General features: G+C 42.8%; 2 protein-coding genes and 1 pseudogene across 5 annotated transcripts; all 3 read left to right on the top strand.

Annotated features, from left to right (window-relative positions):
* The first annotated feature begins 5,380 nt into the window (after nucleotides 1–5,380).
* COQ2 (coenzyme Q2, polyprenyltransferase) lies at nucleotides 5,381–29,056 on the top strand. Of its 2 annotated transcripts, XM_036338150.1 has the most exons (7): nucleotides 5,383–5,684; nucleotides 13,112–13,278; nucleotides 19,699–19,820; nucleotides 21,504–21,589; nucleotides 23,816–23,949; nucleotides 26,280–26,468; nucleotides 28,504–29,056. In XM_036338150.1, the coding sequence occupies exons 1-7, from the start codon at nucleotides 5,420–5,422 to the stop codon at nucleotides 28,666–28,668; spliced, it is 1,128 nt and encodes a 375-aa protein (XP_036194043.1). In that variant the 5' UTR covers nucleotides 5,383–5,419; the 3' UTR covers nucleotides 28,669–29,056. The 2 variants fall into 2 exon arrangements, with proteins under 2 accessions (XP_036194053.1, XP_036194043.1); XM_036338160.1 differs by lacking the exon at nucleotides 26,280–26,468 and having other exon boundaries at nucleotides 5,381–5,684.
* A 46,796-nt stretch (nucleotides 29,057–75,852) lies between these two features.
* PLAC8 (placenta associated 8) lies at nucleotides 75,853–103,350 on the top strand. Of its 3 annotated transcripts, none has more exons than XM_036338134.1 (5): nucleotides 75,853–75,935; nucleotides 92,489–92,616; nucleotides 94,427–94,551; nucleotides 100,761–100,874; nucleotides 103,123–103,350. In XM_036338134.1, exons 2-4 carry the CDS (start codon nucleotides 92,517–92,519, stop codon nucleotides 100,863–100,865), a joined length of 330 nt encoding a protein of 109 aa, XP_036194027.1. In that variant the 5' UTR covers nucleotides 75,853–75,935; nucleotides 92,489–92,516; the 3' UTR covers nucleotides 100,866–100,874; nucleotides 103,123–103,350. The 3 variants fall into 3 exon arrangements, with proteins under 3 accessions (XP_036194027.1, XP_036194015.1, XP_036194023.1); XM_036338122.1 differs by lacking the exon at nucleotides 75,853–75,935 and adding an exon at nucleotides 80,313–80,422 and having other exon boundaries at nucleotides 103,123–103,349; XM_036338130.1 differs by lacking the exon at nucleotides 75,853–75,935 and adding an exon at nucleotides 92,269–92,418 and having other exon boundaries at nucleotides 103,123–103,349.
* Nucleotides 103,351–113,145: 9,795 nt separating this feature from the next.
* LOC118677196 lies at nucleotides 113,146–114,483 on the top strand (annotated as a pseudogene).
* The last annotated feature ends 20,600 nt before the right edge of the window (nucleotides 114,484–135,083 follow it).

Below are 135,083 nucleotides of genomic sequence, written 5' to 3'. Positions count from 1 at the left end.
GTTCTGCACCCCGCACACTGGTTTAGAAGTCTGAACAGACAGCCCCTTCCACCTTTTGCTAAAAGATCACTAAAGACATCTAGAGTCAAAACTAGTTATTCACTCCACTACCATTTATTTTTAGTTTTAAATATTCCTGCTTTTAGTTTGAATTGTCAGATAAACAGATGGAGATAGATAGAGATAGATATTCCAATAGTATGTGACTTATTTTAAGGAATTGACTGGTGATTATGAAGTCTGACAAGTCCAAAATTTGCAGGGTAGGCCAGCAGACTGGAGACCCAGGAGAGAGTTGATGTTGTAGTTCAAGTCTGGAGGTCATTTACTGGCAAATTACCTCTTGCTTGAAGGAGTTCAGTCTTTTGTTCTATTCAGGCCTTCAACTGATTGGATGAGGCCCACCCATATTATGGAGGACAATCTGCTATACTCAAGGTTAATATTAATCTCACCCAAAAACATCCTCACAGAAACATCAGAGACAAGACAACATAAGCGTTCTTACTCTAAGGTTACATATTCTAAAAATGATGAAAAGGAAATAAAAAAGTGGAATGTTTCCCTCAACGAGGAGATCGTTCTCTCCAAATCTACAGAAAAACACATTTGAGAGGCTCCCAAGAAGTCACACCACACTGTATTTTCCACTTTGGGGACAGAAACCCTTCTTTCCAAAGGTCAGGGCAATGTCTCATGGAGTTGAAGTTTGAGTTGTCTTTGTTGAGTTTGAGAATCCAGATGAAAAAGACATGAAACTGTTAAAAGATAAACTGAGGCATTTTAAATATTTTAAGACTTTAGGCATGTATCCACTTGAATAGGGCGGTGTCAAACTAGAAGTAGTTAGGAGTGCTCTGCAGACAGGGGGCTAGGGGAAAGACTAATACAGAGAAAGCACGGAAGCAAAGAAGGGAGATGATTTAATTGGCTATAGCTTAAAGCCTAGTTGGCTATTTGTGATTGGCTGTCCTTAACATTCTGATTTCATACCTTTGAGGCATTTATAGGCAGAGGTTTGCTTATGTAGGCTGCCACGGCATTAGAGCCATCGCCTAATAAGCTTCCTTGTTTAATTAACTTAACAACACAAATGGATGAAGATGACTAGATGATCAGGAGGCCCCTCTAGTGAAACGCAAAAATTGAACTGGAACACATGGTTTTTCCTCTGCGCAGAATGTAAAGGTGAATTCCCGCGTTCTTGTCCTGATGGATTTTAAGAATGAAGCCACGGACGAAAGGTGATAGATGAAAAGTACAGAGACTCTATTGCAAGCAGACACTACCTCTAAAACCCTAATTCTAGATTCTAAGCCTAAGACTCTGTCCCTCCTGGACGGACAGAGGGGCCCCCGAGAAGGGTGACCGCTGCTTTCTTTGTCTTGAGGCATTAAATAGGCTGAAGTTCTTTGTCTGAACCCAACCCCTTCTTATTGGCCCTTTGGCTACACAGAATTAGTTTCAAAGCTCAAAGCCCAAGTGGTGTCCCCGCCTTCTCTCCTCCTTACCTTGTTGGTTGGAGTCACTTTTGATTTATCTTACAGCTCTCCCCGTTGTGCTGGCAGAGAAAGCCTTATAGCCCTCCCAGCTACTCAGGTCAGGGCTACTTTTGGCCTAACTCAGTGATGGCGAACCTTTGGAGCTCAGTGTGTCAGCATTTTGAAAAACCCTAACTTAACTCTGGTGCCCTGTCACATATAAAATTTTTTTGATATTTGCAACCATAGTAAAACAAAGATTTATATTTTTGATATTTATTTTATATATTTAAATGCCATTTAACAAAGAAAAATCAACCAAAAAAATGAGTTCGCGTGTCACCTCCGACACGCGTGTCATAGGTTCGCCATCATTGGCCTAACTTATGGTCACTTTAATTGTTCAGGCCCAGAATACCCCTGTCTGTCCTTGGTTTATGGCTGTCTTAATTGCACAGGACAGAGATATTTCTATTTGCCTGTGGCATTTCTTTATTCTCTGTACAAGATAAACACCCTGGCGTCTGCAAGTCTCTGTTAAGTATTCCTTCCCATGGACTATTTTCATTCCTAAAACTTCCTAAACCTGCCTAATTAAGCTAGCTAGCTAACCCTTTCACTAGCAATGCTGACCCTTGGCCTAAATATTTTACCTGTGATATAACCACATGAGGTACCCTATGAAGACCCAGATCCTCAAAGAGTACCATTATTTCAGGGCCAATGCAGCCTGCGAAGCACTGAATTGTCTTTCAATAAAACACGGTTGCGCCCTAACCGGTCTGGCTCGGTGGATAGAGCCTCAGCCTGAGGACTGAAGGGTCCCAGGTTCGATTCCGGTCAAGGGCATGTACCTTGGTTGTGGGCACATGCCCAGTAGGGGGTGTGCAGGAGGCAGCTGATCAATGTTTCTAACTCTCTATCCCTCTCCCTTCCTCTGTAAAAAAATCAATAAAATATATTTTTTTAAAAACAAAACACGGTTGCAAAAACTCCTGTCCTTCTGCAGCAGATCCCATCCAGCAAAATTCTGTAACTTTTATAACTGGGGGAGGATAGGTAGGAAAAGTCTACTCTAGATTATGGATCTTTGAAAGCTGTCGTTTTAGAACTGTCCTCACCCCCAGAGGCAGGCTTACAAGTCATTAATTGAAATATTTATCTGACATCAGTCTGCTTATTATGGCTAGACTTTTCTTAAAAGTGAGCCCATCTTTCCCTGGCCCGTTTGGCTAAGTGATTAGAGCTTTGGCCCTTGGTCAAGGGCACATACCTGAGTTGCAGGCTCAATCCCAGCACCGGTTGTGGAGCATGCAGGAGGCAACCAATCGATGTGTCTCTCTCACATTGATGTTTCTCTCTCTTTCTGCACTCCTCTCCTCCACTCTCTCTAAAAAAATCAATGGATTCAGGCCAGTATGGCTCCGTGGTTGAGCCATCAGCCCATGAACCAGGAACTCATGGTTCAATTCTAGATCAGGGCACATGCCCAGATTGCAGGCATAGAAACAGCCAATAGATGATTCTCTCTCATCATTGATGTTTCTATCTCCCTCTCCTTTCCTCTCTGAAGTATCTATAATAATAAAAGTGTAACATACAAATCGACTGAATGGCTGAACAGTGGAACGACCTTCTGGACAACTACATATGACACCCACTGGCACCAGGCCAGCCAAGGCGGGTGCAATGCCATTGGTCGAGGGCCCAGCCATTGCCCCATGATCGCCCCCCAGAGGGAGGCCCAGGCGACCTGGCAGCAGCGCTGCAGTGGGTGGGCTCCTAACTGTGAGAGGGCGCAGGCCAGGCTGAGGGAACCTCCTTCTCCCCCATGCACAAATTTCATGCACCAGGCCTCGAACATATATATATATATATATATAATCAATGTAAAAAATAGCCTCAGGTGAGGATTTAAAAAAAAAGGTGAGCTCATCTGTTTCCAAATGCTTCAGGATGTGACTGCTCAGTTTCATACTTGGAGCCCATCTTCTATTTTCAGAAATACCCTGAGTCAAGTGACTGGATTGCAAACATTTTACCTGTCAGTTATTTTAAGGAAGGCAGGTGGAAGAGAGTTTATGCAGGTAGAGTTTCTGTTAGGACTATAATTGCTATACCTTTAAGTCCTCTTTTGACTTCAATGTACATATGGTGTGTGTGTGTGTGTGTGTGTGTGTGTGTGTAATATTATAGTATAAGAAATATATTTGGTCTTTGTCTCCAGTTCCTGACACAAAGTTCCTAAAACCCTTGAAATTTCCTGAGTGGTAGGAATGTTTGAAGGGACTTTTGGAAAGTCCCGAGGAAGGGAGCTGGTTGCCAGAGGAACCAACCATGTTATTAGAAGGTTGGAACTTTCAGCCCCACTTTGACTATCAGGGAAGGGATTAGAGATTGAGGTCATCATCAGTGGTCAATGATCTAATCAATTATGCCTATAATGAAGCCTCCATGGAACCCCAAAGAGATGGGGTTCAGAGAGCTTTAGGGTTGGTGAAACACGTGGAAATGAGGAGAATGACTTATGCCGAGAGAGTGCATGGAAGCTCTGTTTCCTTTCCCACATACATTGCCCTACGTATCTCCTCACCATCTGGCTATTCCCGAGTTAATGTCCTTTTATAATACACTAGTAATCTATTAGTCAAACTGCTTCCCAAGTTTCCTACCCACTCCAGCAAATTAATCAAACCCCAGAAAGAGGTCTTGTGCTCCTCGCAGCTATCACCAATAACTCAGAAGCACAGCTAATAACTTGGACTTTCCACCGGCTTCCGCAGTTGGGGAGGGGCGGTCTTGTGGAACTGCGCCCTGAATCTGTGGGATCTGCTGCTATGGCCAGTAGTGCCAGAACTGAGTTAAATCATAGGCCACCCAGGTGGTCACAATTGCTTCATAGGTGGAGAACCCACACATCTGGTGTCTGAATGGAGCGGTGTTGTAGTAGAATATTAAGAGTAGAGGAAACACAGAAAAAAGTGTGTTTTCCTTTACAAGGTGGGGCAAAACTGGGCTTACAATTGTTCATATGGAAAACAATACACTAATAATACAAGAATAAACTCTGTGTTTTTACATACTCACAACTGTACACCTATTTTTGACCCACCCTTTATAATAAAATTTCCCAGTGCCTTTTGATCCCTTTGTTTACAATTGGTGAACAAACAAGTTGTGTACTAGTTTTGTAGAATTATCAAGGACAGCCCCCTCGCCAACACCACTGGGGACTCAAGATAGCACAGCATCACTGTTTGGGTTTGAAGGAGAGGAGTTTGAAGACTAACCTAACATCCAGATGAGTGACTGGCCCTCGGTCACGCAGGAAGTGGCTAAATGGGATAATACTTGCGAAGCGCCTGCAACAGTGCCTGGCACACAGCGCTGTCTGATTGTTGGCTATGATGAGAAGTGAGAGCCGATGTTCTAGCTGAGGCTCTTAGCTCACACACACTCCTGCCTCTCAATCATACCAACTCCTCTGAACTGATGGTTACCTATGACTTTGTAAGGAACGTCCCTTAACGTTGAGTGCGGTTTTAACTTACATTCTTGGATTTGGCTGCTAGGGATCCTTTTAACTTTAAAAAAGGAAACCCCTGTCTTCAAATCAACATTTCGGGTTCCGTGCGTTTTATGCGTGTGCTTTGTTTGTTTGTTTTGCTATAACCGTTCCGAACGAGTAAACATATCCTTTCGTATTCACTGAGAAAGCTGATAACAGGAATTCCTTTTACGCCAAGAACCTAGGGGACCCCCTTTGCTGGTTAAAGTGACAACGTAACGCTTATTTCACGTCACTCAAAGGCTCGGCCCCGCCCCTGCCCAGACGTGTCGGCCCCGAGGGCCTGCCGCTGACGTCACCACGCATGCCAACCCGCGACCTGGCGCCCGGGAATGACGTCAGGCCCGTGCGGGCCGCGCTTACCCACGCCATGCTGGGCGCCCGTGGCGCGGGGCTCTCGTGGGGCCTGCGGGCCGTGGCGCGGGCGTGGCCGTGGGGCGCGCGCGGACACTCCTTGGCCCTGGCGCGTGCGGCTGGTGCGCCCCGCCCGGAGGACCGGCCGTCCTCCGCGGGGCCGGGACCGGGACCGGGACCCCGCCGGCGTCGGCTCAGTCTGTCGGCCGCGGCGGTGGTGGACTCGGCGCCCCGCCCTCTGCAGCCCTACCTGCGCCTCATGCGGCTGGACAAGCCCATCGGTGAGTGCGGGCGGCGGGGACTGGACATGCAGCACCTGCCCCGAGACTGGCCTGGCCACGGGGAGCGGCGGACCCAGAGACCCCCGAACCTGGGAGCTCAGGGGGCGTGACCTGCCTGCCTGCCTTCACGCCCCTCTGAGTCCCAGCGTCTCAGCCGGCCCGCAAGTCCGCTCACTGCACAGCCCTTGTTCTAGTGCAGGGGTCCTCAAACTTTTTAAACAGGGGGCCAGTTCACTGTCCCTCAGACCGTTGGAGGGCCGGACTATAATTTAAAAAAAAAAAACTATGAACAAATTCCTATGCACACTGCACATATCTTATTTTGAAGTAAAAAAACAAAACGGGAACAAATATAATATTTGTATTTGCATGTGGCCCGCTGGCCGTAGTTTGAGGACCCCTAGTGAGTGGGGCAGAATCCGGCCGTGGCCCTCCGCGCACTGATTCACAGGCTGCAGCACTGGCACTGTGCTTCGTTTTCATCCTTCCCTGAGCCGGTAAAGCAGCGGTCTCAACCTGTGGGTCCCGCGACACTTTGGGGGTCGAATGACCCTTTCACAGGGGTCGCCTAAGACCATCGGAAAACACATATAGAATTACATATTGTTTTTGTGATTAATCACTATGCTTTAATTATGTTCAGTTTGTAACAATGAAAATACATCCTGCATATCAGATATTTACATTACGATTCATAACAGTAGCAACATTACAGTTATGAAGTAGCAACGAAAATAATTTAATGGTTGGGGGTGACCACAACATGAGGAACTGTAAAGGAAGGTTGAGAACCACTGCTAAGGCTCCCAAAGCCGATAAGCCATTGAAGATGGTGAGGAAATGAAGGCCCTGCCGCAGAGCCAGGACAGATGAAGGGAGTGCTTTGATGCTGGGGTTCTAGCTCTTTGCCCCACACCACCTTGACACAGATTTAACTCATGTGTGCCCGCTGGTGTGGCTCAGTGGTTGAGCGGGACCCATGAACCAAGAGGTCGCTGGTTTGATTCCCAGTCAGGGCACATGCCCGGGTTGTGGGTTCGATCTCCGGAGGGGGGTTGGGGGAGGAGGTTGCAAGAGGCAGCTGACAACTGACAGATGTTTCTCATCGATGTTTCTATCTCTCTATTCCTCTCTTTCTAAAATCAATTTTTTAAATGTTTTTAAAAGATTTAATTCATTTGAATGCAGTGCGTACTGCACTTAGGAACGAACTGCCTATCAGCTCACAATCGCCTCAGAGGATTTCCCTGCCTTTCCTGTTTAAAATACCACCCACTACCTCACTCTACCCCTTCACCCCATTTTTTGTTTTTGTAGTATTCTCCATTAACAAACCTTATGCATTTATTGGTTTATTGACTTCTCTAATACAATGTAAGCTCCACATAGATGGGATTTTAAAAATCTAGTTCCTAGAACAGAGCTGGGCAGTGGCATTGAATGAATTAATAAATTCCTACAATATCACCTAGCTTTAGAGACAGGAAGAGCTATGGAAACTCCTTGCTCTCAAGGAACTCCTAGTCTAGTTGAAAAAGCTGATACAAGTGAGACAGTATGTACATCGGGAAAGGCCAGTAATTACTGTGGATCTTCATTGCTGGGAAAAGTCAAGAAGAAAGTGTAATTCTGAGGACAGGTAGTTTTTGCAGGGAAGGGTAGAGCTCTTGGTGGGGGAAATATTTTTGCAAAATCCCCAAGATAGAGTGTTGTTGGCACACTAACAATATAAGCTGACCTGGAACCCTACATGGGTGTAGAAAACAGTGGGAGTGCAGGTCGGTTAAGAGCTGGACTGAAAAAGGATGGACACTGGTGAGAGCGGGGTAGAGGCTGAAATCCTGGTAATCTAGAATCTAGATCAGGGTTGACTTGAGGGCCACAATGGGTTCTTAAACTGGACCGGAGGGCCGGAACAAAAGCATGGATGGAGTGTTTGTGTGAACTAATATAAATTCAAAGTAAACATCATTACATGAAAGGGTACGGTCTTTTTTTTTTTTAGTTTGCTCACGGCTGATCTAGATGATGGCATTGCCATTGCAGTGCACATAAATACATTCACATGTGTAGCTACATCTTTTCCACCTTTGCCCAGCCATGACCCCAAATTAGGCCTTGTTTTTGGTATTCTAGGTTTGTGCACTACCTATTTGGGATCACAATACTAAGAGTTTCTAGCAATCAGCAATTAAAGTATGCAGGCAAAATAGATGATGATAGGCATAGCCCTGCCATCATGACCCCTTGCATATTGGGGCCAGATATAAGTGGATAGGCATAAATTTCCAAGCCCATTTCTAATCTGGAGCCTCATTATAATTCTATTCTTTGAGTCTGTGTCACAGAGCTTCATTGTAAGCTTACAAGCATCCAAGACAGATCAACAGCTGCTGTTACTCCCATTTCCATAAACCTCTAGCTTCTACTGTATTGCCTAGGCCAGCGGTTCTCAACCTGTGGGTCGTGACCCCTTTGGGGGTCAAACGACCCTTTCAAAGGGGTCGCCTAAGACCATTGGAAAACACATATATAATTACATATTGTTTTTGTGATTAATCACTATGCTTTAATTATGTTCAATTTGTAACAATGAAATTGGGGGTCACCACAACCTGAGGAACTGTATTAAAGGGTCGCGTCATTAGGAAGGTTGAGAACCACTGGCCTAGACCAATCCATAATCTACACTAATAAAAGAGAAACATGCAAATTAACCATCACTCCACCATTCCACTACACCCACAAGCCACGCCAACCAGCCAATCAGGAGTGAGTATGCAAATTAACCCAACTAAGATGGCGGTGGCCATGGAGTTGGAGTGAGCAGGAGGCTTGGGTTGCCCCGGCGATGGAGGAAACCAAGCTTCTCACCTGCCCTGACCGTCCCTGAGCTCTGCTCAAGGCTATCAAGTTTCAATTATAGAAGATAAATAAATCCCAGATACCTGCTTCCAGCCCAAAAGGAGAGGCTGGGAGCTTGGTTTGCTGGGGTGTGTGGTCAGCCTGAAAACGGCCCTCAGCCCCTCACCCAGGCTGGCCAGGCACCCCAGCGGGACCCCCATCCTGATCCAGGACACCCTTCAGGGCAAACCAGCTGGCCCTCACCCATGTACCAGGCCTCTATCCTATATAATAAAAGGGTAATATGCAAATTGACCCTAACAGCAGAGTGACTGGGAATGACTGGTCACTATGACACACACAGGGGGAGCTCTGCTCAGCCACAAGCCAGGCAGGCAGTGCTAAGGATGTCCAACTGCAGCTTAGGCCTGCTCCCCCCTGGCAAGTGGACATCCCTGAGAACTCCCGGGCTGCCAGAGGGATGTCTGAGTGCCGGCTTAGGCCTGATCCCCTCCCAGGGAGTGGGCCTAAGCCAGCAGGTGGACATCCCCCAAGGTGTCCCAGACTGCGAGAGGGCACAGGCCGGACTGAGGGAACCCCCCACACACACACATTTTTGTGCACCGGGCCTCTAGTAAGAGATTATAAAGGGGTTATGCATAAAGTTCTGGAGCCAAACCTCTTGGGTTTGAATCTTCACTCTGACCATTTGAGGGACCCCAATTAAGTTACTTTACCTCTCTGAGCCTTCATTTCTCATTTATAAAATGAAGCTACTATTAATACTGACTTTATAAGGTTGTCATAAGAACTCATTACTATATGCCAAATCTTTAGAACAGTGCCTAACATAATTAGCTATTACTTGAGAAGTGGGAATGGAGAAGTTTGGGTAATACTTATATGTACAGTATATTGAGAAGAGAACAGCTTTCATGCTTTGGTTCTAAATAAGGTGATGATTGCAAGATTTTAAGATAACTTATTGGTAGTTCTCTGTGTTACAGTTCATTCAACAAACATTATTTGAGCCCCTATGTATATGCCAGGAACATTAAGTTGGTAGTGGTAAATCCAGGTTTGATATTTCTTTATTGAAATTCTTTTGTGGGGTAATTTTATGTTCATTGTTTTACTTTGTTGAAGCTTAATCTTGTTACTCTTCATAAATCAAAATGTATTTTATTGTTTTTCAGAATGGATTAAAACTTCTTTCAAATGGGTCACAAACTATATTATTTCAGGAGGTTTCAGCAGGTGGCACTCTTCCATTAAATTGGTGGTGTAATTTTTTACTGCATTTATGGGTGATTATGCTGTCTTAAAGATAAGGTGTAATTCGTGAATGACTCTTGTTAGACTCCATTAGGCTCTTTTGTCTTTCCGTCACCTGCCAAAACTTGATCATTTTATTTAACCTCCCAGAGAGGTTTTCCTTTTTCTACAGTAAACATTTTTTTTTTTCTGAAATGTACCTGGGTATAATAAAAATAGTACCTAGCTCATAGGTTTGTTGTGAGAATCAAGTACTTTATGACAGCACCTGGCACATAGTAAGCCCTACATATTTTTGTAATATTGTTTGTGTTTTTATCACCAATATCGTCTTCTCATAATGCTGAAAGGTAGATATCTTTACTCTCATTATAGATGACAAAGAATGGACCTTGAAGTTTAATATACTGTAGTATCCGGTGTCATTTCACTTACTAGTGGCAGACAGCAAACAGGAGGTCTGACTTTCTCCTTCATTATAGGAACCTCCCTCTTCTGTAAGGGCAACCTACAGATTCATATTAGTAAGTGAATATGTCACCTATAATACAGACTTCAGGCTAAGAAAATTTTGTTCTTGACACAAAATGCTATAGATGATTACATATCTTTCTCTAGAATTATTTTTTTAGTGGAACCTTCAGTTCTAATTGCACCAGGAAAATAATGCTTGTGAAGTGATGGTTTTTCTTTTCTATTGGGGCAAGATTGGGTAGCTACTCTTCTGTCCCTCAGAGTTATAAAGAAGATTTAAACCCATTGTTTTAACCTCTGCACATCTGTTGCCTCGTGTGTAAAATAGGAATAATAATAGTGCATATTTTATAAGGGTGTTTTTGAGAATTAAGTGAGTTTATACATATAAATCATTTTTTAAAAATATGTTTTTATTGATTTCAGAGAGGAAGGAAGAAAGAGAGAGAGATAGAACTTCAACGATGAGAAAGAATCATTGATTGGCTGCCTCCTGCACGTCTCCTACTGGGGCATGTGCCCTTGACCGGAATCGAACCTGGGGCTCTTTAGTCTGCAGGCTGATGCTCTAGCCACTGAGCCAAGCCAGGTAGGGCTACATATAAAGCATTTAGAACACTGCTCGGCATTTCACGAACATTCAGTAAATGTTAGTGGGGGGCTCAGAATGAGTTGCCCACATTGTGCCTCTATGGTATGGGGATTACAGTATTTTAAGCTGAAGGTAATCAAGATTTTGCAAGGTCCAGAGAAACTTTTCCCTTTCCCTTAAATTTTCAATTGAGGGCCTTGTCTATAATAAAACAAGAATAACTTTTTATGACCTATTTAGAGGGCAGGGCAAACATCTAACTACTGAACATCTGCTCTTCTCATCAATCTGTGAATTAACTCCTTCTAGAGTTCTTTTGAAAGCCCCAGAGTTCTTACCTCCTTCCTTAGCTTAGGATGTCATATATACTTCATTTTACCATCTGTCTCTGAACCTCTCATGTATGTGGGAGTCTCTGACTCTTTCATGTATGTGGAGTTCCTGTGCATATGTATGTAATTAAATTTGGTTATTTTCTCTTGTTAATCTGTCCCATGTAGATTTAATTATTAGACTAGCCAAGAGAATCTGGAAGAGTAGAGGAAACTTTCTTCCTTCTCCACAGTAGCTATCGTTATTCACTTCTGGACTGGCCATTTCTCACTTTACGCTTTGCTTGCCTTTTGTGCTGTGTGAGTTTAAGCCCCTTTTGGAAAAGCCTCTCTGAGTTCTCCCTATTCTCTCCCCAGTTAACTTGGGTGGCACTGTTTTATGCCTTTGTAGGACCCTGTGCTTGCCCTATTGTTGAATTGTTCTGTTTTATGATTGTTTAACTGTGTTTCTTCCTTTTGATTTATAAGCTGTAAAAAGGCAGAAACCAGCTCTCAGTCACCATTGTATTTCCAGTTCCTAGAATAGCCCTGGCACGAAATACCTGCTTTATAAAGATTTGCAAATGAATAAAACTTAATGAAGCTTAAACACGATTATAAGGACTTTGTCATTTGATCATTTCTGTATAGGCTCTTTTTAAAAAAAAAAATGTATTTTTATTGATTTTAGAGAGTAAGGGAGAGAGAGATAGAAACATCAACAATGAGAGAGAATCATTGATCGGCTGCCTCCCACATGCCCCTACTGGGGATCGAGACCACAACTGGGCATGTGCCCTGACTGGGAATCAAACCATGACCTCCTAGTTCATAGGTGTACCCTCAACCCCTGAGCCACGCCAGCTGACAGGATCTGATCTTTCTTTAATCACATGTCTTGTTTCTCTTATATTGCTAAATATGGAAGGAAAACTCAGAATTTGTCTTCAAAGTACATATCTAAACATTTGTTGAAAGACTTTCTTTTGAAAGTAAGATAATTATTAAAGTTCACGTGTAAAATCTCTTATTCATATAACCCCTTATTTATGGTTTAACTTTCTGCGGTTTCAGTTACCCATGGTCAACTGTGGTCTGAAAATATCAAATAGAAAATTCCAACCCTGGCCAGTGTGGATCAGTTCGTTGGGCACTGTCCTGTGTACCAAAGGGTTGCTGGTAATGCATGCATATGATACAAAATTCTGAAGGCACAAAAGTATAGAGTGAAAACTAAGTCTCTCAGCCAACCAGTTCCCTCCCCAAAGACAAGTTTCTAATATAGCCTTCCTGACATGGTCTATGAACATACTAACATTCAAATGTATGTATTTGTTTTATATGTGTGTGTGCATGTATACACACACACGTATTAAAAATTTTCAGGTTGTCCATAAGGGTTGGCCATTTTGTAACCTCATCAGAAATACATGAGAGTATTTGACTCTCCAGGTATATTGTCACACTTTGGGTTTTGCCATTCTGGTGGGTGAAAAATGTTACATCAATGTAATTTGAATATATATTTCTCAAAGTTCATTATCTTTTCGTATGTATTTCTTTCCGAATAGTCCTTTATGATATGAGTTGCAAATTATATCCTTCCTCTATTTTTTAAAAAGTTCTTACTGATTTTTAGAGAGAAGGAAGGGAGAGGAGAGCGAGAGAAACATCTATGTGAGAGCATACCATCTATTGCACACACCCCACTAGGGATCAAGCCTGCAACCAGGGCATGTGCACTGACCGGAAATTAGACCAGCAACTTTTTGGATGCCCCAACCAACTGAGCCACACCAGCCAGGGCTATTGTCCCAGTTTTGTCATGTTTTTGAGTTTGTGTTTTTTACTTTGGGATGTGGTGTTTAAAAAAACGAAAACAATTAACCAACTTGAATTTGTACCTTGTTTATCTTTTTATTTTTGCATAGGAACATGGCTGTTGTATCTGCCATGTACCTGGAGCATTGGGTTGGCAGCAGAACCAGGCAGTTTTCCAGATTGGTACATGTTATCCCTCTTTGGCACTGGAGCTGTTCTGATGCGTGGAGCAGGCTGTACTATTAATGACATGTGGGACCGGGACTACGATAAAAAGGTACTTTTGTCCTCGAAAGGAACAGAGAGGCGTCTCTAAATTCTGCAGAGTAACATGGTGGCATCAGTTTTTTTTTGTTTGTTTTTTTTAATATATTTTTTATTGATTAAGATATTACATATGTGTCCTTGTCCCCACGTTACCCTCTACCCCACCCACCCCACCCCCGCTCATGCCCTCCCCCCCCCCCCCGTTGTCCGTGTCCATTGGTTAGGCCTATATGCTTGCATATAAGTCCTTTGGTTGATCTTTCCCCCTTACCCCTACCCTCCCCTACCTTCCCTCCAAGGCCCGACAGTCCAATCAATGCCTCTCCGTCTCTGGATGAGTCCTTGTTCATCAGTTTATGTTGTTCATTATATTCAACAAATGAGTGAGATCCTGTGGTATTTATCCGCTCTCCAGTTCCATCCATGCTGTGGCAAATGGTAAGAGTTCCTTTTTCTTCTTCCTCTTCTTAAAGAATACCTTTCAGCATTTCATATAATGCTGGTTTGGTGGTGATGAACTCCTTTAGCTTTTTCTTATTCGTGAAGCTCTTTATCTGACCTTCTATTCTGAATGATAGCTTTGCTGGATAAAGTAATCTTGGTTGCAGGTTCTTGCTATTCATCACTTTGAATATATCTTGCCACTCTCTTCTGGCTTGCATGGTTTCTGTTGAGAAATCAGCTGACAGTCGTATGGGTACTCCCTTGTAGGTAACTGACTGTCTTTCTCTTGCTGCTTTAAGATTCTCTCTTTATCTTTTGCTCTTGGCATTTTAATTATGATGTGTCTTGGTGTGGTCCTCTTTGGATTCCTTTTGTTTGGGGTTCTCTGCGCTTCCTGGACTTGTAAGTCCATTTCTTTCACCAGGTAGGGGAAGTTTTCTGTCATTATTTCTTCAAAAAGGTTTTTAATATCTTGCCCTCTCTCTCCTTCTGGTACCCCTATAATTCTGATGTTGGTACACTTGAAGTTGTCCCAGAGATTCCTTACACTATCTTCATATTTTTGGAATCTCTTTTCTTTTTTCTTTTTCAGTTCGGCATTTTTTGTTTCTTTGTATTTCAAATCTTTGACTTGATTCTTGGGATCCTCTTGTCTGCTGTTGGATCTCTGTAAATTATTCTTTATTTCAGTCAGTGTATGCTTAATTTCTAGTTGGTCCTTTTTCATGTCCTCCATGGTCTCACTATACTTATTGAGGGATTCATTAAATTTATCAGCGGTTTCCATAAAATTCTTGAAAAACCTTATAAACGTGGCCTTGAACTCTATATCCAGTCGTTTGCTTTCCTCCATTTCTGCCATTTGTGACCTGTTTCTTTGTCTCCGCATTTTGGCTGCTTCCCTGTATTGATAGAGTGGCCCTGCGCTCCAGGTGTCCTGTAGGGCCCAGTGGCTCAGCCTCCCCAGTTACCTGAGGTGGACACTCTTGGTGCACTCTTGGTGCCTTGGTTGTTGTAGGATCACTGGGAGGAATTGACCTCCAGGCCAATTGGCTGTGAGAATCAGCTGTGTCTGAAGTGGGAGAACTTCTGTGCTGAAGACACCCTTCTGGGGCAAGACTTGCTTCAGTGGGGCTTTGGTGCTCACTGAGTCTGCTCCCTGAGTGTGTCCCTTATGGATCTGAGGAGTTGCAATCTGGATGGTCCCCCTCTGACCACTGGGTACAGTGGCTCCTGGATCTAAGGAGGTGCTAATTCAGCCTCTGCCTGAGGCCACACAGCAGGAGCCACGAAGAAGCTCAGCTGTGAAGCAGTGCAAGCCGCTGCGGGGCCTTGGGCCTTCTCTTGGAAGTTCCGGGTCTGCCTGGCTAGGCTGCAGTTAGGTACATTCACATGCAAAAGCCTCTGCCGCAGCCTGGGTGGGGCGGGGTCTCAGGGAGTCAAAGGGCGGAGAAAGCAGCTATGGCCGATTCTCCGCCCGGAGTCGCGGGTCTCAGTGACCCGATAATTGCTGCAAGCACCTCTGAGGGAAAGCCGCACTCAAGTTCGCCCGCTGCCTGACAGTCCAGCTTCTCCCCGTATGAGTCCTGGGTCCCCAGAGACTTCCCAGAACTGGAGTTCAGAGCAGTCGGGAGCTTGTGATTCAAAAAAACAGCCGCGTCCTCAGGTGCCACCCCCTTTCCGCGCGCACGCGAGCCGCCGTACCTCTGCACTTCACCTCCGCAGCTCCTCTGGCTCTCAGTGTGCTTTTCTTTCCTTCTAGTTGTAGAATTTACACTCAGCCAGCCTTCCTGTTGTTCTGGATGATGTCTGCTCTGTCCTTTGCGGTATTTTTCAATTGTTGTGGGAGGCGGCAATTTCGTGGCATCAGTTTTGAATGGCACATAAAGCAACAGGATCATTTAGTGTCCTCACCGAAATCAGCGTAAGAAGTGCTGATACCAGTTGAATGAATAGCTGGTATTACAAGTGCAGTATATGTCCTTTCTTAGCACAAGAGCGGCCATTCAGACAAGGTGTGTACTTCATTTTTAGAAAATGAATTAGGATTTAGAAGGCTAGGGTAAAGATGTTAGGAGTGAAGTGAAAAATCTGTCCGAACCTTTTCTCTAAAAGAAAAATCTGTCCGAACCTTTTCTGTAAAAGAACTGTCATCCCTTCCTTTGTAATATATGTCAGAGCAATAACAATTCCTATGTAAACCAAATTTTAATGTAAATGAACATAGGCAGCCTTGTTAGCATTTGCTGTAATACTTCTTTTAAAAACATGATTTTATTCTTTTTTCTCCTCAGAAAAATAATATGTTTATTCTGAAAAATTCATACAGTACAGAAATAGAAAGGATGGGAAATACAAGTCCTCCTTTTCTCCTCCCCCAAAACCCCAGAGAAAACTTCAATTAAAGTTTGATACATTATATTCATCTGGATTAATTTCTCTGCATAATCTTTCACATGTATAGAATTATTTCTTGTTTTTTTAACAGATCATTGCTTTCTCAAGGGAAAGGCCCATCCTGTTTGCCTTTTATTCTAGCAGCCATGATATAACAAGCACAAGATCATTAAATGCTCAAGTAAATAGTCAAGTAAACTTTCATTGTAAAAGAAACCAATGATGAATTGTATAAAGTAAATAATCTTATGTATACACTGATATAAAGTGAATAGTCATCTCTAGTTTGCCTTTCATATAAGTCTGAATTTTCCTAAAGGCACCCCTCGAATGATTTTTAGTTTAATACAACAGTATGACAATATATTTTTTTAATTCATAAAACATTAATGAGTACTTGGTGTGTGTGAGACAAAGTGACAGCTTCTAGGATGGCATGGTTGAAAGACAACACTCCTGACCTCCCAGGCTAATAGCTATAATACAGCAGCACTATCATGAGAATGGTGTCCACAAGTGAACTTACTACCTCGGCCTAAGGGAGGAGGTCAGAGAGAACGTTCAGGGAGTGACCTTTGAGCTGTGTCACAAAAAGATGGCAAAAAAAAAAAAAAAAAAAGTGTGGGCTGCAGGGTGAGTCACTCCAGGCAGAGGGAAGAGTGGATACAGCATGGCAGTGAGATAAAGTACATTATGCTTGACAACTGCAATCATGGGGTTTGTGTGTGGCTGGAGGATATGATAGGGGCAGGAACTGCACAGTAATGGCCACTCGCCCCACAGATGCCTTGATCCGTGCCAGGAGATACATTTGATTTGTGGGTTCATGTCCTGGTCAGTTTTCATTCTGCATACCCATATGAATGAGGCATCTGCCATATGTCACTTCAGAATAATTCTTGACCATGTTTAGAGCAGCTAATATCCAAAAACTTTCAGAACCAATTTACAGCATGTATGGTTATGATGTTTGACTGAAAGTTTTGTAAGATGTTATCTTTGGGGGAACGTGATAAGGGTACATGGGCTCTCTATACTTTTTAAAATAGATTTTTTTTTCAAAAAACTGCATGTGAATCTACAATTACAACAAAAGAAATAGTTAGGAAAATAATATATTTAAACCAACTTTTTCCATTTTTTAAAAAATATATATTTTTATTGATTTTTTTACAGAAAGGAGGGAGAAGGATAGAGAGTTAGAAACATCGATGAGAGAGAAACATCGATCAGCTGCCTCCTGCACACCCCCTACTGGGGATGTGCCTGCAACCAAGGTACATGCCCTTGACCGGAATCGAACCTGGGACCTTTCAGTCGCAGGCCGACTGTCTATCCACTGAGCCAAACAGGTTAGGGCTCCATTTTTTAAATGAAGAAAATATGAACATTTTTGTTTCCCCTCAAGTAATTTGCTTTCCCCCTAGATAAAAGGGAGCTGACTAGGTATCCTACATCTCTCCATGCTATTTTCCTCTGATTAGAAGAATCCAGATTCTGTATTGACATGCAGCAAAGTGCTTAAGTGAGTGTCTTGCAGCTATTGAGGTGGTTTTGCTAACATGGATTTTAAAATGTTACATGCATCTCTTTTAAAGGATGAGTTAAAAAACTTGGCCACATTGTAATGCTTACTTCACAGTTTCTTAAAGGCTGTATATCATTAAGGATATGTTTATGGCTCCGGGTTTTAAGTGAATTGCCATTAGGTTATCTGGTTATTGATGTAAATAATATATTTATCAACATTAGGTTGATAAACATTGAAATACTCTATTGATTTGGTTTTATAAGCTGTGAGCTCTCTGGTTTCATAAAAACCACATACAATATGTTTTGATCATCGTGTTACATAATTTTTAGTCTTGTCACTGAGTGCTGACCTTCAGCTTTCAAATTTAGGTAGGCAATTATAACTACTAAAGGGCCAGTGTAATCATGTGGTTAGTGTGGTCAGTGGGAGTGGACTGACTGTGTTACTGTGTTACCTGTGACTTTGGAAAGTTACTTAGCCTCTGCTTCAGTTTCCTAAAATTTAGAAATGGCAAGACCTTGTGAGTGGCTAAAACAGGATTCAGTGATGTGGTGCACATGTAGCTCTTAGAATAGTGGCACATTGTCAATACTCAGATACTCGCTGGGAGAATCATAATATCCTGAAACAAATAGAGAACATAAATATTATTTCCAACTGAAACCATAGGGCCCAAAACAAGTTCTGGCACTTTAACCAAGACGAGTCATTACAGTTTGATAACTGTTTATTGCAGAGTGAAACATGCTGTAAATTGGTTCTGCAAGTTTTTTCTGTAAAGAATGATAGTAAATATTTTAGGCTTTCTGGGCCATACTGTCTTTGTTGCAACTACTCTGTTGGAGCATAAAAGCAGCCATGCACAATATATAAACAAATGGGTATGTTTCTCTCAATAAAACTATTTGTGAGCACTGAAATTTGAATTTCTTATTTCCATGTGTCACAATACATTACTCTTTTTAAAAATTTATTTTCAACCACCTAAAAAAGTAAAAACCAGCCTTAGTTCATGGTCCATATAAAAACAAACAATAGGCTGGATTTGGAATTGCTAACCCTTGATATAAATCATATAAAAATATGTTATATTAATAATAGTTAACAGTTATTGCATACTTATATGCCTCAAACACTGCATTTACTCTGTGAAGTAGGTGCTATTAATTACTTCTCTCCCTTCTCCCTCTTTCTGTTTTTCCTTTAACAGATAAGTAACTTAAGCCCAAGAGAGATTAAGTAATTTATCAAAATTCATACAGCCAGTAAGTGATGGAATTGGATTCAAATGCTGGGCTCTCTGATCTCAGATCCTGAGTTCTTTTAGCAATGTTGAAAATTTTGAATATGTTTTTTATTTGTGGTTCAATTTAAAATAATCACATTCATGATCTTTTGGAAAGAAAAGAACAAGTTAATATATATTATTTGTTCACATAATTTCTCTTTCTTCTTTCACAGTGGATTTGCCCTTTATATTTGGGTGCAGCTAATAAAAGATTACAGACCCATCCTAAATAACCTGGCAAAAACACTCCAACTTTCAAACCCAGATTATCTGTCTTTTTTCTTCACATCTGACTTCTGATTGCAGTGCTTCCCACATGATATTAGTCTTATTTAACATGCACTGCAATTTTTCCCTCTGAAAGTTCATATTATTATTGTTCCTCTTTATGGAAATTGAACATACACTTGTTAATTACTAGATAAGGAAGTCGTTTTATTTTGTTTGCTTAGGGGTGTGGATGGGAGATAGAAAGGAGAACGAGTGGTGGGAAATTTTTGTTCTTTTCAAAGCTACTTTAGAACGAGTGGTGGGAAATTTTTGTTCTTTTCAAAGCTACTTTAGAACGAGTGGTGGGAAATTTTTGTTCTTTTCAAAGCTACTTTAAAATACCAACTTTTGATTCTTGGCAGTATTTCCAATGTTGATTTCACCTTTTATTCATATTTCTGCCTAAGTGCTTACCATGGACCAGTATCTTGATGAAATGTTTAAATAAATGATTGAGCCATTGTGTGAGGCTAAGGTATCTATTTTTATGCACTAAGGTTACAAGAACAGCAACCCGCCCAATAGCTGCTGGAGACATTTCGACTTTTCAGTCCTTCATTTTTCTCGGGGGACAGCTGACCCTGGCACTGGGAGTTCTTCTGTGTCTGAATTACTACAGGTATAGTAAATGTGTTTTTCATAATCATGTATGAAATATCTCCTTTGAAATGGAGGAAATAGAAGTAAAATAAAATTGAAATATCTTTATCATAAAGCTGTTTATTGGCCACCTGTTGAGCATCTGTAAGTTAGCAAGTATAAATAAATCACCGCATTGTCACATCAAGTATGTTTTCATCCAAAGGAGTTAAGATAAGAGATCAGCATTTAATTTATCCCGAACCACCTTTAGTACTTACACTGCATGTTCCTAAGGTTCACAAGACACTTCACAGGTTTTCTAGATGCCTGCGTGTGTGTGTGTATACTCATTTATACAGGGATGAGCAAACGTAGGTTTAAAGTTGTTCACACGAGAAATACTACAATAATTAATAAATAATAATACAAGAATAAACTTCCATGTACTCACAATTGTAAACCTACTTTTTCCCACCTCTGCATTATTTTATTTCGGTGTCTCTGAAGTCGATAGAAGCAGAAGTGGTTATACTCATTATGCAAAAAGAGGAAATGGTCTTTCCCAGAGTTAGGTTCCTAATCCATAATAGATGAAAAAAGTGAAAGGACTCATTTCTTTATCTCAAACACAGACAGAATTAAACTTCTGTGCATTAGATGGCTGTTTACAAAGTGCTTCAATAAGAGAAAAAAGAGGTCACCAAACAAGCACTATTTTATAGAGACTAGACTTAATTATATATATGTTGCCCTGCTAGCATCACTCACATGAAAACTTTGGAAGATTATTTCTGGAGGGGTGGTGTTAGGCGCCCTTTGAGGTACCTAAGAATGAATGTCTTACGTTATTATCCTTTCATAGGGGCTTTGTGACCTTAACCTCTTCCAGAGAAATAACACCCCATTGTATGTGGAGGGAGGGATACCTTGACTCTGATTCTCTGTTAGGACGTCTGTTTCTAGCTGTCTTAATGTTTGAATATAAAATTTAGAGAGGCAGTAGCATATGGTAATAAGTTGGACTTTGAGTCAAACTGCGTTAAGTTTGAATTCTAGCCCTACTACTGACTAGCTGTATGACAATTACTTAATATCTCTCTCTCTCATATATATATATATATATATATATATATGTATATATATATATATATATATATATATATAATTGATTTCAGAGAGGAAGGAAGATGGAGAGAGAGAGACAGAAACATCAATGATGAGAGAGAATCATTAATCGGCTGCTTTCTGCATGTTCCCTACTGGGGATTGAGCCCACAACCTGGGCATGTGCCCTTGACTGGAATCTACCTGGGACCCTTCAGTCCGCAGGCCGATGCTCTATCCACTGAGCAAAACCAGCTAGGGTTAATCTCTTTGAGCTTTAGTTTCCTCATCTGCAAAACAACAAGTGGAATTAAGCTATCTGCCTCTTAAGGTTGTGGTGATGATTATAATGAGTTAATATATGTAAAGCAGTTAGAGCAGTGCCTAATACATGAAAGCACTACATGCGTTAGCTGTTGTTATTGTTTGGTTATTTTGTAACACTTAAAATATTTTTAATCATACTTTATCTGTATCAAAGTCCAGGAAGAGAATTTTACATAACAAAAAATATAATTTTTAAGATAATTTTCCCAATTAGTGTTACTCTCATCTTATTTAGTGATTTGTAAGAGATGATGATGTTAATCTTTCTAATGGTTTTTCTTGATTTCAGTATAGCTCTTGGAGCAGCATCCCTACTTCTTGTCATCACCTATCCACTAATGAAAAGGATTACGTACTGGCCTCAGTTAGCCTTGGGTGAGCTTGAATTAACTATAACTATTTCCTGTGATACCCCAAACTATACTTTTAGATATAATATTATACATGCATACATACATATACAATATGGCAAATAAGATGTCAAGTCAGTCATGAAATTTTCCAAACCAAGAATAGTTTTTCTTTTTTCTTTTTTTCAAGAAAGAGAGGAGGGGGGGGGGGGGGGGAGAGAAACATTGATAGGTTGCTTCCCGTATGCACCCTGACTGGGGATAGAACCTGCAGCCTAAGTATGTGCCCTGACCAGGAATCGAACCTGCGACCTTCTGGTGCATAGGACGATGCTCCAGCCAACTGAGCCTACTAGCCAGGGCAGATTTTCATATTTTAAAGAAGGACAATTAGCCATTTCTGTTGGCTAAAAAATCTTGAATATTTAATTTTCCAAAATGCTCTTTTACAAATCTAGGTATGTCATGAAGGAAAACATTAGCTGCCTTGAGCCTACCTCTCTCATTAGGTGGTTGATCTAGCTGCCCCGAAGACTTGGGGCTGGCCTAGAAAACACTCCGAGCAGGAGAACGGGTTTAAGTGCAGTGGGCCTTACGAGTTTAATTCGTTCCGTGACGGAGCTCATAACTCAGATTACTCGTCTGTCAAATCACTGTGACGTTCGCTGCGCCAACTAGCGGTGGGGTATCTGAAGCTGGCTCGTAACCCGAATTTTTTTGAGCTTGCAACTCAAAGCAAAAAATCGGCCGAGAGATGGCTCGTATCTCAAAAAAACTCATTAGTCGGGGACACTCGTAAGTCAAGGCCCCACTGTATGTGTGACAGCTCAGCGGCTTCTCAGGGATCCCTTTCTGTGAAGCTTTCCTTAGACTTTGGGGGGGGGGGGGGGGCGTTATAGCCCTCTGGGCTCCCACAGCCCTCTGACAAGACACTTACTCATTTCAAGTATTGAGAGCCGCCTCTGTCTCCCCAGGAATAAATTGTAAATGCCTAAAGGATAAAGCATTCATTACATTTGAATGGCTCAGCATCTCACATAGCACTTGACACATCACAGGAATTCAATAAATGTTTATAAGTAGAAAGAGAGGTAGATAGGAGGTAGGTAAGTCAAAATCTTTTGCAAAAAATATCTACTAGTCTTTTATTCCTAGAGTAATCCTAAAACTATTTTAGTTCTTTGAATTTTTTCCCCCAGTAAAAAAAGAACCTAAAGCTACTCCAGAAATTGATTTGAGGCTGACTGCAAAGTTGTGGGGGAATACTAATTTTTTCTAAGACCCTCTCATTCAATGTATTTCTTTTTATTTAAAATATATACATAGGGCATTATATTCTCATCTGATCTGGGACACCTTTGGTAAAAGGAGGATAAGCATTTCCTATCTATAAGATAATATTAAGAAAGCTGGTATATTTACTTCAGATATTTATTGAACTCCTAACTTTTACTTTGTGCCAGCAATCACACCAGGTACTAGGAAAATAAAAGTGACTAAAACACATTCACTGTCCTGATGGAGTCGGAGCAGGAGACAGTGATGAACAGAGCATTGCAGTGTAGCGTACTGGCACACCGAGGGCTGCGGGCCCACAGGGGAGGCCCTGCGTCAGCTGAGAGAGTCCGAGTGGAAAAAGGCAACAAGGAGAAAAGGGGCTTCTGAGAAAAGACGTTTGGGACCCATTGAGTTAGAGGTGCCAGAGGGACTTGCAGGTGGAGATGTCCAGCAGACAGTCCAGTCCAGTGGCTAGTCTGAAGACTGAGAAGGCCTGCACAGAGACTCAGGAGTCGTCAGCATGTAATCCTCAGCGAGGAGGGCTTGTGGCATAAACCAGGGTTCCTGTCTATACTCTTCTTTCTATACCTAGAGGGGAAGTAGAGTGATAATGGGAAGGTCACAGGATTTTAACTCGGGTCTAAGTCCAGACCCCAGCATCTATTATTTGTTGACTGTGCCAGGCACCATACTAGGTAGGATAAATGTTCTCATGAAACCTATGTATCGGGGGGGTATTATTCTTTCTCTTAGCTATGTTATTTTAATTGTTTATTCGCCTGTCTGAACCTGTTTTCTTTTTTAGAAAATGTAGCTAATAACTACCACAAAGAGCTGAGAGAATTTAAGAAAGAAACGTATTAGAAAACAGCATACCCAGAAGCACTTAATACAAGCTGATGCCCCTCCCCCTCCCTTTGGAATTCGGAAGTCCAGTTAGACTTTTCCTCTCTCTCTGTTTCACTCCTTCTAGGGTTCACTTTTAATTGGGGAGCACTACTTGGATGGTCTGCTGTCAAGGGCTCCTGTGATCCATTTGTTTGCCTGCCTCTTTATTTTTCTGGAATCATGTGGACTCTAATATATGATACTATCTATGCCCATCAGGTAAAGAAACAACATCATTTTTCTTTAGCTTAGTTGTTTTTTTAAAAAAACTTTAAGAACCAAACTAAAGGGAACGTATTTTTTTCTAAAAACATCATTCACACTTCCATGGTACCAACAAAATATGTCTATTCATGTGCATGTATATTTACCAAAGAGATCAACCCGTTTATTTTATTTATAATAATTAAAGTAGCATTTACTATATGCCAGGCACTGTTTTAAATACCTTGCAAACACTAATTTAACTCTCATAATAACCTGAGAGGAAGGCACTTTTATTATCCCTATTTTGCAGATGAGGAAACATGCCTGGGAAGTAATTTGTCCATGTCACATAGTTAGTGGATGGCAGAGCTGAGATTCAAACCCGAACAATCCTCTCCTGTCCCTCTGTTGATGCCTCTAATCATTGAACCAGGCAGCTTCTTTACCTAGTATAGGTAATAAATGTTTTCCTAGATTTTTACCTATTTTTGTCATTAACGCTTTAAGACTAGGCAATAATACATCATAATTTTTTTAAACAATTTGTCTGTTTTGGCCATTTCAGTTGTTTCTGAGTTTCTGCATTTAGAAACAGTATTGTTTTAATTACTAATGTCTTTATGACTATGAGCTTTTCAGGTAAATTTTTAGGACTGGTGTTACTTAAAGGACATAAATATTTTTATAGTTTTTGTATTGCCTTTTCATAAGTTTAATTAAAAAAACCTTTTTAAAATTTTTTTGGGTTTATGTTCTTAATTTTCCTTTTATGTTTATGAACTGTGAAAAAAGGGTTTCTTAGTATTTTTATGACTGTGTGTTCTCAATCATTTACTTAAAGAATATGTCATGATTTAATGAAATTTTGTTTCTAATATTTTAGTCTGGATTTCATCCTGCGTTCTTTCATTAACCCCTTCCCCTCACCACATTTATATTATGAAAAAGTTGCCAGATCTATAATCAGCCTGATTTCCTAAAGTGAAACTTAATAGTTTAGAGGAGATGCCTGTACTTTTTGCAATAAGATCTGGGACCAATGGTTAGGATAGCTGTACGTCAGTTAGGTTAACTTCTTCAGTAAAACACCATATACTCATTGACACTTTGGTAGTCCACATAATTAAAGATACAGTTTTCACTGGAACCCCACACTCATTATTGTTTGTATTTGGGACTCCAAAAAATAGCTGTGTGCCTGCAGAGTTCAGCGTGCAGCCTCTGATAATCACAGGACCATAATTATAACAGCATATGGAAATGCTTGCAAATATGTTTGCTAGAGGAAACCAGCCAGCTAGATGGGAGTGTTTCATCAAAACCTTAAACAGAAAGGATATGATGGGAGAGACTAGGAGTAAATTGAGTTAGAAGTGAAATGTGAATGGATGTTGTGTAGTAAGTGAGCATTTTTTTACATTTGTGATTTCAACAAGATTGAAACTAAAATGTAAGGAAATTATTAAGACTTGAGAACTCTGTAATAAGGAGGAGCTCTATAAAGAATTTGAGTTGAGTTTTACTTTTGATGTAGTAAAAGTGTAGTTAAAAGTCAATAGGGAAAAAACGTCAATAGGGTTATAAGAAGTACAGTGACATGTAGAAATAGAGCTGGAAGAGAATTTTAGCAGTAACATTTAACTTTGACTTGGCTGCACATTCATTACTGATCATCCCATGTTCTGAGTTACTCATCTTTCACAGCTCATAGTGTATCTTTATGGTTATACTAGAGCAGTGGTTCTCAACCTTCTGGCCCTTTAAATTCAGTTTCTCATGTTGTGACCCAACCGTAAAATTATTTTCGTTGCTACTTCATAACTGTAATATTGCTACTGTTATGAATCGTAATGTAAATATCTGATATGCAGGATGGTCTTAGGCGACCCCTGTGAAAGGGTCGTTTGACTGCCAAAGGGGTCGCGACCAACAGGTTGAGAACCGCTCTACTAGAGGCTCAGTGCATGAATTTGTGCACTGGTGGGGTCCGGCCAGCCCTCCCTAGTCGGGGCCAATTGAGCCAGGGGGAGGGGGAGCAGGAGACACGGGAGGTTGGCTGGCCAGCCCTGCCCCTGATCAGGGGCCGGGGGTGGGAGGCTAACCAGGGGAGGGGCCGCTGGCCCACCCTGCCCCCTGGTCAAACTCCCAAAGGGACAATATGCATATTAGCCTTTTATTATATAGGATATAACTGTTCTTTAAAAGACAGTGTCCCCTGGAATTAGGTAGCAGTGATTGCACAACCTTGTGAATATACTAAAATCACTGAATTGTACACTTCAAAATGGCGAATTTTATGGTCTGTCAGTAAAAGACAATTTCTTATTACTTTTTGATGTTAGGACAAGAGAGATGATGCTTTAATTGGCGTGAAGTCCACAGCACTGAGGTTTCGTGAAAACACCAAGCAATGGCTTAGTGGCTTCAGTGTAGCAATGCTGGGGGCGCTGAGCCTGGTGGGTGTGAACACAGATCAGACCGTGCCCTACTACACTGCTCTGGCTGCTGTCGCAGCCCATCTGACTCACCAGGTTTGACCACCTTATTTCCCCCCCTCATTCTTCCTTGCTATAAATTATAAATATTTAAATGAAACAGTCTCTGTGTTTACCAAGCAAGGTACTTCTTGCACTGCCTTGAACTGGCTTGAATCACCCCCTCCCCTGTCCCATCTTACCATATAAAAGAGTTATATTATTTTAAAGAGATAATCTAAAACTAAATGTAGATCTTTCCCCCTCTGATTTTTCGGGAATTAATTCTGGAAATTCAGCAATGTCTGAAGGTTGTGGGTTGAATTGAATTACTCTGAAAGCAACTAATCAACACAACTTCACTTTAAAATGTCGGCTTCTGGTGATGCTTAGTGAACTCATTAGTCATAGGTTTAGATTCCCCTGGTATAGAGACCAAGGCTGGATATGTCATGAAATTATAACATGTCAGAATTCTGCCTAGATAGTAGGAAACTGTCATTTCAGGATATGTCCCCAGCACCCTTGCCCCTACAAGCTGATATTGTGAATCTATTTTATTGACTTGTGTAAAATGAATGAACTAAATCTAATTTTAATTAAATAGATTGATGCAAAAATACAGTCCATTAACAACCAGTGTTTTCTGTTACTTTCTTTGAATAGAAGTTAGTGAACCTGCCCTCACTGGTTTGGCTCAAAGGATAGAGCGTCGACCTGCGGACTGAAGGGTCCCGGGTTCGATTCCAGTCAAGAGCATGTACCTTGGTTGTGGGCACATCCCCAGTAGGGGGTGTGCAGGAGGCAGCTGATCGATGTTTCTCTCTCATCGATGTTTCTAACTCTCTATCCCTCTCCCTTCCTCTCTGTAAAAAATCAATAACATATATTTAAAAAAAAAAAGTTAGTGAACCTATATTTAGATGATCTGTTTCATATAGATTATTGCAAGTTATTTTTCAGAGTAAGCAAAACTTACAGAACATGGCGTGAAGGAAACTAAAATCCGATGTCTATAAAGGAAACCCTATGCTACATCCCCTTCCTTGTTTTTCTCACTAGGAAAGCTAAAACATACGAATTGGTGATTCTCCAGGATTCTCAGATCTCATTGTTTTCTTCCTTAGAATTTCCCAGCATCCTCTTTTGGTCATAACTCAGCTCCACAGGATTGCCTGGTCAGGATAATGGAGATCGAGCACTATTTAAGCACCTGAATATCAGTGGAGAAAGGCAAAAAATTATGAGGACAATCACAAATGTTATAACAAATATTTGTAACTCACTTTATATTCTCAATTACATTTGTGGTCCTCTCTTCAGTCTGACACAATATTTTAGGATGGACATAGCCTTCCAGTATTTGAAAAGAAAGGAAATCACGATGATTTTAAGGCTGCAGGCCACAGTAACCGGAGTTGGGAGGATGCTGATGCTTAAGCCTAGGGAAGAGTAAGACAGGCACATGAGACTTTGCTGATACAGCTGCAGGGCTGCCATGGAGAACAGGAGTATTATTGTCTTAGGTCACCAACTGCAAATCTAGGTTACTAGGATTCCCTTCTCTTTGTGGGGATGGGAGGGAGATTTACACATGGATGGGGGGTATTTTTTATTATAAATAAACAGGAAGGCTCACTACAGGCATTTAGTAGGTGAGGACCAGGTATATTAAATATCTTTCAGCACACTAGACAGCCCTACACTATAGAGTTGTCCTGCCCAAATGTGACTTGTTCTCCTGCTGAGAAACATTTTTCTAAAGAATAAAGCTAGAAAAGGAGGGTAGGAGCTATAGGAAGCAGATTTTAGATCAATCGATAGAAGGAAGAGCTTTCTAAATAGAGCTGACAGTAGCATGGGTTGCCTCTCAAAGCATTCACACACCATCATGGGGAAGTTTTTAGGACGCAGCTTAGATGATGTCCCGTGATATGGTAGATCTGTCTACATTGGGGAACTGTTTGGGGTGCATTAAGGGCTTCCCATTGCTTACAATTATGTAGCAGAGTGCTGATACCTTCTCCAATGATGTGTTTGTGATGCCAGAAAGTCCATACTGGTACTAATGCAGCACTGTGTTCTTTTACAGATTTACACTCTAGACATCCACAGACCTGAGGATTGTTGGGAAAAATTTGCCTCCAACCGAACAATAGGACTAATCATTTTTTTAGGGATTGTCCTCGGGAACCTGTGGAAAGAAAAGAAGACAGATGAAACAAAGAAAAATACAGATAGTAGAACAGAAAATTAGCAATTGAAGTTTCTCTAGGAATTTTTTAATCAGACTTTTACAAAACACTCAGGTCTTGTTGCTGCATAATTAGATTTGAATAAGAGTCTTACACTATATGTTAGAGAATTAAGAATCAGAAGATGAAGACTTCAAGCATATTTTCCTGGATTTTATTTCAGCTATTTACCAGCAAAATTCTTCCTCTCTCACAGAAACCTGGGACTCATCAGGATTTAAGATGACCTTGAGTATTTAAGTTGACGCATTCTTCTTATAATTCTCATCTGTGGTCATGGGAGTTGTATGAGTTTAGGACTTTAAAAGAAACCTGACATGTATCTCATCTAAATGTAAGAAAAATGGACTCTTTTTTTAGGGGAAAATTAAACTGCCACGGAAAGTTGGGGCTTATTGTTCTTTATTTTGACCTTTCCTCACTGTCAAAAGCTGTAATTCAGAAAACCATTCTATTTTTTATATTTTAGGAGAATTTCAGTAAATAATTTGTTTTTTCCTGCTATATCCATACATACTGCTGTTGTTGATAAAAACCTTGTGTTCATTTAGATCAGGACTCTGTGCAGCCATAGTGATCAGAATGGGCAGACAGGCAGTCACCAGGGACAAGTTTAATTTCTATTTGTTTTGTTTTTATCTGATTATAACTTACAGGACAGTGGCATATTGGTTAAGGGTACTGTTCCTTTACCCCTTCAGAATGTTCTCAACACGGCTGCCGAGTGATGTTCTTGCAACTCATGTAAAATGTCTTTCCTCTGCTCAGAACCCTCCAGGATCTTCACGGGACACTCAGTACAAACTAAAGTCCTACTCCCTGCCAGGCCTCCATGATCTGGCCTTGCCTGTGACTACTCTCCTCACACTCCTTTTCAGCTTCTCTGGCCTCCTCACTGTCCCTCATCAGGCTGGGCAGACTCCTACCCGAGGGCCTTTGCATTTACAGTTCCTTTGCCTGCAATGCTCTGCTTGAATTATGTCTTTGTCCTTCACTGCAGGGCTTTTCCTAAATGTTACTCCTTGAGGAGGCTTTTCCTAGCCACTGACTAAAATGGCATATACAAATACTACCTACACCTCCTATCCCCTTGCTCTTTATTGTTTTTTCTCTTTAGAACTTATCAACCTAAAATGTGGTTTACTTATTTAAGTGGCTCTCATGGACAGTGGGGTATATGGGGAGGCAGTCATTTGTGTATGTTAGTTGTGGGCAGCAATAAAAGCTGAAGTGGCCGAAACCGGTTTGGCTCAGTGGATAGAGCGTCAGCCTGCGGACTGAGGGGTCCCGGGTTCGATTCCGGTCAAGGGCATGTACCTGGGTTGCGGGCACATCCCCGGTGGGGGATGTGCAGGAGGCAGCTGATCGATGTTTCTCTCTCATCGATGTTTCTAACTCTCTCTATCTCTCTCCCTTCCTCTCTGTGAAAAATCAATAAAATATTAAAAAAAAAAAAAAAAGCTGAAGTGCATGATGACGATGCAGCTGACACAGAGCACTCACTCATCAGACACTGGTAAATGGGCAGAGGGAAATGTAGTGAACTGTTTATTCAGCAAACACTGAAAGAGTGGCTAGCCTGCAATGGGAAGCCCTTAATGCATCCCAAATGGCTCCTCAATGTAGACAGATCTACCAGATCCCTGGGTATCATCTAAGCTGCGTCCTAAAAACTTCCTGTGACAGAGCAACTGTAATAGCAGCAATGCATTGAAGAGGGGAAATAGGAACATACCTTTAGAGAAAGGGAGGGACCCCGTTTATTAACACTAGTGGACTCCGGGAATAATTTCCAAATCAGAGTGAAGAAACATGCAGAGAACCTGTCTATATATATCCCGCTGGGGTCTTTGTCTTGCAGATATGCCCCCTACCCCTTCGTGGCCCTGCAGGAAGGCCCCCAGGTGTCAGGCCACATCCGATGGTCCATCCTGGCACCAGCATAACAACCCTCCCTCCCAGGGCAGTGCATTGTTCACAGTTCCATGGCCTCTGCATTTAGATAACAAGTTCTGCAAGACCAGTTTCCTCCTCAAAAAGAACAATGATTCTAGTGAGGACTGGCTACAGAATTTGCCAAAAATCTATGTAATCTGTTCAGGTTGGCTACATAATTTTCAGATCATCTTATATTTTAAAATGTTAACCTATTGCCCTGGCTGGTTTGGCTCAGTGGATAGAGCGTCGGCCTATGGACTGAAGGGTCCCAGGTTCGATTCTGGTCAAGGGCATGTACCTTGGTTGCGGGCACATCCCCAGTAGCGGGTGTGCAGGAGGCAGCTGATCAATGTTTCTAACTATCCCTCTTCCTTCCTCTCTGTAAAAAAAATCAATAAAATATATTTTTTTAAAAATAAAATGTTAACCTATTAGCACTGATTCCAATTAGAGGAGGTAAAATGCAATATGTTTCAATTTTATTTCATTTTTTTTTCCTAAGTAAGTTGATGGAAGTTGATATGGAAAAAATATTAGAATTGATAAAACTCCCACAGCCATTTGTAATAAATGGGGACAGGAGAATATAGTTAAAAATTCATAGATTTGCTTGCTGTCAAAAAGCTATTTAAATTTTGTTGAATTATTTCAGTTCCTTTTAATTTCTCCTCCTAGGTACAAAGTCTGAAAAAGTAAAATAAATGGGTAAGTGGCAGGTGGCAAGGGGGGTGTGTTGGGGGGAGATGAAGTACATTATTAGCCTCTAAAATCATGGACATAAAACAATTCAGGGCTGCAAAGAAGTGCAGCCGTCATCAATCTAGTATCAGGAATGTCTACCACACAGTCATGAGGGGTGTTGTAACTTAAGGTAGGTGACACCAGTCATCTCTTGGGAGATTCGCTCCATGAAGAGAGCCCCTGCCCAGCCTTCTGTGGCAGAGTCGTCCTGAGGTTGTAAGGTTATGGTGGGGATGGAGGTTGGGTGAGGCCACAGAAAATCTGGAGTCTGAAAGTTGTGACACATACTGCCTCTCCCTCTCCTGGTTTTCTTTGCTAAATTGCTCTTTGGTTCTAGATTGTAAAGGCCTCCAGAGCCAGGCCACACCCTACTATTTCCCCCAAATCAACATGCACTCTTGCCCTTGGGCTGGTCCCTTCACTGCCCCTGGCCACACCCCTCTGCCCCGCTCTGCCAGCACAACGCCTGACAGCCATTAGGAAGGATGGTGAGGGCCTGACTTTTGGAGCAGACACGCCTGCGTGTGCATCTGCATCTGCATGTCCCTCAGCTGCGGACCTCAGGCAAGTGACAAACCACCCTCGATCACCACATTCTCTTTCACCTGCCAAACTTGGGCTGTGCTGTGAGGATTAAAAGAGGCTATCACATGTTATGGGCTGAATAGTATTGCCCCCAAATTCACATATTGAAGTCTTAATCCCCCAGTAACTCAGAATGTAACTACTTGGTGATAAGGTCTTTAAGGAGGTTATTAAGTTTAAATGTCTTTAGAGTGAGACGTAATCCATTATAACTGGTGTCCTTATAAGAGGAAATCTGGACACACAAAGAGACATTACACACTTGCACACATGCAGAGGACTGAATGCAGAGGGAGAAGGCCATCTGCAACCCTGATAGGGTGTGGCCTGACTCTGGAGGCCTTTACAATCTCGAAACCAACCCTGCCAACACCTTGATCTCAGATTTCCGGCCTCAAGAACTGTGAGGAAATAACCTGTTGTTTAAGCCACCCAGTCCATGGTGCTTTGTTACAGCAGCCCTGGCAGGCTTAATACAAATATGAAGTCCTAGTACTAAACCTGGCACACAAAAGATTACAAGTGGAGTTCACTAGGAAGTTCTCACTTTTCCACACCAATCCTACCTTTCTTCCTAAAGTAGCACAAGTTCTATCCCTGACAGCAGGCAGGCTGAACAAAACCCTCCAAAGATGTCCATGCCCTAGTCCCCAGAACCAGTAACTACATTACCTTCTATGGTAAGAGGGCACTGCAGATGTAATTGAGAAGGATTTGAGGTAGGTACGGGAGTCTGGTTTATCCAGGGTGCAAAGGAATCACATGGGGTCTTTATAAGAGGGAGGCAAGAAGGTCAAAGTCTCGAGTCAGAGATGTGACAATGGAAGCAGGAAGTTAGAGTGATACAAGGAAGGGGTCATGAGCCAAGGAATGCAAGTAGCCTTTAGAAGCTGAGAAAACGACACATTTCCTCGTAGAGCCTCTAAGAGAACCAGCCCTGCTGACAGCTTGATTTTAGCCCAGTGAAACTGAACTGGGACTTCTGACCTCCAGAATTTTAAGATCAGAAATATGTCTTCTTTTAAGCCACTAAATTTGTGGTAATTTGTTATAGCAGAAACAAGTAAACTAACACAACAACTATTCAAGTTCTGATTGACCTATCCCCTGAACTGCCAGAGCACTTGGTTGGTAACAGCCGAGGAGTTGCAAGTCCTGAAAACAGCTTGCTTGAATCTCTGCTTGAACACATGTTACTTGGATGATCTTGGGCCAGTTACCTGGTTCAGTTTCTCAAATGAAGCTAAAAATAGTACCCTTCTCCTGGATTTAAAAATCATGTCTCCAGCTGCTAGAATGAAGATTCCATGATAACTGGGACTTTGTCTTATTCATTAAAATAACCCCAATACATGATATTGTAGGTACTCAATAAATGTTTGTGATTTATTGTCTATCAGTGAGCTAATATTAAGTACTTGCCAGACTTGGTGTTAGGTTCAATAATTAGAAATTATTAATGTCATTCAACAACGTATAAAAATTCACAATATGAGGCGCCATAATAAAAATACAGATTTTTTTCATATACACGTGATTAAAACCATGTAAAAATATGTATAATGAAGACTAAAAAACAAAAATAGAAAGATAGGTCATGGGTACTAGGTTATTATAGCTTTATAATAAAATTAAATGGGCAATGGTTCTAAATTTCATGTTTTAAGCAAATCTATGAATATAACCTTTACCTATTCCAGTGCTATTTTTACCTTTTAATATTTACATTTTAAAAATAGACTTCAAGGTAACTTTTTGTAGCCCCTATAAAAACAAAGGAAAGATTATTATTATTTAATAAGTTCTTTCCAAAATAAAGGATTGAGTACTAAAGGAAGGCTTGTAGCTGCAGCCTCAGACTTCCATGTCTTCCTTCAAGTGACAATCCTTGCCCAATCCTTGTCTGAAAAAAATTAATTCTAAGAAAGAAAGCCAACCCCAACAGAACACTGACATTGAGACATCCGCTAGGCTCAGGAAGTCATACTATAAAACAGTCATATCTCCATCTTCCTATTAAACCAACATAGTTTCTTAACCAGTAATGTCCAAAAGCTTCTTGTAATGTTAGTTTCTTAACCAATGATGTCTAAAGCCCTCCTGTAACATTGGGCAATGAGTTGCCACACCTTCTCATGATCAGAAACATATGACCTGGGAGAGTAATGCCACTTTGTTTGTCCTCAGAAATAACTGATAAAGGGCATGAAATTAAACCCAGTTTTCTTTTCTTCTCTCTTTTAAAAGTAATATATACTGCATTTTTCCTAATGTAACATATGTACATTGTGGGAAGTCCAGAAATACAAAAAAAAAATCCAAAGGGGAAATAAAATTCATTTTTAGCGTCATTATCCAAAAAGATATGCACTATTAGCACACTGCTAGTCATCTAGACTTTTAATAGGCATATAAACATATTTTTCATAAAATTAGAGCCACATTGTACCTCCTTTTCAAAATCTACTTTTTTCACTTAAATGTTTTCCCATGACATTAAATCTTTCAAAACGTGTTTATTGGTTTCCTAGGTTTTTAATCATGTGCATGTACTATTATTTAACTAATCATATTACTGAACACATAGGCTTTTATCTTTTCCCCTCCCTCACAAACATTGAGGATTATGATTAGATTCATATCGTTGGGCACACCTGTGATTATTTCATAGGATAAACTCCTGGAAGCAGAATGTCTCTATGTGCACATTACCAGGGATTGTAGCGTGGAGATAAAGGGTTGGGTGTGATGATGTGCACATTTTTAAGATTTTGGATATATTTTCTCAAATTACCTCCAGGAAGTTCTATATTTTCACTTGCAGATTCTAGCCAACACTAAGACATCATTTTTTAATTCTTGCCAATTACACAGGCAAGAATAATACATTATCCTGCTTACATTTCTGTGGTTACTAGTGTAGACAAATATTTTTCAAAATGTTTATAAGACATTTGTATTTCTTCTTTGTAAATTGCCCGTATGTTGCCTATTTGGTTATTGCGGTTAATACATGCTGCCTTGTTGATCATATTCCCCAAATGTAATATTTGACAAACTTGGACTGTGTTCTCATTTTACAACATCATCGTTTTATTAGTAAAGGGATTTTTGATTTCTTGGTTTAGATCAGTGGTTCTCAACCTTCTTAATGCCATGACCCTTTAATACAGTTCCTCATGTTGTGGTGACCCCCAATTTCATTGTTACAAATTGAACATAATTAAAGCATAGTGATTAATCACAAAACAATATGTAATTATATATGTGTTTTCCGGTGGTCTTAGGTGACCTGGGTGAAAGTGTCGTTCGACCCCCAAAGGGGTCACGACCCACAGGTTGAGAACCGCTGGTTTAGACAGAACTATCTTTTCCATGGAGAAGGTAACATGTTTAACATGTTTGTAGTTGTTCTCATTAATGTTTACTATTCAAGCATCAAACATTTGTTGAGCATCTCATATCCTGGACATGGGCTAGTTGCTGCAGACACAGAAATGAATTAGATAAGCTCACAATCTGCCATATAGAGGCATGCTGTCCATTATGGTAGACCCTGGCTGCATGAGGCGATTAAGCATGTGAAATGTGGCTTGTATGAATCTAGATGTCCTATAAGTATAAAATACAAACCAGATTCCAAAGATCTCGTATGAAAAAATGCAAAATATCTCATTAGTAATTTGTTTATTGATTTTAAACTAAAATCAAATTTTTGTATATTGAGTTAAATACAATATATTATTAAAACTAATTTTACCTATTTCTTTTTACTTTTTAAATGTGGCTACTAAATTTTTTAAAAATTACATTAGTGGCTAGCATTATATTTTTGATATATAACAATACACACTTTAATTTGCATCTCTCTGATGATTAGTGACATTCATTTGTTTTTGCTTCTACTTCCTTTGCCTTTTGAGGTCAAATTCATAAAATGTTCTCTACAACCAAGGTCCATAAGTTTAGTACCTATATTTTCTTCTGTATAATTTATTATTTCGGGTCTTATATTTAGGTCTTTGATTCATTTTGAATTATTTTTTGTACACAGGGAATAAACCGTAATCTAGTTTCATTTTTTTTTTTTTTTTTGCATGTGGCTTTCCAATTTTCCCAGCACATTTTTTGAAGAGATTTTCTTTTCTCCATTGGAGGTTGCATTTTAATAACAAATAAATGAGTAAATAAGTGCATAGAATAAATGTAATAAATGTATTATTAAAAATAGCATAATTTGAGATAGTGGTAAATTATTATAAAGAAAAATAAAGTTTGGTAAAGGAAAAGAGAGCTACAGGGAAGGGAAGTTATTTTTGATAGTGTGCCAGGGAAGAAATTCTGAGTGACAGTTGAACAGGAGCAAGAATGTTCTAGGGAATAAGGGACCACAAGAGTATCAGCCTTGAAACAGGGATGAATCAAGAAGCTATGAACAGCCAACTGAAAGCTATTTTTCTGGCCTTGTTTCCATGGTCCATAACCATGCCACATGGTAAATTCAGATTATTTTCATCTATACTTATCAAAATTATAAAACACTGGGGGAAATTTGATCTATTTATACCAAAATGATAACTTGAAAGTGCAATCAGGCACAACTGCTGGCAAAAAAAAAAAAAAAAAAAAAAAATGGAAAACAAACATGTCAGTGTTCTTAGTTGTGAACTGGTCAATCTTGGCAGACAATGTATGGAGAGAACATCAGGAAGCTCACAGAAATGAAGAACCACCATGTTAGTTATCAACTAATTGCCTCTAAGCTCTAAATTCAACCTTCATTATCTGCTCTGCAATAGTGGAGCTGGACCTTATAAGCATTTCTTTGGCAATGACCATGATATTCATTTTGCTAGTAGAGGGCACTGGAGGGACCCTGCAGGAGCAAAGCGCTCCTCTTCCTGATTCAGGAGTGTTTCCATTTGCTTCTTGCATCTACATGTGGCTGTTGGCAGCATTTGGTGGGGACATCCAGCAATGCTCCTCCCCAGCTGTTGTAGGCCAAATTCACACACTGAAGTCCTAATCCTCAGTACCTTAGAATGTGAGTGTATTTGGATATAGGGTCTATAAAGGGGGTAATTAAAGTTAAATGAGGCCATTAGGATGGGCCCTAATCCAATATGACAGGTGTCTTTATAAGAAAAAGAGATCACAGATGGGAGACCTTAAGAAGACACTAGACGATGGTCATCTACAAGCCAAGGAGAAAGGTCTCAGAGTAAATCAACCCTGAGAACACCTTTTTTTTTTTTCTCTTGAATTCTATCTTCAAGGAAATACATTTCTGTTGTTTAAGCTACCCAATCTGTGGCACTTCGTTGTGACAGCCCTAGGGAAGGAGTAAACCAGCTGTGCACAGAAAGGCACGCTCACAGCCCCAGTGCAGCACAGTGAGCGCCTTGCTGAAGCCCTGCTGACCCAGCTGTAAAATGGATTTTTTATGCCCAAAATCTCTTCACAGGCCTATCACCAGCCTTCGCCCTCCTGCACTCCAGAGTGGCTTGCCAGTCTTGCCCACATGTACCCCAGGGGATGTTTCTTGCTTGCCAGTCCTGACTATGACTGGTTTCCTGGCCAGGCTCAGCCCCCTGTCCGCAAGAAGGGTATTTCCTGCTTGTCTGATAGCTATAGACCAGCCACTTGGCCATCAACCAGCGGGCTATAACCACACCTTCTCCAATAAGGTTTGAGTTCCAGCTTGAGGGGAGAGACCCCTTCTGAATTTGTTTCTTCTTTGGGCACTTTCCTCAGCCCTGGGTATTCTTTAGAGTTCTCTTTGCCCCTATTATACAGTTATACTTGATAATTCTTTATATTAAATTTTTCCTGTTCAAATTATGCTTGGACTTTCTCTGGTATAGTCAGACTGATACAAAACTGGTACTGGGAGCAACCCTACGAGGTAGACTTGTAAAGATGAAATTTGGGGTTGGTTTTGTCATGTCCTTGGATGTTTCGCACAGTGCTGTGCCCCTTGCCAGTGGGAAATGGGGAGCTAGTAATCACTGGCACATCACAATCAATCACCTGTGTTTGACTGTAATGAAGTGTAAACTGAAGCAAATGTCTTAGGAGCCCAAGTGGTTGTACTTGTCTTTATGGAAGTCAGTGATGACCATAAGGAATGTGGTGTGAGACTGATTTTTCTGAGTGCCTTTGAGTACTTATAGAAAGAAAATGACAACCTCGAACCTTTTGACTCTCAGCTCAAGTCACAGTTGGAGAAGCAAAAAGTTTCATGACAGCCCTACAAGAACCTTTTCTTTTTATCCAGAGGGCTGATATTGCTGGAAATTAAACATGAAATTTAATTGTATGGGTTGCTGAGTGAAAACAATGGTTGGATTTAGTTTCTGAGCCTCTCTTTCCTGAGGAAGCAGCCTGCAAACTAAATCAAGAAAACTAGCCTTCCATTACATCAAGCATGTCAAATTCAAAGGCTAACACAGGCCAAAAAAACAAGGTTTATGTGGCCGCAAAAAAACAAAAGCTTCAATTTTCATAGAAATGTAGGTTTATTTCGATAGAGACATGCCAAATACAAAGGGCTGAAATAAATGAGTAATCGTTAACATAAAATAGAACATTTAAATAAAAATTAATATTTTTCCTTGTACATTAACTTACCAGACACTGAATAACTGCACAAATTAATAAGTGTAATGCAAATAAACCTATTTTTCTTGTTCTCCGAAAGCAAAATATTTCCTGTTGTGCACACCAAACAAGTCAGTCCAAGACTAATGACGTGGCAATCGGCTGCTAAAATATTCGCTGCTGGTATTAGTGGAGAAGAGGTGCGCCTGAGTGTAAGGCGAGTGAAGGAAATTAATGCAACACGATTATAGTAATCAGTCATTAGCGAATGTTGTAGTTAGTTATTAATAATTATGTAGAACAGGATATTGTAAAAATTAGGTTACGAAATTTTTATTAAAATGTTTGTTACATTGTGGGCCACATGCGGCCCGCGGGCCTCGAGTTTGACATGCTTGCTTTATATGAATACTCGTGAAAAACCACATTTGGGGCAGACATCTTGAAAGGGGTCTTTCAGCTCTGGCCTGTTGGGCTCTGTGATTGGAGCGTCAGTCCTCAGACTGAAGCATCACGGGCTGGATTCTAGTGGCGGGCACGTGCCCAGTTGAGGGCTTGGTCCCTGGCCCAGTCAGGCGTGTGTGGGAGGCAACCAATTGCTGTCTCTCTCACATCTATGTTTCTCTCTCTCTGTCTCTCCCTCTCCCTTCCATGCTCTCTAAAAATCAATGGAAAAATATCCTCAGGAGAGGATTAAGAAAAAAAGAAAGAAAGGGCCTTTCATTCTGTTCAAGTCCCAATCCAATCAGCCCCCACATGACTAGACACATAACCAAGGTTAAATCTCAGCATATTCCAACAGGACAGGCACACACTGTGACCCAGGAAGATACAATCTACACACTAAGAAAACTGCCACAGTGTTCTAGCATGTGTCATCAGAAACCTGGGGGACGTGTAGGAGTTCATCCTAAAGATGTTAGAACAAGAAGAGTGGAATGTGCACTAGGTCAGGCCAAATTCATCGAGATGAGTTCTCTTCCTGAAGAGCTTTCTGGGCAGCACGTGGAGGAGGAAACCCAAGGCTTAGAGAGATAGGAACACTGGACTGGGCTGCACATGTGTAACCTGTGTGTCCACCTCCCAACAAAATTCCAGGCAAAGGTCAGAAAGCACTCCTGTCCTGAAGGCACCCGCCTTCCTGGAAAGCTCTGTGTTTGCTCTCTTTTATAGGCTAAGTGTGACTGTAGGGGATGGGATGGGTTCACCAAGAGAAGCCTGCTCATTTCCATGGGGATCATGGGATCCCAGAGTAGCAGAGGCCAAGTGGCATCATTAAACCGCCAAAGACAAGGTGTGTGGGCACAGCTGGCGTAAAGGGCGGCAAGGACATCAGTAAGCAGAATGCTTCAGCTCACAAAGCTCTTTGGCAGTAGCTAACTGGTCAAAATAGATGAGTAGCCTGCCCGATGGCCTGATCTATATAACAGGGAGAGCTCTAGGTCTGGTAGCCAAAAACCTGGTTTGAGTTGTCCTAGTGGCAAGTCACTGCCTTTAACTCAGCTTCTCTACCTAAGTGGATTTAGACTCAGAGGTCCTTGAATGAAAGTGTCTCTCATGGCCCATCCTAATCAGAGCCTCACAGAGAGAGGAATTCTGGGCCACCATACCTACCAAGGGCCAGACAAGGATCTGCGGCCCAGCCCCTACTCTTAGTCATTATTATCGTTTATCTCCCTGCAGGGCACCCTCAACCCTGGTCTGAATGGCATGAGTCCAGCTGAAGCTCACCAGGATTTGTGTGGGGGTTAAGGAGTGCACATTGATTGCATTCTAGGTGACCGAACTACTCAGGACTGAGTAGTTTCCTAGGTATTGGGACTGTCTGTGCTACAACTAGAAAAACGCTGGGCAAACCAGAACCCCCATAATCCAGGAATCCAGCCACCATTCTGGCAGCTGCATTGCCGACAAGTACAGGAAAACAGAGAGATGAATTGCTCACATCTTCTCTGATTTTTGTTCTATTGCAGGACAGATGAAAACCTGCCATTCTTTGGGGTGTTATCTCAATCCCTTGAGGTTCTGCTTCCCAGCAATTGACCATAATTTGGCTCAAATAAACTCACAAAAATTCTTTACAGGTTTGAATGTTTTTCACGTTAACAACACTCATAGCAAAACATGTCCACATTCCAATGAAATTGATTTTGTCAAATAGTGTAAACAGATAGAACAAGTTAGCTCTTCTTGAAATTTGATTTGAAATAGATTTGAGGCAGCCGTCTTCCTTACACAATGTCTGTAGGCAAAGCTCTGAAATTACCTCTCAGCTGCTGGTCTTGGTACATCCGCAGTTTTTTTGATAACTTACTGCCACTCCCTCCCCCTTATCAGTGGGAAAATGGTGAAGGTTGTGGAACAGAAGCCATAAGCTGATAACATTCTATGAAGCTGAGCACATCAATTTTAAGGTCTATGTCCCAAAAGTCCTCCTTCTTATCTCAGAGCATGCTAGCCCAGCATAGAGAAATTCCACATTTACTCATTATTGATTAACTCAGGATTGTTGGCTCTAAGGATCTACTCCTTCCTGCTCTTAGTTCTTTTCATCACATTATGCTGAGAAGACAAAGGGAGGTATGCAAACTGTATGCTTCTATGTATATGAAGTTCTAGAATCGGCAAAACTAGTCAAGTGATAGAAATCAGGTCTCCTGGGACTGGCTGGGGAGGACTGGCTGCAATGGGGCACAGGGAACTTTCAAGGTTGTTGAAAATGTTCTGTATCTTGACAGGTAGATACATTTGTCAAAGCTCATCAAACTATTTACTTAACTATATGTGTTTCATTATATATACATTATACCTCAATCAATTTGATTTTGTTTTCTTTAATACCTTTGAAATTTTTCATAAGTATCACATCATTCTAAGTATTAAACTTCCTGACAATTGCCTTTCAATTCAGGGCCACACTTGAAATTTAATCCTCTTCCATCTTTTGTGCCTGTCTTTGTTATCTGAGTTTATTCGAGTATTTACTAGGCTGCCAAATGTGTCTCTTGAGATAACTCCCTTTTCCTCCTATCCAACATCATCCTTGTCTGCAAGATCCAGAATTCATTTTGAAGCACTTCTCCCAAACACTTGTCACCTTCTCTTTGGAGTCTCTGTCGAGGGAGCCCTACCATTTATCAACATTTTTACATCTGATTTACCGAAGTCTAGGACATATACCTAATCACATCCAACTCTCCCTGACTATCATGAACCCTAAGAAACTCAGCATGTTTTTCCCACGAGTTCATGCCACTTTCACTTCTCTGACCAGTTCCTTCTTGTGTCCAGCATTTGGAGCTTACTTCCTCCACGTTCTGAGAAAACGCCCACTTAAAAGAATTGCTGGCCCCTGGAGCATGGTATTTTTAGACAGAAATGAAATTAGAGGTCAGTAATGACCCCCTTCACTTGTTATATGAGACATCTAAGGTCTTGAGGCTGAGGTGTTTGAAATCAAAAGAAATAGATATATGTATATATAATATTTATGTTATATTTGTAGCATTTATAAAATATAATATAAATATGTGTATTGTGGATGAAAGGGGCCATATGCTAACCTGACAAGCTCAGGGAAGGCCTGCATGGCAGTCTTGAAAACTCAGAGACCTAAAGTAACCACAAAGGATGGTCTGAAATTAAAAGCAGTTATGGTGGGTAGTTACATCCTAAGCCAGTATCCTCACTGACAAGGTCAACCTTTACCTTAATGGAGCCTATCTGTCTTTTTGCATCTATGATAACATACCCTTGAAATGTCTGGGTAACTTGTAACTTCCCTTTTTCCGGACCCCTTGGGTTCCTTCATTGTTATAGTTATCATGTTAATTGTTGACTGTTGACTGTCCTGCACCCACCTAAGTCTGTGTCTATCGTTTTACTATTTATCCGATCCCAGGGGTTTTCCCACTTTGCTTTCTCCCACCTCTCTAGTCTATCACCAATGGATTTCATGTAACACATCTATGTCCCCTCCTTGGATTGCAATGTATAAAAATAGATGTAACCCGCCATTCTCCGGAGCATTATCCCATTCCGCTGAGATACTGCTTCCCTGCAATTGTCTACAATTTCACTCAAATAAACTCACAAAAATTCTCTACAGGTTTCAATGTTTTTCGTTACCATTACTTGGCATAGTCAGCAGGATTCCAAAGAAGCTCTCCCAGGACTATTCAGAGGACTCGGACCCAGTGCCAGGATCCAGCAAGGGGCCCATTGAGCCCGCGGGTTCCCCACCCATTGGGTGAAGTTGGGTGAGCTGTCTCTTGGATCCAGGACCTCCCTTGCTTTGGTAGAGGGCCTGACTTTATTTGAGCTGTGTTTTAAAATCCTTGAGGTGGAACCTGGGTTGACAGAACCCAAGTTAAGCGTTGACAGAACCCAGGCTAAGGCGGGACTGGAGGAAAAAAATGGGTGGCTGGTTTTGATTTTGGCTTTTCAATTGGAATTGCTTTCTGAGAGTCTGAACAAAACCTATGCCGTATAAATGACCTGAGCTCATTCAGCTGTGAAGATAAAGGGCACATCTTCCCTCCAGTCCCATTCTCGGGTGTTCTTAGGTGACTAAGAATCTTTGTGGAGGTGTCAGAGGTGCAGGAGCCCCCTAGGGAAGCCCCAACTCAACTGTAATTAACTAAATGGCTTGTCTTGGGGGCAACCATAAGGCTTGGTCTGCCCGGGCCCTGAACCTTTCCTGTGGTCTTAGACAGCCAGGAGAGAAACTAACCCACTGCATAACATGTCTAGAAAATTTGCTCAGACTACAGATATCTGCCCCCCATCCCCTCCCAAAAAAATTAACATGGGAAGTTGTGCCTCCAAGGCCAGTGCTCCTAAACCCCAGCCCTCATTTAATACTCCAGAGAGGGAGCCTTTACTTGCAAGTGCTTTACAGAAATGTGAAGATTTAACTAGAAAATATCAACTTAGAAAGGCCAAAATGCAGTTGTTTTGGGGTACCCACATTAATATTTTGCATGCAGAAATTAGAAAAATGCCAGCTCTGAAATTAAACTGAATCACAATATGGGAATCATATTTTGATTTGGAAATTAGAAGCTTCTAAGGAAAAGCATAGAAAAAAATATTCTTAAAAAAAAAGGGGGGGGTGGAAATTAATAAGAAATTTTAGAGACTGTCTCGGAACTATTCTGAAGTTAACAAATGCCTACACCCCTTCTTTTCTGAGTTTCCTTGTCAGGACTTGCCCTTTCCTCTCTCCTCTTCCCCTTCTGTCTCCTCTACTACCACTGACTTGAAGGAAAATGAGAACAGGAATTCTAACAGCTCCCTTTGGAAAAAAGCTGGTCTCAGCTAAAGAGGAGCCAGCGATTGTTCCCGACTTTATCTGGGACCCTGGTGGATTCACAAAAATTTAACTGTTAGAACATGTAATCCTGGCTATTCTGATCTATTCTGATTAATACACCTACTGGTTTCTACAAACAAGGCAACAGAACTACTAAATAAGGTCTGCTGTGAAACTGCAGAGGAGTCTTTTGCTGTAAAAAGCCAGTCACCATAAGAAAGACTGTTTAAAAAGAAAACCTGAAGTGAGAGGTTATTTTCCCCTTCGCCTTACTAATACTTTAGGATAAATTGAAATTATCTTAAAAGGGGAAGTTACTAAGGCCCTTGTAGATACTTCGGCTTCTTTATCTGTGATTAACCCTACACATCTAAGTTTCCCTCTCCCTCAGAGTAAAGTTTCTGTACAAGTGGTAGGGCTGTCTAAGCAACCAATGGGTGCTTTAAAATGAGAACTTGCCAAGACTGGTTTGGCTCAGTGGATAGAGCGTCGGCTTGTGGGCTGAAAGGTCCCAGGTTCGATTCCGGTCAAGGGCATGTACCTGGGTTGCGGGCACATCCCCAGTAGATGTGTAGGAGGCAGCTGATCGATGTTTCTCTCTCATCGATGTTTCTAACTCTCTATCTCTCTCCCTTCCTCTCTGTAAAAAATCAATAAAATATATTTAAAAAAAATAAAATAAAATAAAATGAGAACTTGTCCCCTTTCAATTAGGGCATGTTAAGGGACAACATATTTTACTGATCAATTTGGTCCCAATTCACCTGATAGAGATTTTAAAATCAGTGATGCCCACACTTTTTTTTTTTTTTTCCAGAAGTCTAATATGTATTTAGAACTAAATGAAACAGTTACGGAACAAAAGGGAAAATGATGAATTTAAGGGAACTCCAAGAGGAAAATAACAATGTTTTTATGTTAACAGTATATATACATGCATATATAGATAATTCCTGGGAGAATTTTTTATTTTTTAATGAATAACAAAAGGATTTATTGAGAATTTCTAAATGTATACATCTCTACTTTATTATACATAATTCAAGGTCCTGCTTCTCCAACTAGGGTAACTATATCTCCAGGGACATGCTGTAAAAGGCTACAGTGGGCAAAGTTCACAGGACAGGTCAGATCTTACAGGAATGATTTACATTATGGGACACAATATAAAAATGTTTTTGTACTGAAACATCCATAGACAACTAGCAGAGTAAAATAGAAAATGCTCACATTTCTAAAATCAAGTATGTAACTTCAAAGAAATTTTGCACTAGGTGTTCCTTTCTGCCAATGCAGTTTAAAAGGTGGGAGGCAGGGAAGGGACCACAGCCACCCTGTTTTTGTGAAATCTGTGAAACTCTTTTCACAGAGAGATGCAGTATTCAGGAATCCAGTAACAAATTGAAAGAATCCTATCTAATAAAAGAGAAACATGGTAATTGGCATACGACCGCTACCCTTCCCATTGGCTAATCAGCGAGATATGCAAATTAACTGCCAGCCAAGATGGCAGCCGGCAGCCAGGCAGCTTGAAACTAACATGAGGCTTGCTTGCTTCAGTGACGGAGGACTCCAACGTTCCCCACCTGCCGCTGCAGGCCTCTGAGCTGCAACTCTAAGCAACTATGTAACAAATATAGAAGCTAAACAAAACCCCAGAAACCTGCCGGGCTTCAGTCAGCAGGATTGCAACATTGTAAGCAAAGGCCAGAAACCTACTTTCAGCAGCGGAGGCCTAAGAGCTGGAGCCAAGCCTCAAAGCTAAAGCTGGCCCAGAATAAAAAAAAGAAAATAAAAAAAGGAGTGGTTGGGAGCTTCAGTCACCCCCAGCCTGAAAACAGGCCTCAGCCCCTCACCCAGACTGGCCAGGCACCCCAGTGGGGACCCCCACCCTGAAGGGTGTGTGACCAGCTGCAAACAGCCATCATCCCCTCACCCAGGCTGGCCAGGCACCCCAGTGGGGACCCCCACCCTGATCCAGGACACCCTTCAGGGCAAACCAGCCAGCACCCACCCATGCACCAGGCCTCTATCCTATATACTAAAAGGGTAATATGCCTCCTGGCACCAGGGTCAGCGGAGCTGCGAGGCCTCCCAGCACCAGGATCAGTGTGACAGGGGGCAGCGCCCAAACCCCCTGATTGCCCTGCGGCTCTGTGTGTGACAGGGGGCGGGGCCACAACCTCCCTATCCACCCTGCTCTGTTCATGACAGGGGAAGGCGCCCCAACCCCCTGATCAGCCCTGCTCTGTGCCTGATAGGGGGGAGCTCCCCAACCCCCTGATCGCCCTGCAGCTCTGTGTGTGACAGGGTGTGGCGGCCCAACCCCCTGATCGGCCCTGCTCTGTGTGTGACAGGGTGCGGCGCCCCAATACCCCCTCCCCCGCCCCGCCACGGGCCCTGCTCTGTGTGTGACAGGGTAGAGCCATAACCTCCCCATCGGCCCTGCCCTGAGTGTGAGAGTGGCGGCGCCCCAACCCCCTGATTTGCTCTGCTCTGTGGGTGACAGAGGGTGGCACTCCAAACCCCCCCCCCCCCCCACCGGCCCTGCTCTGTGTGTGATGGGGTAGAGCCATAACCTCCCCATCGGCCCTGCCCTGAGTGTGACAGTGGCTGCCGGGAGCCGGTCCATGCTTGCTGTTTCAAGGGACCTGGCATATATGGCATACTGTTCTTAATATGTTTGCTCACCTTCTTGGCACTATGTGTTTTAACCAAGGTCTCTGAGAAAGGTTGTTTCCCCAGGTAGGGATTTTCCCCTGAAGCTAGGGAGGGAATAAAACCTCTTAACTGAGTGCCAGGCGGGTAATTAATCACTTTAACTATGAACAATCATGCTTAAGCTACATAATCTTTACTCCCTGGAATGGAGATAAGAAATGCCCTAACCTTTGAAATAGGGATTGATAGGATTGGAATCAACTGGTATAAATACAGATGTAAGAAGACAGAACGAGGAGAGACAGAACCTAGGCACAGAACCTACACAGAACGTTCTCTAGAGACAGAAGCACTTCGCTGGGGAGAACATGGCAAAAGTTCCTGGACAGAAACTGGCCTCAGAACCTAGAGACAGAACCTAGCAAGAGAACATGGACACAGAACCTAGCTGGAGATCTGAAGCAGAACTTCGCTGGAGATCCAGACCAGAACTTGGCTGGAGATCCTGGCTGGAGATCCTGGCTAGGCTGCTGATCAACTGAACACTGTCTCCGTGTCCTTCCTTCTTCGTCGACTCCGTCTACACCTTTGGGGACCCCTGGACCTGCTGGGGTTGGACCCCGGCATCTGGCGCCCGAACAGGGACCCCTTAGGTAAGTCCCCCCGTACTTGGGACGGATAGGACTGCACCGTAGGGTGCTGCAGACCCCCCCATAGAGAATAAGTAGGGTAAGCGGGTAGTTAGTACAGAACTTAGATTGACAAGATGGGTCATACTGAGTCTAAAGAAAAAAGACTCTGTATTAATCTTTTAACGCATATGCTTACTAGCAGAATTGGAGTTGAGGTTTTTCCCAGTGAGACAGAAAGTTTTATAGAAGAAGTATGTCAATGGCTTCCAGAGGATGGAACTGTTAATTTAAAAACTTGGGTTGAAGTAGGAAAGCAATTAAAGAAACACCATGAATCTGAGAAGGTCCTGCCATGTTTCTTTTCCCTCTGGGATTCAATCTGTGACACCTTGGCACCAGAGGCAAAAACGGTTGAACTTTCTCAAAATTTAAATAGTCCCTCGGCTCCACCCAGAGAGGATACATCATTATTGTCTTCAGCTCAATCTAAAAGCAATTTAGCTATGCCTACTGATCGGGAGGAGAATAAATATCATAAACATGACCACTGGTCCTTTCCAGTCAGTAGAGAGAAGAATGGCCCTCCCATTCAAAACAGGCTCCCCAAATTAGAAAGGAAGCCTAAACCAGGTCCTGAGGCTCCTATGAGCTCCATGTCTAAATTTCAAAGGGCGATAAGAGAAGCTGAAGCTAATGGAGATCTTGAATTCTCACTCTGCTTCCCAGTTACATATGAGAATGAGTCTGGTGGGAATAGAAACCCCACCTTCGAGCCTATACCTTACAAAGTACTTAAAGAATTAAAATTGGCCTGCTCTGAATATGGACCTCTAGCTCCTTACACACAAACCTTGGTAGAAACCCTAGCCAGTAAATGGATGACTCCTTATGATTGGTCACAGGTTTGTAAATCCTGTCTCTCAGGAGGCGATTACTTATTATGGAAAACTGAATATGAAGATCTTGCTAAGAAAGCTGTAGCCACTAGCGAAAAAACCAGAAAAAGAATAACCCTAGACATGATATTAGGAGAAGGTGATTTTAACACGGCTGAGGAGCAAATGAATATGCCCACAGAGGCACTTACCAAAGTAACCAGTTGTGCAGTAAGTGCCTGGAAATCCCTACCTTATACAGCAGGAGAAACAACCACCCTTACAGAGGTTAAACAGAAGGTCGAGGAACCATATCAGGATTTCCTTTCTCGCCTCATGCAGGCAGTCAAGAGAGTAATCAATAACAAAGAGGCAGCCGATATCCTAATCAAACAACTGGCTTTTTAAAATGCTAATAATACCTGTCAGGCTTTATTAAGGCCGATTCACAGAACAGGAACTATAAATGATTTTATAAAACAGTGTGCTGATGTAAGTCCAGCATTTATACAGGGTGTAGCTATAGCTGCAGCTCTCAAAGGGGAGACATACCCTCAATATGTACAGGCTATAGGACAAGCCAGCGATACTACAGGTAATAAAAGAAATATGAACTGCTACTCTTGTGGCTTATCTGGGCACTTTAGCAGAGAATGCCCAAATAAAAATAATAATACTCAGGCCAGATGGCAAGCTCCTCGACAGCCTGGAAATACATTAGGGAATAATATTAATCCTCCAAAAACCATTCGTCCCCGATGTCAGAAAGGATTCCATTGGGCAAAGGAATGTAGATCAAAATACCATAAAAATGGTCGGCCTTTAAACTCTACAAATAGCTCCCAAGGAGGTTATATCCCATCACCTCAATCGGGAAACTTGAGAAGGGGCCAGCCCCAGGCCCCTGCAATAATAGGGGCATCAACCTTCAACCCCTTTGCAAATTTCGATCAGTCAGTGACCTCTTCAGGGCAACCCCAGGCAGTGCAGGATTGGACCTCCACTCAACCACCCATGCAGTACTAACCCCAGACTCGCCAGTAGCAGCCATTCCTACAGGAGTGTCTGGGCCACTGCCTGAGGGAACTGTAGGTTTAATATTAGGACGGAGCTCCACCTCGTTACAGGGGATCTTAGTCATCCCAGGAGTTGTTGATGCAGACTACACAGGAGAAATACAGATTTTACTTTCCCCACCCACCACAACTATACAGATTCAGCCCAACCAGAGAATTGCCCAATTAATCCTGTTACCAATACATAAAATAGGGACAGCTGTTACCCAGGAAGCTAGAGGGGCCGGAGGCTTTGGATCTAGTGATGCAGCATTTTGGATACAAGAAATCCATGCTACTAGACCTACAAAAAATTTTACAAATTCAGGGAAAACCAATTGAAGGTCTATTGGATATAGGAGCAGATGTTTCCTGCATAGCAGGGAAGGATTGGCCCTCTTCATGGCCCACACACACCACCTCCACTTCCCTAGTAGGACTAGGCAAGGCATCTAATGTAAAAAAGAGTTCTCAGAGTCTAACTTGGGCTGATGAAGATCAACATTCAGGAACATTCTGTCCCTATGTAATTACGACTATCCCCTTTACATTATGGGGAAGAGATATCTTGTCTCAAATGGGAGTTCTATTATATAGCCCCAGTGATAGAGTAACATCACAGATGCTAGACACGAGATTTAATCCAGGAAAGGGATTAGGAAAGGAAAGTAATACCTCACACTCCTCGACAGGATCTGTAATTGGGGCCATTGCCCTTAGGACTGCTGATCCCATAGTCTGGAAATCGTCACAACCAGTATGGGTTGAGCAATGGCCCTTAACATCTGAGAAAATATCAGCAGCCCAACAATTAATTGATCAGCAATTAGCAGAGGGACATATAGAGCCATCAAATAGTCCCTGGAACACATCCATATTTGTAATAAGAAAGAAATCAGGCAAGTGGAGACTTTTGCAAGATCTAAGAGCCATAAATGCCACCATGGAAGATATGGGCTCCTTACAACCCGGATTGCCCTCCCCTGTGGCAATTCCACAGGAGTATTGTGTTGTTGTTATTGACTTACAGGATTGTTTTTTCACTATACCTCTTCACCCAGCTGATTGTCAAAGATTCGCATTCAGCATACCATCAGAAAACTTTAAACAGCCTTATCAGAGATACCAATGGAAGGTTCTCCCACAAGGGATGAAAAATAGTCCTACATTATGTCAAAAATTTGTAGATCAGGCATTGCAAGTTATTAGAAAGAAATTTTCAGATCTATATCTTATTCATTATATGGATGATATTTTACTAGCTCATAAAGATCGGGCTACTTTACAGGAAATTCTTACTCAGACCATCCTTGCTTTAGAAGAACATGGTCTAAAAATAGCCCCAGAAAAGATTCAGACTGAACCTTCTTTTTCATACTTAGGCAGAATATTACATACCTCTACTATCACCCATCAGCCTCTACAATTAAGAAAAGATCATTTAAACACATTGAATGATTATCAGAAACTATTAGGTGATATCAACTGGGTCAGGCCATATCTAAAAATAACCACTCTTGACTTAAAACCTCTATTTGACATTTTAAAGGGAGATTCTAACCCTAAGTCTCCCCGACAATTAACTGTAGAAGGAGAAAAGGCTATAGCAAAAATAGAACAGGCCATCAATAAACAGCAACTACAGTATCTAGATTATTCCAAATCTTGGGCCTTAATTATTCTAGCCACTAAATATACTCCTACAGGATGCTTGTGGCAGGAAGGACCATTAGAATGGATACATTTACCTGTCACTCCTAGGAAGATTGTACCACCCTATCCCTCCCTAGTGGCCACTCTCATTATCAAAGGTAGACGACGCAGTATCGAACTCTTTGGAAGAGAAGTTACTGAGATAATAATACCTTATAAAAGAGAACAATTAGACACACTATTACAATTTGAAGAAGAGTGGCAAATAGCTATAGGTAACTTCCCAGGACAAATTTTACATCATTTGCCAAGATCACCTATATTGCAATTTCTCTCCCTACATCCGTTTATATTTCCTATTAAATGTTCAAAAGAACCATTATCACCTCCTGCCTCCTTAGTATTCACAGATGGTTCCTCTAATGGTAGGGCAGTAACAATCATTGACTCAATAACCCATGTTCAACAAACTCTAGAGACGTCAGCTCAGAGAACAGAGCTTTTGGCAGTCATTTATGCTTTTGAACAATTGCAACAGGTTCCCTTTAACTTGTACACTGACTCTCAATATATAGTTAAATTATTTCCTCATATTGAGACCGCCTCTCTCCCACAAGGAAGAACAGCCATTTTCTCTTTGTTAACTCAGCTACAAACTTGCATTCACAAACGAGAGGACATATTAGAGCTCATTCCTGCCTACCAGGACCCTTAAGCGAAGGAAATTATCAGGCGGATTTACTAACTCGCCCAGTAGTTTGTTCAGCTCTAGAAGAAGCCCGGCGGTCTCATGCCATTCACCATCAAAATGCTTCTGCTCTCCGTCTATATTATCGCATATCTAGAGAAGCTGCTCGAAGTATTGTGCGTGACTGCGGCCATTGTCCTACTCATTTTCCTAGCCCTGCTACTGGAGTTAATCCAAGAGGACTTAGACCCTGTGACTTATGGCAGATGGATATTACTCATGTCCCATCTTTTGGCAAACTTTGCTATGTGCATGTTTGTATTGATACCTTTTCTCATGTTATCCTTGCTTCTGCACGTACAGGAGAAGCCTTTAAAGATGTAAGTCAACATCTATTCCAATGCTTTTCTTACCTAGGAATACCAAGGGCACTTAAAACTGACAATGGGCCTGCCTATACCTCTAGAGCTTTTAAAAACTTATGCTCTACATTCGGCATCGCACATACTACAGGAATACCCTACAATCCTCAAGGCCAAGCAATAGTAGAAAGGGCTCACCAAACTTTAAAAACACAAATTAAAAAATTACAAGAAAATGAGTTTAAATATTCCTCTCCTCATCATGTTCTACAACATGCTCAATTTGTAATTAATATACTAAATGTAGATTCTGAAGGAAATTCCCCGATGTACAGGCATTGGAACCCTGATCTAACTAAACCTAAAGCCCTCGTCAAATGGAGAGACTTGCTTACAGGAGCCTGGAAGGGACCTGATGTACTTTTAACCCAGGGGAGAGGATATGCTTGTATATTTCCACAGGACGCAGACTCACCTGTGTGGATTCCAGACCGTCTAGTCCGACCTTATGTCTCACCGCCCGCCATCTCTGCCTCATCATAGCACACCTGACCAGTGCCCGTCTGCAGCAGATGTGCAGACCTGAGCTGGAACAATCTGTCCATTGGGAGGATCACATGTGCCTCCGTTTTGTCTTTCCACATGTCCCAGCTTTGCCCCACATCTCCTTTCCTTTTTCCTTTTTTTAAAATCTAACTACTTGTTTGCTGGTTCTTTGGCCTTTCTCCTTCTTTCCTGAACACAGCCTTTTCTAGAATCTCCCTACCCTACTGTTCCAGGAAGGGCATCTCCCTTTTATGCCGTGACTAGGGGTGTTTGGTATATGCCCCATACATGGAGTTGTCTTGGGCCAAGAGCCTGACATCCTGGGCTGAGAAAGCCCTGTTCCAGGACTCTCCTTTGTCCTGTATTGGCCCCTCTTACCCTTGTGCCAAGAGGGACCCTCTTCTTACAATCCAATTGCCCATAGCTGTTGCCTGAGCTCTCTGTTCATGCTGAGGTTGAAGCCTCATGGTGACTGGTACCATGGATCTGTCTCTGGCCCAATGGCGTAAGCTGGGCCCTCTCTAGAGAAGAAACCTGAGTTCCCTATGATCAATGCCAGAGCCCCGCCAGCAGGCGAGGGAATCCAAAGGCAGTTGCTGGGCATGGAGGCCAGAGGGACATAGGCTATCAAGGAGACAAAACTGAACCTCACATCACCCTACTTGGCCCAGAGATGGCTGGTAGTCAACGACGGGTAAGACTCCACAGGGTGGGGCAACCTAAGACAGGCACAGTCGGGGGCCAGTAGGAGAAAACTTGGGGTGCAACAAAGGTGGGGCACAGACCCCCCTCCCCAATGGTTCAGGGGCTTGAACACTCGCCCCTTCTGAGGAAGGTCTCCTGTCCCCATGGCTGCTTCCTGCTTCCCATGCCCAGCTCAGATCAGGACCCAGGTAAAGACAGAGACTGGCTGGCAGCAGCTGCCCTCTCACTGCAACAGGACTTGTTTCCCATTTCTACCTTGGACCACAGGGAAAGGGGAAGCTGAAGGAAAGGGCTGTGTCAGGATGCTGCCTTCTTCCCTTTCTTCTCCCTCTTTTTTCTAAACACTTCCATGCCTTGTAGTTCTTTTGCTTTCTCTTCTTTTTCTACTACCCTCCATTTTCCATATCAGCTGGATCCAGAGGGCACAGCTTACTCCTCCTCGGACATTGACACCACCATCAACCACGGCCCTGATGGACCCTTTGATGCAGCCCTTCAACTTGCTGACGCTTCGGGAAGCCTGTCGCCAGTGACGCTGCCCACTAGCCAGACCAACAAAGACAATCAAACCAACAACTTGAGGACAGCTGAAATCCCTTGACTGAAGAGGCCGGCAACCTTCTACAGGAATGGGGCTCCTTGTGCACTCCATCCACTATGTTTATTGTTATGCTCACTGTCATTGCTTGCCAGTCTTCTTCCGAGTTTTAAACGGCCCAATCTGAGAGGTGGCCACTGATTTGCATGCGCTATCATTTAAAAAATAAAAAAGGGGGAATTTGCCGGAAGCCGGTCCATCCTTGCTGCTTGACACAGTCGCTGCAGGAAAGAAACATCTGCACAGCATATGTTTCAAGGGACCTGGCATATATGGCATACTGTTCTTAATATGTTTGCTCACCTTCTTGGCACTATGTGTTTTAACCAAGGTCACCTCTCTGAGAAAGGTTGTTTCCCCAGGCAGGGATTTTTCCCTGAAGCTAGGGAGGGAATAAAACCTCTTAACTAAGTGCCAGGTGGGTAATTAATCACTTTAACTATGAACAATCATGCTTAAGCTACATAATCTTTACTCCCTGAAATGGAGATAAGAAATGCCCTAACCTTAGTAATAGAGATTGATAGGATTGAATCAACTGGTATAAATACAGATGTAATAAGACAGCAAGACACAGAACTTAGAATATGGAACCAAGAGAGACGGAACCTAGGCACAGAACCTACACAGAACGTTCTCTAGAGACAGAAGAACTTCACTGGAGAGAACATGGCAAAAGTTCCTGGACAGAAACTGGCCTCAGAACCTAGAGACAGAACCTAGCGAGAGAACATGGCAAAAGATCCTGGACTGAACCTGACTACAGAAATTGGCAAGAGAACCTGACTAGAACCTGGTGACTGAACCTGGCTGGAGAACCTAGCAAGAGAACATAGACACAGAACCTGGCTGGAGATCCGAGGCAGAACCTCTCTGGAGATCCAGACCAGAACTTGGCTGAAGATCCTGGCTAGAGATCCTGGATAGGCTGCTGATCAACTGAACACTGTCTCCATGTCCTTCCTTCTTCGCCAACTCCGTCTACACCTTTGGGGACCCCTGGACCCGCTGGGGTTGGACCCCGGCATCTGGCGCCCGAACAGGGACCCCTAGGTAAGCGCCCCGCACTCGGGACGGATCGGACTCCACCATAGGAAGAGGGTGGATAGTCTTCGCCGACTCCGTCCACACCTTTGGGAACCCCTGGAACAGGATTCCCTTAGGTAAGCCCTCCCCATTGAGAACCCCCACACTCGGGACGGATAGGACTCCACCAGGGTGCTACAGACCCCCCTATAGAGGATAAGTAGGGTAAGAAGGTGGATAGTACAGAACTTAGATTGAGAAGATGTGCCATAGTGAGTCCAAAGAAAGAAGACTCTGTATTGATCTTTAGATTAAGAAGATGTGCCATACTGAGTATAAAGAAATAAGACTCTGTATTGATCTTTTAACACATATGCTTGCTAGCAGAGGAATTAAGGTTACTCCCAGTCAGACAGAACGTTTTATACAAGAAGTATGTCCATGCTTTTCTGAGGAAGGAAAGGTAAATGTAAAGGCATGGGAGGAGGTAGGCCCAAGGAGCCTTATCCTTAACCCCACTGCAGCCTTTCCACCCCAGGAAAGTGCAGGATTGGCAAGCTCTCCCTGGGGTGATAGATCAGGACTCAGGTAATAGCGGAAAGCGCCAATCCTACTCTTAAAATGGATACAAGAGAGCATTTGGGGTTTTTCTTTTTAATGCCTGCTTTTAAAAAATAAAAAAGGGGGAATTTGCCGGGAGCCGGTCCATGCTTGCTGTTTCAAGGGACCTGGCATATATGGCATACTGTTCTTAATATGTTTGCTCACCTTCTTGGCACTATGTGTTTTAACCAAGGTCTCTGAGAAAGGTTGTTTCCCCAGGTAGGGATTTTCCCCTGAAGCTAGGGAGGGAATAAAACCTCTTAACTGAGTGCCAGGCGGGTAATTAATCACTTTAACTATGAACAATCATGCTTAAGCTACATAATCTTTACTCCCTGGAATGGAGATAAGAAATGCCCTAACCTTTGAAATAGGGATTGATAGGATTGGAATCAACTGGTATAAATACAGATGTAAGAAGACAGAACGAGGAGAGACAGAACCTAGGCACAGAACCTACACAGAACGTTCTCTAGAGACAGAAGCACTTCGCTGGGGAGAACATGGCAAAAGTTCCTGGACAGAAACTGGCCTCAGAACCTAGAGACAGAACCTAGCAAGAGAACATGGACACAGAACCTAGCTGGAGATCTGAAGCAGAACTTCGCTGGAGATCCAGACCAGAACTTGGCTGGAGATCCTGGCTGGAGATCCTGGCTAGGCTGCTGATCAACTGAACACTGTCTCCGTGTCCTTCCTTCTTCGTCGACTCCGTCTACACCTTTGGGGACCCCTGGACCTGCTGGGGTTGGACCCCGGCAAGTGGCGGCGCCCCAACCCCCTGATCGGCCCTGCTCTGTGGGTGATAGAGGGTGGTGCCCCAACCCCCTGATCTGCCCTGCTCTGTTTGTGACAGGGGGCGGTGCCCCAACTACCCTATCGGCCCTACTCTGTGAGTGACAGGGGGGAGCTCCTCAACCCCCTGATGGGCCCTGCTCTGTGCGTGACGGGGGGCAGTGCCCCAACCCCCTGATTGGCCCTGCTCTATGCGTGATGGGGGTGGCGCCACAACCTCCCCATCGACCCTGCCTTGAGTGTCACAGGGGGCGGTGCCCAACCCCCCAATCGGCCCTACCCTGAGCGTGACTGAGGGTGGCATCGCAACCTCCCAATCCGCCCTGCTCTGTGCATGACAGGGGGCGGTGCCCCAACTCCCCAATCGGCCCTGCTCTGAGCCCGACCAGGGGCTGCATCTAGGGATTGGGCCTGCCCTCTGCCACCCGGGAGCAGGCCTAAGCCAGCAGGTCATTATCTCCCGAGGGGTCCCAGACTGCGAGAGGTCACAGGCCGGGCTGAGGGACCCCCCTCCCCCCGAGTGCACAAATTTTCGTGCACCGGGCCTCTAGTTCTATATAATAAAAGGTTAACATTCAAATTGACCCTAACAGAGAGAACCAAGATGGCGGCATAGGTTAACGCCAGAGTTTGCTGCTTTGAACAACTACTTCAAAAGTGAAACCAAAAAACGGAAGGGACATCACCCAGAACCACAGGAACGCTGGCTGAGTGGAAGTCCTACAACTAGGAGGAAAGAGAAACGCATACGGACACTCAGAGGAGGCGCAGTGCTGAAGTCAAATTCTGAGGTGCGGAGTGCGCGGAGCGGGCTGGCGGCGGAGGGCGCGGTTGGCGTTTTCAATCGGGAGGGAGTCGCAGACTCTGAGCTCCAGATCCGGGCGAGTCTTTAGGGACCCAGACTCAAACGGGAGAAGCGGGACTGTCTGGCTTCGGTCAGAGCGAGTGCAGCTTTCTCTCTGAGCTTTGCAGCGGGTGCTGGGACTCAGAGAGGCAGAGCCCCTGGAGACAGGACTGAGAGCCGCCATAACTGCTCTCTCCGGCCCACCCTGTTGATCCTGTTCTACCCGCCCCGCCCAAGCCCTGCACACAGGCATTTGCCGGATAGCCTCAGGCAAAGGCTAGATTAGCACCTCCCTAGAGGACAGAAGTTTTCTCACTACTGACACAGCTGATTCTCATAGCCACTTGGCCTAGAGGTCAAACCCTCCCTGGAATTAGCTACAACAATCAAGATTTAACTATAAGACTGCAAACAAAGACCACTAGGAGGTGCACCAAGGAAGCATAACAAAATGCGGAGACAAAGAAACAGGACAAAATTGTCAATGGAAGATATAGAGTTCAGAACCACACTTTTAAGGTCTCTTAAGAACTGTCTAGAAGCCGCCGATAAATGTAGTGAGATCCTCAAGAAATCTAATGAGACCCTCGATCTTATATTGGGGAACCAACTAGAAATTAAGCATACACGGACTGAAATAACGAATATTATACAGACTCCCGACAGCAGACCAGAGGAGCGCAAGAATCAAGTCAATGATTTGAAATGCGAGGAAGCAAAAAACACCCAACCGGAAAAGCAAAATGAAAAAAGAATCCAAAAATGCGAGGATAGTGTAAGGAGCCTCTGGGACAGCTTCAAGCGTACCAACATCAGAATTATAGGGGTGCCAGAAGATGAGAGAGACCAAGATATTGAAAACCTATTTGAAGAAATAATGACAGAAAACTTCCCCCACCTGGTGAAAGAAATGGACTTACAGGTCCAAGAAGCGCGGAGAACCCCAAACAAAAGGAATCCAAAGAGGACCACACCAAGACACATCATAATTAAAATGCCAAGAGCAAAAGATAAAGAGAGAATCTTAAAAACAGCAAGAGAAAGAAACTCAGTTACCTACAAGGGAATACCCATACGACTGTCAGCTGATTTCTCAACAGAAACTTTGCAGGCCAGAAGGGAGTGGCAAGAAATATTCAAAGTGATGAATACCAAGAACCTACAACCAAGATTACTTTATCCAGCAAAGCTATCATTCAGAATTGAAGGTCAGATAAAGAGCTTCACAGATAAGGAAAAGCTAAAGGAGTTCATCACCACCAAACCAGGATTATATGAAATGCTGAAAGGTATCCTTTAAGAAGAGGAAGAGGAAGAAAAAGGTAAAGATACAAATTATGAACAACAAATATGCGTCTATCAACAAGTGAATCTAAGAATCAAGTGAATAAATAATCTGATGAACAGAATGAACTGTTGATTATAATAGAATCAGGGACATAGAAAGGGAATGGACTGACTATTCCTGGGGGGGAAAGGGGTGTGGGAGATGCGGGAAGAGACTGGACAAAAATCGTGCACCTATGGATGAGGACAGTGGGTGGGGAGTGAGGGCGGAGGGTGGGGCGGGAACTGGGAGGAGGGGAGTTATGGGGGGAAAAAAAGAGCAACAAATGTAATAATCTGAACAATGAAGATTTAATTAAAAAAAAAAAAAAATTGACCCTAACAGTGGCACAACGGGGAATGACCAGTCGCTATGATGCACCCTGACCACCAGGGGGCAGACACTCAATGCAGGAGCTGCCCCCTGCTGGTTAGTGCACTCCCACTGGGGGAGCTCTGCTCAGCCACAAGCCGGGCTGATGGCTGTGTGCGCAGTGGTGGTGGTGGGAGCCTCTCCTACCTCCTCTGCACTCAGGCTTCCCCACGGGCTCCTGGACTGCCAGAGGGATGTCTGACTGCCAGCTTAGGCCCGATCCCCTAGGGAGCATGCCTAAGCCAGCAGGTGGACATCCCCCGAGGGGTCCCAGACTGCAAGAGGGCACAGGCCAGGCTGAGGGACTACCCCCCCACCCCCCCCCACCCCCGCACTGTGCATGAATTCTTGTGCACCTGGCCTTTAGTTTAGAGATAAGAAAGGCATTAGGGTAGGGTCCATGGAAAAGGTTTGCTTACATGACAGATGGAGCCAGCTCCAAACTGCTAGAATGTTTATCTTACAAGGACAGAAAGCAGCAGAACGTTACAAGAGAAGGAGGGAGTGCCAGGTCGGCTTTGAAACTTTGAAATTGATACGAGGCAGGAGAAAGGGGGAAATTGGCCAATTAAGAAAAAACATGGGGGCATAAAATGAGGAAGGGTTCCATTAGAAAGTAGCATGTATAGACAAAGAAGCTGCCAGCATTTACAAACCCTTAGACAGAAAGACGCACTGGGTTTCCCCATTGTGGGGACCCTGCCCCAGGGGGGAGTCTGTTTACACTTGCAATAAATTTCCACGCTTTTGCGTAAAATCTTTGGTCCACGGATTTTATTCTTCAAACTTTGTAGGACAAGAACCTGGGGTATCAAAATCAGACACAAGGTGGAGGCCTGCTTGCTGCCTCCATTTGTCTGTTTCTGTGAATGTGAAGACCAGGAAGATGGGATGTGGAAGAGACAGGCCCAACCTTTTGTGCCTTCTGACCTGAGCCTGGACACAGGTGGAAATGGCTTGCTCAACCTCACCAGCTGGTGTCCCTTGCCTGGGGTAACCATGATTCCCCGGCACGCACACGGAGCGGGTTACAAAGAGAAGCAGCATCTGTCGCCAGCCACAGAGGCGTAAGCACATGAGCATGTTGGTTTGATTTCCCAGATACTACGACAGGAACCCAAAACCACTTTGCTCCTCTCCACTCCCTACACCTCCCCTGAATTCTCCAGTCCCAGGTACACTCTTCAAAACCACACCAGAGAAGTTGATTTGAAGTATCTTGATTAGCACTGGAGTGAAAATTAAGCCACTCAGGCAAAGGGTACATGAGACCTCTGTTTTATTTCTTACAACAGCACATAAATCTACAATGATCTCATAAAGAAAGTGTAATTGAAAAAAATCAGGCTATTCAGAATGTACTGTGACTGGAAGAAAGAAATAACCCCTACTCCTCCACACAAAAGCCCCACCCTGAAAATCAACTTTCGGGTTTGACCAACTTCCTCAGTCAAGCTCTACCTACATATAAGATACCCTTTGGTGCCTACTGGAAGGTCAAGAAACAGAAAATGACACTTGTTTCTGCTTTCTCCTTCCCCGTACCAAAATGACAAGTTCCTTAAAAGCAACTGTAAAAGTATATATATATATATGGCAGTATAAATAAAAACTGCTGAGAACTGTTTGCTCCAGAGAGGGGAGCAGGGCCGCACCCCAGACAGAGAGGAAGATACACCCTTCACCACAGACCCTATTGGACTTTGGGATTTTATGTTGTGTATACATATTACCTAATCCAAATATATCACTCCCCAGATCTCACACATCCTTTGACGATCCAGCACAAGCATCACCTTGTCTATGAGCATTTCCCAGTCAGAATTCATCCTCTCCTGTGTGTTCCACAGACCAATGGTTCTCAGTTGAAAAACCTGAGAGCTTGTTTTAAAAATGCCCATGCTCAGGCCCTGGCCGGTGTTCTCAGTGGTTAGTGTCAGCCTTCGCACCGAAGAGTCCCAGGTCTGATTCCCGGTCAAGGCCACCCCATCTATACGTCTCCCTCACATAGATGATTCTCTTTCTCTCCCTGTCCCTCCCTCCCTTCCACTCTCTCTCTCTCTGAAAAGTAATGGAAAAAATATCCTCGGATGAGGATTAACAACAACAACAAAAACCCAAGCTCAGTGTCTCCCCCATCCCCAAACTAACGGATTGAGAATCTCAGAGGGAAGGGGGTCAGGGTGGGTTTTTTAAAAAAAACTCCTCAGGTAATGTTCAATTGTACTCAGGATCCAGAACTTCTGCCCTGACACTTTACGGAGTCAAGATTCAAGCACTCACCCTAAAAGTAAACACTGAATAATTGATTAAAAAAAATTTTTTTTAAATACTTTCACTTCTTTTATCTCATTTTGTCTTCAGAACAATTCTGTGAGCTGGGCAGCAATGCCCAGGAGTGGAAAGGGAGTATAAGTGTTAGCTTGAGCTTTTCAGTTCTGTATTTCGTTGTGTCTGACCATCTCCCCTGAGAAGAAAAGCAGATTTCACACCTCCCATCCATATCTCAGCACCACCCTTTTCACACACAGGTGGTGTTCAACTGCAATTCATCAGCAAAGTGAAAAACGAGTAGTCCAGCAGGGAGTGTCCCAGTCCTCCAGAGCTCCTGGCGGCTCACCTTCCTGAAAGCGTCTTCAGATCATGAGGAGGAGTTTATCTCCCTGTAGCTCTACCTGCCTATTTATTTCTATCAAAATCATCTCAGGTGCATGTTCACAATGCAGATTCCTGGGCCCTGGATTTACAGAACCAGGATTTCTGGAAATGACATTCAGGGATACCTATTTTTGTCTTTTTGAATGTATATGTGGTTATAAAATATACATAATATGAAGGTCACCATCTTAACCATTTTTTAAAAATATATTTTTATTGATTTCAGAGAGGAAGAGAGAGAAACATCAAGTATGAGAGAGAATCATTGATTGGCTGCCCCCTGCATGCCCCATTCTGGGGATTGAGCCCGCAACCTGGGCATGTGCCCTGACCGGGAATCAAACTGTGACATCCTGGTTCATAGGTTGATGCTCAACCACTGAGCCATGCTGGCTGGGCATCTTAACCATTTTTAAGTGCACAGTTGAGTGTCATTAAGTACATACACATTGTTCTGCACCCATTGTTAACATCCATCTTCAGAACTTTTTCATCTTCTCAAACTAAAACTCTGTACCCATTAAGCAATAACTCCCCATTACCCTCTCCCCAAGTCCCTGACAACCTGCATTTTACTTTCTTGTCTCTGGATTTGACCACATTAGATACCTTACATATATGGAATTATGCAGTATTTGTCATTTTGTAACTGGCTTATGTCACTTAGCGTGTCTTCAAGGTTCATCCACACTGTACCATATAGCAGAATTTCCTTTTTCAGGCTGAATAATATTTCATTTTATGTATATGCCACATTTTGCTTATTCCAGTGGTTCTCAACCTTCCTAATGCCGCGACCCTTTAATACAGTTCCTCATGTTGTGACCCAACCATAAAATTATTTTCGTTGCTACTTCATAACTGTAATTTTGCTACTGTTATGAATCGTAATGTAAATATCTGATATGCAGGATATATTTTCATTGTTACAAATTGAACATAATTAAAGCATAGTGATTAATCACAAAAACAACATGTAATTATATATGTGTTTTCCGATGGTCTTAGGCGACCCCTGTGAAAGCGTCATTTGACCCCTGTGAAAGCGACCCACAGGTTGAGAACCGCTGGCTTATGCATTCATCCATTGAAGAACATCTAGATTGCTTCCACTTTCTGACTATTGTCAATAATCTACAATAAACATGGACGTGCAAATAGCTTTTTGAAATCCTGATTTCAATTTTTAAAAATATGTATATCAAAAAGTAGGATTACTGGATCATTGGTAATTCTATCTTTATTTTTTTGAGGAACTTCCATACTGTTTTTCATGGCGACTGAACCATTCATCTTACATTCACACCAACAATAAGCAAGGTTCTGATTTCTCCACATCCTTGTGTCAGCACTTGTAATTTTCTTTCTTTCTTTCTTTCTTTCTTTCTTTCTTTCTTTCTTTCTTTCTTTCTTTCTTTCTTTCTTTCTCTCTTTCTTTCTTTCTCCCTTCCTTCCTTTCATTTTTATAGTAGCCATCCTGGTAGATGTGAGGTGATATCTCATTTGGCTTATATTTACATTTCCCTGATGATTAGTGATGTTGAGCATCTTTTCATATGCTTGTTGACTATTTTTATCTTTGGAGAAATGTCTATTCAAGTTCTTTGCCCATTCTTAATCAGGTTGTTTGTTTTTTGTTATTGAGTTGTAGGAGTTCTTTATATACTCTAGATATTAACTCCTTATCAGATTATTATCTGCAAATATTTTCTCCCAATTCCATCTGTTTCCTTTTTATTCTGTTGATTGTTCCATTTGCTGCACAGAAGTTTTAAAGTTTGATATATTCACAACTGTCTATTTTTACTTTTGTTGCCTATGCTTTTGGCATTAAAACAAGAAATCATTACCAAATACAATGTCATAATGTTTGACACTATGTTTTCTTCTAAAAGTTTTATAGTTTCAGGTCTTGCTTTAGGTCTTTAATCCATTTTGAATTTTTTGTATATGGTATAAGGTAAGGGTCTAACTTCATTTTTTTGCTTGTGAATATCCAGTTTTCTCAACATCACTTATTGAAGAGACTAACTTTTTCCCATTGTGGTGTCTTGGAACCCATATTGAAAATAATTTGACCATATATGTGAGAGTTTATTTTTGTGTTGGTACCCTGTTATATTGGTCTATATATCTGTCTATATACTAGTACCATGTTGTTTTGATTACTATAGCTTTCTAATATGTTATTAAATCAGAAAGTGTAAGGCCTACACCCTTGTTTTTCTTTCTCAAGATTGTTTTGGCTATTCGGGGTGCTTTGAGATTTCATATGAATTTTGGGATGGATTTTATATTTCTAAAAAACATGCCACTGGCATTTTGATAGTTTCTTGAGATGTAGTTAGTTGGTTGATTTGAGATCTTTCTTCTTTTTTAATATAGGTAGTTTCCAATATAAAACTTCTTTCTGAGATGTTTTGTTGCATCCCATAAGTTTTGGTATGTTTGTATTTTGTTTTCCTTTGTCTCAAGATATTTTCTAATTTCCCTTGTGATTTACTCTTTGACCCATTGATTCAAGAGCTACCTTTCTAGGTATTTTTATTTGGGGGGGGGGGGGGGGGGGGTTCTATCTAACTGAAGCTAAAGACCAGATGCAAAGCATGCACGGCTCACATGCACAGCACAGACTTTGAAGGCCCGAATATGAGATGCCCACAGTCTGGAGATGGATCATCAAAACATCAGCTGTGGGGACTAAGGGGCTTGTTGAGTGTCGTGATCACTATCTCTTTTGAGGCTGAGTGGGTATTTGTGGTTCTGTCCAGACAGAGCTTTGGTTTGTGGTGCAGTGACTATCCCCAGAGCACAGCACAGCTGTATCTTGTTCTCATGCTCAGAGAGAACAAGCCACAGGCAGAGAGACAGTGTGGAGAGAGGCCCACCAGACAACTCACAGGCTTCAAGGTTTCTAATGCTGATGGTAAATTGTCCATCTGGTCTCCATATCACTTCCTTTACCGACTTCTTCCTTAGAAACCACTCCTTTCTCCTCTCTGCTCTCTTTCTTCATTAAAGGGAAAAGAGGAAGAGTGAATAACATACCATGTGCTTTATATGCATTATCCCATCGAAGCCTCACTAAGTATTATTGTCCTCATTTTATAGTTGCGAGAACTGAGGCTCACAATGGTTAAGTAACTTGCTCAATAACAGTTGAATAAGTAGACAGTAAAAGGAAGAGATTAGACCTCAAAATAAGTCTTTCTGGATCTAATACCCAGACTCTTCCCATTATAACTGCCTCTCCCATTTATTCAACAAACACTATGTGCTCACATTATGGTAGGGGCTCAGCAAAAACAGCAACAACAACAAAGATATGGCTCCTGTCACCCAAGGAAACCACTGCTAGTAGAGGAGATAGTTACCAAACTTGTAAATACAACAGATTTTTTTTAAAGTGCTACAGAGATGTCAGTACTATGGGAACACAGAGAAGCATGAATTCTAGGTTTAAGTAGAAAGACATCTCACATTTAAGGCAAAAAAAAAAAAAAAAGGAAGGACGTTTGGAAGTTGTGTGTGTGTAAGTGTGTGTGTGTGTGTGTGTGTGTGATTGATTTTAGAGAGAGAGGCAGGGAGAGAGAGAGACAGAGATGTGAGAGAGAAACATCAACAGGTTGCCTTCCATACATGCCCTAACCAGGGATCAAACCAGCAACCTGGGTATGTGCCTTGCTCAGGGAATCAAACCTGTGACCTTTCAGTGTACAGGATGATGCTCCAGCCAACTGAGCCACACAGGCTAGGCTTGGGAGATTTTTAAATAAAATTCCAGATGGTAAATATTTTAGGCTCTACAGGCCAGGCAATCTCTGTTCAGCTACTAAACTCTGCTACTGTAGCACAAAAGCAGATGCAGAAAACGTAAACAAATAGGCATGGCTGTGACCTAATAAAACTTAATTTATAAAAACAAGAAGGCAGCCAGAGTTTATAGACCTCTCCAAAATTAAAGGAAGTAATTAAACCATGGATGTGATCAAATTTTTGTTATAAAAAGACTACTCGGGGCAATGTAGAGTTTATGTTCTCATACCCTTTTCCTTGGAGTAGCTGAAAGAAAAATGCACCATGGTGGGCCAATGGACCTTGGATTTTTTTTAAGATGAGAATAATGAGTCCAGGGATTTTCACATAACTCTCTCACTCTCTGTTCCTGTCCCTCAGTCCACTCACCCTCCCAATTCCACTTCCTTCTATATATCCTATCTGTCCCCATTTTGAGTATAGAGTTGCCAGATTTAGCAAATAAAAATCCATGATGCTCAGTTAAATTGAAATGTCAGATAAACAATAAATTTTCAGTATAAGTATATCTCATGCAATATTTGAGACATACTTGTACTAAAAATGCATTCATTGTTTACCTTGAATTCAAATTTAACTAGGCATTCTATATTTTATCTGTCAATGCTACCAATGGGCCCTTTCAGTCTAAGTTTCTCAGATTCCTAAGGTAACACGAGAGGACAGAGATCAGCTCAGCCACAGTGGTTGAGCATCGACCTATGAACCAAGAGATCACGGTTCGATTCCTGGTCAGGGCATGTGCCCGGGTTGCGAGCTCGATCCCAGATCAAGCAGGAGGCAGCTGATCAATGTTTCTCTCTCATCATTGATGTTTCTCTCTCTCTCTCTCTCTCTCTCTCTCTCTCTCTCTCTCTCTCTCTCTCTCCCCCCCCCTTCCTCTCTGAAATCAATAAGGATATTTAAAAAAAAAAAAAAAAAAGGACAGAGATTGGGGAAGCCTGATGTGTAGATTGGGTTGTGGCTGATGGGCATGTGGGCAGCAGCTAGGAATAGGAGAGACAGTAAAGTGAGGCCTAGTAAAGTGAGTATTGAGGTAGATTCCAGTAAAGCCAGAGGTTGAGGGAAAAGGGATGCTGGTGAGAGGTTGCTGAGACATGGGCTGGGTCAGGAAGTGAAGTAAGAGTAGGTAGGTGTGGTGGCTTTTATAATCTCTTCCACTCAAATAGAGCTTTACCACTTTACAAAAGTTGTTTTCATTGACTCTCACAGGAACCCTTCAAGAGAGCATGAGTATTAGAAGTCAAAGGTCTCACTTAAAAATGGGAAAACCTAAGACTCACCTAGGTCAGGCAAGTTCCTTTACTTAACCCAAGTTAATGGCCCTTCTGAGACTCAAATAAGGCCTTTTGACTGACCTCCGCTCCTTTACCTTCTGAAAATGTGTTCTATGATCAAAGACATTAATGATAATAGTAAGAAGAAGCAACAGCAACTAACATTTATTGAGGACTCAACTTGTGTCAGACCTTGTTCTAAGTGCTTTGTATATTTAACCCACTTATTTCTTTCTCCTCCTCCTCCTCCTCCTCCTCCTCCTCCTCCTTCTTCTTCTTCTTCTGTTTGTTTTATTTTTTTAATCCTCACCCGAGGATATTTTCCCATTGATATTTTAGAGAGAGAGGAAGAGAGAGAAAAAGACAAAGAGAAACATCAATGTGAGAGAAACACATCAATTGGTTGCCTCCTGCATGCACCCTGATAGGGCCTGGCAGGGGAGGAGCCTGTAACCAAGGTATGTGCCCTTGACCAGAATGGAACCCGGGACCCTTTGGTTCTCAGGCCGACACTCTATCCACTGAGCCAAGCCAGCCAGGGCCAACTCACTTATTTCTCACAGTATTCTTTAGAGGCAGGTATTGTTATGATCCCTACTTAACTAGCACAGAGAAATCGAGCAACTAGCTCAAGATAAGAATGAGAATCCAGATCTAGTCATTTCAGTTCAAGAACCCACGTACCTGATAGAGACTTGCTCCTTCACCAAACTTCGTCAGGGTCCTCTGAGTCCTCTTCCCAACTCGGCCTTAGCCTTGGTTCCTCTCGTCCTTGCTGAGTCCAATTGTAATAAGAATCTTGATAGGTCAATTTAGAGAGAATCCCCTACCCTTGATGAATATCAAATTTCTCATCCCCAACCCTTGGTATCTCATCATCTTGTCCTATCTAAATTAAGATTCCCATTAAATTGGTTTAGCAAGAATCCTCCTACACTTAACTTCTTCTCTTAGCATGTTTCCATCCACTGACCTCCTCAGTGTGCTCACTGGCGGTAAATCTCCAGATGTCTTTGCTGTATTCAAAGTTGAGTCCCATCTCTCATCCCTATTGTAATAGTCTTAACACCTTTGCAATGGTCCTGAATTAAGTCCTCCTTACCATTTAACAAGCGTCAGAATAAACTTTTCTTTACCACACCTAGCCACTGGAATATGCTGCTTCTTCAGGTCAGAGAGTGGAAGGTGTGCGGAATTAGAGGTGTGGGGAAGGACAGCAGAGTTAGCACGAAATGAGATAAGCTGGGTGACAGACCATCTCATTCTTCCCAGACTCCTCTGCCTTTTCATGCCTTAGCACAAGCTGTCACTGAAATGACCTTACTGCTATTCCCCATGCCTCCTAATCCCAAACTCCAATGTACCCTTCACCATCTATTCAGACATCACCAGGCAGGGGTGACCTCCACTTTCCTAGGTAGTGTTTAGAACTCCTTTCTCTGAGTTGCAGACCTCTCAAGGCCTGTATTAGAGGACTGCATTGCCATCACTTACACATCTGTCTCCCTTAATAGACTGTGTAGGCTTCCACATGAGGGTCATACCACCTTCAACCCTAAATTTAAGACTTTTGAAACACTGCCTAATTCTCAGTGCCTTCCACAACAGAAGCTTACTGTGAATTTCAAGGGACAGTTCTTGGTCTGCAGGAGGGCTTCCATGTTGTCATTTAAAACCCCAAGACTCCTGTCCAAGCTGTGTGTCTCAGCTGGTTAGAGCATCATCCAGTACACCAAAAGGTTGCAGGTTCTATTCCAGTCAAGGCACATGCAAGAAGCAACATCCATCCATCTCTCTCTCTCTCTCTTTCTCTCTCTCTCTCTCAAAAGCACTAAAAACATATCCTCAAATGAAGATTAAAATATAAAAACAAAAAAAAACAAGCTCCTTTCATCTTGTGGCTCCACCTTCCCTTGAGATTCTCTGCATTCAACTGGAAGGGAACAAGGTCCTTCAGTTTTTGCACATGCCAGACTCAACACGCTGGATAGATCACTGTGCTGGTCCTTTGGTTATAGAGATGCATCAGGACTTCATTTTTGTCACTCTCCTGCAAATTATTGTCTAAGTCTAAGACCACAAATTCATGTTTGCTGGTTGGAAGTAGCAGTTTGGCTGTGGTCAATTTCCTTTTTTCCAGGCCACTCAGTGAGACTACATTTCCCAGTCTCCCCTTGCAGCGAGGTTGAGGCCATGTGAGTGAGTTGTGGCCAGTGAAATGTGAGCAGAACTGAAGAGTGCTACTTCCAACCAGGTTCATAAAAAGCTTCCATGTGCAATCCTTCATCCCCTTTCCTCATCTTCCAGTTGAATGCAGAGACCTTCAAGGGAGCTCTTCTGTTAACTTTTGCAATGGTGTCTTGTTAGCACTTTCCTGTCAACTTTTTCTGATTGTGTCAATCGGGGGAAGAGACCAATGTAAAAGTCGGTTTTTCAAGAGTTGCATCAAGTCCAACAGCACTTTTCCCCACAAAGACATGTCCTTCTCTTGCTTAAAGTAGCACTAACCGAACAGGAGATGGGTCTGGTGTGACTACTCTACCCAGGGGCTAGTTCTAAATTTTACTCCAAATTGAGTGTATTTCTTTACAGAGTGTGTATTTCACAGGCTGTGAAACTACTGGCAGTGGTTTAGCTAGTCTGGGCGGGGATGGGACTTTCTACCCATTGAACCCATGGGTGTGATAACTGAATCATCCCACAAAATAAAACAAGCCTCAATGTCTTTGGCCACAGCTAACAGCAATAAAGGGCAGGGTCCGGAAGCTTTATTTTCACAAGGTAAATTCTTGTCTATGACACCATCACACCCATCCCCCGCGCCTTCACCCTCCCCCTGCTTCCAACCCAACTTCAGTCTAGGAGGGGTTCCTTGTGTTTTATTCTCCAAAAACAATCCCTTGCAATGCTTAGCATTTGTGGGTGTAATTGTCTCTTTCAGCTCCGGAAGGGACAGATCACCTTCATTACAGTATCCCAGATGCCTGGCTCAGTTAAGTGACCCATTGATATATGTATTGACGACTGGCTGACAGCCTTCTCCCTGGGATTAATTTAGCGGGGAGTCAAAAAGAACATCACCTTTAACTGAGCATCTGTCTGAGTTCCATGCTGACTCCACCTTTTCTAGCTTTGTGACTCTGGGAAAGTCACCCAGACTTTCTGAGCTTCTATTTCCTCATCTGCAAAGTAAGGATGACAATAATATTATCCTCCTCCTTCAGAGCATTTCCCAGGAGCAAATGCGACTGTGGACTTCTAAGTGCTTAGTGCACATTAGCCAGAGTCAGTTACGTGGTGAACATTTTTAACGTTGATGCAATAAAAAACATTTTATGGTGGAAAATAAGATGAGTAACTTAAAAATGGAGGATATGATCATCTGTATCTTTGCCATGTGTAGTCAGTTTATTTGAGGTAAAAAGGATATCCATAGCATAGAGGAACTTGTAGAAGTGGCAGCAAATAAACACATTTATTTTCTGCCTTACCTTGCCCAGACTATTTTTTTAAAATATATTTTTATTGATTTCAGAGAGGAAAGGAGAGGGAGAGAGAGATAGAAACATTAATGATGAGAGAGAATCACTGATCGTCTGCCTCCTGCACACCCCCCACCTGGGATAGAGCCTGCAACCCAGGCATGTGCCCTTGACCAGAATCGAAACTGGGACCTTTCAGTCCACAGGCCAACGCTCTATCCATTGAGCCAAACCAGCTAGGACCAGACTATTTTTTCAAAATATCTTTTTATTGATCTCAGAGAAGAAAGGATAGAAAGATAGAAACATCAATGATGAGAGAGAATCATTGATCAGCTGCCTCCTGCACACCCCACACTGGAGATTGAGCCCACAACTCGAGCATGTACCCTGACTGGAATCAAACCATGACCTCCTGGTTCATAGGTCTACTCTCAACCATTGAGCCACGCTGGTCAGGGCTTGTCCAGACTATTTGACTGCAAGTTCCTTGAGATCCTGGATCCTGGATTATTCATCACTGAGTGCCAAACCCTAGGTCAGGGTTGGGCCTGGGCATATTCAAAATATATTTACTGAATGAATGACTACCTGACCTCAATGATCATCACATTTCCTCCAGCTGTTGCACCCACTCCTTCCTTCTGGGAATTAAGTTGCTTTACCTGTATCCAAATTCTGTCCATCTTCCAGCACTTTCTTATGAATCCACCCCTGAATTTTGTTTCCTCCTGGCATGGGATCATATCTAATTCTCTGGATTAGCCAAATGACACCCTAATTTCCAAGAGTACCTACAGGTTCTGACTCTTCAGGGATGTGTTAAGGACACTCACCCAGGCAGAACTTGTAGGAAACTGACCCAATAAAAGAAGTTACCATCGGGTGGTGGCCAGGGGCTGCAAGGAGGGGAAATGGGGAATTGTTTTTTAATGGGTATAAAGTTTTCATTTTGCAAGATGAAAATGTACTGGAGATTGGTTGCATAAAATGTGAATATATTAAACACTACTGTGCCCTTAAAAATGGGTAAAACAGCTTTTCCACGTGCTCTCCCATCCCCTCAGCGCTGCTCCCCCTGCGCCGGGCTGACTCAGAGCTCCTGCTCCTGTAAGCCAATGCCTCTATCATCTCCTTCCAGCCGCCATCAAGATCATCTACCGGGACCTCATCAGTCCTGATGAGACGTTCTCCCATATCTGCCAGATCTGGGTCATCAGAGATAAGCTGTGCCTGAAGGTGGAGGAGATGGTCAGTAGATTAGAGGGTAACACTGATGACAGTCATTGGTGGAAATTTCTCCACCGAAGGCCCCAAGGGCGAAGGTACTGAAAGCGCAGTCATCACTGGTGTTGATATTGTCATGAACCATCATTTGCAGGAAACCAGCTTCACAAAAGCCAACAGGAAGCACATCAAAGATGACACGAAATCAAACAAAGGGAAACGTGAAGAATGTGAAGAAGCCACGCCAGCCAGGGCTGCATGTTTCACTTTAGCTGCTGGATATTTCCACTTAGGCATCCCAATAATGTCACCTAAATAAAATAGCACTTCTGCCCTAGCCAGTTGCTCAGTGGTTAGAGCATCAGCCTGTGGACTGAAGGGTCTCAGGTTTGATTCCAGTCAAGGGTACTTACCTCAGTTGCAGACTTGATCCCCAACTCAGTAGGGGCATGTGCAGGAGGCAATCCATGTGCCTCTGTCACATCAACGTTTCTCTCTCTCTGTCTCTCCCCCTCCCTTCCACTCTCTCTAAAAATCAATGGCCAAAATATACTTGGGTGCGGATTAACAAAATGAAATAGCACTTCTGCAAACACTAGTTTTACTCTGAAAGTTTCCACATTAATCCTAATAATATTGTTCTGCCAAAATCTTGGATTACGGTGACTTTAGGTCTGAGATTATCTAGGCAGGCAAATCTTCTCATTGTTTTTCTTTTTCATAGTTTTCTTAACCTAATATTGGACATTTATTTTTCCCAATGAAGTGTATGATTATTTTGTTCAATTCCAAGGGAAAAAAAACACACCTTTTCATTCTGGTGGAAACTGCATGAAATCAATTTTAAGAGAATTGACTTTTTTGTGGTATAAGATTTCCCTTCCAAAAATATGGAAGGCCTTTGCTATTGAAATCTTCGTGTTTTAACAAGATAGCAAGAGATTTTCCCCTATACTTTATGTTATTTTTTGTTATAATTATTCCTAAATAATTTATAGTTTTTGTCACAATTGAACATGGAAAAATATGTTCTTGCTTTTATTTTTAGTTGGCTTTTATTAGAACAGGAAAAAAAGCTATGGGTTTCTGTATATTTACCTAACATCCATCCACCTTATCACATTCTCTTAAGATAATATTTGCTATTGGTGTTTGGTAGTCTTTTGCATAGTTAAATAATTTGCTTCTATACTTAGAATTTTTATTAGGAATGAATAATTGCTGAATTTTAGTGCCATTTGGTTTATCAATGTAATGGCTTATGTTAATGTTGAACCACTCTTACAGTTTTGAAATAAACCTTGCTTATTATTTTTAATTGTTTTGATATAATGAAGGTTTCTATAAGCTAATATTTTGTTTATAATTTTACTCTCTAAATCTTAAGTGAAATTAATTTACAATTATAATTGTAATTAAAAAGTATAAATCATCTGAACAATTTTTTCTTTTTTTGCATTAAAATTATATTGGCTTGAAAACATGAATTTAAAAGATTTTTCTATGGCTTGGGGTAGCTAAACCCGCATCTCTAACCAGCTCCCAGGTGATGCTGACGCTGCTAGTCTGTGGACACACTGTGAGTAGCAGGGGTTTAAATAACATTGGGAACATCAGACCTTCAGAGGTAAACTAAAATTCAGCTCTGATCCGTTTGGCCCTAGGGCAGTGGTCGGCAAACCGCGGCTCGCGAGCCACATGCGGCTCTTTGGCCCCTTGAGTGTGGCTCTTCCACAAAATATCACGTGCAGGCGCGCACGTACAGCTTGAAGTTGACTTCAAACTTTAAGTAAAGTTTATTAAGTTAATTTTAGGGAACGTTGTGGAGTGAAAGAAGATGTAGTGTTGAGGATTGAGAAAGGTATGTTGAGATGGTTTGGACATATAGAGAGGATGAACGAAAGGAGATAGACGAAACAAGTATACAAGACGAGTGTGGATGGGAGAGTTGGAAGGGGTCGACCTCAGAGAACATTCCTCAATCAGATTGAGGACATTTTTAGCAAAGGTCAGTTTAGGAGTACCCTAATTAAGTTAATAACAATGTACCTACCTATATAGTTTAAGCTTAAAAAATTTGGCTCTCAAAAGAAATTTGAATCGTTGTACTGTTGATATTTGGCTCTGTTGACTAATGAGTTTGCCAACCACTGCCCTAGGGTCTTTTCATTATTAACATCCCATCATCTTCATTGGTCTATTCATGTTTCCCATCTCTTCTTGGGTCTGTTTTAATAGTTTGTAATTTGCCAGAAAAGCATGCATGTCCTGTAGGTTTTCATATTCATTGCTGTAGGGTTGCCTATAGTGAGTCTCTTAAATCTTTTAATTTCTTGTGTGACTGGGGTTATGACTCTTTTCTCATTCCTAATCTATCTTTTCCCTCTTCAACCTTGCAAATCATTTATCTATTTTATATAGATATATAGTTTCTTAATCTTCTCAGTAAACTTTTGGAGTTATTTTTATAGGTTTTGATTCATTTATTCGTCTTACTATTTTTGTCCTTTCTGTTATTTTTTCTATGTTATTACTTTCAACTTTCACCTTTATTGATTTCAATTTCCTGATTTCTTTTTAAAAGTGTTTTGCAATGACTATTTAGTTCCTTTATTTTTTGGTTTTACTTTTAAAGTGTGAATGTGTTTTAGAGCTCTAAATGTCCCTCTTAGTACTGCTTTCGAATCCCATTGGTCTCAATAGAAAGCGGTTTCCTTTTCTTTGGTTTCTAGAGCGTTATAGTTCCCTTTTACTGCCTCTTTGATCCAAGATTAGAAATTGGTTTCTTAATTTGTAACTATTTATGGGGTTTAGGTCACCTTTAATCAGGATTTATAATTTTTTATTTTCATGAAAAAATATTTTCTTTATTTGTAGGTTATAAGAAGCCCTTATATGTATACCATATCAAGTTACTTCATTATGTTATTCAGTTCCACTGAATAATGTTTTGACTGGTATAACATTGTATTATTTTGTTGGTCTGAAAGATTTCCCCCCAGTTTTATTAACATACAGCAGTGTATCAATTTAAAGTGTACAGCACAATGAATGATTTTTTTTTAAAACTGGTAATACTGACTAATTGTGAGAAAGGTATTTTGACATCTATCATTATAATTCAATATATATAAATTGTTGTTGTTAATCCTCACCCAAGGATATTTTTCCATTGCTTTTTAGAGAGTGAAAGGGAGGGAAGAAGAGAAGAGAGAAACATCGATGTGAGAGAGACCATGTTGATTGTTTGCCTCCCGCATGTGCCTGACCAGGGCCGGGATCGAACCTGCAACCTGTGTATGTACCCTGACTGGGAATCAAACCTGAGACCTTTTGGTGTACAGGATGATACTCCAACCAACTAAGCCACACCGGCCAGGGCTAGGCTAGTAATTTAATCTGCCTCAGTTTTCCGACCTACCTTATGAAAATCACCAGTATAAAGAGTTAGAATAATAGTAAGCAAATATGGGCACTAACTACTGTTACTACTTTCTCTTGCCCCAGGATCTGGGAGGACAAGCCTGGAGCTGTTGGCAAACGCCACAGGGCAGGTGAAGACTGAGAAGGAACAACCTCAACATGAAGGAGAGCGAAGCCAAGAGGAGATACCTGGGCCCTGATCACAGGGCTGATCCCTGGAGCAAACGGGCCCTAAAGCTGGTTGCACCCAGGATTTTTCAGACATTAGGCAATAAAACCCTTTTTTGCTTAATATTGACTTGAGTCAGAAAGAGTCTTGAATGATATGCAATGTTAAGCAACGTCCCGGGCTAGAAATGTGGGAACCGTTTCAATTCTTCCCTCTCACTCACTGTCAACAGCCTCTGTGGCAAGCTGCGCATTCTGCTTCCTCAATTTCTTTTTACTTCTCTAACTCAGGGGAGAAAAAAGAAAACCAGCATCTGCTGCGTACTGGTCATATACTGGTCGACTGCGCTAGGACCCGTTCACTTCTTAATCTTGACAACAATCCTCTGAGGAACCTGAAGTGACTTCTCAGGCCACGGTCCCACAGTGAGCCAGGGGCAATTCCAACTCCAGAGTCCACACTGTGTTGATAAACACTTGCCAAGGGTGGTGATAGATGGTGACTAGACTCATTGGGGTGATCACTTGGTAATGTGTGTAAGTGTCTAATCCCGGTCCCGGACACCAGAAGCAAATGTGATATTGTAAGTCAACTGCAATTAAAAATAAATAAATAAAGGTTCACTCGATGAGGGGCAAAACCAAAAACAACACAACAAAAAACATTTGTGAAATGAATAACCTCAGGAAGGATTCCTACAGAACTTGTTCCAGGAGGCACCCCACTTGGTACAGGCTGGGGGATACTTGGTCCTTTTTGAAAAGGGCAATGACCCTAAAGCATTCTGGTCTGTGTCAAGAGTCACACCTACCTGTCCCGGCCACTTTTCTCTGGTCATCAACCACGAAAGCTCCCCCTTTCTCAGCCCCAAAGCTTGCTGAGCCTGTTTGCAAAGAGAGGAGTAACACTAGGTACGTTGTGGCCACGTCCTATCCTTTAATCATATAAAGACAAACAAATGACCTGGCGATTTCCTCAGCATGAATTCGCGCGCACATGGGCACGCATGCCTGGGCACATGATGCATCCGCCCATCTGTCCTCTCAAAAACGGAGTCCTCTCTGAACAGTCCTGTAAAAGTACTCCCACCGCCATTGCTGGGGCCCTCACATTGTACATGAGGAAGCGTACGGCTTGCTCTACAGGTGCCCCCTTTCTGTTCCTCAAATCTGCTGAGCTCAGGCTGAGACTTCGGCCCTCTCCTGGGAAGCTCCTGCCAGCCCTCCGCACACTGCCAGCGCCTGCTCCTCCTCTGGGTCTCTGCTTTAAGGACACCCTTCCTGCCCACCTGCCTAAGGTCAGCACCTCTTATTCAGAATCTCAGGCCCTTCCTTGATGGTTTTCTTTGCAACCCTGAGAACAACGTGCAACTATTTTATTCGCTTGTATGTTTACTTGGGTTTTGTTTGTCTTTGTATGTGTTTTTCTCTGTCTTTCTCCTTTATTAGAAGGAAACTGAATGGGCATCTTGAGAGCAGGAGACCTGTTTGTTTCTGCTGTATCCCCAGTAGTTCACAGAGGCTTGAGCGTAGCAAGTGCTCAATGTGTATAAAATGTCTCAAAAATATGTATACATGCACTGTGAATCATTATAAAGGTCATGATTATTCAAATACATTTCATTTTCAAAACTGAATTATCAGCTAGTAAAGTATGTGTACATTTTGGGGGGCACCCTGTATTTGTTTCATGAATGAAAACAGAAACAGACATCAGAACATAGGACCTGGAGGGCTGATTGTACCCCATCACAGATGACCTGGTGGGCCCCTTTCAAACTGCTTGATCGGTCTAAATGGGTAAAATCCCCCAAACTTGAATCCTTCTCCTTTCCATACAATTCAGTTGATCCCTGAATTACTTCTACATTCTTTTCCTATTCTTGTGTGGCTGTCTTAGACCATGACTCTGAAGACATTTAATGTTATCTCATGTGATCCTGAACTCTTTCTTATGCCTTTGTCTGGCTTGGCCCCAACTTTGAAGTCATGCTCGTGAAAAAGCCCTACACTTCTTCCAAGGGCTCAGTGCCCAGCTGTGGAGCAAGGCAAGTGAGATGTACTGTGGAGAAGAGGGGGACACAGGGGACTCTGGAAGAACAAAGAAACAGAGCCTTGTCCTGAGGAAGAGCAGGTATGACAGGGGAGTGTTGAAACACAACTCTCTATTGCACATCTTCCATGGATCCAGGTTCTCTCTCCTATTATCTCAATTAATGCTCACCACAGTCCTGTGGTGTTGATGATTTTTTCACTATTTTGTTATTAAGAGCACAGTCAGGCACAACATAATGATGTTTCAGTCAAGGGCCCACTGCATAAACCACAGTGATCCCATAAGATTATAATAGAACTGAACACTTTTTTTTTTCACTGTGGATATTTTTCCTATTGATTTTTAGAGAGAGTGGAAGGGAGAGGTGGGGGCGGGGGGAGAGAGAGAGAGATTTATGTGAGAGACACATGGATTGGTTACCTTCTGCATGCACCCCAACTGGGGCCAGGGATCAAACCTGCAACCCAGGTACATGCCCTTGACCGGGAAGCGAACCTGTGACCCTTCGGTGCACAGGATGATGCTCTATCCACTGACATTTTCTTTTTTATATATATATATTTTTTATTGATTTCAGAGAGGAAGGGAAAGGGACAGAGAGATAGAAACATCAATGATGAGAGAGAATCATTGATTGGCTGCCTCCTGCATGCTCCCCACTGGGGTTCGAGCCTGCAATCTGGGCATATGTCCTGACTGGGAATCGAACCGGTGACCTCTTGGTTCCTGGGTCAATGCTCAACCGCTGAGCTACACCCAACTGGGCAAAACTGAACATTTTCTATGGCCTAGACTCTAGGCCCTAGAGACATATTAGCTGTGGTAAATTCACATTGCAACACCTTACAATTGCCTACAGTGTTCGTTACAGTCACATGCTGTGCAGGTTTGTAGCCCAGGAACAATAGGCTCTACCAGAGAGCCTAGGGCTGCAGTGGGCTATACCCCTGGGTTTGTGTATGTGCACTCTGTGATGTTGGCACAATGAAGAAATCGCCTAGTGATGCATTTCTCAGAAGCTATCCCCATTGTTAAGCAGCACATGAGTGTAACAGAAAACCATGAACTTCTGCAATACGTAGGCTTGGTGGCACATTATTAATCTCCTTTAATGGCCAAATCTCAGCTTTGGGGCTGAGAAATGGGTAGATTTAGTGGCTGATGACCAATTGTAGAGAAAAGTGGCCAGAATGGGTAGGTGTGACTCTTGACACAGACCACATTATCCACTATAGCAGTGATGGCGAACCTTTTGAGCTCGGCGTGTCAGCATTTTGAAAAACCCTAACTTAACTCTGGTGCCGTGTCACATATAGAAATTTTTTGATATTTGCAACCATAGTAAAACAAAGACTTATATTTTTGATATTTATTTTATATATTTAAATGCCATTTAACAAAGAAAAATCAACCAAAAAAATGAGTTCAAGTGTCACCTCTGACACGCGTGTCATAGGTTCGCCATCACTGTACTACAGGGTCCTTGGGCCAGTTACTTAAGTTTCCTCATCTTTATTATGGGGATGATAACTAGAGTTCCTATGAATATCAAGTGGTGAAGATGTATCTTGATATATTCACAAAATAAAATGATTTTGTGCTTGGCACATAATAGGCACCCAATAAATCACAGCTTTTCAAAATGAAGACATTTGCCCAATATCCTCATAGTGTGGCCTAGAATTTGGTGACCTCTTGCTCCAGGAGATCCCAAGCGTATTTTCTATACAGGCTGCACTTGCCACATGTGAGCTCTTCTAGAACAGGGACGATGCTGCCTACCTCCTTGGTCTAGTGACCTATACAAACTAGTGAGTGGTTATTTCTCACACACTAGTCTCTTGAAATAAGACAGCACTTATTATGCAGAAATTGAGTGTTCTGCTGCATAGTATGTGTGAATGTTAGTAGACTAGGCAAATACCCTTTTGAGATAAGCACCCAGGATCCCTTTCCACTACCTTCCACCTCCAGGAACAACACCTTCTGCACACATGTCTAACCAGGAAGAAGATAAAACAAAGTTTCAGTGATGTGAGTCATTCGAATTTTATGTTCAAACACATGAAAGAAAATACAACTCATTAGAGTCACACTGAGGAACGAACGACATTTTAACCTCAGCTAAACTAACACATTGCTTTGTCCACAACCAGAAACAATTAAGCTTTTTATATACAGTAGTGCATGACTATGTGCCTATCTAATGATCCATTAAGTGATTCATTCCCTCTCCATCCCTCTGCTCATTTCCTAAGAACTGCCATTTCCTATTTCTCTGTTAAATCCATTCTCTCCTTTCCATCCCTGCCCGGCCCTCTTCATCCTGCACTCTCTATGGCAATGATGGCGAACCTATGACACGTGTGTCAGAGGGGACACGCGAACTCATTTTTTTGGTTGATTTTTCTTTGTTAAATGGCATTTAAATATATAAAATAAATATCAAAAATATAAGTCTTTGTTTTACTATGGTTGCAAATATCAAAAAATTTCTATAGGTGACATGGCACCAGAGTTAAGTTAGGGTTTTTCAAAATGCTGACACGCCGAGCTCAAAAGGTTCGCCATCACTGCTCTATGGAGTTACCCCTGGAGGGAGCTCCCTGATGTCAGTCTGGCCTTTTAGAATTCAGGCTCCACACTGGCACCAGACAGGTGGCTCCAAAATGCTAGTGGCCATGTCCCTGCTCTTCCCCTAACCCTTCAATATCTTCCCTTGTTCACCCCATCAGCTTTGAACAAAAGCCCCAGTAACCTGGCAAGAGGAAGGTTGGATATCTCTTTAGCATTGTTGAGACTTAACTAAGACCAGCTGCCCAGTTCTTACTTTAAAACATGTTTCAAGTCCTGGCCAGTGTTCTCAGTGGTTAGAGCGTCAGCCCATGCACCAAAGAGTTGCAGGTTCAATCCCTAGCCCCAGTCTGGGTGTGCGTGGAAGGAAGGCAACCAATTGTTGTGTCTCTCTCACATTGATGTCTCTCTCTCTCTCTCTCTCTCTCTCTCTCCCTCCCTCCCTCCCTCCCTTTCACTCTCTCTAAAAATCAATGGAAAAAATATCCTCTGGTGAGGGTTAACAAAAAACAAACAACAAAAAGGCATGTTTCGCCCTAACCAGTTTGGCTCAGTGGATAGAGCGTCGGCCTGCGGACTCAAGGGTCCCAGGTTTGATTCCAGTCAAGGGCTTGTACCTTGGTTGCGGGCACATCCCCAGCGGGAAGTGTGCCGGAGGCAGCTGATCGATGTTTCTCTCTCATTGATGTTTCTAACTCTATCACTCTCCCTTCCTCTCTGTAAAAAATCAATAAAATTGATTTTTAAAAAAGGCATGTTTCAAGAACCTTAAATACCTTATGAAGTAAATGAATTATAGAAATCCTAAATAAATATACAGGCTTTGTACCCTCATAAAATGTGTTTTTGCCCAATCCTGAATAAATTTTGCTGTCTTTGGGAGAGATGTTATCAGCCAAAGGTCACATAAAATAAATGCAATTAGACAAAATGCAGCGTCAACATTCTTAAATACAGAAGCATTGGCCCCATTTAGGCAATAAAAACCATTTTGGCAAGATTCCTTTCCTGCAGGCCCACCTCTTAGCTTTCCCCACCCCTAACTCCACCCTTGGTGATTATAACCCCAGGCCGAACAACAGAGCAGTTAGTTCAGTGTTCCTCGGCCTCCCAGTGATTGACCTCGCTGCTGTTCTTACAGTTAACCTTTGTGTCGTAAGTATTTTTGCAATACAGATTGCTTTTCCATTTTGCAAATCTTTTGTCTTTTCTCCTATCCTCTTTGAAAAGAAAAAAAATTAATAAATAAAAAAATATAGAACAAATAAAATCTTACCATGTAACTAGCATAAGCTAAGGGAGAATTGAATAGTAGGAGTAAACTCTAGGGTAATCTTAAAAACCCACATGTCTGCACCATGCAGGTGTCTTTTAAATTCAGTTTGGCAGGAGTGATTCTTTTTTTTTTTTTTTAATATATTTTATTGATTTTTTACAGAGAGGAAGGGAGAGAGATAGAGAGTCAGAAATAGCAATGAGAGAGAAACATCAATCAGCTGCCTCCTGCACATCTCCCACTGGGGAGATACATGCCCTTGACCGGAATCAAACCTGGGACCTTTCAGTCCGCAGGCCGACGCTCTATCCACTGAGCCAAACCGGTTTCGGCAGGAGTGATTCTTAAGTCTGTGAATATCGTGACTTTTTCTTTAAAATGTGCCACTAGAAAACCCTTTCTTTAAGAAGAAAAAATAATGTTTTTAATCATTGAAGAAGAAATCATTGTATCACCTTTAAGACTGGAGTGTTTAAACAGAATATTCTAAATTCCTTCTAGGAAGTTTCTCTCTCTCTCTTTTTTTTTCACTTTTGTTGTTGTTGTTTTTTATTTATCGTTATTGTTGAAAGTATTACAGATGTCCCCTTTCCTCCCCATTGACCCACTCCCACCCCATCCCCAGGCCTTCACCCCACTATTGTCTGTGTCCATGTATTATGCCTATATGCATGTAAGTTCTTTGGTTGATCTCTTCTCTTCCCTCAGTCCCTTCCCTCTGAGAATCCTCAGTCTGTTCATGCTTCCATGTCTCTGGATCTGTTTTGTTTGTCAGATTATTTTGTTCATTAGATTCCATATATAAGTGAGATCATGTGATACTTGTCTTTCTCTGACTGGCTTCTCTCTTATTTTGTAATGGGTTTCAAGATTTGCTGTTGGAATTGGTTTTGCTGAGGGAGGGGCACGATATTACATCTGTAGGCCTGCTATGCTGTTGATACAACCTGCTACTAGATATGCTAAGCATGGGGTAGAGCCAAGCCCTCTGCAAGTTCAGGAGTTGGTGATACTTTTTGGGGTCCCTCTCTGCTGAGCTCCTGTTGGAGACAAAGAGTTTCAAGAAAGATATGAAGAGAGAAACAGAATAAAGACAAGACTTGAGTCTGGGGTAATAAATAATTGCTTAAATGAGCAATCTGATTTTAGTTGAGGGTTTTCAGTATACTTGCATATAAACTGGGACTTTTAAGGTAACTCAAAATATTCATTCACTCAACCAATAGTATTTTAACTATTAATTATACAAATAGAAATAAATTGTAGGATGAGCTAGAAGAATGCAAATTAAACTTTCTTAGAAAAAAAAAATCTCTCTCCTTTACGCCAACTCAAGAGTCATGGTAGGGGTATCAACTAATCAGATAATAATTCTAAGCTAAAGCACAATGATTGGATACACTACTTTTTAAGAGAGATGAGTACTTGCATCCCAATCTAACAAACAGCAAGAGAAGCAGCCTTCTCTGCACTGTAGGAGAAATGGTTTTACTGCCACATTTGGGAGTATCCTCATGAAAATACGGTCCCGCACACAAACTAAATGGAAGGACGTACATCAAAGTGTCAATAGTGGTTTGGTTTGTATGGTGGATTTACTAGAGATTTTTTCTTCTGATATTTTTGTGATTTTTTTTTTTTTTAGATTGTCTTCATTAACCATGTTATTTTGACTAAATTTTTAAAGTTATACATGTTTGGGGTGAAACTATTTTTATATAAAAGACTTAAGCTCCACATCTTCAATACTCAAATCCTCATTTTAGATAAACTTCCTTCAATACAGTGATTCTCTATCCTCCTTGCACCCTGGAATCTCCAGGGAGGCATTAAAAATGTTAATTCCAAGGCCACTAACCCCCTCCAACCAGACCAATGGATCAGAATCCCAATGGAGCCAAGTGGTTGGTATTTTTAAAAGGTGAACTCATTACATTATCTAAGGTTCCATATTGTAATTCTTTTACCTCTGCTAACCAGAAAGTTACATTTCTTAAAATTAGACTCCACTGGGCTTCACTGGATTCCTTTGTTGCCACAGTGGGTGGGGTTTGTTAACATCTGATATGAAAGGTTTCGGGCTCTGCGGTGTGGAACCTCGGGACTTTGATCAGTCTCATGTAATTCATAAGTGCCTGCACAAAATGTACTGCTTAACAACACACTATCAGCTTGTTCTAAATGGATCACGTAATATCAATTGTAGCCTGTGTTGGCTAATTTGGTTTTCTAAATTTTCCCACTGGTCACCTGCTCATGAGGTTTTAGTACTGGTTTCTGAGGAAAACAAAGGCTTTCCTACAGGTATGCCTTTAGCTGGTCTCCACGTTGAATTAGGACAGCCATTAATTCGCTCACCTCCATGCTACTAGGGTGGCCTTCTGTGTTGTCCTGGTTGCATCTTTTAATTGTTATAACAATGCATTTGCCTTATGTGCCTTTTCTTCTGCCTACCTGCTCCTGTGAATAATAAGCTGCCCTAGTTGGGAATCTGAACTAGGTTCTTGCCAAAGACTTCTAATTCAGCCTCACTGCTGTCCAATTCTTATCAAACCCCAGCTGGTGAAAACATTGTTCACGGAGGATTGTCAAAGAATATGCATCCAAGTGTTTCTCTTAATTGCATCGACTTATCTTGTGCTTGATTTAACCTCATGCTGTTTTTGTACAGTTGCGTGCTGTATAGGTTTGTAGCCTAGGGGCAGGAGGCCATACTGTGGAGCGTAGGTATACAGTCGGCTGTCTCACTAGGTTTGTGTAAGAGCGCTCTGTGATGTTCAATGAACCTCCTCATGATGCATTTCTCAGAATGTATCCCCATCATTAAGCAGCACATGACTGTACAGCTTCCTGTAGCTTTCTCAGTAACCTGGAAGAAGGAAGGTAGGATACTGCCATTGCCATTTAGAGAAAAGGCACAGAAGTAGCCACATATCACTGCTATGGTTAGAGCCCGTGTCCTAACCCCAAGCTCAGTAGGCTTTCCACCACATCATAAAAATAATGAGCAAGTTCAGAGGAGGGAGAGAGGCAAATCCAACTTGGAGGATTAGAAATGGCTTCATGGAGAAGGTGGCATTTGAGATGAGATGTGAACAGGTAAAGAGGGAAACAGGAGGGAAGAACTCACAGTAGAAACAGTATAGAATGGTGAGGAATCTGGTCTGACCAATTATAAAAAAAAATGGTAATCAAAGGACTGAAAAAACAGAGGCCAAGCCTAGAGGGTTTGCGTGTGAAAGTGTAGTCTTTCCCGAGAACCACAGGTCCCTGACACCAGATCAGCACATCCTATATAATAAAAGCCCAATATGCTAAGTGTCTGACCGTTTGTTCAACCATTCGGCCAGTTGCTATGATGTGCACTGACCACCAGCGGGTAGACACTCCGACTGGTAGGTTAGCTTGCTGCTGGGGTCCGGCCTATTGGGACTGCATGAGACGGGCCGGACACTCCCTAGAGCACTCCTGCGGTCCCCCCCTCCACCCAGTTGGCCAACTTTCTGTGTCCCTCCTCAGCCCCGATCGTGCACCAGTGGGGGTCCCTTGGCCTGGCCTTCACCCTCTCAAAATCCAGGACCCCTCGGGGGATGTCAGAGAACTGGTTCCAACCAAGGGACCCCACCAGTGTATGAATTCATGCACCGGGCCTCTAGTTATAAGATAAAAGTAGAGAAGCCTAATGAATTAGGTCACCAGAGAGATTAGCAATAGTAGAATGGCAATGGAAAGATGGAAGGACCCAATTTATCATGTGTTTATCTCCACCTTTACCCCTCATTAAACATTTTAGTGAACCAAGTACCCTTTACTTTCTTGATAAAAGGAAGGTTACTGGACTTTCCTGTGTCAGAAAAATTCTCAGTCTTGCAGTATCAAAAACACAAATACTACTGAGAGAGCTTCTCATGTAAGCATTATCAAGAATGAGCACAATTGGTTACATGAGGGGAAATGTTTTAGAAGTACCATTTTGTTTATAGAAATCATTTCACTTAAATTAGAAAATGCCATACCTTCAACTAAGCATAATCTTTTTAAAAATTTCTTTATAACAGAGTTTTCATTGTTTTGACAAAATTTCAGAAATGACATTGTAGGAGAGGAAAATAATTTTCCCTCTACCATTCTAAGATCTTGGCTGGTTCCCTGTAACCAAAGACAGATTAACAAGAGAAAACACAAACAAACTTATTAATACATATATCTCTTATAGATACCTTCAGAAATGACTAACTGTCAGAGCTGGCTTAGAATTCAGGCTTAAACAGCTCCTTGAGTTTTCCTTCCTTTATCCAGGAATAAACAATTGTGTGTTCCTAAAGGAAATACTCTTACAATGAGTTAGATAGAAATCAATCATTGCTGCCCAGCTGGTGTGGCTCAGTGGTTGAGCATCGACCTATGAACCAGGAGGTCATGGCTCAATTCCTAGTCTCCCAGTTGGGGCACATGCCCAGGTTGCAAGCTTGATCCTCAGGAGGGGGCATGCAGGAGGCAGCCGATGGATGATTCTCTCTCATCATTGATCTTCCAATCTCTCTCTTCTTCTCCCTCCCTATCTCTGAAAATCAATAAAAACATATTTTTTTAAAAAAAGAAAGAAAGTAATCATTGCCAATATTTGGGTTCTTTGGCCTCTGATCACTATTAGAGGAGTGAGAGAGTGCTTCCTGTACAAGCTAAGGAGGCTGCATTGTTTTTGGCTTCTCCCGACCACTTCCCATTCCTGTAACCATGGGGAGCAGTTATCCTCTGCTCCCACGTTGGTAACTAATACGACAGTCATTCTCCCAACCCTCCAGATAAAATACAGATGCCCAGAGAAATTTGAATGTCAAGTAAAGAACAAATAATTTTTAAATGTAAGTATGTCTAAAATTTTGCATGAGACATACTTATTCAAATTTAACTGAATATCCCGTTAAATATTTCTTTTTCCTACATATGGCAAGTCTATTTAATCATTTAACCATAATTTCTGTTTTTCTCAGTCTTAAACCTAGGCTCCTGTTTCCCAGGTTCTTTAGCAACCTATGGGTAGAAAAAAGATGTTGGCATTACAAAGTATCAGCAAGGATGTGCAGCAACTAGAACTCTCATATATTACTGATGGAAGTGGAAATTGGTACCACTACTTCAGAATACTATTTAGCACTATTTACTAACCCTAGGACCCAGCAGTCTACCCCTGGGTATAAACATAACAAATACATACATAGTCCACTTGAAGATATGTACAAGAATATCCATAGCAGCACTATGCTATTTGTAATAGTCCAAACTGAAAGGAATACAATGGTAGAGTGGATAAAAAAAAATTGTGGTATATCTATATAATAGGGTATTATATGGCAATAAGAATGAATGAATTAGCCCTGGACAGTGTGGCTCAGTTGGTTGGGAGTCATCCGTGCACCAAACAGTTGCTGGTTCCATTCCCAGTCAGGGCACATGCCCAGGTTGTGGGCTCGATCCCCGGTAGGGGGAGTGCAAGAGGCAGCCCATCGATGTTTCACTCTCACATTGATGTTTCTCTCTGTCTCTCCCTCTCCCTTCCTCTCTCTCTAAAAATCAATTTTTAAAAAAAGAATGAATGAATTATTGCTACATCTAACATGGTTGGATCTCACAATCATAATATTGAGCAAAAGAAGCCAGACACAGAAAAATAAATAATGTATATAACTAGGTAAACACAGGCCAAATGAGCCTCTGGTGTTTGAGGACAGAGGTTGCCTTTGGGCAGAGCGTAAGGCTCCCTAGGAGGGTAAGGAGGGCTCCTGGGTTTCTGGAAATGGCCTAGTCCTTGAGTCAGCTTGTGGTTACAAGAATTGTTCACTTTGTAGAAGCTCATCAATCATGTTTATGACTTCTGCACTTTACTGTATACACAGGGGTGGGCAGAGTAGGTCTACAGTTATAATACAAATAAGTAATACTATCTATACTAATAAAAGGGTAATATGCTAATTAGATCCGGTTGACCAGCCATCTTCCAGATGTCTGACTTCCTTCCAGACAAAGCCATGGTGGTGATGGCCAAGGCAGAGGCAGTTAGGGTCGATCAGGCCAGCAGGGGAGAACAGTTCGGGGTGAGATCAGGCTGGCAGTGGAGGGTAGTTGGGGGTGACCAGACTGATAGGGGACGAGGTTAGGGGTGACCACGCCAGCAAGGGAGGGCAGTTGGGGGCAAAATCAAGCCAACAGGGGAGGGCTGTTAGAGGTGACCAGGCAGGCAGAGGTGGTTAGGGGCAATCAGGCAGGCAGGTGAGTAGTTAGGAGCCTGTGGTCCTGGATTGCAAGAGGGATGTCCGACTGCCAGTTTAGGCCCGATCCCGCAGGGACAAAACCAGCAGTTGGACATTCCCTGAGGGGTCTCAAATTGGAAAAGGTGCAGGTCAGGCTGAGGGAACCACCCTCCTCCCCCCCCTCCCCCCGCACGAAGTTCGTGCACCAGATCTCTAGTAATTAAAAAATAACAATACAAGAATAAACTGTGTTTTGTTTACTCACAGCTGTAGACCTACTTTTGCCCTACCTGTATATTGCTCTTCAATTAAAAGTTTACTTAAAGAGAAAAAAAATGGTAGAACTGGATAGGTTAAACTGTTGACTTGGGAACAGTAAGCAAAAGTAAAAGAGGCAAGCATGGTGGTGGGACTAGCCACAGGACTTGCCACACAGGAGAGGAATTTCAGAGCAGGATGTGAATGAATCCGTGGGGGATCCCGGAGTCACAGAATGATTCCTGAGTTCCAGTGTTTGCATTTTAAACATTTCTGAACTAAGAAGTGACGTGTTAGTGTTCATTCCTCACAGGGACTGCTTTTCAGGCCTATTGTAGACGCGACTTATGCATCTGCTGGGAAACTAGACAACCTTTAAGCTCCATCCTAAAGGTTGATGCTCTCTACACCACGGTTTCTCGCCTCAGCACTGTTGACATTTGGGACTAGAAAACTCTTGGTTGTGGAGGTTGTTCTGTGCTTTGCAGTTCGTTTAGTAGCATCCCTGGTCTCTACCCACTAGATCAAATAGCACCTCACCCCCAGTTATGACACCAAAATGTCTCTAGATATTTCCATACGTCTCCTGGAAGTTACAATTGTCTCTGGCTGAGAACCAGTCCTCTAAACCTGCATTGTGGAACTCTAGGGCAAGTTTTTGAGTGACTGCTTTCAGAATATTAAAAATAATATGTACATATAAACACGTAAATAATTACATAAAAAGAAAGCAAAGTTAGTCACAAACTGTCTAGCTCCCAAAATTTACCTGAGAAGGGACATTCTAGGAAGGCCCTTACCTTTTATTCTTGAGCAGGGCTTGCTCATTTCAACTGGCTAAGAATTGTAATTCCTCATTGGTGGATTCAGTGGAAAGAAGAATAAAGGCTGTGGAGTTCCCCAGAACTGAATTCAAGCCCCGGCCCTGCCACTCTGTCACTTTGGACTTGTGATATGTTTTCTGTTTTTTTCCCTTTCTTCATAGCCTTGCAGAAGAATGACCCACATCTTACAATAGCTAAGACTGTGAAGAAGTACGAGTAGGCAGAGGGATAGTATTGCGTTTCCGCTTTATTTTTTATTTAATAATATTCACAAAGCACTTACATTATGCCAGATATCACTCAAAGGGCTTTTCAAATATTAACTCATTTAGTCCTTCTGACAACTTCAGAAGCTAGGTTCTGTCAATACCCTATTTCACAGATATGGAAACTGAGGCACAGAGGTGCTTTTCCATACCATTAAATCAGGGATAGGCCCTGCTGCTTTGCAGCACTTAGTTTAAAATAGACACAATAGTGCATATGTCAGATTATTTACATGCTATAGGAAACATACTGCTTACTAGACATAGTCTACTGACATATTCTCATCACATTAATACAACAACCCAAAGAGAAAAATCATAATACTCATTTTAAAGATGTTGATACTGAGGCTCAGAGAAGTTAGTTTACTTGTCCAAGGACTTACCGAGGGTGGAAAATGGATTTGAACCCAGGTTTGTTTGTTTCCATGGTTCCTAATTATGGTCTACAGACTCTGGCTAGTCTGTGGGCCAGACACCTGCAGCATTGGCACCAGCTGGGAGCTTGTTTTAAGCCTATGTCAGGTCCCACTCTGGACCTACGGAATCAGGATCTACATTCTTTTTAAAAAATATATATATATTTTATTGATTTTTTACAGAGAGGAAGGGAGAGGGATAGAGAGTTAGAAACATCGATGAGAGAGAAACGTTGATCACCTGCCTCCTGCATACCCCCACTGGGGATGTGCCCGCAACCAAGGCACATGCCCTTGACCAGAATCGAACCTGGGACCCTTGAGTCCGCAGGCCGACGCTCTATCCACCGAGCCAAACCGGTTAGGGCATGAAATCAATAAAAATATATTTTAAAAAAATAAAATAAAAGGATACCTAGGTAAGTCCTGAGCACATTATAATTGAAGAACCACTGATCTCAACTGTGTCTCAGTATAGATCTATCCATGATATACAGGAGTACAAAATCTATCAATAAACACATCCATACACACATACACAGACATTAGACTGTGTCTATAATTACTTCTAAACATTTTACTTTAAGAATGGGAATTTAGCGATTTATAAGCATGTGGCATGAGTCCCTGTGTTAGATCAGGATTTGAATTCATTGAGTTAACAGATACACAGCATGTACTAGGATAGATGTGATTTGCACATATAGCAATTGCAGCATAGGCCCATTCCTGGATTTATATCAGAACTTCTTATTCTAGAAACTTATTCATTAGTTTGTTTGTTTACATCAAACCAGCAAAATTTTATCCTTACTCCAAACTAGTCAACACAACAAAAATGTGTCCAGTACTGTACAGACAGTTATGGAAGGTATGAGGACTGGAAGGATATTTAGGACACTTTGCCCTAAAGTAATTTTTAGCTCTGGGGGTTCTTGAAAAGTACTTGAGCTTGGTTTTCCACTTTGATATATTGGCTAAACTGACTGTGAATGGTTCTACTGATTTTTTTCCTAAAGCATTGTTTTTATTAAAGAAATAATTTTCTTTTAAGAATATAGCCTTGCTGGTACATTTTTCTTTCTTTAATGGTACACACACACACACACACACACACACACAGCAGCTGCAACTCTGTATATTTTTACTATACTGATTTTCCCAGTATATTTTTTAAAGGTAATGAATAATTCAGACTTGAGGTTGGCAGTATAACAGTCAGACTTGAACAACTCATTGCCTGTACATTTTATTCTTATCTGCAACTATTTCCCAGGTAGTAGATTGAGTTCACATCATGTGCCAACTCTGATCAAATGGTAGCAGCATGCTGTACACTGTCAGACAGTGAGGCACTTGTCCTAAGTGACAGAGTGGGAGGACCATGACTTCAGTTCTATGGAACACCAAAGCCTTCATTCTTCTTTCCATTGACATCCACCAACCAGGAATTGCAATTGTCTAGGATTCTAAGATACATCCAGTGGAAATAGATTCCACATTCTGGGATCAATTAGCAATGTCTCCTGTGGGTGTAGGAATGAGCCGTTGATGTGCAGCTGGCTACACTGCAACCCTCCCTCCTGCTCCAAAAAGCTAGTGCCTCTACTGTTATCATGTATTTCCCAGTCTTTCTTTCCCCTAAGCATTTCCCCTCACTATTCCCACACCAAGAATGTTCTACTTGTTGTGCCCAGACAAGAATCCATGACGTTCTATCAGACTTCCAGCGTCTCCAGAACTGGCTGATAATTCTAGTTTTGCAGTTTTGCTAGTCTGGAAAACAAAAAATAAAGAAAACACACACACACACACACACACACACAGACTTGTTCCTAGAACATATGCTTCAACTTCTCCCTCTCAGGACTTTGGATCAGATGCTCCCTTACATGTCCCAGGGGCCCATGGAGATTCTCAGTGCAGACTTGTTTTGATTGAAATTAAATATTACCACTTCCCCTTTGGGTTACACCTGTCCTCTCAGGGCTGTGCAAATGTCTCTGCAGTTTTAGGACTTTTATTTTACCACTGGAAATCCCTACCTAATGATTTTTCCATTTCTTCTCATTCAAATTTCTGTTACGGTACCTCTGGCTTTGTAACTATACTCTATACCAAAATGAAGCCAGTCTTGCTGGATATTAAGATTTTGAATGAATTGTGCCTTTTCTTTTTCTCCTCTTTTAATATGGTTCTGAGAGGAATCATATCAAAAGAGGAAGAGAATTGGAAAAAATACAATTTAGATTTAAAAGCTGTCAGATTAGGCAATGTTACTATTGGGGTCCCCATCATTACTCTCACTTTTTGTATCAACTCCTCCCTTAAGAGGCACTTGGGCACTTATTAAAACTAGAGGCCCGGTGCATGAATTTATGCACAGGTGGGGTCCCTTGGCCTGGTCGGTAATCAAGGCCTATGGGAGGGCTGGCCGGCAGGGGTGGGGGGGGCTGTCGGAGGTTGGCTATGGGAGCGCACTGGCCACCAGAGGGCAGCTCCTGTGTTGGTCAATATGTGTCATAGGATTGGTCAACCGGTCATTCTGATCATTCCAGTTGTTCGGTCATAATGGTCACTTAGGCTTTTATGTATATAGATACAGATTCCTCAATCCCTTTCCAGGCCTATTAAACCTAAATTTCTAGGGATGTATCATTCTTTTTTTAAAATATATTTTTATTGATTTTTTTACAAAGAGGAAGGGAGAGAGATAGAGAGTTAGAAATATCAATGAGAGAGAAACATCGATCAGCTGCCTCCTGCACACCCCTTACTGGGGATGTGCCTGCAACCAAGGTGCATGACCTTGACTGGAATCAAACCTGGGATCCTTCAGTCCGCAGGCCGATGCTCTGTCCACTGAGCCAAACTGGTCAGGGTGGATGTGTCATTCTTAACAAGCTCCTCAGTTATAATACACATGTTAGCTTGCAATATGACAGTAGTGTTCTAAGACAAAATGTCTGTAGACAGAAACCAGTAGAAAATATCTGTTATGTAGAGTATTTTAATTAATAAAACCCAGTTACAACCAGAACTACAAAATACTCCTATACAAAAACTTAAAACTTTGTGCCTTACTCTGCACAACTTTAAATTCACTTGATTAGATGCCGAAACCGTTTTGGCTCAGTGGATAGAGCGTCAGCCTGTGGACTGAAGGGTCCCGGGTTCGATTCCAGTCAGGGGCATATACCTGGGTTGCGGGCACATCCCCAGTAGGAGATGTGCAGGAGGCAGCTGATCGATGTTTCTCTCTCATCGATGTTTCTAACTCTCTGTCTCTCTCCCTTCCTCTCTGTAAAAAATCAGTAAAATATATTTTTTAAAAATTCACTTAATTAGACAAGGCAATACTATCCATTCTCAGGACTTTTAACCATCATGTCTCTGCTAATTCATTCTCTCACAATACTACACATGGATAGGATTCCCTGGTCAACCCTTTGCTACTTTTTCCTGTTGGTTAATAGTCTCTGCTCTACCACATAGCTGAATGTTTTCCTGCATTATCAAGAAAGATATCATTACCCTTTGAAAGACCTTTGGATTCTAGTTAAATATTTACATATACCTTGCAGTTTCAAATCTGATTCTGGGAAGGCTTTGACTGTAATTATATAGCCTCAAGCCAGCTGGTGTCCCCTTTGGGTCATAAAGCAAGTTCTTGGTAACAAGTATTAGAGACACCTTTCTAGGGCAGGTCAAAGTGCCTTGGCTTTATTATTCAAGAGAACTTTGGTCCCTCTTTTAGAGGACTCAGCTGTTGTTGGAAATCAGTTAAATAACAGCCACAGATCTAAGTAGACAGAATCACCCCGGAAGAGGAGCAGGGCATGATGAAAAGCTAAGAGGTGATGAAAGGCCTTCTCAGCTGGTATCTATATTATATGGAACTAATGCTTTTTGGGTTTTGTTTTACAGGCAGTGACCTTTGCAGTGATCCTAAAAAATGAACCCCGTTGTCACGCAGCCAAGGTATGGTGCAGGAGGTTCCACAGTCAGCGACTGGCAAACCGGCTCGTTTGACTGCTGCGCCGACATGGGGATTTGTAAGTGCACACAGCCATTGCTTCTCCTTGACTGCTAGTAACTATGCAGACTATTAGCATAACAAAAACTGTGTTTACTTATCCTTCCATGTGTCACTCTCTAACTCAGAAGTCACAAGCCCTGGGTGGATTTAGCCACCAGGTGTGTTTTGTTTGTCCTGTACATGTTGCGCCTTCTTGATGTACTAATTTTAATATAGTAGCAAACATCAAAAAATCAGATTTCACACAAAAATCCAGCTTTTCGAGCTAGATGTCCAGCTTCTCTTGAAAATGTGGAAAATCTGGAAAGATGAGTCCCCATTCTCACGTGGCAGAGGTCCGTCAGTTACGGCTGAGGATTAGCCAAGCCCTTAAAAAAGGATTCTCGCTCTGCAGTTTGCCATATTTATGTTCACCATCCACTGTTTTGGGGGTTTTCCAACCTACCTCACTCATTTATTTTATCTGCCTGGCCTTGAGTGTGTGGTCCTTGTTTAGATCAATCCTCTTTTTAAATGTCTCACCTCTGTAGTATCACCATGTTCTTTTTTTAAAATATTTTTTTTATTGATTTCAGAGGGGAAGGGAGAGGGAGAGAGAGAGAGAGAAACATCAATGACGAGAGAGAATCATTGATTGACTGCCTCCTGCACGCCCCACACTGGGGATCGAACCTGCAACCCGGGCATGTGCCCTGACTGGGGATCGGGCCGTGATCTCCTGGTTCATAAGTCGACACTCAACTGCTGAGCCACACCAGCCGGGCTCACCATGTTCTTGACATGCTTCTCCAGTTTTCTATTTACCTCTTCCTTTCCTAAGAAGCTGACTATGCTTTCCGGCTTGCAGTGATACTCTTGTGGCTGTCCCATTTCAGCAAGCAGTGTAGAATTTTTATTTTACTGACATAATTATTTTGCATGACCAACCACACTTTTGCATGAGAAAATTGTCCTTATCTCAGAGCCTATTGCCATATGAGCTGCAGGTGCTCTGTGTGGGGCATTTTCCAGTGTCTTTGAGAAACAGTCTCCTTATTTTTAAATTATTTTTATTTTTATTTTTTGGTACATGATGGAGGTTCCAAGTTCATTAGAGATAGCCTTTTGTATAAATCAGTCAAAAAAGACAAAAAAACAAGGACTTTCTTATCTTACTTGGGGAACAGCATTATCAAAACTCCACCTCAGCCCTAGCTGGTTTGGCTCAGTGGATAGAGCGTCAGCCTGCAGACTGAAGGGTCCCAGGTTCAGTTTTGGTCACGGGCACATGACAGGGTTGTGGGCTCGGTCCCCAAAGTGGGGTGTGCAGGAGGCAGCCGATCAGTGATTCTCTCTCATCATTGATGTTTCTATTTCTCTCTCGCCCACTTCCTTCCTCTCTGAAACCAATAAAAATATATTTTTTAAAAAACCCACCTCAGAGCTTTCCAAAATAGACTTTCACTCTCCCCTTTCTCCCCTTTCTGACCCTAAACACCCTCCCAGGTTTTCAGAGGGCTTTTCAGACCTCCTGACACCACAAACGTCCTACACACACATGGCCCCAACGTAAACTAGGGCCGGGAAGAGAGATCAGTTTTACATGCTCAGTTTGACAAGGCAGAAGCCTTTACAATCAAATGTGACCTGATGCTATGACAGGCACATTTCCCCAGTCTCCCGGACAGTCGGGCCCAAAAGCAGTGCATAAGGAGCCAGGGACCACACTGTGTTCTCAGAGGGTCTGAAGGCCAGTTCCCGGGCAAGCACCTATTGGAGAGCAGGTGATCTGGTGGAAACCACGATGACTTGCACTAACTCCCCTATGTGGTTTGACTCTCACTCAGGCCTCTGCGGGACTTTCTTCCCTCTGTGCCTTTCATGTCAGATTGCCTCTGACATGGACGAATGCTGCTTATGTGGAGCATCTGTCGCCATGAGGACCTTGTATCGGACTCGATACGGCATCCCGGTGAGTCACCCCAGGGTCCAGGGGAGGGCTTCAGACCAAGACACCCGAGGGCTTCCCTTTAGTCCATGATTGCCCTCCTCACCTTCATGCCTTGACCTAGTCTTTTCTCCATCACCATCCTAACCTCTAAGGTGATTTACAGGGGCAGTGTGGCTATCTACACCTTTGGGATATATTTATAATAAAATATTTTATTGATCCAGTAGATGTGTCCGAAAAAGTTGCTGGTGGTGAGTAGGTGAGGGGCAGAGGCCAGCACGGGATCCTTAGCCTCTCCTGGCTTTACCCAGAGTCACACGGGCCCTGCAGCCTGCAGGGCGGGTGACGGTTTCTCACAGAGCCTTGGTAAGGAGAGCTCAGGGCATCCTCTCCAAGCTGTCCCGCTTGCCTCATTGGCAACTCATAAGGGAACATTCATTCATGAAAAGGGGACCACTGAGCACCCAGAACCTTGTTAAATCATAGGCTGATGTTCATTATTCAGTGGGGACTTACTGAGTACATAGAACCTGCCAATTACCGTTGCAGATGCTAGAGACATGTCAGTGAACAAAGGAAATCAAAATCCTTGTCTTCATGGAGTTTACATTCTTTTATTTTTTTAAGCCTTTTCAACATAATTTCAGACTTAATGAAAAGTTGCAGAAATGGTACAAAGACTTCCTGAAAACCCTTTGCCCAGATTCCCCAAACAGTAAAAATTTGCCACACTTGTTTTATTTTTCTCTTTACCTTATCTGTTTTTTTCCCCCTGAGTCATTTGAGGGTAGATTACAAACTTGATGCACTATTACATCTTTTTCAGTGTATTTCTTTAAAAAAAGGACATTTTCTTATATAACCATAAAACAATGATCAGAATCAGGAATTTAACATTGATACAATACTAGTAGCTAATCTGTGGATCTTATTTGAACTTTACCAATTATCCCAACACCATCCTTTAGATGAAAATAAAAGCAATCTGGGATCACACATTGCATTCAGTTGTCACACCTCTGTAGTCTCATACAATAAGAAACAGTTTCTCAGTCTTTCTTTGTTCTTCTTCTTTTTTTTTTTTTTTAAGGAACATAGATCAGTAGACTCCCTCAGCTTGGTTTGTCAAATGTTTTCCCATAATTAGGTTGTACACTTTTGGCAGAAACTCCACAGAAGCTGTGCTGTGTTTGCCATACATTGTATCAGGAAGCACATGACATCCATTTACCCCATTATGTGTGATGTTACACTTGGTTAAGATAGTGTCTGCCAGGACCGTCCACTATAAAGTTGCTATTTTCCTCTTTATAATGGACTAGGGCCCAGTGCATGAATTCGTGCACCTTGAAAGGAACTGTGGGCCTCGAGGCTGCGGTGGGCACAGGGGCAGGTCTCAGCCCATCCTCTGTGCTCCCGCCCAGCCCCTCCTGCCACAGTCCTGGGTTCCCTGCCTGCTGGCAGCCCCCCTCCCACCGCCACTCCCACGTGCTGATCACACCAGTCCTGCTCGCACCCGCTGACAGCGCAGAGCGATTGGGGCCAGTGCCAGCAGCAGGGCCGGCGCCGTTAGTGGGTGCAAGAGGTGGCTGCTGCCCCATTCGCCCCTCAGGAGCAAGGGGATATGGAGAAGCCCTCAGGGACAATCAAGGCTGGCAGCCCTTCACACCTGCTGATGGTGCCAAGAGATTGGGACCAGCACAGGGTGTGGGCAGCAGGTGTGAGTGCTGGGCGGGGCCATGGCACATGGGAGCAAAGAATTTTCAGTAATCACCAGAGGCTGCCGTGATGACAGTGACCGGCGCCAAACCTTGGTCTGGCGCCCCCACTCACCTGCTCCACCATCCTGCCACAGCCGACACCCGCCATGTTCCATGCGTGCCCCCTGGTGGTCAGCGTACATCATAGCGACCATTGTTCGGTTGTTCGGTTCTCCCACCGTTCGGTCTATTTGCATATTAGGGTTTTACATATGTAGATAGGATCTTGTAGGGAGATGTAAATGTCCTGTTCTTCATCAAACTTTCACCCACTAGTTCTAACATTCATTGAAGATTCTTGCCTGCATCAGTTATTATTATGACGGTTGCCAATGGCAGAGCTTACACTCTAATGGGAAGAGATAGTTACAATATAACTAAGTAAAAGTAAAATATATAGGATAGTGACGTGCTACAGAGAAAAGGAAAGCAAGGAAGAGGGAGAGTGTTGAAGTTTCTAATTTTAAATAGGGCTGTCCGGAAAGACCTCGGTCAGAAAGGGCCTGAAAAAGGCCCAGGCAGAAGAAAGAGATCGAACCGAGGCCTTGAAGTAGAATTTAGCTGGAATGTTCCGTCCAGAAGCAATTGTGGAGCGGGGGTAGGAATAGAGTGGGGAGGTGTGGAAGAGGAGAAGATGATGCCAGAGCATTAGCAAGGGCCTTGGAGGCGATGAGAACGTTTACTCTGAGTGAACTGGGAAGTCACTGACATGTTCTAAACAAAGACTGATATGATGGGTTCTTGCTCCTGAAAACTTAACCTCTGCCCCACTCATTGCTCCCATGGGGGGAGAGCAAGTTGTTAATCTTCCTAACCTTCCTAATCTTCCTAACCTTCCTAACCCCGCTGATAAAAGGATGCCTTCGCTAGGGTGGTGCAGTAAAGGTCACATAAGATAATGCATGGAAAAGGCTTAGCACAGAGCCTGGAAAGTGATAGTGCTCAATAAATAACAGTTATCATTTTTGTTTTATCTCAGAACATGGCTCAGCTGATTTCCCAGGGCAGGGTTGGGTTCAGGCCTGCCTCCATTTCTCCCCTGTGCTTGCTCAGCACCTGACTCTCAGCACTCCCTGCAGCTCTCATGTGTGCCACTCACAAGGCAGATAACACATGGGAGTTCTTAACTTTGGGACTGAACCGTGGACTTCCTAAGATTACAGGCAAAGTGTCACGTGTTTGTAGTTATGTATATGGGTGTGAGTGGATTTCTCAAAATGGCCCCTAACCCCAAAATGGTATAAGAGAAGGAGCACTTACCTGGAGTCTATATGATAAAAGTTTGGGATTCAGCTCAGCAAATAGCTAATTTTTTTACTCTGGGAAATCATTTGGCGGCATTGGTTTTCTCATCTGTCATGAGAAAGTTGCACAAGATGATTCTAAAGTCACTTCTAGGTCTAGGATTCTATGACAGAATTCTTGGCATACATTAAATAAGTGTATTTATAGACACTGTATCTTCCTCCTTGTAACAGACCTTTAAAATGTTGAGTAAAACCCAGCCGGCATGGCTCAGGAATTGAGCGGTGATCTATGAACCAGGAGGTCAGGGTTCACATTCCCAGTCAGGGCACATTGCAGGCTCGGGTTGCAGGCTCAACCCCCAGTAGGGGGCATGCAAGAGCAGCCAAGCAATAATTCTCTCTCATCACTGATGTTTCTATCTCTCTCTCCATTCCTCTCTGAAATCAATTTATATGTATATAATGGCAAGTAATTCCTAGGACTAATTTATGCTTTCTGCTTTGTTTCCTGTTTACATCTGTGCAAAATCTCCTGGGGCTGCTACAATGCAGCCTCTGACTGATTGGCCCCTCCCGTTGTGGACTAGCCAATACAGCATCCCTTAGGCCAGCGGTTCTCAACCTGTGGGTCACGACGCCTTTGGGGGTCAAACGACCCTTTCACAGGGGTTGCCTAAGACCATCAGAAAACACATATATAATTACACATTGTTTTTGCGATTAATCATTATGCTTTAATTATGTTCAATTTGTAACAATGAAAATACATCCTGCATATCAGATATTTACATTACGATTCATAACAGCAAAATTACAGTTATGAAGTAGCAACGAAAATAATTTTATGGTTTGGGGTCACCACAGCATGAGGAACTGTATTAAAGGGTCGCGGCATTAGGAAGGTTGAGAACCACTGCCTTAGGCCAAGGAGGGCACAGCCTCTGCTGGAGAGAAGGAGAAAGGAAACAGCTAGCATCTGCTGGGATAGGATTTCGACATATAATTGCTCATTTACTACTTAAAAACTTTTTATGGCACCAAGACTGTGGTCTCCACTTTGTAGATATGGAAACCAGGCGTGAGACAGGCTTACGGTCACAGAACATGGAAATGCTGGTTTATTCTAACTCCAAATGTCTGGTTTCTCCCACTTGATCATCCTGCCTGCCTGCGTAGATGTGTGGGCAACCATGTACCACAAGTCATTCATTTATTCGCTCAATCAATGCTTCTGTAAGTGCTGATAACAAGAACCTTTTTAATCAGAGAAGTACTAGTCCAGTTTAACCAAGCAGAGTGGTGAATGCAGTCTTTGTTTCTGGCACCCATTTCCCAAGAAGCTATTCCCCTTAAGGCATTTGTATCCCTTATTATTAACTTCAACATGATGTCAACCTGTAGTTCATTTCCTCTTTCTTTGAAAAAGGAACATTTTTTCTTCTCTATAGTCTCTATATGTATAGTATGAAACAGACTTAGAATCAAGTTGTGTTTTCTATAAGTTTCCCTAGGTTTCTCAGCAAATAATAGTGGGATTTTTTTTCTCCCCTAAAAACTACCTGAGCCTGACCAGTGTAGCTCAGTGGTTGAGCATTGACCCATGAACCAGGAGGTCATGGTTCAATTCCTGGTCAGGGCACATGCCTGGGTTGCAGGCTCGATCCCCAGTAGGTGGCATACAGGAGGCAGCTGATCAATGATTCTCTTTCATCATTCATAATTCTATCTCTCTCTCCCTCTCCCTTACTCTCTCTGAAATCAATGAAAAAAATGCATATATATATGTTTTAAAAACAATCTGAGGTAAATAGACAAGGCATAGAAATACTGTCTCATTACTAATGAGAATGCTTTCTTCTTTGAGGCATAATGGTGGTTTAATGAAGGTTTAAAAGATTTTTAAAAGTAAAAAGTAAATAATGAATTAAAAGCTGAAAAGTACAAGTTCTATGAGGAAAGATTAAAGAAACTGTGGATGATTTATCAGGGAAAAAGAGAAGCCTACAAGACTGAATTATCTTCAGGCTGAATATCTGTTCCTCCCTCTGACAAGGGGCACAACTTTAGACGCGTTTTAACACTGCTGTTCATTCGTCCCCCTTCCCCCACATGCTTACTCTGGTAGATGAGAATCAAAATTACTGCAGCAATAGAAAATTTTTCATAAAAAATAGAGCACTTGCTCTGGCCAGTTTTTCTCAGTGGTTAGAACATTGGCCTGAGGACCAAAGGGTCCCGGGTTCGATTCCCGGTCAAGGGCACATACCTCAGTTGTGGGTTCAATCCCCAGCCCTGGTCAGGGCGTGTGCAGGAGGCAACCAATTGATGTGTTTCTCACACATCGATGTGTTTCTCTTCCCCCGTCCCCCGCCTCCTTCCACTCTGTCTGAAAAATCAACGGAAAATATATCCTTGGGTGAGGATTTAAAAAAAAAAGAATAGAGCACTCATAATCTCAACGTTTAGGAGCTCCTAACCCTTATAAACTCAATCTGCCATAGCTACCGCTTTCTTCCTCATTTTCTCTCTGCTCACACTACAAATTGGGAATTGTATTTACGCAACACTTTTTAAAAAATTTGTGCTATCAAAAAAAATGGAGCTCAAAATTATTTCAATCCATCAAGTCACACCATCATAGAATCTGGTTGTCAGACTAGAGTCCCCTGGATCACCCAGTGCCTCCCGTCCAAAGCAGGGTTCCTCCAAGGGCATCTCTACCAGAGGGTCAGTGAGAGCCCACTTGGACTCTGCCAGAGAGAGGGCCCTCAGAACTTTGAAAGCAGACCATGTATGGCTTTTCCAAACATCATTCGTTCCCTTCTTTCTTTCCCCCCATAATTATATGTCCCTCTCTCACTTCGGACTTTCTCCCTTGCAGAACATGAGAGATGCCAATGAAAATGGCTGAGGGATTCAACATGAGGCTTGGTCTGGCACTGCTCACCAACTATAGAAAAACTGGTGCAGTACACCACTTGCTTTAAAGGGAACCATTCCAGAAAGACCAAGGGCTGCCACCCATTTGCTATGTGATCTTAGCAAGTCTTTTAACTTCTCTGGGTCATCAGAAAAGTGGGGATAATGTCACAGAATCCTCATGACAAGTGACAAAATGTATGTTTTAAAGAGGTTGGAAAAGCTATACAAATGCAGGACATTGTGTGACTATGTTTATAGACTACATGTGGACTCGTGTCTATTTGTGTGTTTTTTTTAACAGGGATCCATTTGCAATGACTTCCTAATGATGATGTGTTTCCCTAACTGCGCCCTTTGTCAACTCAAGAGAGATATTAAAAGAAGAAGAGAAATGAATGCTTTTTAAAGATGTTCGGTATGTTGGTGGGAATTCCTGATTTATGAGTATCAAAATAAAATTTCAAAGCCATCTTTTATTTCCTTGGTACTGTCTCACAGAGACATGAGATACCCTTTAACAGATGGAGGGCAAATGATTTTTAATTGCCAGTCTACACCAATCAGTTGGTAGCCAGCTTTCCAGAGCCTGGATGGAAAGGACTAAGCCTAGTTGCATAGGGATTGTGTGACTTTTTAAAGGTGTCTTCCACAACAGGAGTGGCCATGTGATGCACCAAATAAACCATGACCATCTTAGATACCCCATAACCTAAGGTGGTAGAGATATGTGCATGACCGAATACTCATCTGTCTAAGCCTGGATCTCAGTCACTGCCGCCAACAGTGACCAGCTGAGATGCTATGTTGTGTGAATGTACCTACTTATGTGTTCTTATCAGTACCACAGTATTAAAACAGTAATTCATTCTCCAAGGTGGTAGGAGACTCTTTTGGTCTCTATAAATTATGTATGGACAATTCTCTGAGTTATCCAAAATGCCTGATCACATTTTTAATCTTCTCACTTCTTCCTGTTTCTCTCAGGCAAGAGGGCAGTGGCTTATCCAGTCCCGTCTTTCAATTTCTTCTGCCAATCCCCGTAACATTTGCAGTCAGAGTTTAGCTTTCACATGGAAATGGCTATTCTCTGTAAAAGTCCTTGGTCAGGATGGTGCATTCACATGTATGATTGGTTGATGCTCTCTCTAAACTATGTTCACCTGCAGCACAAAGTAATGTCCTCTTCATGAACCATGCTTCAGTGTGTTTCATTTTTAGTGCCATTTTATTGTCCTTCTGCTTGCTTTATAAATATATTTCATTTTTTGTTAATCCTCATCCGAGGATATTTTTCCATTGATTTTTAGGGAGAGTGGAGGAGAGAGGGAAAGACAGAGAGAAACACTGATGTGAGAGAAACACATCTATTGATTGCCTCCAACTAGGGCCAGGGCCCAAGGAGCCTGCATCCAGGGTACGTGCCCTTGACCGGGATTGAATTTGGGACCCTTTGGTCCACAGGCCAACTCTCTAGGCCAAACAGGCTAGGGCCGTGGTTGGCAAACTGTGGCTCGCAAGCCACATGTGGCTCTTTGGCCCCTTGAGTGTGGCTCTTCCACAAAATACCACGTGCGGGCGCACGTACAGTGCAATTGACACTTCGTGGCCTATGCGCAGAAGCCGGTTTTCGGCCTGGGCGAGTCTATTTTGAAGAAGTACTGTTGATATTTGGTTCTGTTGACTAATGAGTTTGCCGACCACTGGCTAGGGCATGCCTTCTGATTGTTTTAAATGGCTTCCCTCAATGACCAAAGTGCTTAACTTACTTTCAAGCAAAGTCAAGATGGAGAGTTTTCTTATCATTATACCCTCCCTCCTAAGAATTGACTATTATCTCTCTTCCCAAGCAGTGATGCTTTAAAAAAAATAAAGTTTTTATTGATTTGAGAGAGATAGGAAGGGAGAGGGAGAGAGATAAACATTGACCAGAGAGAAACATCAATCAGCTGTCTCCTGCATGCCCCCTACTGGGGATGGAGCCCAAAACCCAGGCAGGTGCTCTGCCCAGGAATCCAATCAGTGACCTCTCAATGCATAGGATGATGCCCAACCAACTGAGCTACATCTGCCAGGGCAACAGGGATGCTTTTCTAAAGGCCTATCTTACCAACCTGGCTCAGAATCTGATGCCAAAGTAGCCCTTAGCCAAAGTAGCCCTTAAGGAATTAGAATGTGGCAGTAGACTGGTCTAGTCATCATGAAAAAGATTGTTTTAGGTTCTCTGCTTTTTAGATACTATGACCTTCACATGTTTGGTGATTCGTTGTCATTTGGTAACAGAAGTGAACTATGGCCGTCTACAGAGCATTCCGTTGGTTGCTCAACCACCTAGCAATAGTGCCTGATACATCGTCGGCATTTAATGTTGTGGATGAAAAAGTGAACACGAGTTTCAGCCAAAAAACAAATTGAATCCCTAACCTAGGAGGCTCATCTAATTCTTAACTGGTGGTCCTGACTCTTCCTAATAAACTGTATTGAACCAGGAGCCATTGTTTGGTGTCGATTTTAAATATGTAGAAATTTGGCAGTACAGTAGGGGTGGAATAGAAGTTTTGATATTTGGAACAAAATCATCTAAAGAAAGATGGGACCAATAAATCCTAATTTTTCATTCATTTGTTCTTTTTTTTTCTTTTTCTTTTTCTCTCTGATTCCTACAGGTAAAATTTCAATTGTGGTGAAAAAAAAATGCTGGAATGGAATGCTGCATTTATTAAGTGCTATCTCACCTCAAATATTATAAATTAATGCAATTAATTATATGGTTTCAAATGGCTTCAAAACATTTTTATTTCCAGTTAATTTTGAAAGAGATATGTTTCCACTGCTATTCTGTAAGATAACTGCCATTAAAAACATTGATTCCCTCAACAGTTCTTGTGTCTTTAAATACTACTTCATGGGAAATTACAGAAATTTTTTAAAAAATGAGCCCAAGGCTGTCAAAGTTGAATGATGGGTAGGTGGAGATTCTTTATTCTACTTTTCTACCTTTATATGTGTTTGAAAATGTCCACAACAAAGGTTTTTAAATGTTGTCAAGTAAAAAGCTTTTATTATTTTGGATTTTCCCTCCACTGGAGGTTGGGCGCTACCCTGTGTGGTCCTTCACTTCAGGCGAGTGTGGTCTCCTCCCGCCGTGACCCCCTGTCCCCTCTCTGCCAGAAGCCCCACTCCTGCCACCCCCACTCCCACCCACTGATGGTGCCAGCCCTGCTTGCACCCACTGATGGCACAGAGCGATTGGGGCCGGTGCCAGGAGCGGGTGGGAGCAGGGCCAGCACCGTCAGCAGGTGTGAGCAGCGGCTGCCAGCCCCGATCACCCCTCAGGAGCAGGGGGAAGTGGAGAAGCCCTGAGGGGCGATCGGGGCTGGCAGCTGCTGCTAGCACCCACTGATGGCGCTGAGTGATTGGGGCCAGCACCAGGCACCGGCAGTGGGTATGAGCGGCAGCTCTGGCACCGGCAGTAGGTGGGAGGGAGCCGGCACCGGCAGCTGGTACAAGCACCGGGCGGAATCATGGTGCACAGGAGCAAAGAATTTTTAGTAACCACCAGAGGCTCGCCCTGATAACAGCGACCGGCTCCCCACCTTGGTCTGGCTCCCCGCTCACCTGCTCCACCATCCTGCTGTGGCTGATGTCCACCATGTTCTGTGCTCTGCCGCCTGCTGCCGACGCCCACCATATTCCACGCATGCCCCCTGGTGGTCAGCGCACTTCATAGTGACTGGTTGTTCTGCTGTTTGGTCTATTTGCATATTAGAGTTTTATATATATACTAGAGGCCCGGAGCACAAAAATTTGTGCACTCGGGGAGGAAGGGGGGGTCCCTCAGCCCGGCCTCTGCCCTCTGCCAGTCTGGGACCCCTCGGGAGATAACGACCTGCTGGCTTAGGCCTGCTCCCAGGCGGCAGAGGGCAGGCCCAATCCCTAGATGCAGCCCCTGGTCGGGCTCAGAGCAGGGCCGATTGGGGAGTTGGGGCACCACCCCCTGTCATGCACAGAGCAGGGCGGATTGGGAGGTTGCGATGCCACAATGAGTCACGCTCAGGGTAGGGCCAATTGGGGGGTTGGGGCACCGCCCCCGTCACACTCAAGGCAGGGTCGATGGGGAGGTTGCGGCGCCACCCCCTGTCATGCACAGAGCAGGGCCAATCAGGGGGTTGGGGCTCCGTACCCTGTCACGCACAGAGCAGGGCCCATCAGGGGGTTGAGGAGCTCCCCGCTGTCACTCACAGAGTAGGGCCGACAGGGGAGTTGGGGCACCGCTCCCTGTCACACACAGAACAGGGCCGATCAGGGGTTGGGGCGCCACCACTGTCACACTCAGGGCAGGGCCGATGGGGAGGTTATGGCTCTACCCCATCACACACAGAGCAGGGCCCGTGGCAGGGGTGTGTGGGGGGGCTGGGGCGCCGCAGCCTGTCACACACAGAGCAGGGCAGATAGGGAGGTTGTGGCCCCGCACCCTGTCACACACAGAGCCGCAGGGCGATCAGGGGGTTTGGGCGCTGCCCCTGTCACGCTCATCCTGGTGCTGGGAGGCCTCGCGGCTCCGCTGATTCCAGTGCTGGGAGGCATATTACCCTTTTACTATATAGGATAGAGGCCTGGTGTACGTGTGGGGGCCGGCTGGTTTGCCCTGAAGGGTGTCCTGGATCAGGGTGGGGGTCCCCACTGGGGTGCCTGGCCAGTCTGGGTGAGGGGCTGAGGGCTGAAGCTCCCAACTGCTCCTTTTTTTCTTTTTTTTCTTTTTTTATTCTGGGCCAGCTTTAGCTCTGAGGCTGCTGAAAGCAGGTATCTGGTTTGTTTAGGTTCTATAATCGAAACAATGTATAACTCCAGCTCTGAGATCCCGGCTCGCTGAAAGCAGGTTTCTGGGGTTTTGTTTAGCTTCTATATTTGTTAAAATGTTTCAAACTGCAGGCTCAGAGGCCGGCAAGGGAGGCGGGGAACGTTGGTTTCCTCTGTCACTGAAGCAAGCAAGCCTCATGTTAGTTTCAAGCTGCCTGGCTGCCGGCCGCCATCTTGGCTGGCAGTTAATTTGCATATCGCCCTGATTAGCCAATGGGAAGGGTAGCGGTTGTACGCTAATTACCATGTTTCTCTTTTATTAGATAAGACTAGAGGCCCGGTGCACAAAAATTTGTGCACTCAGGTGGGAGAGGGGTCCCTCAGCCTGGCCTGTGCCCTCTCACAGTCTGGGACCCCTCGGGGGATGACCACCTGCTGGCTTAGGCCTGTTCCCCAGGTGATTGGGCCTAAGCTGGCAATCAGACATCCCTCTGGCAGCCTAGCAGCCTCAAGGGATGTCCATTTGCCAGCGGGGAGCAGACCTAAGCTGCAGTCGGACATCCTTAGCGCTGCTGAGGAGGCAGGAGAGGCTCTCACCACCACCGCTGTACTGGCAGCCATCAGCCTGGCTTGTGGCTGAGCAGAGCTCTCCCATGTGGGAGCACCCTGACCACCAGAGGGCAGCTCCTGCATTGAGCGTCTGCCCCCTGGTGGCCAATGTGTGTCATAGTGACCAGTCATACCCAGTCCTTCTGCTGTTAGGGTCAGTTTGCATATTACCCTCTTACGATATAGGATAGAGGCCTGGTGCATGGGTGGGGGCTGGCTGGTTTGCCCTGAAGGTTGTCCCGGATCAGGGTGGGGGTCCCGCTGGGGTGCCTGGCCAGCCTGGATGAGGGGCTGAGGGCAGTTTTCAGGCTGGCTGGCAACTGAAGCTCCCAGCCTCTCCTTTTTTTCTTTTTTTTTTTATTCTGGGATTTATTTACCTTCTATAATTGAAACTTTGTTGCTTCCGGAGCTCAGAGCTGGGCCGCAGCAGGTGGGGAACCTTGGCTTCCTCCATCACTGGAGCAAGCAAGCCTCCTGTTCGCTTCAGCTGCCTGGCTGCCGGCCGCCATCTTGGTTGGGTTAATTTGCATATCTTGCTGATTAGCCAATGGGAGGCATAGCGAAGGTACAGTCAATTACCATGTTTGTCTATTATTAAATAGGACTAGTATAGATAGATAGATAGATAGATAGATGATAGATAATTAACATATAACATTGTATTAGTTTTAGGTGTACCACATAATTGAAAACTGATTACTATAATAAGTTTAGTTAACATCTATCACCACACATAGTTACAATTTTTTTTTCTTGTGATGAGAACTTATAAAATTTACTCTCTTGGCAACTTTTAAATATGCAATGCAATATTATTAACTACAGTTACCATACTGTACATTATATCCCCAGGAATTATTTATTTTATAACTGGAAGTTTTTATTTTATTTTTATTTTTTTAAAATATATTTTATTGATTTTTTACAGAGAGGAAGGGAGAGGGGTAGAGAGTTAGAAACATCGATGAGAGAGAAACATCAATCAGCTGCCTCCTGCACGCCCCCTATTGGGGATGTGCCCGCAACCAAAGTACATGCCCTTGACCGGAATCGAACCTGGGACCCTTCAGTCCGCACGCAGACCGACACTCTATCCTCTGAGCCAAAGCGGTTAGGGCAAAGTTTTTATTTTTTACTGTCTTCACCCATTTCATGCACACACATCCCTTCCCCTGGCAACCACCAATCTGTTCTCTATCAATGAGTTTGTGTGTGTGTGTGTGTGTGTGTGTGTGTGTGTGTGTGTGTGTGTGTGTATCTGTGTTTCTGTGTGATTTTGTTTTTGTTTTAGATTTCATGTATAAGTGAAATCATTTGGTATTTGTCTTTCTCTGTCAAACTCATTTTACTTAGCATAATACCTTCAAGGTTCATCCATGTTGTTGCAAATGGCAGGATTTCCTTTTTATGCCTGAATAATAGTTCGCTATATGTATATATGCCACGTTTTCTTTATCCATTCATCTATTGGTAGGCACCTACATGGTTTACATGGTTTGACTATTGTAAGCAATGCAGCAATGAACATGGGGGTGCAGTTCACATACATTTCCAATGCAGAGCAATTTAGTTTCACCTCAGCTTTCTACACCTGGGAACCACACCCCAAAGGCACAGGATAACAGTGGGATTCGGTTATTAAACAAAACATGTTTTCCATGTAGCTTATTAGAAAAGTACAGGTGTCAGAGGGGAGGGGAGAAGGGGGGCTGGGTGAAAAAAGGTAAAGGGATTGAGAAAAAAAAAACACTTCATAGACAGACAACAGAATGGTAATTACCAGAGGGAAAGGAGATGGGAGGGAAGGTAGGAAAGTGTCAAAGGGGTCTAAATGGTGATGGAAGGAGACTTGACTTGGGGTAGTGAACACACAGTACAATATACAGATGACATCACTTGGGTTCCAGGGTTTTAAACTCATAATGATGGTGTTCCCTTCCTCTCAATAAATTTGGGCATTTAATTAACATTTTTTAAAATAAAAAGAATATATATCTTGCAACCTCTCTTCAGGGTAATGCAGGGACATAGCCACAGGTACAAATACACAGAGGGCCCTGGAGCCTCCTGGGTTCGTGAAAATGGGGAAGTGGCACGTGAACAGGGGGCAGGGCCACGTGATCAGCAGGAAGTGCACACATCAGTTGCAGAGACCGTCCTGATTCCCAATCCAGCTCTGCTCCATCCCAGCCGGGGGAAGCACCCAGGCCTGGTTCTCACCTGTGAAATGGGAATGATGTGCTGGGCTGGCTCCCAGTCGGCAAGGGCTGGGTGGCAGGCTGACTCTGACTTTCTGCAGTAACAGGAACGGGCCAGCAGAGGGCGACAGCCTCTGCCGCCTCCCAAGGCAGGCAGCTGGGCTTGGCGGAAACCACACCTGGTTCCCCTTCAGAAGGTGCAAGGGGGAGGCTGAAGGATGGCTTTGGGGCCAGGTGGGCATCCAGCTGCCCTGGGAGGCTTGTTCTGCCTCCCACTCTGCAGACGGGTCCCCTCTGGTGGCCGCACTGCGCAGGCTGAGCCCTCCAGGAGCTGGACGTCAGCACAGACTGGGTGCTCTCGGCATTTCCTCGGGTGGCTGGGAGAGAGGAGGGGTGGAGTGCCCACCTGGTGTCTGCACCCCATCTGCCTAAAAGGGTCAACCCCCCGGCCCCTCCCAGACTGGTTTGAGGACCCTGGGGCTGCAGGCAGGACCTGGGGAACTGGTGACCGGCTGGGGCCCGGGCTCAGCAGGTCCCTGGAGCTGCAGGGGAGCGCTGAGGGTGCCTGTGCTGAACGGGGCCCAGGGGATGAGAGATGCTGCCACGGAGCTGGGGTGGCATCGGGGACTTGGACCAGGAGGCGCCGGGGCAGAGCCACGTCTCACAGAGCGAATGCGGGAAGTCTGCTAGTTTGCAGACCCTGAATCAATTTCATTTCGAGGTAAAACAAAACCTGCTGGAGAGGCAGGCGGTGTAAGCCAGACGGGAAAAATCATGGTACTTTGTAACCTAAGCCACAGACAGCGAGGGGAGGCGCGATGTTCTCCACGCAAGGCCCTCGCCCCAATTCAGCGGGAATCCGCCAACTGCCAAGGTTCCCGGCTGGGAGGGACCTTGGGACAAAGAGAGCAGCCGCCCAGAGGCACTGGTGCCATGACAGGGCCCCTGCTGCTCTGGGGGAGGTGGGGGTGAGGCGAAGGGTGAAGCCCATCCGAGCAAAGGGCCGCAGGGTGAAGGACCCTTTCCCAGAGGTCACAGGGCAGGGAGACAGATGCTCTGGGCAGCGGAGGGTTGCATTTTCAGCTCTGTCCTTTAAGAGGCGTGTGAGGATGGAGGAGAGGCCACGTGAAGACGAGGGGAGATGGAAGGGATGGGGCCAGGAGCCCCCAGAAGCTGACCAGGCAGGAAGGACCCTGCCCTGGAGCCCTCTGAGGGAGCACAGCCCTAGACGCCCTGATTTCAGATTCTGGCACCCAGATGGGAAGAGTACTTGTTCTTGTTGGTTTAGGCCAGTCTGTAGTCATGGGAGCAGCAGCCTCAGGAAATAGGCCCCTCTTTTGGGGGGGTTAACCAGGTTCTGGGAACAGCTGAGCCCTGTGCTCCGAGGCAGGGGAGGACACACACACACCGTCCGTCCCCCCTCCCAGCCCCCCCAACCCCCCCACTCCCCCCGCCCACACCAGACCACTGCAGGGCTCACAGGGAGATCCATCCCTGTGTCTGTGCCTCCGCCGTCTCCTGCTCCCTGGGGCTCCTCCTCAGTGACAGTGCAGTGGGCACACCAGGCAGGCTGCTTGGTGGAAGGAAGTACAGGCCATGTGGCTCAGGGACTCCCCACCGCCTTGCCCAGGCCCCAGCTGCAGGATGATGCAGGGCACTCCCCAGACCCGCCTTTACCTCTCTCCCAGGCCTTCCCCTAAGGCAGCGGTTCTCAACCTGTGGGTCGCGACCCCTTTGGGGGTCGAACAACCCTTTCACAGGGGTCGCCTAAGACCATCGGAAAACACATATATAATTACATATTGTTTTTGTGATTAATCACTATGCTTTAATTATGTTCAATTTGTAACAATGTAATTGGGGGTCACCACAACATGAGGAACTGTATTAAAGGGTCACAGCTTTAGGAAGGCTGAGAACCACTGTCTTAGGTGTGGTCTTTGTTGGTTTCAAGAATATTTGGCAGGTGGAAGGGAAGGATATTAAATTGTTAAAGACGTCAGGCTGAGGGCTGAATGTCTGCATCTGGAGGAGAATCTAGACTGCTTTACCCCTCAGAAAGCCACAACACTGAGGGGGGCCCGTGGCAGAATAACACACGCTGGAGGTGCGGGCCCATGGGCATGTGGGTGGCCATGGGTTTCAGCAGAGGCACCAAGCTGTACAGCATCTGCTCTCAAAGCCACACAGTACATAGTATAAGCTTAAGGATGAGCAAGGTTACCTATAAGTCACTCAATGGCATGCCCTCGCTTTCAGATATAAGCCTCCATATAGGACTGTTTAATGCAGAGAATAAACACACATCCAGCAATCCTATGCTTCCCTTACAGCAGTGGTTCTCAACCTTCTGGCCCTTTAGATACAGTTCCTCATGTTGTGACCCAACCATAAAAGTATTTTCGTTGCTACTTCATAACTGTAATGTTTTTTTTTAATTAAATCTTTATTGTTCAGATTATTACATTTGTTCCTCTTTTTTCCCCCCATAACTCCCCTCCTCCCAGTTCCCGCCCCACCCTCCGCCCTCACTCCCCATCCACTGTCCTCATCCATAGGTGCACAAGTTTTGTCCAGTCTCTTCCCGCATCTCCCACACCCCTTTCCCCCCCAAGAATAGTCAGTCCATTCCCTTTCTATGTCCCTGATTCTATTATAATCACCAGTTCATTCTGTTCATCAAATTATTTATTCACTTGTTGATAGATGCATATTTGTTGTTCATAATTTGTATCTTTACCTTTTTCTTCTTCTTCCTCTTCTTAAAGGATACCTTTCAGCATTTCATATAATCCTGGTTTGGTGGTGATGAACTCCTTTAGCTTTTCCTTATCTGTGAAGCTCTTTATCTGACCTTCAATTCTGAATGATAGCTTTGCTGGATAAAGTAATCTTGATTGTAGGTTCTTGGTATTCATCACTTTGAATATTTCTTGCCACTCCCTTCTGGCCTGCAGAGTTTCTGTTAAGGTTGAGAAATCCACTGACAGTCGTATGGGTATTCCCTTGTAGGTAACTGACTTCCTTTCTCTTGCTGCTTTTAAGAGTCTCTCTTTGTCTTTTGCTCTTGGCATTTTAATGATGATGTGTCTTGGTGTGGTCCTCTTTGGATTCCTTTTGTTTGGGGTTCTCTGCGCTTCTTGGACCTGTAAGCCTATTTCTTTCACCAGGTGGGGGAAGTTTTCTGTCATTATTTCTTCAAATAGGTTTTCAATGTCTTGCTCTCTCTCATCTTCTGGCACCCCTATAATTCTGATGTTGGTATGCTTGAAGCTGTCCCAGAGGCTCCTTACACTAACTTCGTATTTTCTTCAGATTCTTTTTTCATTTTTCTTTTCCAGTTGGGTGTTTTTTGCTTCTTCGCATTTCAAATCGTTGACTTGATTCTTGTGCTCCTCTGGTCTGCTGTTGGGAGTCTGTATAATATTCTTTATTTCAGTCAGTGTATGCTTAATTTCTAGTTGGTTCTTTATCACAACATCAAGGGTCTCATTAGATTTCTTGAGGATCTCCCTACATTTATCGGCAGTTTTTAGAAAATTATTGAAAGACCTTAAAAGTGTGGTTTTGAGGTCTATATCTTCCATTTCTGACATTTGAGTCCTGTTTCTTTGTCTCCGCATTTTTTTTGTTTTCTTGGTGCACCCCCTAGTGGTCTTTGTGCGCAGTCTTGTTGTAGTTAAGCCTTGATTGTTGTAGGTAATACTAGAGGGGATTTGAGCTCCAGGCCAATTGGCTGTGAGAATCAGCTGTGTCTGCAGTGAGAGAACTTCTGTCCTCTGGGGAGGTGCTAATCTAGCCTTTGCCTGAGGCTATCCGGCAAATGGCTCTGTGCAGGGCTTGGGCGGGGCGTGTCCCAGGGGATCAACAGGGCGGCTGAGCGAGCAGTTATGGCTGCTCTCAGTCCTGTCCCAAGGCTCTGCCTCTCAGTGTCCCAGCAACCGCTGCAAACCTCGGAGAGAAAGCTGCCCTCGAGTTCCGACCGAAGCCAGACAGTCCCGCTTCTCCCGTTTGAGTCTGGGTCCCTAGAGACTCACCTGGATCTGGAGCTCAGAATCTGAGACTCCCTCCCAATTGAAACAGACAACCGCACCCTCAGCCGCCAGCCCACTCCACACGCACCTCCACACCTTTGTATTTTCCGCACTGCGCCTCCTCTGAGTCTCGGTATGTTATTCTCTTTCCTCCTAGTTGTAGAAATTCCCCTCAGTCAGCCTTCCTGTGGTTCTGGATGATGTCCGTTCTGTCTTTTAGTTGTATTTTTGAAGTGGTTGTTCGAGGCAGCAAACACCGGCGTTAACCTATGCCACCATCTTGGTTTTCCCATAACTGTAATGTTGCTACTGTTATGAATCATAATGTAAATATCTGATATGCAGGATGGTCTTAGGCGACCCCTGTGAAAGAGTCGTTCGACCGCCAAAGGGGTTGCAACCCACAGGATGAGAACCACTGCCTTAGAGTCTTTTCTCCCATCTTCTCTCCTCCCTCAGTCCCTAGACCTTCAAATTTTATTCTCTCTCCTTCCTCTTCAGAGCATCTTCCGTGCTTCCTCCGTGCCCTGCCTACCGTGACTCTCAGACCAGGGAGCAAACTCTTCGTCGTTAGCCAGTATATTTAACATCCTATTCTAATGTATTTTCCTTTGGACAACTTCATCTAAGTCCAGATGTTCCCAAAGGCAGGGGGTGAGGGGTTTTAAAAAGGAGACACTGGCAGGGAGCCCGGACTTACGTTTGTATGACCCGCAATGTTCGCCTCATTGCTCATCTTTTTGTTTTTCTTGATTGAAATAAAATAGACATGGTGCATCTGAGATGCTGAGGCCGATATCAGGACCTCTAGTTTTAAATTTGAAGAACAAAATCAGCACATTTTCCCCTCAATAATTTCCTCAACCTGCCCACTAACAGTGCATATCAAGTCTTTTTGGTCTGGCCTATAACGACCCAGGAATGGCTGGTGTGGTGGGAATGCTTCCTGTTTTGTGTGTGCAGGTTCAGCTGTGACTATTCAGTTACATTTACAATCAAACTGGTCTTAGGATGGCTGTGGGGCAGCTGGCTCCTGACCAAAGAAAAGATGTGGAGTGGGCTGCTACCTCCTGGCCCAAATGAAAGCGCTGTTGAGTTTAATTCTGAAGAGAGACACATGAGAGAACTCTGAGCTTAACTTCCAGGACGATAAAGAAGATGGGACCATTACAAAAACAGAGATCTCAGATTTCCCTACAAATGGACCAAAAACTGAAGCAGAGGTGAATGCAAATGCATATAAAGAGTTTCCTTCTGGAATTCCCTTACATATGTGGGATAAATTTCAAGAATTTAATTAAAAACACTCTGAACAGAAAATCTCAACTTCAAGATTCAGGAGGAAAAATAGAAAAGACCTCAGAAAAGGTGAATTAAAGAACAAAGAAGAATTTCATAGTGAATAGTCCTCATGTGGAACCTAGCAGAAGGAGCTTACTCAGTATTTTGGAGTCAATGACAGGTTTAAATCCCCTGTTAAAAGAAAAAAAAAAATTGAGCCCTAGACAGTGTTGCTCAGTGGTTAGACTTCCAGCAGAGAGAGACACACACACACAAAAGGGTCGCAGGTTTGATTTCCAGTCAAGGGCACATATCTGAGTTTCAGGTTTGATCCCTGGCCCCAGTAGGGGAGTGTGTGGGAGGCAACCAATTTATGTGTCTCTCTCACATTGAGGTTTTTCTCTCTGTCTCTTGAAAGAAAGAGGAAGAAAGAAAGAAAGAAAGAAAGAAAGAAAGAAAGAAAGAAAGAAAGAAAGAAAGAAAGAAAGAAAAGAAGAGAAGAGAAAAGAAAAGAGAAGAAAAGAAAAGAAAAGAAAAGAAAAAGGAAAGGAAAGGGAAGGAAGGAAGGAAGGAAGGAAGGAAGGAAGGAAGGAAGGAAGGAAGGAAGGAAGGAAGGAAGGAAGGAAGAAAGGGAGGGAGAGAGGGAGGGAGGGAGGAAAAGAGAAAAGAAAAGAAAAGAAAAGAAAAGAAAAGAAAAGAAAAGAAAAGAAAACATTGAGAAGTCGGGCCTTGAAAGGAGCATAGTCCAGGCTGTGGAAGAGTGGACTATTGAGAAGGCTGAGGGACTCAGCAACCAGCTAGCTAGCCACCCACGAGCTTGGTGTAAAATTTCCAAAGAGATTGCCTGCCATAACTTTGTAAAAGCCAAAAAGGAAGCTGAAAATTCACAGGTTGCTCAAAAAAAAAAAAGAAGAAGAAACTTGCATGTGGATTTGAAGCAAAGAAGAGATTGGAAACCAAAAGCAAATGGGATACATATAACTTGCCAGAGTTCTCCAACTCATTGTGTCTTTTATTGAGTTTTTGCTTGAGTCTTCAATTGCTCAATTCACTGAAATGGAAATTCATAGAAGTGGAAGAAATAAGCATAAAATTTAGGGGTTGATTGTCAGTCTTTTTCTAAAGAGTTCATCCTATTGAAGTGAATGGAAAGGAGTGTTCTGTTATTTGTATCAGGGTGTCCCAAAATTCACGCAAGAAGTAATTTTGTTAGAAAACACAGGTTTATAATTAAAAATTGTAAATTTTTATTGATTCATAAAGTATACAGTATAGGGTTATGTATGGGATAGCACATAAGGTAAATGGCCTCCACAGCTTTGCTGGCACATATGCAAAGCCATGGTCTTCATTGGTCTTCATTGTTCCTGATCCTGGGCCATAATTGGTACTTGGTAATGCTTATCAAATTGAAGGGATTGAAATCAAAGGGCAACAGATATTAGAATCTGATTCAATAAACTAAGTAAAATTAGGCTTTTATTTATTTTTTGTTGTTGTTAATGCTCACGCAAAATTCAAATCTCGAGTGAATTTTGGGACACCCTATACAAGGAATCCAAGCACACATAGGGAGTAGGATAGACTCCTCACACACAGGACCCAAGACAGGCATGTCCCCGCAGCCTCTGCCTCCTCTTTCTTTTCCCGTATCCACTTCCTTAGAGCATCTAGTGACCCCTGCAGGCAGGCCTCACCAGTCGGCTCCTGTGGAGGCCTTGCCAGAGTGGCCTCCTTTGAGGCCTGTCTGGTTGGGAGCCCACGCTCAGCCTGTCCCAGTGCCAGCGCTTGCCCGCTCCGCCCTACTGTCCAATGTGGATGGCCATTTCAGTTGAGTGGGAGGCACTATGGCAACATCAGATGTAGCAGGAGACACGTGTGATAAGGGGAGCCACAGCTCATAAGTCCCCACTCTTCGGGGGCCTGGGTTGTGGAAAGATCCAAAACATGGTCCAGCAAATAGGAGTCGGGTGGGAGGGAAGGATTTGAGGGAAAGGAAGAAACCTATTGTCTTGGGTTCACTCTGCTGGCATGGCATTTAGAACCGGTTTTATTTTATCTGCTTTCATTTGAATTAGACATTGTACTCATTCAAGCAGTAAAATGGGAACATTATTCTTAGACCCACGTTGCCTGAAAAGTGTGGTCACGTGTCCTCTTCATCTGGTCACAGCAAAATAAGGATTGTTTTGGATCAGTAATAACTTCGATTCCTGAAGCTTTGACATATGCATTTATTACGCCTGGGATGCCTGAATTAGATTAGTAATGTAAATGTCAGTGATTGTTACCTGAGATTAATATGTTCTGGGCCATCCGTATGGCATGAATGTAACTATGATTTATCAAGTACCTCAGACTAAAACAGCTCATGGAAGATCAGTCATTTTGAACGTCATGGCACTGGTTCTGAAAGTATGGTTCGTGGTGCGTTCTTGTTTAGGAGCCCTCAAGATGTTTCTGATTTTCAGCAGAACACTCTATTTCTTTCACCAAAAGCAGAGTTTGAATGTAATCTCAAGTTTGCTGTAATTAGTCCTGAGTACCAAGTTAGATGCCTTGGCCCAAACTATAAATCAGAAGTTAAACATGGTTCTCCAACTGATCATAAATCTCAAACTCCATATTTTAAACACGCATATTGTTAGTGAAACAGCTAAGGGAGGGGCAAGCCAAGGACATGAATAAAATGTTACCTGAACTTAGAGTAACAGTGCAGAACCTCAAATTTAAAATCTTATTGATTTCTCTAGGGAGAACCAAGATGGCGGCATAGGTTAACGCCAGAGTTTGCTGCCTTGAACAACTACTTCAAAAGTGAAACTAAAAAAACGGAACGGACATCACCCAGAACCACAGGAACGCTGGCTGAGTGGAAGCCCTACAACTAGGAGGAAAGAGAAACGCATACGGACACTCAGAGGAGGCGCAGTGCTGAAGTCAAATTCCGAGGTGCGGAGTGCACAGAGCGGGCTGGAGGCGGAGGGCGCGGTTGGTGTTTTCAATCGGGAGGGAGTCGCAGACTCTGAGCTCCAGATACAGGCGAGTCTTTAGGGATCCAGACTCAAACGGGAGAAGCGGGACTGTCTGGCTTCGGTCAGAGCGAGTGCAGCTTTCTCTACGAGCTTTGCAGCGGGTGCTGGGACTCAGAGAGGCAGAGCCCCTGGAGACAGGACTGAGAGCCGCCATAACTGCTCTCTCCGGCCCACCCTGTTGATCCTGTGCGACCCGCACCACCCAAGCCCTGCACAGAGTCATTTGCCAGATAGCCTCAGGCAAAGGCTAGATTAGCACCTCCCTAGAGGACAGAAGTTCTCTCACTGCAGACACAGCTGATTCTCATAGCCACTTGGCCTGGAGGTCAAACCCTCCCTGGTATTAGCTACAACAATCAAGGTTTAACTATAAGACTGCGCACAAAGACCACTAGGGGGTGCACCAAGGAAGCATAAAAAATGCGGAGACAAAGAAACAGGACAAAATTGTCAATGGAAGATATAGAGTTCAGAACCACACTTTTAAGGTCTCTCAAGAACTGTTTAGAAGCCGCTGATAAACTTAATGAGATCTACAAGAAAACTAATGAGACCCTCGATGTTATATTCGGGAACCAACTAGAAATTAAGCATACACGGACTGAAATAACGAATATTATACAGACTCCCGACAGCAGACCAGAGGAGCGCAAGAATCAAGTCAATGATTTGAAATGCGAGGAAGCAAAAAACACCCAACCGGAAAAGCAAAATGAAAAAAGAATCCAAAAATGCGAGGATAGTGTAAGGAGCCTCTGGGACAGCTTCAAGCGTACCAACATCAGAATTATAGGGGTGCCAGAAGATGAGAGAGAGCAAGATATTGAAAACCTATTTGAAGAAATAATGACAGAAAACTTCCCCCACCTGGTGAAAGAAATGGACTTACAGGTCCAAGAAGCGCGGAGAACCCCAAACAAAAGGAATCCAAAGAGGACCACACCAAGACACATCATAATTAAAATGCCAAGAGCAAAAGATAAAGAGAGAATCTTAAAAACAGCAAGAGAAAGAAACTCAGTTACCTACAAGGGAATACCCATATGACTGTCAGCTGATTTCTCAACTTTAACAGAAACTCTGCAGGCCAGAAGGGAGTGGCAAGAAATATTCAAAGTGATGAATACCAAGAACCTACAACCAAGATTACTTTATCCAGCAAAGCTATCATTCAGAATTGAAGGTCAGATAAAGAACTTCACAGATAAGGAAAAGCTAAAGGAGTTCATCACCACCAAACCAGGATTATATGAAATGCTGAAAGCTATCCTTTAAGAAGAGGAAGAGGAAGAAAAAGGTAAAGATACAAATTATGAACAACAAATATGCATCTATCAACAAGTGAATCTAAGAATCAAGTGAATACATAATCTGATGAACAGAATGAACTGGTGATTATAACAGAATCAGGGACATAGAAAGGGAATGGACTGACTATTCTTGGGGGGGAAAGGGGTGTGGGAGATGCGGGAAGAGACTGTACAAAAATCGTGCACCTATGGATGAGGACAGTGGGTGGGGAGTGAGGGCGGAGGGTGGGGCGGGAACTGGGAGGAGGGGAGTTATGGAGGGGAAAAAAGAGGAACAAATGTAATAATCTGAACAATAAAGATTTAATTAAAAAAAGAAAAGAATAAAATAAAATCTTATTGATTTCTCTAATACCATTTTTAAAAATATTTTTAAAATATAGAATTTAGAGAGAAAGAAAGGAGAGAGAGAGAGAAACATCAACATCAATCAGCTGCCTCTTGCACCCTCCTCCACTGGGGATTGAGCCCACAACCCCGCATGTTCCTTGACTGGGAATGGTGCATGGGATGATGCTCAATCCACTGAGCCACACAGGCCAGGCTCCCCTGATACCTTTTGTCTTGAATGTTATCTAGATATTTTAATATCTTATTGTTTACTATGATACAAGTTTGAATTCTTAAAATATGAAGATTAAATTTCAAAATATCCAAATGTTCATTTGTCAGGTAAAGATATCACTTTTGAAAATGTACTTCTTGCCCAGCCAGTGTGGCTCAGTGGTTGAGCATCAACCTATGAACTAGGAAGTCATAGTTCAATTCCCCGTCAGGGCATATGCCCTGGTTGCAGTCTCGATTCCCAGTGGGGAGCGTGCAGGAGGCATCCGATCAGTGATTCTCTCTCATTATTGATGTTTCTATTTCTCCCTCTCCTTTCCTCTCTGAAATCAATAAAAATATACTTAAATTTTTTTTAAATGTATATCTTGCTAAACTATAAAGAAGTATTGTATGAGGTTGATATTTAAATACGATTCAGCCCTGGCCAGTTTTGCTCAGTGGATAGAGCGTTGTCCTGAGGACTGAAAGGTCCCAGGTTTGATTCCAGTCAAGGTCACGTACCTCGGTTGCAGGCTTGATCCCTGGCCCTAGTCGGGGCGCATGCAGGAGGCAACCAATCAATGCATCTCTCTCATCGTTGATGTTTCTAGCTCTCTCTCTCCCTCTCCCTTTCTCTCTGAAATCAATAAAAATATATTTTAAAAAATAAATATGATTCAAATTGTGTATCTTTTTTAAGAAATAAAGTTTAGCCGAAACCGGTTTGGCTCAGTGAATAGAGCGTCGGCCTGCGGACTGAAGGGTCCCGGGTTCGATTCCGGTCAGGGGCATGTACCTGGGTTGCGGGCACATCCCCAGTGGGAGGTGTGCAGGAGGCAGCTGATCGATGTTTCTCTCTCATTGATGTTTCTGACTCTCTATCTCTCTCCCTTCCTCTCTGTAAAAAATCAATAAAATATATTAAAAAACAAAACAAAACAAAATTTCAACCTCTTAAAAAAAAGAAAAAGAAATAAAGTTTAGAAAGCCAAATAAATAAATTAATTAATTAATAACTAAAAACAGATAAAATCAAACTAGTTATTTGCATCTGAGCACTCTAGACCTTTTTATGTTGAAGATATGCTTAAAAATATCTGATGATTATTTCAAACTAAGAAACTACTTTTTTTTTTCCAAAAATTAAAATAAAATTATTTCTCCCAGTACAAAAGAAGAATCTTCCCCATAAATTTGCAATTTTCACGGACAGCAACAGATACAGATTTCTGGCAGTTAAAGGACAGTCTCTTCTTCTTTTTTTTTTTTTAATGTTTCCAGCCTCACTATCAAGAAAAGCTATATGCTAATGAATTTGATTGGGGATCAGAGGAAAAGAAAGAAATTCAGGATGACTTTTTGTGTCCCAGCTTGAGCAGCCAGGTGGAAAGTGGCACCACTCAATAAAATGGAGAGGGCCGGAGGTGGGTGTGAGAATGGGTTTTGAGAAAATCTAAAGCTCTCTTTGGACTTGTCAACTTTGAGATGACAATAAGATATCCAAGGGAAAGGTCAGGAAAGCAGATGTCAAGAGTTTTTAGGTCAAAGGAGAGACTCAGGTTGAAAACACAAATTTAGGGTTTATTGTTCATATTTTTTATCTCTTCTTAAAGAATACCCTTCAACATTTCATGTAATACTGGTTTGGTAGCTTTTTCTTGTCTATGAAGCCTTTTATCTGACCTTCAATTCTAAATGATAGCTTTGCTGGGTAGGTGTTGGTTGTAAGTTCTTGCTATTCATCACTTTAAATATTTCTTGCCACCCCCTCTGGCCTGCAATGTTTCTGTTGCAAAATCAGCTGACAGTTGTATGGGCGCTCCCTTGTAGGTAACTAACTGCTTTTCTCTTGCTGCTTTTAAGATTCTCTCTTTTTCTTTAATCTTTGGCATTTTAATTGTGTAGTAGGTGTCCTGTAGGGCCCAGTGGCTCAGCCTTCCCAGTCACATGAGCTGGGCACTCTAGATGCACCCCTGTGTGGGCTGTGAGCACTCTCTTATTGTAGTTGAGCCTTGATTGCTGTTGGCATCACTGGGAGTAATTGACCCCCAGGCCAATTAGACAATTGAGCACTAGCTGTGACTATAGCGGAAGAGCTGCTATGCAGGAGACAGCCCTATGGAGCAAAACTTGCTTTAGTAGGGCTTTGGTGCTCACTGAGTCTGCCCCTTGAGTGTGTCACTCATGGATCTGTAGAGTTGTAATCTGGCATGATCTGAAGCTGTCTACCAGATCACAGTGCCATGAAAAGTGGACAGAGCAAGTCTCTCTCAACCCCGCTCCCCTCCCCAACTCCCATCCTGCCATGAGCTGATGTTCTTGGCTGAACCTCTGAGAAGGCAGTGCAAGTCAGCATGTCCTTAAAAAATGATTCAAAGATGACAGCCATTTCCTTTAGAATACCAGAAGATAGTTTATTACTAAAGAAATTCAGATAACTCTTAAGCAGTTTCCTGGAAATGATTTTCAGTTCAGAGTCAGCCCTTGGAAGTTGACTGTTAGTGATCCACACCATTAACACTGAGTTCACTTTAGTGCTCTGAAGGACACAAATGAGGGAGGTTTTCTTGTGTCTAGCCCTCTCCCTGACCCCATCCACTTATTTATCTGGACATTATCACCCTCCAAATCTGGAAAGTGATGATCCAACAGTTTTACTTTCCCCAAATAGTTACCCTTCAATAGGGACCCCCAGCAGAAATCATTCCCCTCACCCCCAAATGAGGGAAGCTCTCCAAAAGGTTTGTTCTGAAATTCTACTTGAATGGCTAAATTCAAGGGCACCTCTGTGTCTACAGATTAGTTGATCTCTCACTTTAAAAAAAAATTAAATTTAAAAAATTTCAATTACGTTTACAATCAATATTATTTTGCTGGTTTTTATTGCCCGAAGTTACAGGACTTCTCTTCACAGCACTGGAACCCTGGGCTGAGGGATCTGGTGTGTGGCTGGGACCCCTTGTCCCTCACAGGAGTCCTCCGCAGCCTAGATATCCCTCCTGATAAAAAAACAAAACAAAACAAAACAAAAAACTCCCCACATTGGTGCAGACCAATCCATTCAGTGCTTCTGCACTTCCTACCAGTTTCATGTGCTCTCTTCTTTACTTTTCTAGTTGTAGGACTTCCATCATAGTTCAGACAGTTCTGAATGATGGTTGTTCTGTATTTTAGTTATAATTGTGGGAGGCAGTGAGTACCAGCATTTACCTACACAGCCATCTTGGTTATTAATCCTTGTTTCTTTTTCTTTTTAAATTAAATCTTTATTGTTCAGATTATTACATTTGTTCCTCATTTTTCCCCCCACAACTCCCCTCCACCCAGTTCCCACCCCACCCTCCGCCCTTACTCCCCACCCACTGTCCTCATCCATAGGTGCACGATTTTTGTCCAGTCTCTTCCCGCATCCCCCTCACCCCTTTCCCCCCTCAAGAATAGTCAGTCCACTCCCTTTCTATGTCCCTGATTCTGTTATAATCACCAGTTCATTCTGTTCATCAGATTATGTATTCACTTGATTCTTAGATTCACTTGTTGATAGATGTGTATTTGTTATTCATAATTTTTCTTCTTCTTCCTCTTCTTAAAGGATACCTTTCAGCATTTCATATAATACTGGTTTGGTGGTGATGAACTCCTTCAGCTTTTCCTTATCTGTGAAGCTCTTTATCTGACCTTCAATTCTGAATGATAGCTTTGCTGGATAAAGTAATCTTGGTTGTAGGTTCTTGGTATTCATCACTTTGAATATTTCTTGCCACTCCCTTCTGGCCTGCAAAGTTTCTGTTGAGAAATCAGCTGACAGTCATATGGGTACTCCCTTGTAGGTAACTGACTGTCTTTCTCTTGCTGCTTTTAAGAGTCTCTCTTTGTCTTTTGCTCTTGGCATTTTAATTATGATGTGTCTTGGGGTGGTCCTCTTTGGATTCCTTTTGTTTGGGGTTCTCTGCACTTCCTGGACTTGTAAGTCTATTTCTTTCACCAGGTAGGGGAAGTTTTCTGTCATTATTTCTTCAAATAGGTTTTCAATATCTTTTTTTTTTATTATTGCTTAAAGTATTACAAAGGGTATTACATATGTGACCTTTTTTTTCCCCGCCCTTGACAATCCCCTGGCCTCCCCTACCCCCCAGTGTCTTATGTCCATTGGTTATGCTTATATGCATACATACAAGTCCTTCGGTTGATCTCTTACCCGCCTCCCTCCTGCCCCCCAACCTTCCGCGGCCTTCCCGCTGCAGTTTGACAATCTGTTTGAGGCAGCTCTGCCTCTGTATCTATTATTGTTCAAAAGTTTATAATGGGCTCTATTATCCATGCATGAGTGAGATCATGTGGTATTTTTCCTTCACTGACTGGCTTATTTCACTTAGCATAATGCTCTCCAGTTCCATCCATGCCGTTGCAAATGGTAAGAGTTCCTTCTTTTTTACAGCAGCATAGTATTCCATCGTGTAGATGTACCACAGTTTTCTAATCCATTCATCTACTGATGGGCACTTAGGCTGTTTCCAGATCTTAGCTATGGTGAATTGTGCTGCTATGAACATATGGGTGCATATCCTTTCTGATTGGTGTTTCTGGTTTCTTGGGATATATTCCTAGAAGTGGGATCACAGGGTCAAATGGGAGTTCCATTTTTAGCTTTTTGAGGAAACTCCATACTGTCTTCCATAGTGGCTGCACCAGTCTTCATTCCCACCAGCAGTGCATGAGTGTTCCTTTTTCTCCACATTCTCTCCAGCACTTGTCGTTTGTTGATTTGTTGATGATAGCCAGTCTGACAGGTGTGAGATGGTACCTCATTGTTGTTTTGATTTGCATCTCTCGGATGATTAGTGACTTTAAGCATGTTTTCATATGTCTCTTGGCTTTCTGAATGTCCTCTTTTGAAAGGTGTCTATTTAGGTCCTTTGCCCATTTTTTGATTGGATTGTTTATCTTCCTTTTGTTAAGTTGTATGAGTTCCCTATAAATTTTGGAGATTAGGCCCTTATCAGATATGGCATTGGCAAATATGTTTTCCCATGCAGTGGGTTTTCTCGTTGTTTTGTTGATGGTTTCTTTTGCTGTGCAGAAGCTTTTTATTTTGATGTAGTCCCATTTGTTCATTTTCTCTTTAGTTTCAAGTGCCCTAGGAGCTGTATCAGTGAAGAAATTGCTTCGGGATATGTCTGAGATTTTGTTGCTTTTGGATTCTTCTAGAATTTTTATGGTTTCCTGTCATACATTTAAGTCCTTTATCCATTTTGAGTTTATTTTTGTGTATGGTGTAAGTTGGTGGTCTAGTTTCATTTTCTTGCATATATCTGTCCAATTTTCCCAACACCATTTATTGAAGAGACTATCTTGGCTCCATTGTATGTTCTTGCCTCCTTTGTCAAATATTAATTGAGCATATTGGTTCGGGCCGATTTCTGGGCTCTCTATTCTATTCCATTGATCCATATGCCTGTTCTTGTGCCAGTACAAGGCAGTTTTGAGAACAGTGGATTTGTAATACAGCTTGATATCTGGTATTGAGATTCCCACCTACTTTGTTCTTTCTCAGGATTGCTGCAGCTATTCGGGATCTTTTTTTATTCCAGATGAATTTTTGGAGAGTTCGTTCTACATCTGTAAAGTATGCTGTTGGTATTTTAAAGGGAAGTGCGTTGAATTTATAGATTGCTTTGGGTAGTATGGACATTTTAATGATGTTGATTCTACCAATCCATGAACACGGTATGTTCTTCCATCTGTTTATGTCTTCCTCTATATCTTTTTTCAACGTCCTGTAGTTTTCTGAGTAGAGGTCTTTTACCTCTTTAGTTAAGTTTATTCCTAGGTAGCTTAATTTTTTTGATGCGATGGTAAATGGGATTGTTTTTATAATCTCTCTTTCTGAAAGTTCACTATTGGTGTATAGAAATGCCTCAGATTTCTTGGGGTTAATTTTGTATCCTGCTACATTGCCAAATTCATGTATTAAGTCTAGTAGCTTTTTGATGGAGTCTCTAGGGTTTTGTATGTATAATATCATGTCGTCTGCAAATAAGGACAGTTTTACTTCCTCTTTTCCAATTTGGATGCCTTTTATTTCTTCTTCTTGCCTAATTGCAATGGCTAATACGTCCAGCACTATGTTGAACAGGAGTGGTGAGAGTGGGCATCCCTGTCTTGTTCCTGCTCTTAGGGGAAATGGTGTTAGTGTTTGTCCATTGAGTATGATGTTGGCTGTGGGCCTGTCATATATGGCTTTTATTATGTTGAGGTATGATCCTTCTACTCCCGCCTTGCTGAGAGTTTTTATCAAAAATGGGTGTTGGATTTTGTCAGATGCTTTTTCTGCATCAATCGATATGACCATGTGTTTTTTTTCTTTCAATTTGTTTATGTGATGTATCACGTTTATTGATTTGTGGATATTGTACCATCCTTGCATCCCTGAGATAAATCCTACTTGGTCATGGTGTATGATCTTTCTGATGTACTGCTGGATCTGATTTGCTAAGATTTTGTTGAGGATTTTGGCATATGTTCATGAGGGATATTGGCCTGTAATTCTCTTCCATTGTGTTGTCTTTACCTGGTTTTGGTATTAGGGTGATGCTGGCTTCATAGAATGAGCTTGGAAGTGTTCCTTCCTCTTGAATTTTTTGTAGTAGTCTGAGGAGGAAAGTTTTTAGTTCTTCCTTGAATGTTTGGTAAAACTCCCCTGTGAAGCCGTCTGGTCCTGGGCTTTTGTTTGCTGGAAGCTTTTTGATGACTGCTTCAATTTCTTCCATAGTTATTGGCCTGTTGAGATTATTAGATTCTTCCTGATTGAGTTTTGGAATGTTGTATTTTTCTAGGAATTTGTCCATTTCCTCCAGGTTGTCTAGTTTGTTGGAGTAGAGCTGTCCATAGTACTTTTTAACAATCATTTGTATTTCTGTGGGGTCGGTTGTTATTTCGCCTCTATCGTTTCTGATTTTGTTTATTTGGGTCCTCTCTCTTTGCTTCTTGGTGAGTCTGGCTAGGCAGCCGTGGGCAAACTACGGCCCGCGGGCCGGATTCGGCCCTTTTGAAATGAATAAAACTAAAAAAAAAAAAAGACCATACCCTTTTATGTAATGATGTTTACTTTGAATTTATTTTAGTTCACACAAACACTCCATCCATGCTTTTGTTCCGGCCCTCCGGTCCAGTTTAAGAACCCATTGTGGCCCTCAAGTCAAAAAGTGAGCCCACCCCTGGGCTAGAGGTTTGTCAATCTTGTTTATCCTTTCAAAGAACCAGCTCTTGGTTTCATTGATTTTCTGTATTGTTTTTTTGGTCTCTATGTCATTTATTTCTGCTCTAATTCTTATTATCTCCTTCCTTCTGCTCACTCTGGGGTTTTCTTGTTGCTGTCTTTCTAATTCTTTGAGTTGTAGAGTTAGATGATTTGCTACCATTTTTTCTTGGTGTTTTTTTTTTTTTTGAGATAGGCCTGTAGAGCGATAAACTTCCCTCTCAGGACTGCTTTCATTGTGTCCCATAGGTTTTGGATTGTTGTGTTTTCATTGTCATTAGTTTCCAGGATGTTTTCAATTTCTTCTTTGATCTCATTGGTAACCTAATCAATATTTAATAACACGCTATTCAGCTTCCAAGTGTTTGAGTATTTTGAGTTGTTTTTATTGTAGTTTATTTCTAATATTGTGCCATCGTGGTCTGAGAAGATGCTTTTTATGATTTCAATCTTCTTGAATTTGGGGAGACTTTGCTTGTGACCCAATATGTGGTCTATTTTTGAATCTGTCCCATGAGCACTTGAGTAGAATGTATATTCTGCGGCTTTGGGGTGAAGTGTTCTGAAGATGTCTATTAAGTCCATCTGATCTAGTGAGTCATTTAAGATTGCTGTTTCTTTGCTGATTGTTTGTCTAGAGGATTTATCCAGTGCTGTCAGTGGTGTATTAAAGTCCCCTACTATGATTGTATTGTTGTCGATCTCTCCTTTGATATCTTCCAGGAGTTTTTTTTTATGTATTTGGGTGCTCCTGCATTGGGTGCATATATGTTTACCAGGATTATATCTTCTTGTTGTATTGATCCCTTTAGTATTATGAAGTGGCCTTCCTTATCTCTTGTTATGGCCTTCACTTTGAGGTCTATTTTGTCCGATATAAGTATTGCTACCCCAGCTTTCTTTTCCTTTCCATTTGCCTGATAGATATTTTTCCATCCCTTCACTTTCAGTCTGTGTGAGTCCCTTCTAATGAGGTGGGTCTCTTGTAGACAGAAGATTTATGGGTCATGTTTTTTTTTCCATTCAGCCACTTGATGTCTTTTGGTTGGAGCATTTAGTCCGCTTACGTTTAAAGTTATTATTGAAAGGTACTTGTTTGTAGCCATTTCTTTTTTTGTGTGGCTGTTTTCTTTCTGAGCTTTTTATTTCTTCTTTTTATACCAGTCCCTTTAGCATTCCTTGCATTGCTGGCTTGGTGGTGATAAACTCCCTTAGCCTTTTTTTGTCTGTGAAGCTTCTTATTTCCCCTTCAATTTTGAATGATAGCCTTGCTGGATAGAGTATTCTTGGATTCAGTCCTTTGCTTTGCATCACTTTGTAAATTTCCGTCCATTCTTTTCTGGCCTGATATGTTTCTGTTGAGAAATCATTTGATAATCTAATGGGAGATCCCTTGTATGTAACTTTCCGTCTCTCTCTTGCAGCCTGTAAGATTCTCTCTTTGTCCTGAATATTTGCCATGGTAATTATGATGTGTCTTGGTGTGGGTCTTTTCGGGTTCACCTTGTTTGGGACTCTCTGGGCTTGTGTGACTTTTTTCTTCCCCACCTCAGGGAAGTTTCCTGATATTATTTCTTCGAATAGGTTTTCCAATCCTTGTTCATCTTTCTGTTGTTCTGGCACTCCTATTATTCGTATGTTGTTTCATTTCATGTTGTCCCAAAGCTCCCTTAGGCTCTGCCCCTGTCTTTTAATTTTTTTCTCCAATTGCAGTACAGTTTGGGTGTGTTTTGCTTCCTTGTCTTCTAATTCACTAATTCGGTCCTCTGCTTCTCTTAGTCTACTGTTGATACTTTCAATGGTGTTTTTTATTGCAGCTATATCGCTCTTCATTTCTTCTTGGTTCTTACATAATTTATTGATTTTTTTCATCTGTTTCTGCTTGCTTCTTGCATAGGTAGTTGACTTTTTCATCTGTATCTTCTTGCTTCTTGCAGAAGTTGTTGATTTTTTCCTCCATCCGGTTTATGCACTCTAGGACCCTTATTCTGAATTCTTTTTCTGTCATGTTGCATGCCTCTGTATCACTTAGCTGCTTTTCTGGTGAGTCCTCCTTTTCTTTCCTTTGGGGGTTTCTTTGTCTACCCATGTTTGGTCTTACTGACATATCTAGACGTTGAGTCGTTCAGTGGCTGCTCCCTGGGTGGCAGTGGCTCCTTGGGTTGTGGTTGCTCCTCGGGCAGTTGCAGTAGCAGCTGCTCCTCAGTTGGCAGCAGCTCCTCTGGTGGGTGCTGTTCACAGCTGTGGTGGCTCTTCCGGCTGGTGGGGGGAGGCTTCACGTACAGCTGCTGTTTCTCAGACAGAGGGTGTGGTGCTCAGGAGGCTGCTGTTGCTTGGATCTGCTGCATTGATTTAAAGGCACAAAATACAACACAACAAGGCACCACATACCAGGCACTGAACACAAATATATTCACAATATTAATAACCCCCAATAAAGGTGACCACCTGAATTAAGAGAATTAGGGGATAAGGAAGAAAGAAGAGAAGAAGAGAAAAGAGAAAAAAGAAAAGAAAAGAAAAGTAGGAGAAAACAAAGGAGTGCAAAAATGAAATTGGGAAAAAGGAGCGGGGGGAGAGAAGGAAAAAAAAGAGCAAAAAGAGAGAATGAAGTAGAAGAGGGGAAGAGACTATTTATATGAGGAGAAAACTCTGATAGAACCGCCACTAATCCCAACAAATTCCAGCAACAGCTTCCTGGAGATGAATGCAAACTAGAAACAACCAATAATATCAAGAGAGGCAAGGGAAAACAGAAGCACAAAGATAACCGGGCGAGGGGGGGGGGAGGGTAAGGGGAGGGGAAAACCAGCAGAAAAAAATAAAAAGCTAAAGCAAAACAACCTCACAACCAGTCCTAAAACACACACACACACACACACAGACACAAAACAAACAAAAAAACAAAACAAAACAAAAAACAATATACTCAACAATCAAGCAAACAGCAACAAAACAATAGAAAGATAAAAGAAGAAAAAAAATTTTGGATAGTGAAGAAAGATAAGGGATATGTGTATAAGGATTTAGAGCAGTGGATTGGAAATAGGATATATAAGTATGGTGAAATTTTGACAGGAGGTAAACAGAAGGAATAGGGAAAATCTAAAACAGGAATAGGGTAAGAGAAACAGGACAACAAAAGGGGAAAAGTGAGGGAGAGGGTTTTAGCATAGCGGTAAAATTGAGGTAGGGAAAATTGATGCTAAAGGAATGATGAAAATAGAATGGAGAACACTAATCCCAAAATAAAATAAAGAGAAAATAAAATGGCACTTTAAAAAATGGTAAAATGGTAGCAGTAATAATACTGGTTAAAAGTAAAAATGCAGTAATTAAAAGGGTAAAATCAAGTGATGGAAAAAGGAAAAAAAAGGTTTCTTAGTTAAAAGGTGAAGAAATTAAAAAAAAATAAACAAAAATTTGCAATAGTGAAGGTTCTTCGGTTCTTCTACTCTTCAGTCTGTCACGCCTTAGTCCTACCAGGTATTCAGGAGAGTGTTGAATTTCCCTGTGATACACTGTTCCTCCGTGTTGTAAACCACAGTCCAGATTTTAAATCAGGCCATATTTGTTTCCCAGACTGCCTTAATTTATATTTACCTAAGAGTCAGTTTGTGGCTCAGTCTCTGGGTGGCAATGTTTCTAGATTGACCTTCAAGGCTATACGACCTCTTCTGTCCAGTTTAGGGTTTATTTTCTCTATTGCACTTAAAACTGGTTTGGGGAAGTCCCCTGCCCAATGCTGGTTCTTTAATCGTTACCTCACTCTGTGTTGTTGCTGGGACTGAAAGTCCCTCTATAGGCCAGACCCTGTTAACTCCCAGGGACTAATCAGATTTGTATAATCCTTCATACCATGCAGGGTGGAATCTGGGTGTGCCTGTGCTCCTTGCCTGGGGGCTGGAGGGAGGGGTTACATTTCGGAGAAAATGGCTGCCCTAGTTCTGGGCTCAGGAGTGACTCAGCCCTCAATTCGCTGCCACCTCTCCTGGCCCCCCTTCTCTCCTCAGCCTCTCCCCAGATTCCACTCATCCACACCATCTCCCTTTCTTCAGCACAGGTGAGTGTCTGTATCCGAAATGTCCTATGAGCAGGGTTCAGTGAAAACAAACAAACAAACACCAGCAGCAGAAACGGGGAAGGCTGAGTCTCTGTAAGCTCCTCTCTTACTGGCACTGCGTGGTCTGGTCAGCTCTTCAGGCTGTCCCCTTTAGGCTCAGTCCTCCATAATTACGGAACCCAGATCTCAAATCCCCTGGCGCCAGGAGTCCCACAGATCTCCTTTCCCCAGTCAGGGGCTGTGCCTGTCCCAAAGGATGTGGCTGGGTGCTGTGCAGTTTCCCTCTGACCCTTTGGGCTCAGAGGTCTGGCAAACTTTCCTGCCCAGATCCCTGGTTTTTACCTTTCCAGGGGAACTCTGCCCTTCCCGGCTGCAAACTGTCTCACCAGCTGAGTATTCTTCACCAATTCGGGGTGGGTGTTATTAGTTTCAGCTGCTTACCCCATTTGCTCTGGGACAAGACCTGGGACGCGTCTGCCTATTCTGCCGCCATCTTGAATTCTCTCGGTTTTCAATATCTTGCTCTCTCTCTTCTTTTGGCACCCCTATAATTCGGATGTTGGTACACTTGAAGCTGTCCCAGAGGCTCCTTACACTATCTTCATATTTTTGGATTCTTTTTTCATTTTGCTTTTCCAGTTGGGTGTTTTTTGCTTCTTTGTATTTCAAATCTTTGACTTGATTCTTGCGATCCTCTAGTCTGCTGTTGGGAGTCTCTATAATATTCTTTATTTTAGTCAGTGTATGCTTAATTTCTAGTTGGTCCTTTATCGCATCGAGGGTCTCACTAGATTTCTTGAGGATCTTACTACATTTATTGGCGGTTTCACCAGTCTTTTCGAGGGCCTTACTAAATTTATCGGCAGCCTCTAGACAGTTCTTGAAACACCTTAAAAGTGTGGTTTTGAACTCTATATCCAGCCTTTTGCTTTCCTCCATTTCTGTCATTTTTGTCCTGTTTCTTTGGCTCCGCATTTTTTATGCTTTCTTGGTGCACCCCCTTGTGGTCTTTGTGCACAGTCTTGTTGTAGTTAAGCCTTGATTGTTGTAGGTAACACTGGGGGGGATTTGACCTCCAGGCCAATTGGCTGTCTCTCCTTGTTTCTTAATTTTTGTTTTGTTTTGGGGGAAGAAGGGTAGGTAAGTGAGTTCTGTTACCTGCAGCCTACACATGGTCTCTCCTTAATGAGAATCATCAAATTTTATGGAGAAAGCTGGGCCTACCTACAAGTTTGCAGCCATTGAGTATGGAGACAGTGTTCCCCAAGAAATGGAGAATCTTCCATCTCACTGCAGGAGAACAGAAATTTAATCTGTAGTTAGAGCCCCACAATAAAGATAAAGTGTGCCCAGGGAAAGAAATGTCACAATCTCTTCCATAGCACCTACTTCTTACCATAAAACCATATGCTCAGTTACAACCTTCTGGGAATGTATTTCCACCAGGCCTGAACTGATTTAAGTTGCAGAAATGATCGGGAAGTGGATGAGGATCTGACCACAGACATAGATTTCCAAAAACTAGTTTTATAATATTTATCTTCTTCTTTACCAAGTAGCTATATATCATTTGGTCTTTATTCATTTCATTTTCCACTCTCCCTGAGGGAATGTTTGTTTAGGGAAATAACTATGAAAGTTTTTCTCTACTGTGCCGCTTTGTTCAAAGCTGGTTTTTCAACATTTGGAGGTCATACCAATGGTCAGCAAACTCATTAGTCAACAGAGCCAAATATCAACAATACTACTTCAAAATAGACTCGCCCAGGCCAAAAACCGACTTCTGCGCATGGGCCACGAAGTTTCAATCGCACTGTACGTGCGCGCCCACACCTGGTATTTTGTGGAAGAGCCACACTCAAGGGGCCAAAGAGCCACAGTTTGCCGACCACTGTCATAGACTCTTCAGTCTTCTATTCCCATTAAGCTTAATGATTTGTATTTGGTTTGTCTACTTTAACTAAAAAACAAGGGATAATAAATAAAAATGATTTTTGGCATTATAGTCCTTTTTTTAAATTTTGTTTTATTGCTTAAAGTATTACAAAGAGTATTTTTTCCCCCCTTGACATTTCCCCGGCCTCCCCTACTCCCCTGCCCCCGTGTCTTGTGTCCACATTATAGTCCTTTTAGGATATTACTTCATCTGGAGAAATGCCATGGTTTCCAGCATTGTTTACAGCAATGGGCCCAGTGTACAGGCACAGGAAATTAAGATTTATTTACACAGGCTGTGATAAAAGCTGGTTGAGAAATACAAATGTTTTGCCCTCATTCACATCTGGAACTGTTTAATTTTTCTATGACTATATTTATATAATGGCCAATTTTCTGGTTAGAAGAATATTCATTGATAATAATTTAATAAGAAACTGGCCCTTTGTTTGACATGAATGACAACTCAAGTTATTCCAGATGCTGATTAGAAAAATGAATTGAATATAAAGTTTAGCTCCATCTGTTCGTTTTCTGTTTAAGAATGAAAAGAAAAGCCCGGCCAGTGTGGGTCAGTGGTTGAACATCAATCTATGAACCAGGAGGTCACAGTTCGGTTCCCAGTCAGGGCACATGCCTGGGTTGTGGGCTGGATCCCAGTGTGGGGTGTGCAGGAGGCGGCCGAGCAATGATTCTCTCTCATCATTGATGTTTCTATATCTCTGCTGTTTCCTTCCTCTCTGAAATCAATTTAAATATATATATATAGTTTTTTTAAAAAAAGAATGAAAAGAAAAGAATTTTTAAGTCATGGCTTTTAAAAATTTCAGATATAATTCACGTATAAAATTCACTGCTTTGAAGTACCATTCCGTGGTTCAGGGTATAGTCACAAAATTGCACAATCATCACCACTATCTAATTTCAGAATATTTTTTTTAGAAACCCCTCCCCTGAACCTCTGCCAACCACTATCCTACTTTCTGTTTCAATTCACAGTCTTTTGTCTGAATTTTCTCATGATCCATCTAAACCACCAAATTAAGCATTATATGTTTACATATGTATAGAGGGGGCAGTAAATTACAAACCAAGGAATTAAATAAATTTCTGATACATATATGTTTAATACATATGATAAATATCATAACGTTTACTCATTTATTCATTCATCATTTAACAATCGGTTATCGAACACCTTTTATAATTATAAGGGCATGCTAGATGTAAGGGCACATACAAAGACACACATTGGAGGAAACAAGACAACAAATTGAAGTAAAACAGAAAACAGTATATTAGAAAAGAACATATGAAGATCACAGGCACCCTCCAAACTCTGGCATCGCACCCAAAATAGAAAACGGTGAATTTTGTTTGTGATACTGTAAAAGTGCTTTATGTAATATAGGTCACATTATACATGATAAGGAAAATATTATTGCTTTTCCCCTTTTCAATTTTCAGTCATCCCCCCCCCCAAACTATTTATTTATTTATGTATTTATTATTGAGGTATAATTGACACATAGCATATTAGTTTCAGGTGTGCAATATTCGCCCACATTGCAAAATGATCACCACATTAAGTCTAGTTAACATCTGTCACCATACATAGTTACAATTTTTTTTTTTTTGGACTGTAATCAGCAGGAAGAAATTTGTTCAAGTGACAACTTCCCCTTCCATAATAAAAAATGATTTAAGTCCTTCTATAATATCTTGTTTGCCCTCTGCTCTATCAGTTTTTATTTCTGGAAACAAATCACCCAAACACTTGGTGGCTGCACCAGCCATCATTTATTTTGCTCCCAAATCTGCAATTTCGGCAGAGCTCAGAGGAGAGAGCACAGCTATTCCAGGCACCATCAGCCAAACAGGGAGGCTCTTCTTTCAAGGTGGCTGGCAAGTTGGTGCTGACTGTTAACTGGGGGTTCAGATGGGGCTGTGGGCTGGTCTCGATTCCCCTGCATACGGGCCTCTCAATGGGCTGCTGGGTTGCATCTCATGAAACAGGAATATATTGCTGTAGTTACAGGTTCGTGCTGCCCAGGGCACAGAGTAGAGCCGACCAAGGTGGAAATGGATCCAATGAAGCAAACTGAAGATCTGACACAAGATGTGATTTTAATTACTAGAAATGGATGTTGCTTCTAATCAGCAACATTAGTAAAACTATAGAGGAGGAAAAACATCTCTACGAGCTTAAGTCCAACTTGGTGGGAACATATTATACCAGTAGGAAAATAATGAGAAATGAAAGATTTTAAGGAGTTGAGCCCTAGCTGGTTTGGCTCAGTGGATAGAGTGTCGGACTGCAAACTGAAGGGTCCCAGTTTCGATTCTGGTCAAGGGCACATGCGGGCTCGATCCCCAGTGTGGGGCATGCAGGAGTCAGCCAATCAATGATTCTCTCTCATCATTGATGCTTCTCTCTCCCTCTCTCTTCCTCTCTGAAATAAAAAATATATATATTAAAAAAAGAAAAAGAAGTGAGTTGAGACCTTGGCATGCGATGTCATGAGTAGTAGGCAAATGATTTGCTATGTACTTGGTAAGCAGTGGGGAGTTATTGCAGTCATTAAGGAAGGGAATAACATAAATAGAACTTCATTTTAGAAAAATTAATCTGATGGTGATATACAGCACAGACTGGACAGGATGAGGTCAGAAGATGTGAAGTTAGATAGTTTTCAACATTGTTTATTCAAATAAATACATGAGGCAATTTGGATAAAATATCTACCCACACCTACAGAGTTGGGCAAATTAGGTTTATAGTTCTTTGTATGGGAAATAACACAGTAATTCTATATAGTAAAAGGCTAATATGCAAATCAACCAAACCATGGAATGACTTGTCACTATGACACACACTGACCACCAGGGGGCAGACGTTCAATGCAGGAACTGCCTCCTGGTGGTCAGTGCGCTCCCACAGGGGGAGCACCGCTGAGCCAGAAGTTGGGCTCAGGGCTGGCAAGCGCAGCGGCAGTGGCAGGAGCCTCTCCCATCTCTGCAGCGGCGCTAAGGATGTCCGACTGACAGCTTAGCCATCATTTGGGCATCCCTCAAGGGCTCCTGGACTGTGAGAGGGTGTAGGCAGGGCTGAGGGGCCACCCACCCCCCCGAGTGCACAAATTTTGTGCACCAGGTCTCTAGTTAATAAATAATAATCTACACTAATAAAAGAGAAAGATGCAAATTGATCATACCTTCGCAACACCCACCAGCCAATCAGGAGTATGCAAATTAACCCAACAAAGATGGTGGGTTAATTTGCATACATAGGCACTGAGCAGCCGGGGACAGGGCAGCTACTTGCGCGTGCTCCTGCACCAAGCAGCTTGGGTCCCGGGGACGGGCATCCTTGGGACCCAGGCCACTCTGAGCCTGTAGGCCCGTGCATAGGCCCAGAGCAGCCGGGGTCCTGGAACGACCCCCAGCCACTCTGGGCCTATGTGTGCAGGTGCCGAGCAGCTGGGGGCAAGATGGGAATGCCCTCCGCGTCACTGTGGCGGACCTGTGTGCAGCGTACATGCGCTGAGCAGCCAGGGG

Source organism: Myotis myotis, unplaced genomic scaffold, assembly GCF_014108235.1.
Source record: "Myotis myotis isolate mMyoMyo1 unplaced genomic scaffold, mMyoMyo1.p scaffold_m19_p_1, whole genome shotgun sequence".
In the NCBI taxonomy this organism is placed as follows: Eukaryota; Metazoa; Chordata; class Mammalia; order Chiroptera; family Vespertilionidae; genus Myotis; species Myotis myotis.
The sequence above is the reverse complement of the archived record's forward strand: the minus strand, read 5'-3'. Positions and strand labels throughout refer to the sequence as shown.

Excerpts from the sequence above, each read along its gene's own strand:
- COQ2 (XM_036338150.1), top strand. The coding sequence starts at position 5,420 with ATGCTGGGCGCCCGTGGCGCGGGGCTCTCGTGGGGCCTGCGGGCCGTG. Across the intron at positions 5,685-13,111 it reads GCGGCTGGACAAGCCCATCG|GAACATGGCTGTTGTATCTG; the intron begins GTGAGTGCGGGC and ends ATTTTTGCATAG. Across the intron at positions 23,950-26,279 it reads ATACTATCTATGCCCATCAG|GACAAGAGAGATGATGCTTT; the intron begins GTAAAGAAACAA and ends TTTTGATGTTAG.
- PLAC8 (XM_036338134.1), top strand. The coding sequence starts at position 92,517 with ATGAACCCCGTTGTCACGCAGCCAAGGTATGGTGCAGGAGGTTCCACA. Across the intron at positions 92,617-94,426 it reads CTGCGCCGACATGGGGATTT|GCCTCTGCGGGACTTTCTTC; the intron begins GTAAGTGCACAC and ends ACTCTCACTCAG. Across the intron at positions 94,552-100,760 it reads GGACTCGATACGGCATCCCG|GGATCCATTTGCAATGACTT; the intron begins GTGAGTCACCCC and ends TTTTTTTAACAG.